This window comes from Rhinatrema bivittatum, chromosome 1, assembly GCF_901001135.1.
Source record: "Rhinatrema bivittatum chromosome 1, aRhiBiv1.1, whole genome shotgun sequence".
In the NCBI taxonomy this organism is placed as follows: Eukaryota; Metazoa; Chordata; class Amphibia; order Gymnophiona; family Rhinatrematidae; genus Rhinatrema; species Rhinatrema bivittatum.
Genome location: NC_042615.1, coordinates 638,119,562 through 638,263,740, shown reverse-complemented (window position 1 = coordinate 638,263,740; position 144,179 = coordinate 638,119,562). Strand labels below are relative to the sequence as shown.

The following is a 144,179-nucleotide window of genomic DNA, read 5'->3' as shown; positions in this document are numbered from 1 at the left end:
ACAAAACAATGTCAGAAAAAATGAAACACCTAGGGATACCTTTTCTCATTGTTTGACAATTCATTGAGTTCCCTCTAACTTGCATTTGATTAAAAAAACAAACAAAAAACTGTATTTATGGGTCTAGTTTACAAGAATTTGTATTTGTGTAGCACTTATATTTCCAACATTTTTTCAAAATGGTGGGCTTTCATTTTAATTTGTACAATACTTTATTGGTGTTAAACAGCAGCAACAATTAGCATTTAGAAATAGAAATATAAACCAATCTTTTGTTTGTAAGCGATGATACTAGCTATGTTTGGAATGTTACATAAACTAATACTTTTCTATGCATGTTTCAGAACCAAGCAGATGCATCTATAATCTCCGCCCTTTCGTTCTCTCGGGCGTGAATGCTCACATGGATGTGAGCATTCAGAACAAGCAGCAGTGACTGCAGGAGCTGAGTCTGGGCAGCGGGGAGTATGGCCATGAGACCACTGGCGAAGGCATGATGCTCTGTCACGCGAGGGGGGCTGGCTGAGGTTCCTGGGCTTGGGGCTGTAGTGGCAGCCTGGTGGTGTGTGACTGTGAGCTGGGGCTTTGGTGTTGTGCTGCTGGATTCCTTGGCTGCATCCCCTGACCCAGGACTCTCGCAGCATCCTTTGCCAGCATTTGCCTTTTCAGCACTGGAATGTGCTTAGTTTGTGCTACATGGCAGCATGCATTTTCCAGTGTAGAGATTTACTGTCATAACACAGCACTTCAGGAAGAGCAGTTCTGTCAGCTTTTTAAACTGTCTGTGGACACAAAGCAGTTACAATCCCCCTTGCTCCACAAGAGATTATATGCATGAAATATATAATCAGCATGCAGGTAATTTTTTAGCTATGCTCATTCACTTGGAACACTCTAATAAGTGCTTTGGGAAGAGAACATGTTCACAGGTCAACACTGTGTTCTTTCAACAGCTTTTCGGCAAATGGTTAAGAGCGACAGTATACAGCGATCCAGAATGTGTGCCCTTGTTCCTTTTGAGCCCCTTGGGATTGAGTTATGTGGTTAATATTTATAATTTTTTTATCACTCATCCCAAATTTTGTTGTTGGTACAGAAAAAAAAGTCAAACACAGGAAGGAGCCTGACGAGGAACAATTATAGCATTTTGAATTTTTATTTTGTCTTTTTTCTATATCATTTTATTGTTCATTTTTAACCTCGCCGGGTTGATTACCATTATGATATCAGATCCTTCTTTCCTCCCAGGGCCTGAGTGCATCACCTCCACGATGGGCACATAGACCTTTCTGATTCTGGATCTTCGCTGACACAGGGCACAGTATAACACCTAAGCCCTGGAGACAACTCCAGCACAAAGCATTTTAAACACACATATGTGAATGGGATCTTCACAGTTCTCCCACCCTCATCCTTCATGCTTGCTTCTTTTATATTTCAAAGACAGCTATGACCCTTTGCATCGGTGTTGTAATAATTTCTTGCAGTGTGTGCTTTACTGTAGTTTGTGCTCACTGCAAGGGCAGGCCTGTGAGTCACATGATATCCCATTCATTAGAAAGAGTTAAAGCACAAAAGCAATTCAGTCATGAACAAGGTAAAATAAGTTACCCTAGATCTACTAATGCTTAAAAACATTAGGAACAGTATCCATACTAGCTGAACTGCAACTGTTTCTGCTAAAGGGCACTTTGAAACAAATGTGTCTGTGTGAAATATGCTTTTGTTACACACAAATACATTAGTAACACCAAAGATGAGTTGAGAATTGGCCTCTTTTGTCACATTCTGGTTTCCTCCAGTGGTCGATTCATGAAGTCCTGGATTGCTTGATGCAAGGGTAACCACTTACCAATAGATATTTTCAATGCTGTGATCCATCTGAAAGATAGGACAGAACAAGTTCTTACCTAAGCGATATTTCTTGAAGAACTGGGGTTTACTGCTGAATAATTGCCAAGCAACTTGTAGTGGAGGACAGGTGTCAAAGACTGTCCACAGTCAGATAAGACTGGGAGACTGCAAATATGTTAACTTTGGTTTTATCAGTACTTCTGCAAAGATGACTTCACAGATGTGTTATTAAATACATGGTGTGGGATGGACTTTTAAATTGATGACACAACAAATGTGTATTTTATGTGCTGCTTTTTTTTTGGGGGGGGGGGAGACATTTGCATTGTGAGCAATTGTGATATCTTAGTAGATTGTATTTTGAAAAGATTGTTTGACATCTTGCAAGTGTGTATTTTGAAGAACATTGTGTGATAATTTGATAATGGGTGGGGTTTTTTTTTTTTTTTACCTTTTACATATTTTTCAAATGTGGATCTCTGTGCTATATTTATTTATATTTATTATACAATGTCTTCTATTTACACAAGGCTTGAAAAGAGATCAAAGTAAAGGCAGAGCTTTATCAGATACAATACACAGACCAAATAAAATAGAACAGTGGTTCCCAAACCTGTCCCGGGGGTCCCCGAGCCAGTCAAGTTTTCAGGACATCTGCAATGCATGAGATAGACTGTAAGCACCGTCTTCAATTCATGCAAATTTATCTTGTGCATTTATCCCATCCTTTGTTGTGCTCCCACCTAGGAGTTATCTTTTCTTGTGCTCCTAGCCGGCTATCGAGGTTAGGTTTAAAAACATGCTGTCGAGCTGCCGCTGCTTGTCCTCGCGAGTAATGGGCGAGCTGTGGCAGTGGATCTAGCGTTAGAGACTTTACTCCACCTCCGACCAGGAGCAAAGTTTCTAGCACTAAAACATTGTGCACTCAGCTAGTGCACCTCTCTGCAATGGGAGGGAACGCTTAATGCCCTCATTTGCATGGAATTTCCAGGCGAGGACACTGAGCTGAGCGCACAATTTCTGCAGGTAAAACTCCTTCTTTACCTGCAAATGTGCACCCAAGTGTGGGTAAAACCAGGCATTCAGTTACAGGTACTTTATTGCAACAGCCTGTGAGAGATTAGGAATGGTCTTGTGCATTCTTTTGTTGCAACAATTGTGAAGCCCGAGCGGTAGGGACATAAAAAGAAAAATGAGCTGATCATTAAATAATAATGTCCCTACTGGCATACTGACCATGGGTTATTGGGGAGGGAACAGAAAATGTAACAAAAAGTGTTGAAATTATAGGAGATTTTCATTTTAACTCCTATATCATTCAACAATAACCATAATTAGCAGGAAACCCTGTTTTATAAATAACGTGATGAGCATATCTCATTGACTGATACAATTATAATTTCAGATTTACTTTCCATAGATATGGCAACTATTGTAAGCAGTAAGGGCCGGATTTTAAGAGGTACGCGCAGGCGTACATTTGTGCGCGCAACCCGGCCCGCAGCCGCGCGCATGTTCTAAAATCCGAGGTTGCGCGCACCTAGTCCTAGGGGAGCTCCAACGGCTTTCCCTGTTCCCTCCGAGGCCGCTCCGAAATCAGCCTCGGAGGGAACGGGGAAAGCGGAGGGGAGCGGCCTCGGAGGGAACTTTCCTTTCACCCCCCCCACCTTCCCCTCCCTTCCCCTCCCCCTACCTAACCCAACCCCCAGACCTACTTAAACCCCCCTCACCTTTGTTTTACAAGTGGCGTAGGTTGCAGTTGGCCGGCGCGCGATCCCCCAGCCTAGCAGCCCTACAAAGGCCTCTGGCCACGCCCCCGCCCCAGACCACTCACAGCCCGCACCTTTTTTCAAGCCCCCGGGACATACACGCGTCCTGGGGCTTGCGCACGTCGCCGGGCCTATGCAAAATAGGATCAGCGCATGTAGGGCTTTTAAAATCTGCTCCTAAATGAATAAAGACCAGTTAAAGTGCAAACGCTGTTCTAGCTTTTGCATCTCTTCAACTGGTCTGTCTCTATTCATTTTTCATGTTTTGGACAACTGGAAAAGTTGACTTTTATATTTATATTTATTTGACTTATATTCTACCTTTTGGCACTTTAAAATTCAGGTACTGTAGGTATTTCCCTATATATCTAAAGGGCTCACAATTTAAAGGTGCTATTTACTAAGCATTTTTCCCATAGACACAGAAAGGGAGCAAACCTTTAGTAAATAAGCCCCTATCTGAGTAAATGGAGGGTAAAGTGACTTGCCCAAGGTCACAAAAATCATCAGTGGGAGTTGTACCCTGGCTTCCCTGAGTTACAACCCACAGCTTTAACCACTAGGCTACTCCTCCAGGCGTCAAAGCTATGACAAGGGTACTGTAAAAAAAAATAAAAATGAGGCTGTTTTGGGAACTGACCCCTGGATTCATCATTCCACTATAAATATAGCAGAATGATGAGCCGTGAGGATAAAAAGGGGTGTGGGAGGGTGATAGTGAACAGGTGGGCACATCGCGGCGGTGCGTCTTCACCCACTGCATTTGCGGGTACGTTGCATCCTATCGCTCCCGTGGCGCCAATGAAATAGCTGTAGCTATTTCCATCGCTACTGCGTGCGATAATGTGTGATACATTATTGCCCGCAGCACTACAGGCCCCTAATTTCCTAAACTCTACCTAAACCCCACCCAAACTCCTTCCCTTTCCCTAATTTACATTTTCGACTTGCAATGAGGTAGTTATCGCATGTATTAGGGTGTTTTGGTGTGCAATAACACCCTAAAACACACGATAATGGCCCATCGAGATTTGAAAAACGACCCTACGAGTTTCCTATTTGATAAAACATTTGCATGCACATGTTATTTTTCCCACCTGAAAGCTGATTTCCTAGTTTTCCTTCCACAAGCTTTTACAAATATTTCACAAATAACTATACAAATAACAAATTGATGGACGAAGATTGTAACAAAATTGCTTGGCATTTCCAAGAAATACTTTTAAAGATATCTACTGATTTTGAAAACTTACCTATACCTAAAATCAATCTACCTTCCCTTACCTGCTCATGGTCTGACTTTACTGAAACTGACTCTGCTACCATATCTCGACTACTTGCCACAACCAAAACATCACATTCCCCCTACAATCCTTCCTCTGGAAAACTCTTAAGAGACAATCACAAGTTTCTCTCCCCAGTAATAGCACAGATAGTAAATATATCACTTACAACTGGTACTTTTCCAGACACTCTCAAAAAAACCCAATCCCCAAGAAAAGTATACCAGATCTATATGACCATTCAAACCTTTGACCCATAGCATGTTTAAGTTCATTAGCCAAAATAATTGAATCAACTGTATTACACCAGCTTACTGAATATATAAATGACAATAACATATTACATACAAATCAACATGGATTTTGTAATGGACATAGTACTGAAACTTTACTACTCAATGCTTTTGATACAATCATTCATGGTTTTGACACTAATACTGATTTCATTATCATTCTCCTTGACCTCACTGCGGCATTTGACACGCTGAATCATGAAATTCTTCTCTCTAGTTTACAGTTTATTGGCATTCAAGTCACTGTGTTCGACTCGTTCACTTCTTTTATATCATATCACTCTCAGCAGATAAACCTCAACTCCCAACACTCGGACTGGTACACCACAACAACTGGAGTACCACAAGGCTCTGTATTATCTGCCATGTTGTTCAACATTTATCTTCTTCCATTATGTCATATGCTATCAGGTTTGGGCATAGGTTTGGACAAAGATTTCAAAATCTATGCCGATGATATACAGCTACTCATTCCCTACACTTCCTCCTGGGCACATACCTTTTCATTAATCACCATATACATGAATACAATAAAAACCTGGCTCACACAAAACAGACTAAAATTTAATGATGGAAAAACAGAACTAATATACATATCAATCATTCCAAATTACTCATGCTCACCTCCGTCACATTTTACATTTAACTCACACTCCATTCCAATTACCACGCAAGCATGCAATTTAGGTGTTATCATGGACTCAAAACTGTCAATGTCAGAAAATATATCAAAATTAACAAAAAACCTCATTCTACAAACTTAATCTATTAAAAAGATTCAAGCCTTTACTATTTCATGACGATTTTAGACTCAAACTCCAAGTACTTATTCTTTCTGGATTAGATTATTGTAATTCCTTATATAATGGCCTTCCAGATTCAACACTTCGTCCGCTTCAACTTATTAAAAATTCTGCTGCTCGACTTCTAACTGGTTCCAGACTTAAAGATTACATAACTCCAGTTTTGCTAAATCTTCACTGGTTACCCATTAAACAACGAATCCACTATAAAATCTTAACCTTAATATTCTATCTAATCCATAACCCATTGGCTATCTGGCTATGTACAACTCTTCATTTATATCAACCCCGGCATCACTTACGGTCATTAGACAAAAACCTTCTCAAGGTTCCAACAGTTAAAATCACGAGACTAGAAATGACACGAAAACGTACTTTCTCAGTGGCAGGTCCTCTACTTTGGAATTCCATCCCAACCTCTCTCAGAACCAAATCTAATCAAAAAGAATTTAAGAAAAAACTGAAAACATATCTCTGCTGCACTGCTTTCAATTTAACATACACAGACTAATATCACCATTCCACTTACGCTATTTTCCTCTGTATTACGCTGTGGGGCAGATTTTAAAAGCCCTACGCGCATAAATCCAGGAGGATTTACGTGCGTAGGGGGGTTACGTGCACTGGGCCTATTTTCAAAATACCCAGCAGCTCGCATAAAGCCCCGGGATGCGTGTAAGTTCCGGGGCTTGAAAAAATGGGCGGTCTTGGAATGGGGTGGGGTGGGGCGGGATGGTCTGAGGGCAGGGTGGAGGCATGGCCAGAGGCCTCTTCAAGGCCACTGGGCTGGGGGATCGCGCGCCGGCAGTTGGCCTCTGGCAGCCATAACTTGCAAAATAAAGGTACAGGGTTTTTTTTTCCAGGCTGGGGGGTGGGACAGGTAGGGAAAGGGAGGGGAAGGTGGGAGGGGAAGGAAAGTTCCCTCCAAGGCCTCTCCGATTTCAGAGCGTCTCGGAGGGAATGGGGAAAGCCAGCTGGACTCCCCGAGAGCTTGGTGTGCGCAAGGTGCACTAGTGTGCACCCCCTTGCGTGCGCCGACCCCTGATTTTATAACATGCGTGTGGCTGCACGCGCATGTTATAAAATCGGGCAAACATTTGTGCGCACCAGGTAGCGTGCACAAATGTAGGCCACACGCATAACTTTTAAAATCTGCCCCTGTATTTTTATTTTTATTTGTTTTGTTTAAAACATTAATTTTTTACTTCATTTTATTCAAATGTATTTTGTTTTCAATGCCTATGTTTTTACTCTTTGAATTATGTATGTGCTATCTAAATTGTAAACCACATAGACGATGCTATGAATAAGCGGTATATAAGAAACGTTTAAATAAAATAAATAAATAAATGTACGTCACAGCCCAAATTTTAACTTGTAATTATTAAAGAATAGTTGACTCAACAATTGCTGAAGTGTGACTAGTAGGAATATGCAGGAGGAAAAAAATTAATTTCATTTATGGTTCGTTTTCGGGAGAGTTTTCCCCACAAATTTCAGTTTGTGGATTGCTTGATTCATTCCATTCATGTGAAAAAATGAATCAAACAATAAAAAAAAGGCAAAAAAACAAAAACAAGGCCACCCCCCCACCCCTGGAAAAATGCTGGGGCTAGGATCCCTCCCGGTTCCCACTTACCTGGTCCAGTGGGGATTCTCCAGTGAGGACTAGGCCGAAGCCTTGGACTTGTGTAGGCCTACTCAAGGCCAATGCCTCGGCCAGAACCAGGCCCAAATCTGGGGTCTTGGCCTAGCCCAGAACCCAATCCAGGCCCGATGCTGCATGGCCTGGAGGCTGGGGCCCAACGCCAGAGCCTCGGCATGGACCCAGGCCCGATGCTATGACCCAACCCAGAGGCCAGGCCCTGATGCATAGGCCTCGGCCCAGGATTAGGCCCAGGCCTTGGAGCCCAGGCCTAGGAGCTCCTCTTCATCATTGTCTTCTTTCTTTGGTGCTTGAAATCCAAATGACACCATTCCACTGGAGTCGTGCCAGAGTTAATTAACTACAGTTCATTCACCCAGTGAATGGCACCATTTTGATGTATGGCATTTTATGGATTTGAGGCGTTGCCCTGACCCTGGGCTGAGGCCCCAGCATCTGACCTGCATCCAGGTCGAAACCTTGGCATCGGGACCCAGCATCTGGGTCAGGTCGTGGCATCTGGGCTGGGCCTAGGCCCCATTCTAGGCTGAGATCCTGGTGTCAGGATTTGGCCTCTGAATAAGGTCACAGCATCGAGCCTGGTCTGAGCTGAGGACCCGGTGATGGGCCTGGGCCTGGGCTCCAGCCTAAGTCAAGGCACAAGCCTCAGGACCTAGCCTTCATTGGATATCCAACAGATCAGGTACATTTTTAAAAAGATTTTTGGAGTCTTGGCTGAAGCCCTGGCATCAGCTAGTGCCTCTGCTGAGACTCTGGCATCATGTTTGGGCCTAGGCCTCAGCCTAGGGCTTTGGGCCTAGGCCTATGCCCTAGGTGAGGCCCACACCGGGTTTAGGTTAAGGCACCAGCATCACGCTCAGGCATAGACTATCGCCCCTGCTTTGGGCCTCGGACTATGCCCTAGGCAAGGCCTCAACTTTGGGCTTATACCTAGGCCTGATGCATTAGTTTAAAATAATGGATCAAATAAAATTTGTTTCATTTGGGGGCCCCCATTTTGGTTCGGGGACCCCCTAAATGAAACAATGTGGCCTTATTCGTTGATTTTGGTTTTAAATGAATGCACACCCCCAGTGATTAACTATAGTCAAGTACAAATTTGAGAAAAGAAGGTAAAAGTTTTGGAATGTACTTTTCTTTGCCTTGATATATTTAATATGACTTCCCTTGGTCTAATAGGCCTCCAGGGAGCATGGCAGCAAGGAGCTCCACCTACCGCTGGTTTTCTGTTCCATTCTCTGCACTGAAGTAAAAGGTTTTAAACTCTTCAGATGGGGGTTTGGCTTCAATTACAGTCTGTCTGGAACCCAATGATTGCTCACTAACAGTGTAACCCTGCAGATAAATACCACCTAGAAAGAAGAGAGTAATATATTAGAGCAAACAGAGTCATTCAGATATGTAGTAACTACTTTCTTCTCTTTAGCTGCCTCATTGTCCTTTAACCCCTCCAGCGTGTACAATGAATAGACTTGCTCTGGCTCACATCTCTAGATGCTGTGAAGAATCTCTGAATACTCTAACATGGCTTAAAATTGGAACAAATCTGGCCATTGGGAATTACTTTTATATTCACCCCCCCTACCCTCCAGTTTCCTGCAACAGTTCATGAGTAGATTTTATGGCACGAATGTGGAAATTCTGCAGCAACTTTGTGGCATATTTGCATACATTAGCATATTATCTATGTAACCGAGAGCCACGTTCTGTTATAAGTAAGTGCTAGGAAATGCCAGTTAGAATAGGTTAGTGCATTCAAATTCATCCCCTCCCTTTGTGGGGTCTGGAATGGCCGTCCCCCCAAAAGGCTGTGTAACAGCTCTCTCCCGAGAGTCTGTGGGCAGCCCTTTATAGTTTTTGAAGAAATAGGAGGCAGTGAGGAGAGATACGTTTTTTTGTGTTTTCCAGGCCAAGTCAGAGGAATCAGGCTAATTCAGCCTGGGGATCCTGACCAGAGTTGGGACGAGTTTCCTTCCAGTCTATTCACTAGCTGGGGGGATATCCCTCTGGGTTGTTTTCAGGACTTTGAGATTTTCATGGTAGGTTCCTTGCTGGATTCCTGGGCTTTTCCTGGATTCTCGGGCATGGGGAACCCTGTGTTTGGGATGTCCAGGGATAGAGAAAACCTGCTCATCTGAGGTGGTGACCCGAGGCAAGGAGTATTCCAGTGTTATTTTTGGTTAAGGGAAAAGGACATTAAGTTGAGACATCCCTTGAGACTGTCCCTTCCTTCCTGCATTGGAGCAGGGTAAGACACCTGCACCTAGGGTTCTTCCCATCAGGGGTCCAGAGGAGAGATTGAGACAGTGATAAATCTAAGAGGAATTTGAAAAGCTGCTACATGTGAGTAAAAAAATGTAAAGATCCTTGAGGATGCCCATCTGGAATCTTCATTCCCTGGGGAGAGAGAAAATTTACTCTCTGTGCAAGGAAAGTATTTTTGGCTATTTTTGGAAGGGATTTTCACGATCAGTTTAAGGGTTACCCTGCCCATTGGGACCTCCATTTCACCTAATCCAGGAGGATGGACAGATCGTTTGCCTGATTGAAAGATTCCTGCACAGATAAAGACTGTATCCAAAGAGAGAAAGACTGTGATGCTGAAAACATATTTATTGCACCATTTGCAACCGTGTTAACAGTAAAGATTTTAATTTAGTGCACTAACCCAGTGTGTCCAGTGTATTTATTTGGGCACACACAGTGAAGATAAATTATTCTTCTCCCAGGGACAACAAGAAGGAAGTTAGTCACCCCTGCACTGGGCCCTGAAAGTTAACTCTTTCTCCCTATAAATAGAATCCACACTCTGGGGAAAGAGTCGAAGAAAAGAGCTAGCCAGGGTCCCTGCTTCAAAGAGCTTATAAATTATTTTATGGCCTCTCCCATGTAGGACAGGCATACCAGGGTGTGGTTGTATCTATTTCTAAAGATGTTGGAGATAACTGAATTATATATATAATATATTAGTGCTATCTTCAAATATGTATGGGGAGAGCACATTTTATATCTATTGATGTAGATATAGAGCAATTTATGCATTTAAATCCCGCTCCATTCCCAATATGCCTATAAGTATATACAGTGTTCCACAGCGTGAGTTTGAACAAGGTCTTCCAGGGGGATGTATTTTGGGTAGTATAAAAAAATAACGCATGCAGTTTGTGCTTTCAAATTTGCATGTACTATTTTCCATGTAAAACCTTCATCACGGTGAACCTAGAAAATGTGGTAGGCCTGATTGACAAACTGAAGAGTAGTAAATCACCTGGACTGGATGGTATACACCCCAGAGTTCTGAAGGAACTAAAAAATGAAATTTCAGACCTATTAGTAAAAATGTGTAACCTATCATTAAAATCATCCATTGTACCTGAAGACTGGAGGATAGCAAATGTAACCCCAATATTTAAAAAGGGCTCCAGGGGCGATCTGGGAAATTACAGACTGGTTAGCCTGACTTCAGTGCCAGGAAAAATAGTGGAAAGTGTTGTAAACATCAAAATCACAGAACATATAGAAAGACATGGTTTAATGGAACAAAGTCAGCATGGCTTTACCCAGGGCAAGTCTTGCCTCACAAATCTGCTTCACTTTTTTGAAGGAGTTAATAAACATGTGGATAAAGGTGAACCGGTAGATATAGTATACTTGGATTTTCAGAAGGCGTTTGACAAAGTTCCTCATGAGAGGCTTCTAGGAAAAGTAAAAAGTCATGGGATAGGTGGCGATGTCCTTTCGTGGATTGCAAACTGACTAAAAGACAGGAAACAGAGAGTAGGATTAAATGGACAATTTTCTCAGTGGAAGGGAGTGGACAGTGGAGTGCCTCAGGGATCTGTATTGGGACCCTTACTGTTCAATATATTTATAAATGATCTGGAAAGAAATACGACGAGTGAGATAATCAAATTTGCAGATGACACAAAATTGTTCAGAGTAGTTCAATCACAAGCAGATTGTGATAAATTACAGGAAGACCTTGTGAGACTGGAAAATTGGGTATCCAAATGGCAGATGAAATTTAATGTGGATAAGTGCAAGGTGATACATATAGGGAAAAATAACCCATGCTATAATTACACAATGTTGGGTTCCATATTAGGTGCTACAACCCAAGAAAGAGATCTAGGTGTTATAGTGGATAACACATTGAAATTGTCGGTTCAGTGTGCTGCGGCAGTCAAAAAAGCAAACAGAATGCTGGGAATTATTAGAAAGGGAATGGTGAATAAAACGGAAAATGTCATAATGCCTCTGTATCGCTCCATGGTGAGACCACACCTTGAATACTGTGTACAATTCTGGTCGCCACATCTCAAAAAAAGATATAATTGCGATGGAGAAGGTACAGAGAAGGGCTACCAAAATGATAAGAGGAATGGAACAGCTCCCCTATGAGGAAAGACTAAAGAGGTTAGGACTTTTCAGCTTGGAGAAGAGACGGCTGAGGGGGGATATGATAGAGATGTTTAAAATCATGAGAGGTCTAGAATGGGTAGATGTGAATCGGTTATTTATTCTTTCGGATAGTAGAAAGACTAGGGGGCACTCCATGAAGTTAGCATGGGGCACATTTAAAACTAATCGGAGAAAGTTTTTTTTTTACTCAACGCACAATTAAACTCTGGAATTTGTTGCCAGACGATGTGGTTAGTGTAGTTAGTATAGTTGTATTTAAAAAAGGATTGGATAAGTTCTTGGAGGAGAAGTCCATTACCTGCTATTAAATTCACTTAGAGAATAGCCACTGCCATTAGCAATGGTAACATGGAATAGACTTAGTTTTTGGGTACTTGCCAGGTTCTTATGGCCTGGATTGGCCACTGTTGGAAACAGGATGCTGGGCTTGATGGACCCTTGGTCTGACCCAGTATGGCATTTTCTTATGTTCTTATGTTCCCACATGAAAAGCGGCTGCAAAAGTTGGCAAGTGTTACTGTTTTGTCCCTATGGCAAGTTTAAAAGGGAACGTACACACACGTTATTATTATTTTTTTTAAATTTGGTGAAACGTCTGCAGAATGAAAGTATCCGTGGAGTGTGCACCAAAGTAGACAGCTTGAAACTTGCGCTCACAATCTACAGTCGCAAACACAGGTACTATAAGCACCTGACCTTTGGCCTGTGTTCAAAGCATATTTAGTCTTTGTTCCACACCCTGTCATTACAAATCTGTTACTTACCTAGGGCTTGAGTGGAGCGAATACTGGCATAAAAGTACAAACAGCCGTCCTTGAGAATACAATAATGTTGAACCCATACGTCCTGGTTATTGTCCAGACAAAGGAGGCCCAGGCACTCTGGACTTTTGATAGCAAGAGGGGGGAGGTTAATGTTGTGCAGAGTAACATCAACCCACACGTGGTTCTAGAAAAATGGTACAAAGAATACATTTAAGCAATTATAGAATTAAAGTTTCTACTGTTATTCAAAATATTGGCTTAGAGGCTCCTACTTGTAACATTTCTTGCAATCATATTGTAATTTTAAAGAAATAATTATCAGGCAACTATTTCAGAAAGTAGAAAAAGTGAGTATTGTGATAACCTGAGGAAGGGACCGAAGTAATCCCAAAAGTTTGCTACTATATACATTTGTTACCATATACAAACACAGACATACACCAAATTTCCATGATTTCAGCATTCAAGGAGCCCTGCCCCATTATTCTCTCCTTTCTCCTTCCTCATCTATTTGCTCCTCCCCCTCCGGTCCCCTCCGTCTCCTCTGTCATCATCCATCTCCATTACCTTTTCTGTCTCTCTGGCCTCTTCATTTATTTACAGTGGCACAATTGTACCACCATATCTACACACAAACTACCACTGCCAGAGCTTCTGGAAAACTCTCCTTCCTAACTTACACATCACCCACTAAATCACCCATTTCAGGTGGTGGGGCAGCCCCAAAGTGGGTGACTACCAATCTTCTTTTGCCTCTCACTGGAGTTCTTGAACAGATGCAGCAGCAGCTAGGGATATGTATCCAATTAAACTGAATGCATAAAATGAAATGAATGATGCTATTTTTGGTTTGTTTCGGATAAAATGATTTAAAACTGAAAATAGCCTCCTATAAAAATACCCTACAGTTTTCTTCCATTTACATATTGGTATATTTAAAAAAAATAGGCTTCTGGCAGGACCAGGACTGATCCTGGCACTGAGGTCCAGCCTGAAACCTGGTTCAGATGCCACTAGCGAATCTCTTCATGGCATTTGAGAAAACATGGATATACTATTTGCCATTTTCAGCAAACATTAAGTTTTGGCAAAGATATATAGACAATGACTTTCTTATTTGGAGCAGGCCCATTAAAGAATTTCGGCCAGAATTCATCATTCCGTGGGCAGGAGGGGCGAAGGAGGGGGGCGGGCGGGCGATAGCCCACAGCCGATCGCACCACAGCAGTGCGATTTTGCCTGCTGAGGTGCGGCCAGCTGCAGGCTATCGTGGGCATAGCGCCACCGTAAAAAGTGGTGCTATTCCCCACGCTACTGCCACTGACTCCTCCCTAACTCCACCCTGACTCCTCCCCTCCCCCTAATTTAAATGTTACTGACGCGAAAAGGCCCTCCAGTTGTTTCATTCATGGATTAAATTCTTGTCATGAAACGATCCAATTTTCTTTTCTGATTTGAAGATAAGGAGAACATCTGATGGAGGTGAGGGAAATGGGTGACTGCAATGTGTGACCACGCCCCTCCTCCGACGTCACTGTGAGCTCCGGCGGCGGTTGAAAAGTGCCTCACCATCAGGCGCCGCGCGCCGTGCATTGCGCGCCAAAGGGGCGCGCAAAAGGGGCTCTCCCCTTTGTGCACCCCTTCGTGCAACTCTTTGTGCTTCATTTAATATTTTTACTTTTATGTTTTCTGTTAAGTAACCTTTTTTTCAAGTTCCTACCTTATGCCTTTGTTAACAATTTTATTATAAATGTTCTCTGTATTTGACTATGGAAATATTTTTTCCTGCTTTTTCTGTTTTATGTAAACCGGTATGATTTGCATTTTAATGTAAGAATGTCGGTATATAAAAATTATAAATAAATAAATAAATAAATACATAAATATTCTACTGTAATATACCTTAAAGAAACTAATAGAAATACTTTTTTACATTATTCAAGTGCAAATCCTCGTTCTTTATGGGAAATTCTTCCTACATCACAATTTCTGAGGATTAGAAGAATTTGTTCTAACATTGAAGATTTTAAGAAAGAATCAAAATTGCTTAATGACAACTTTCTTCAGAGAGGTTATCCGCTATCATGTATATGATGAACCTACAAATGAGTTCAATATAACAATTGAGAATTGTTTATTAACAGTACATTCAAGAAGGACAAAGAAGAAGGAAGCAAGAATAAGATGACGTGTTCTGAGATATTTATCAGTGTCAACTAAAATCTCTATGATCATTACAAAACATTGGTCATTAATATCTTTGCTTCTGTTTAAAAACAAGGACTTAAGGTTTGATATTCAAAAAAGAAAAATATTTGAGAAAGTTTATGTCCGTTGATGTTCTCCATAACAAATATGGAGAAGAGGCAAACTTTAATTGATGGGGGTCAAACTAACTGGCCACTATAGATGTGAACAATGTCAGTTTGTAAGAATATGGTTACTTCAAATGTTTTTGAGAATCCTGGAGACAGGAAACAATATAATTTGAGACATTGTACAACATGTAAGAGAACCTCTGTTATTTATTTATTTCTTCTTGCCAAAAGGTATAGGTTGGCAAAGCATCAAGAGCAACAAGCACTCATTTGGTGGAGCATTGTAGCCATCTCAGACTTTGTAAGTTAACAACGCTGATTGTTCCATATTGTTTGGAGCTCAACCATGAGTTCAAAACATGTACCATTACATCCATGGAAAGGGAATCGTGATTTCATTAAATCAAAAAGAACAAAGGTGGATCTTCAACTTGAATACTTTGGAATAAATGGACTTCACAGTTACACTGATGGAAATTGACTTGTGTAGGATGGACTATTAATGCTGTTATTAGCAATTTATTTTTGAGAAAATAATCTATGGGAACAAATTGGGAATGTAACTTTGAAGACCCACCGGGGTTCGGGGCCTGGATTGAGCCCCCCCTGCACTCAGCCCTCCGATCGGGCTTGCTCCTCCCCTCCACCACGATGCAGCTAACTCCTCCCCCTCTAGAACATGTCAGACAAGCAACATGATCTCTGCAGTTAAATCTCTCCCTCTCACACAGGTACCTTCTCATTTTGACTGCTTCCACTGCTCTCCTAGCCCATGTGTCTGGCGCAGACCCACCAGGGTTCAGGGCCTGGATCGAGCCCCCCTGTGCTCAGCCCTCCAATCGGGCCCACTCCTCCCCTCCACCATGAGGCAGCTAACTCCTCCCCCTCTGGAACACATCAGACAAGCAACAGGATCTCTGCAATTAAATGTATCCCTCTCACACAGGCATTGTGCGCCTGCATTACACGCCTAAGGAGCGCAACCAAGGAGCTTGCGCCTTGTTGCGCCCCTTAGTGTTGCCCATTAGTGTTCCCACAACTTCATTTCATCTTTCTTCCCCCTTGAACATGCCCCCTTGAACATGGCCCCCTTGAACATGCACACCATCCCCCACATATATTGCCCCTCCCACAGACACCCCATACCCTTTTCCCTCTGTCCCCTTGCTCAGCGCAAACCACTGCTACCAATTAGGATTTCACCACTTACACAGTTTCTAGGCCTCACCACACTAGCTATATCTCTCTTCAATGCCCAATCCCTCCTAAAAAAAAAAAGCTCCCATACTCCATGATCTACTTACTGATTCCAGCCCTGACATCTGCGCCATCACAGAGTCTTAGCTCAAAAGTACTGACCATGTTTTCATAAACCAGCTGCCCACACATGCCTACAACATTTTTTCCATCCCAAGACCTAAAAAAAGAGGTGGTAGCCTCCTCCTTGCCACTAAAAAACACCTCAAACTCAAACTACTAAACATCAATGCCCCCCGCAAATTTGAAATCGGCCTTCTTAAATCCAAAGAATTACAAACCTGCCTCATATACACCCCCTCCCCCAGCCTACTGGAATACAATCCATCCCCCCTCATTGAATTTATATCTGACAATCTCAATATTGACACCCCTGCTGTAATACTAGGAGACTTCAACCTCCATGTGGACGCCATCCCTACCACCTCGTCCTGTGAGATCTTCCTTAACTCCCTACTTGCCCTTGGTTTCAGACAACTCATCACCTCCCCCACACATAAAGCAGGTCATACCCTTGACCTTATCTTCGTCAACTCCTGTATACACTCTCCCCACTCACCTGACAGTATTCCTGCCCCATGGTCAGACCACTCTCTTATCAATGTACTCCTCTCCATAAAATTGCCCTCCTCTATCACCCCCACACATAGTAACAAAATCTCCTTTCGCAAACCATGCACCACTGAAGACCTCATCTCTGCTTTCGACAATTTTACCAACAACCTAGACCTCACCAACCCCGATGTTGCCTTTTCCTCCTGGAACAATCTCACCACCACCATAGCCAATGAAATTTTCCCTATCGTCAATAAAGAAATACACCACTCTCAGTCAGCTAAAAAATACCCTGGTATACCACTGATTTAAAAAATCTAAAAAATGACCTCAGAAATAAAGAAAGAACCTGGCGCAAAAACCCTACCCCTAGGCATGCAGCCATTTACAAATCTAGACTACACACCTACAGACTCTCTACCCTCCAAACTAAGCGCAACTATTACTCTGCAAAAATCCACAATTACCAATTCATCGCAAATGCTTTATTCCCATATTTGGCAGGACTCACTAAATCTACCCCCCCCACCTCAGATGAACAAGACAATAGTAAATGCGAAGAACTTGCCCTCTATTTCAAAAATAAAATATCAAACCTCCTCCTACGCTTCCCTTCCAATCCCTCACCGGCCAATCTGCCTCCCAAAAATCCAACCTCAACTTCGAGTTTCTCGATTTAACCTCCGCCAAGGAAATCGAATCCATTTAAAAAAAAATCAAACCTGCTACACACATCTCTGACACTATCCCCACTAAAGCATTCCTTTCCATTCCCTCCATCATCGCGAAACCCCTTTCCGACATAATCAACTGCTCCCTCTCCCATGGCAAAGTCCCAGACCCCCTCAAACTTGCTGTTGTCAAGCCTCTTCTCAAAAAAACTACCCTTGACCCCACCAACCCTTCAAACTACTGTCCTATCTCTAACTTTCCCTTCATATCTAAAATTATGGAAAGGATAGTCAATTCACAGGTCTCTGACTATGTGGAAGACCATAATATTCTCCACCCCTCTCAATTCGGCTTCCGTAAGTCTCGTAACACGGAAAGCCTCTTACTTTCACTGACTGACACTCTCCTCAAGGGCATGGACCACGGACAATCCTTTATCCTGGCCCTTCTTGACATATCATCTGCCTTCGACACTATCAGTCACAAAATCCTCCTTACCCGCCTAACTGAGATTGGCATCTCAGGCACAGCCATCCACTGGTTCTCCTCCTACCTCAATAATAGAGGCTACACTGTAAGGATTGCAAATTCTGAATCCTCACACATCCCCCTTACCCAAGGTGTCCCACAGAGCTCTTCACTATCCTCCACACTCTTTAATATATACCTGTTACTGCTCTGCCACCTCCTCTCCGACCTTGGTCTTAAGTTGTTCTTATATGCAGACGACGTCCAAATCTTCATCCCTATTCAAGAATCCCTCACCAAATCTCTTAAGTTTTGGGAAACATGCCTCGCCTCCATTAACACCCTACTCTCTAACCTCCACCTTGCTTTAAACTCCTCCAAAACTGAACTCCTCATCATTTCAAATCACCCTGACCGGACGCCACCCTCTGCTTGTGACATCACCCTCCCCTCAAATGCTCTTACCTTCTTCGTGCGAGATCTCGGTGTTTCCTTAGACCACCATCTAAACTTTAAAAACCACATTAACACAATCATAAAGGGAGAATTTTTCAAGCTCCACATCCTCAAAAAACTTAAACCCCTGCTCCACTCGTAAGACTTCCGCACAGTCCTGCAAGCGACAATGCTATAAAAATGGATTACTGCAATTCCTTACTTTAGGCCTTCCCTACTCTACTATTAGACCCCTGCAAATGTTACAGAATGCTATGGCAAGAATCCTTACAAATACACGTAAAGCCGACTACATCACCCCTATTCTTAAGGAACTTCATTGGCTTCCCATCTCCTCCCGCATCAGATACAAAACCTTCACCATTATTCACAACTCCCTGCACAACCACAATCACTCCTGGCTTGAGGATGCTCTTCGATTCCGCTCCTCCAATCGTCCTACTAGAACCGCAGTCTCAGGAACCCTCTACACCCCTTCCCTTAAATGTGCTCACCACACTTCCACCAGAGAAAGAGCCCTAAGCATTGCAGGCCCCTCCCTCTGGAAGACTATGCCACTTGAGCTCTGACTAGAACAATGCATTCGGAAATTCAAAACAGGGTTTAAAACATGGCTCTTTAAAATGACCTACCCTGACTCGGATCCTACGTAGTCCCCCTGCTCCCTCTACTCCTTCAGAGAAAGAGCCCTTGTCATTACCGTACATATTGCCTTCCCCTTTATTCCTTTAATTGTACTCCGATTTGTCTCTCATATCTCTGCACCTCCTTATATACCCCCTTTTATACCCATTATATACCCCTTTCCCCTGTCCTTAAACCCTTCCTTCCCAATAGCAACCCCTGCTAGACTAAATATAGTTGCCTTTCTGAACATATAATTTGTAATGTCATATATGGTGTCTTCTGTATGTACTAGTTAAAGATAATGTATATTGTTGTATATAATGCCTTTTGGAGTATATAATTTATATATAGTGTATAAGGTTATCCACAGTGTATAAGGATATACATAGTCTCTTTTTGAGTGTATAATTTGCAATGTTACATATTATGTTCTTTGGTTGTTCTTCCATCAGGTACTGTTCCTATTCTCCTCTTCCTCTTTTTCCCCCTCTTCTCTCGCCCCTTCTCTCTTCTTAGCTGCTCCCCTCCCCCCACCCTGGTTTTTTGTTATTTTCCTCCTTCAGTTATAATGTAAACCGGCATGATGTACCCACGATTGTCAGTATATAAAAGCTAATAAATAAATAAAGGGTCATATATTAGAAAGGCACTTATGACTGCATTACAAGAACAGAAATTAAAATGGTAATATTTTTTAAGGTATTAAAAGTTAGACTAAATAGGACTGAAAGGAAGGCAACAAACAGTGTTTTTAATCTAATGTGTGTATGATGAATTAGACAGAGTATCAGTGTAGTTTGTAATTGATACATTTTCAATTTGCGGATATGATGCATAGGGTGTTACATCATAATAAAAGCTAATACCGTAGGAGTGCTTTTCAGTATCTCTGCACCATTTTTATGAAGATAAAACCAGATTGTATCTGGAGACTAAGCTGAAAACAGAACATCTATAAGTATAGTAACTAAACAGAGGGACATACTAGAAAATGTCTGAAATGGTTTTTTTCTTTTGTTTCAGCCTTTGTGAATACAGAAGCATGAAAGAGAGGCAAAGAGAGAGATATGCCCTGATGGAGCTAATGGCAAAACGTGTGCATGTTGGCATTTCTCCACCATTTAGAATTATCTGTTCATTGCAATTTTGATGTATTGTATCCATTAGAGATGTGAATCGTGTGCCAGATCGTCTTAACGATCAGATTCGGCTGGGGGGGGGGGGGGGGAATCTGATCGTTAAGATATGTGAATTGGAATCATTTCCGATTCCAATTCACATCGCTAATTTTTTTTTTAGGGAGGCCCGCGCCGCTAAAAAAACCCAACCCACCCGACCCTTTAAATCGACCCCACCCTCCCGACCCCCCCAAAACCTTTTAAAATTTACCTGGTGGTCCAGGGGGGCCTCGGGGAGAGATCCAGGGGGGCCTCGGGGAGAGATTTCCCTTCCCAGGCATCACCTGTTCTAAAAAAAAAAAAATGGTGCCGATGCCCCTTTGCCCTTACCATGTGACAGGATATCCGTGCCATTGGCCGGCTCCTGTCACATGGTAGGAGCACTGGATGGCCGGTGCATCGGCGCCATTTTATTTTTAGAACAGGTGATGCCTGGGAACGGGAAATCTCTCCCCGAGGCCCTTCTGGATCTCTCCCCGAGGCCCCCCGAGGCCCCCCTGGACCACCAGGTAAATTTTAAAAGGTTTTGGGGGGGTCGGGAGGGTGAGGTCGATTTAAAGGGTCGGGTGGGGTTTTTTTTTAGCGGCGTGGGCCTCCCTAAAAAAAAAGGGTCGGGAGGGTGGGGGAGGCTAAGGGGGGTCGATTTAAAGGGTTGGGTGGGTTTTTATTTTTTATCGGGCCATCGGCGCCATTTTAATTAGTGGCAGCCAAAATGGCGCCGATGGCCCGAGAGTGGGAGATCGTGCCCGGACCTCCCCCCACTGGACCACCAGGTAATTTAACATTTTGGGGGGGTTCGGGAGGGTGGGGGACAGGTAAGGAATTGGTTTTAAAGGGTCAGGGTGGGTTTATGGGTTGTTTTGGTGTGCCGGTTTTCCCGCCCTCCCCCAAATAATTCCCGTGCCCTATTTAATGATACAATACAAATGCCCCTGATGATAAATCGGGGGCATTTGTATTGTATCGTGCACTCTAACGATTTAGGACGATTTTAAAATTATCTGATGATAATATTAATCGCTCAAAAACGATTCACATCTCTAGTATCCATAAGATAAGTAGAATTTACATTTGTGGACTTTGCCAGTATTTGCGAGTTATCAGTGAGATAGACTGATACTTCACTTTCAATGCAAAGCCAGCATAGCTCTCTGCTTCAACGGCAGGGGAGAAAGTTTGACACTTCACGCATATCCAGCATAGCTCTCTGCTTCAACGGCAGGGGAGCAAGACTGATACTTCACTTTCAATGCATAGTCAGCATGGCTCTCTGCTTCAATGGCAGGGGGGGGGAATGAAGAAAGGTGGATCTATATTCAGGCAACAACCAACAAGGACTGAATTACATAGTCTGGATAAACAGATAAGCATGCGTGTAGCTTGCTTATTGCGGTGGTTAATACCCCTAACTAATTAAGCTATTTCACTTAGATGCAGTTCCAACACTGCTCTCTACATTTATGGCAGGGGTGGAAGGGAAATAGAAAAAAAAGGTTACTAAGAGCCAAGAGAAACAGATAAGTATGTGAGAGAGAAAAAAAAGTGTGAAAGCTTGCTGGGCAGACTGGATGGGCCATTTGGTCTTCTTCTGCTGTCATTTCTATATTTCTATACCTGACTATAAACATGGGGAACTTGCTGGCATAGTCCTAAATGCCTTACCCCTAATTCCAGCAAAGGGGACTTGCTGACACTTGCTGCCTGCCATGCTCCCAAGAATTTACAAAAAGAAGTTTGATTCCAATTGTAACTCAAACAATGTTGTTTATGTTATTCAATGCGATTGCCCACTCCTTTATGTGGGACGCACCTCTAGATCAATACGAATATGACTAAGAGAACATTGGAGTCGTTTGCACACTAAAAACTTAGAGGCACCTATTGTCAAACATTGCCTGTTGGCTAATCATGATTTTACACAATTGCACTGGACTATTTTGGACATGGTTCCATTGAACATTCGTGGGGGTGATTCCCGCAGTTTTCTAAACTAGAAAGAACAGAAATGGATCTTCGAGTTAGCTAAGGAATCTCCACAAGGCATGAATGACAGCATTGAGTGGATGTCATTGATTTAAAATTCCTCTTCAGGTTTTTTTCTCTTCCCTGATTGGTCAGCACACAAGTCGACAATGCACTATAAAACCGACATTTCCAATATGGCGAGTCCTCTGCTGAGACGCAGTAGCCACATTCTACCAGCATTAAAAAACCTCTAATTCATAGACATGTATGTATTTAATTTTTTGAATAGAAGTTAGGATCAATTTGACTTATTAATCATGGTCTTTGCTCCTTTCAGTTTCGAAAAGTACAGCTCTTGACGAAAGCCATGAAACATGGTGCTGTGTCGGGCAAAGTAAAGTGGTTTTTTCAAACGCTCTTGCGGTTTCCCAAAGATAAGTGTCATATTAATTGATTTTACGGGGTTATCACAACGAAGTATCTTTCACAATAGTTAAGTGGCTAACTGCATCAAAGTGTTTTCCCCTGTGATTATATACATTGAGCAACTATATAAGTGAACAGTTCACGAAAAGCTCTGGTTAGCTTGATGCCCTGCTCACATATGAGGGTTTTCACTTAAATAAACCAAAAAAATTCTTTCGGGCACACGGGTCTAGTGTGGTTCCATTTCAATTCGTACATGCTCCCAATTCCAGCATAGGGGACTTCCTGACACATTTGTCTGCCATGCCCCTTATATCATCATAGAGAACTTGCCGGCATATGCTTTCCCGCCATACTCCTTATGCCATCATAGGGGACTTGCAAGTTGTTTCCAGTTTCCTACTTATCATGCCCCTTATACCACTACAGAGGTCTTGGTGCTCCTGCTCTGTCTGCCTGCTATCCGTGTCTAAGATGTATGAGCATAGGAGTTTTGGTGCCAGAGTGTTTGCTTTTGTTTGTTTCTTTGTTTAACTGGGGTATTTGCTTTTCCCTAGAAAAGAAAGTGAAAAATTTAGAAAAATAAATTCTTCTCACCTCCACTTATTTTTGCAATTCTTTGCTTTGTTCTAATCCCTCTGCAATAATCCCAGCCTGGATCTCCTACCCTATTTGTTGATTATACTGGGGTAGTGTGTCCATAAAAGCCCTCAGTCTTAAAGAAGAAATACAGGCAGAACAGAAAACAGAGTACAGAAACCATTTACCTGCTCTAAATATGTTTAAAATATCTAACAAGCTGAAAGAATTCATGTTAAAAAAACAGAAAATAAGGAAATGGAACAGCCAGCGTTCAATACAGAATATGGAAAAAGTTTCTAAAAAACAAAAAAACCCTTAACAACTTGCAATAAACTTAACCATAGCCATTACAGTAATCATTTACAGGTTCTTAGTGTGGTACAAGTATCAGCCAGAAAGAAATCATACAAAACCAGAAAATAGAACAGCCAGAGTTCAGCTACAGAATATGGGAAACATTTTCTAAAAAAAATTTTGATCCTCACAACTTACTATAAAACCTATCTGCATTTACTTGTGAAAGCATTTACATGTCCTTAATGCGATATCAGCTCATTTGGAAAGACCATTTTACAAGCAAATCGAAATTCCACCTAGCACCTTGGGGATCTTTGTGCCACTCATCCTCACATCCATGCCCAGACCTTAAACCGTGCAGTTCTCTTTGCCACTACGTATTGCTGTTATACCCCAGACCTTACACCTTGAGATGTTCTTGCCAGCCTGTGGGGCTACTTTGCATTTTTTATGTTATTTTGGTGTCTTGAAGCCACTCTTTTTTCCTGCTTGGCCTCTTTATCAATGCCTTGAGGTTTATTTCTGCCACCTTTTCTTTGTTCCCCCTTCATGGTGCCTTAGGATGCTGATGCCACTTTTAGTGGCAGTTTACCATTTGTGTTGCCATCAAGGGTTCATGTCACTGTTGCTGGTGCCGTCTTTTGGAAACCTGGGGTGTTCTTCCCACACTTGCTTTCTTCTTGTTTTTTTTTTTTTTGTTTTTTTTTACTAGAGTGTTTTGTCCCCAGAATAAAAATTTGAAAACAGTCAAAAAAAAAAAAAAAAGATACAGGTTTCACTACCATGGCAAGGTACCTGTTCTATATTTCTTCCTTTTCTACCACCTCTCCACAATTTCACCCTGGTTCTCCACCCTGTTTGATGGTTGATTATACTGGGGTGGTTTGTCCAAAATAGCCATCGTTCAGAAGGAAGAAATACATGCACAAGAGAAAAGATTCTCAAGAGAAATCATTTACTGAATGTCATGGAATAGAAAGAGAGGAATCATGCAAAACCATAAAATCATAAATGCAACAGCCAGAGTTCAGCTACAGAATATGGGAAATATTTTCTAAGGCAAATACTTTTTACAACTTACTATAAAACCTAACTACACTCATTTGTGAATCCATATAGTGCCTGCAGGAATAGTGGACCCCTGGTACTGTGTTGTGATTGATATCACCTAGTGAGCAAGCCCACTAGTCCCACACCACCAGTGGGTGGACAAGCCCTGTGATGGGACTGGCTGGAGCTTCGCCTATACCAGCTGCCTCCCCGTAGTTTGAGCCCTTGGGTTCTGGCGGCCAGCAGGTCTTAGGTGGATTCCCTGGTGCACTCCAAGAAAGAGAGTCCAAAGTCAGGCAATGGTCAGAGCAGGTGGCAGACAGCAGGCATGGTGAACAATCCTGAGGTCGGACTAGGCAGCAGACAAGGTAGGGTCATGTCCAAAGCAAAAGGCCAGATCCAGGCAGCAATCAAGGAAGGTCAAGGTCCAAGCCAGGGTCAGTATCCAGGTAATCAAGCCAAGGAGGATAGGATGAGCAAAGACCATGAATAAGACATGACAACAAACAGGGCAAGACATGGACAAGGCAAGAGCAAGGCACAGAAAATGCAGGATCATAACAAAAACAGAAGCAGAAATAGCAACATGCACTGAGGTACAAGGCAAACAGAAGACCTGCTGCTGGGGCATCTGAGGGCATCCAGGGCCCGATTAAGTAGTGTAAATTTGCTGACATCATCAGGCGGCGGCAAGGGCTGTTTCCTGCTGTAGGGTCCTCAAGAGTGAAGTTGGTGCACGCATGCATGCCCTAGGAGGTAGCATGGTACACAGACTGGAACAATGGCAGTATTCCTGATGTTGCTTTTTGGGGCAGACTTGGGGGTAGGTTGGTAATGTGTAGCCACATAGAAGGGTCCTTGTGTCTTGGCGGTCGATGAGGGGAGTGAGGCGGCTTGTGGGGTTGACCTGTGAGCTGTCGGTCTTAAACTATTTATGTGTATTGAATATCATAATAACTTCATTTGGAAAGCCCATTTCATAAGAAAATCAAAATTACACTTAGCACCTTCAGGGTCTTTGTGCCACTCAGCCTTGCTTCCATGCCCAGATCTTAAAACTTTGAGATCTATTTGCCACTGTGCCTTGCTGTTATACCCCAAACCTTACCCCTTGAGATGTTCTTGCCAGACTGGGGGGCTGCTGTTGCGCTCGAGGGTGGACCCTTGTCCTGGAGCAGTGGAGAATGGTTCTCTGATAGGGGCAAGGAAGCACCTGCCCCCAGGGGGCGGAGCACTGGAGAAGACAGAGGCTAGGATGAGCTTTACCACTGGAAGCCTGAGATGCCCCCTGGAGGAGCCCGTAGGGACCCGGGCCGCTTGGACTTAGGTGGGCCTCGCAGGGTCTCCTGGAGAGATGGAAGTCAGGCGTGCCCACAGATAGAAGAGGAGTGCGGTCAGGTTCGAGACTGGAGGTCAGATGGAGCAAGGAGGACCAGAACAGTGTAGGAGATGACAAGGCTAGGAACAGAGCCAGAATCTGGAGACGTGGTCAAGCAGGCAGAGGTCAGAATACGGGGGTCGGTCGGAGGAGTGGTCAACAAAGCAGGGGTCAGGTTCCAGAGGTCAGACGAGGTCACAGGCAGGAACCCAGCTAGCACATCACCACATGGTGCCACCGTGCAGGGCCAGTGCTAACTTTTTTGCAGCCCTGTGCGAACAATTACAGTGCTGTCCCTTCCTCATTCTGTTTTTGTTTTTGTTTTTTAGATTTTATTTGTATTCTTTTTCTAATCAGGGTCAGTGTAAGGGTATTAGTCACCCTAAATGAATATTTATTTATTTATTTATTTATTTATTTAGGATTTTTTATATACCGACATTCTCAATACAAATATCAAATCAGGTCGGTTTCCATAGAACAAAACTGTTGCGGTTAAGGCGTTACATTAAACAGAGTTTCTGAACATAAGAACATAAATATTAAATATTAAATAGACAACAATAACTCGTCAAAATAACGTGAATAAATGTAGGGAATAGCTAAAAAAAGAGGGTAGGCTAAATAGGGATATACAGGTAATAGAGAACAGTGTTGATGGGCAAAAAACATGAGTAATGCATGAGCTAGAGAACTAATGCATCAACAAAGGAGTCTTTTCAAAACAAGTGGGCTGTCCAGATCAGGCGTAATTGGGCCTTGAGGGGGTATGGGCGGTTGTGGAACTTATAGTGGACTATTTTGCTCTTTGACCGGTGTCGGAGTGTTCCTGCGATTCTGGATAGGCTTGCTGGAAGAGCCACGTTTTTAGGTTTTTCTTAAAAGTTAGATGACATGTCTCTTGGCGTAGATCCGGCGGTAATGAGTTCCAGAGGGTGGGCCCGGCTGTGGAGAGTGCTCTTTTTGTTAGTGAAGTTTTGATCGGGGGAGCATATAAGGAACCTTTGTAATTGTATCTGATAGGTCTTTGTGATGTGTGAGGGCGGAGTTGCGAGTTTAGATTTAGGTGGGCGATGCCCATAATATCCTTGTGGATCATTGATAATGTCTTGAAGGTAATTCTGGCTTTTATAGGAAGCCAGTGAAGGCTGTGAAGAATTGGTGTGATGTGGGCTCTTTTATTTGTGTTGGTGAGTAACCTCGCCGCAGCGTTCTGCACCGTTCTGCACCATCTGTAGGGGTTTTGTAGATAAGACCGGAAGACCTAGCAGTAGAGAGTTGCAGTAGTCTAACTTTGACAGAATTATAGACTGGACTACTAGACGGAAGTCACTGAAGTGGAGGAGTGGTTTCAGATTTTTTAGCACTTGAAGTTTGAAATAACATTCTTTAGTTGTGTTGATAATGAAGGATTTAAGGTTGAATTTATTGTCGAGACACACCCCTAAGTCTCTGATGGAAGGGGAGTGGTTAATAGATAATTTTGCGAATTGTGTTGTGCTTTGGGAGTTGATGAGAGTATGGTTTTCGTCTGGCGAGATGATGAGGATTTCTGTTTTATTTGAATTAAGTATGAGGTTCAGGCTGGATAGCAGAGTATTGATAGATTGTAAGCAATTATTCCAATGTGCCCAAGTTTTTTGCAGTGATTCTGTGATGGGAAGGAGTATCTGAATGTCATCAGCGAAAATATAATGTTTTAGCTTGAGGCTGGAGAGTAGGTGGCAGAGTGGAAGCAGGTAAATATTAAATAGCGTAGGGGAGAGAGATGATCCTTGTGGTACTCCTCGTGTTGATTTAATAGGAGGTGATTCTTCGTTATTGATCTTGACTTTATAGAATCTATTCTCCAGGAACGATTGAAACCAGCTATGAGCTTCTCCTTGAATTCCTATATCGGATAGCCTCTCGAGAAGGATGGCATGATTGACTGTGTCAAATGCGGCAGATAGGTCGAGAAGAGCGAGAAGGTATGGTTGTTTTCTTTCAAGATTGAGGAGGATGGTGTCAGATAACGATGCAAGTAATGCTTCTGTGTTTTGCGTTTTCCTGAAGCCGAACTGGAAAGGGGAGAGTATGTTGTTCTCCTCCAGGTACTCCGACAGTTGCTTGTTGACGAATCTTTCCATCACTCTTGAGATCAGGGGGAGGTTAGCGATAGGGCGGACGTTTGCAGGGTCAGTCGTTGAAAGGTTAGGTTTTTTTAGTAAGGGTTTCAGAATGGCTATTTTGAGTTGATCTGGGACCTTACCTTGAGTTAAAGAGCAGTTGATGATGTCTGCTAATGTTTAGAAATGGTGTTAGGAGTCGATAGCAGAAGATTGGAGGGTATGGAATCCAGTGGATGAGAAGAGGGTTTGAGCTTATTGAGAATAATTTCGATTTCCAATGATGATGGGGTCTCGAACGATGATAAGCTGCATTCTTTGTTATGTGATGAGATGCTAGGGTGCGATGCTGTTGGGTGGAGATTGGCTTAAGGAGGTTGGTGATCTTTTTATCAAAGTAGATTGCTAGTTCCGAGGCTTCGTTGGCTGCTTGTTCGTCCGGGATGATAGGTGGAGAGGGTTTTGTTAGGGAAGATACAAATGAGAATAAGGCTTTGGAGTCGAGTGCGAAGTTGTGGATTTTTTTTGCAAAGAAGTCTTTTTTGGCCTTGAGGATGGCTAATCTATATGTGTTGAGGCGGGATTTATAGTTTAGCGTTGTGATGGTGGAAGGAGACTTGCGCCAACTGTTTTCTTTTTTCCGGAGTTCTTGTTTAAGGATTTTAAGTGTCGGAGTGTACCACGGGTGTCTGTTGGCTTGGGGTGGTTTTAAGGATTTGGTGATGGAGGGACAGGATAGATCTGCGACTTCGTTTGTTATATTGAGCCAGGAGTTGATAGCTGAGGAAGCGTCTGTGAGATCCAGTCGGTCGAGTTCTTTGGTGAGCAGATTACTAAGATTGTCTATGGGGCAGGGTTTCCTGTATCGTATAGTGGTTGCGGGGTATATGGGACGAGGCTGGTCTTTAATTTGAAGTTCGGCAGAGATGAAGTGATGGTCAGACCATGGGACCGGGATGCAAGTAGGGTTATTGGTTGAAGTTATTCCGTCGTTGAGAAAGATCAGGAATATTACAGCTTTATGCCCAGCCTTCCTCCCACCATGGTCCTCTCTACACACAATTTCAAATTATGCAGTTATAATAAAAGATTTTTCATGAAAAAGGACATTCAAAGTACAGTCTTTTGAATTAAAAATATCACAACGGTATTGATATATTTCCATGCACTGCCATGGTTCAACCAGAAAACTCTGCATAAAAGCTAAAACGACACTTGGAACACACATGGTATTAGGACTATTGTAATGCATGTTGGGTGTGGGCTTAGTGCTCAGAAAGCCATGAGCAAGCTAAATTACAATTAAAAAAACAGCACTAACTGCCAGCACTCAGTTATAACCCTAAGAAAAGGTGACCCTGCAAACATTGCATCAGGCCCTAAAATACCAATATACCTTTTATAAGGAAAACAGAACAAACCAAACTTCTGCGGATCCCTACATTGAAATAAACCAATAGCAGAATACTTAATCTCAATCACAAATGCAGAACACAGACAGACCCTCATCAAATACAGAATAAAGTGGCTATAAATTATAAATGGAAAAATGCTGACATAAACTGAACTGGAAACTGCAACAAGTCAGACTCCATATATAGTGCACCAATGGAAAATCAAAAGCATCACCATTCCTCAGAAAACATCAAACAATAAAATCAAGAAGTATAAAGCATCAATCATATTAGTAAAACCATACTAATAAAAAGAATTAATATTTCAAAACAGCGGATGAACAGAATTACATCCAATAATTAAAAACTCTTTTTTTTTAAATTTCTCAAACACCAAGACAAACAGCATGCACAACATACAAATTAATTAAAATCAATAAGGATAAAAAAAAACCCCACACACTTTCCATACCTGGGAACTTTTGACTTCCGGTCAACCTGAGATTGTCATGGAGTAGTGGGAGGGGAAGTGAGTTGCACAAACTTTCTCCTCCCTCATATATATACACACATTCATCCTCATGATCACACAGACACACACAAACTATCTTTCAAAACTCACACATAGTCACAGAAACTCACAAGCTGGCTTGTCCCTCTCTCTCAGACTCTCATACGCACTGGCTCTTCTCCCTCTCCTCCACACACCCACACCCACATGCTGGCTCCAACCCTCACCTACACACAAACACACACACACACATAGTCTCTGGCTCCAGTCCCTCTCCTTCAGTTGGGCTGCAGGCTCCTATACCTCTGCCACCGAGCGGGATGGACTCCCCGGTGGCCGCAGGCCTTCTCCATCTCTGCCGCTGGGTAGGTTGGGCTCCCCTGGCGGCTATGTGCCTCCTCCTCTTCTGCCACTAGACTGGATGAGCTCCCCTGGCAGCCGTGGGTCTCCTCCTTTTCTGCCGCCGGGTGGTATGGGCTCCCTGGTGTCCATGTGTTTCTTACTCTTCTGCTGCTGGACTGGATGGGTTCCCCCGGCAGCCGCCAGCCTCCTCCCAGTGGCATAGCCAGAACTGATTTTTGGATGGGCCCAAGGTTAACAAGGGTGAGATGTATGCATACAGGTCTGAACCGTACTAGTTGTACTCTTATTGATAAATAATGCCTTAGCATTAGTAGTCTACAACAGCCTTTATACATAATGAGTGAAACTTATTAGAATATTTTAACTCTATAATTTTAAGGACTTATCAACATTAAAAATTCCTTGTTCATCTGCATTAATTTATTTAATATTTATTGTAATTTATAAATACACAAGAATATCAGGTAAAAAACAAAGAAAACAAACATCAGAGCTAATCAATCATGTCAAAAAACAAATATTAATGTATTCTTTCACGAATCCTCTTTCCAGAAAGACAAGAGATCATCATAACTACAATAAAATAGCAATAATCATAAGAACGGGTGCAGAGCAAAATTATGACAGTTCACATTACAAACCAACATGATATACCCCCCCCCCCAATATTTCAATTTTGATGTCACCTCAGCACAAAAAAAAACAAACCCTCCCTCCACTGCTAAACATTTTGTGAAGTAACACAAATCCCTGCAAAAAAAAAAAAAAAAAAAAAGGTACCTAGAACCTTGCCATATCATATCATAATAGCACTGACTCTCAGAACTCAAATAACAGCAACCTTATTTAAAAGTAGCAATGCAAATATTACATTAGGCCCTAGAACATTAATATACTCCTACTGGGATAACAGAACAAGCCAGAATGCTACAAATCCCTATAGATAAACTAGATGCTAGCAGTAGCTAGCTATTGCACCTTAGTCACACACAGGAAGAACACAGACCGATTCTTACCTAATACAGAAATAAGGGACTACAATTTAGAAATAGGAACATGCAAAAAAAAAAAAAACTGAAATAGAAAGCCTCAGAAACCAGACTCTGAACAGTGGAACGCTAAAGAGTAAAATGCAAAATTATAAGAAATGCACATACTCAAAGATGGCATTCCAATTGCTGAAATTTCAAAATAATTATTTTTTACCTTTGTTGTCTGATCTTTTTATTTTTCTAATCAGTTTGTCCTGGTCTATTTTTTCCACTTTTCTCTTATCAGTCTTTTCCTAATTCTTTCTTCAGGGTTACTCTTCTCTTTCTCCTCTCTTCTCTCTTCTTCCCTTCCTCTCGCTCACACACACACACAAAATATCATACTTGCTCTCACAAACTCCCTTACATACACAAGCTTTCACTCTCATAATTTCTACCATACACACAAGCTCTCAACACAAACACAAAACTCACAGGCTCCCATTCTTAACCCCACACACCCAGACTCCGATTCTCACACACACACACACACACACACACACACACAAAATACACAGGCCACCATTCTTTCACACACAAAACACTCAGGCTTCAGTTCTTTCACACACACACACACCACACACATACACACACACACACATAAACGCAGGCTCCCATTCTTTCACACACACCCACACTCAGGCTCTCATGTGTCTTTCACACACAAACAGCCACACTCAGGCTCCCAAAATACCCACACTTAGGCTCCCATTCTTTCACATACACAATCACATACCCAGGCTACCATTCTCACACACACACATACACACACACATACACACACACACACACATATATATGCTCACCCAGGCTCCCATTTTCACATACACACACTCAAGCTCCCATTCTCACATACAAATATGCAGGCTCCCATTCTCACGCACAAACTCCTACATTCAGGCTCTCATTCTCACATGCATGCCCCAGGACTCACCGCCAAGCCAAACCCCTTCTTCCACTACTGCGTTGCTTTGGCAGGGACCTTCTTCACTGCCAAGGGGATGGGCTGCTGTGGTGGGCTTGCTTTGGCAGGGGCCTACTTTGACGATGGGCGGAATGGGCTTCTCCAGCCACTGTGGGCCTCCTTCTTCTCGCTAGGTGGGATAGGCACCCCTGGCAGCCATAGAGCTGCTAAATGAGCTTCAGCAGAGCTGAAAGGCTACAAATCTTAGCCAGCCTGCTGCCCCTAGGCACAATCATAATGGGCCTACTGAAAAATACAGGGCTGTTGGGCTGCTATTTTACATCTTATTTTCCAAAGTGTTTGCTCTTTCCTATTTTCCTTATAGGCATTTGCTTTTGATTTTGTAAAGGACCATTTTTGGTTCTAATGGACTCTTTCACAGCACCATTCAATGATCCTGGCAGATGTTTGGTTCTCATTGTCCTTTTATTTACTTGTAGAATACATTTTATCTGGGCTTCCAAGATGATGTTTTAAGATAATCTTCACTTCTCATTTCGACTTTTAGTCCTCGTGACTGCTCCTTTCAATTTTCTTCTAACTAGTTTCCTGACTTTATTATAGTCTCTCTTTTTAAATTTAAATGTTTCTGAGGTAGATTTATTTAGCATTCTTCCATTGGTAATTATGTCAAATTTGATTGTATTGCGATCACTACTGGCAAGCAGCTCCATCATTATTACCCCTTGCAGCAGGTCCTGTGTTCCATTGAGAACTAGATCTAAAGTAGCTCCTTCTCTTAATGGTTTCAGGACAAGCTGCTCCAAGAATCAGTCATTGATATCTAGTCAGACCTAGGGAATGATTTATCAAGGGTTTATTGTATTATATATTTTATGCATATAACCTGCTTTGATGTCACTGGACAAAGGCTAGGCAATCAAATATTATTAAATAAATGCCATAGGCACAGATTGTGAGAAATTCTGGATGAACTAGGCCCATAATCTCAGCCCAGTTTCCTGCACAAGCTTAAGGATGAATTCTGTTACAAGAGTTAGAAAATTCTGTGGCTAGATTTCTGAAATTCTGCAGCAAATATGTGGTATCATTACAGATTTATATATTATCTAATGCATATCTGTGGGATTTAAAAAAATAAAAATAAAGTTGTTTTTTGACATTTCTTATATGTCAAAATTATTTATTTTGTTCTTTTTTTTTATGGGAAAATGGATCTTAGTGAGTAGTGCTGGAAAGGAAGAAGGGGGTAGAGAATTGGATAGGGGAGGAGATCTGGAGATGAGACAAAGGTGGAGATGGAGAAGGGTTCTTTGTGGGGTGTGGCAGAGGGACAGGAGATGGAAGGGAGACAGGGAATTGAGGACAGAGAGAATTGAGAGCAAAGTGAGAGTGAGGCGGGATGAGGAGAGGAAATGGACGGGAAGGAAGATCGAGGGAAGGACAGGGAAGGAGAGGTTCCTGAATCAGGGAAGGGGAGATCTTGGATCATTGGAAGAAAGGAGGGTAAATTAATCTTCTCACACACTTCTCCTGACACTGAATGCTTTTCTCTCACATACACACAGTTCCAAACCCCTTCTGATCTTCTTACTTGCTTTCACACACGCACCCCACATCCCCTTTAATTCCCTCACATAACCCATACTTCATCCGATTCCCTCACCCTAAGCCCCCTCCGATCCCTTTGCTCACTCACATTCTGCATTCCTCTCTAATTTCTTCACTCACATGGGAATTTATATGCTTCTCTACCTGAAGTGGAAAAATTGCAAGTAGGCCGACCAAATAGGAAATTTGATCTTTTTCTGCCATCATTTACTATGTTAATAAAACCCCAAAGGGGGGGCATTTCCAAGATGGCGACTTAGACGGTGTGTGTAGTCGCGCTCCGGCTTGCTGTTTCCGCAAATATTAAAAGTTAAGTTGCTTTCAGAAAAAGTTTTACTATGCCGCATAAGTGCAAGGGCAAGATTAGGGTCTTCCCTGCAGACCCTGACTTTGCTGTGGAGCAGCGTTTGATCACCCAGTACACCGTCACTGCACATTCTAAGCCGGCGGAGAGCCCCATTGGCGACTCGCGGAGAGAGGCCATGATTTCGCCCGGGGAAATCACCTTAAGCCGGCCGGATTCAAAGCAACCTCTAATTGCATCCTCACCGAATCCTGCCGTTTCTGCATCGACACCGACTGAGGGTGGAAGTCTCGTCGGAACGCCTTTGCTTGTGGGGAGGAGTGGCAGAGACGCGGAAGAACTCCCAACCTCCTCGTGGTTGAACGCCCCGGGTCCACCGGAGGGAGGAGCGGTTGGAGGTGAGATCTCTCCGGTTGGAGAGGAGCGCAGCTCAACCGAGGGAATTGGACTAAAAGATCCAGAGACAGAGGAATTTGTCAAACCAGAGGTTGTATCGATGGATTCCCTATGGGGAATGATGGCAGGTATGTCCAAACTGATAAAGGAACAAACCTCTCAAATAGCAAGTTTGGGGAGAAAATTGGATTTGGTGTCTGGGGACAGTTTTCGAGCACAACAAGAGCAAGTGCATGTGACTGAGACGCTAAAGATAGAAGTTAAAAAATTACAGGACACGTCTACAAACCTAGTGCGGGACTCTCTGGCCTCTTCAAGGTGTTTAGAGGCAGTCGAGAATTTTCTTAGGCACTTTAACATCAGACTCTTGAATTTCCCCAAGGTTTTGGGTGAATTGCCTATTGTGACCTTAAAGAAATATTTTCAAGAGGCCTTAAAAATCCCATTGGAGCAGATATCTTCAGTTAAAAAAATCAGTTTTTTATCTCAAAGAACTGGTAATGTTTCCTTAAGAGAGGGGAATAGGCCTGATTTATCGAATCTTACCCAGTACCTGGAGAATTCAGAGGTAGAGGTAACAGAGAGAACTGTATTGTTTATTTCACTATATACAGAACAGGACTTTAGTCTTATTATGAAGGCTTATTTCAAGAATATGAAAGAACATTATTTAGGTCAACTGATCCGTATATTTCCTGATCTATCTCGGCCGACCCAACTGCGGCGAAAAGTTTTCCTATCGATGAGAGCGGAAGTGTTGGCACTGGGTGCGAGTTTCCAACTTCGCTACCCATGTAGATGTGTAGTAAAAATTTCTAATAATGTATATGTCTTTTTCAACCCGGACCATTTGAGAGAATTCCTTGTTAGTAAAAGTCAACCGCCTCCCATTATTTGAAAATAATGTTTGTGATGTGCAGTTCGCCACCTTTTTTTTCCCTTTTATATTGATCCAAATATCTTCTCAATAATAGTAAATGCACCCCCCCCTTACAAGTTTCTTATATAATCTGTTGGGATATTAAGTGGGAGAAAGATTATATCTAAGATGTAACAATACTCATGTGATGTATGTAACTTGATTTTCTTACTATTTTTTCTTTTGTATCTCACAGAAGTGTTTCAAACAAAGTTTATTCTTTGTGAATTTTGTTTAAAAATTGATAAATAAAAAAAACCCCAAAAAACCCCAAAAAGCTACCAATCCCATCTTGATTTCATTTCTGCTCAGTCAATCAAACAGGCTAAGCCAGTCTTGGTTTTGCCCCATTGCATGCATGAATTTGTAGTTCTGATTTTCCTATTGTTATCCCTAAGAAAATCAGAAAATACAGCTCCATGCATGAAATGGTACATAAGGACTTGATGAACCTGTTCAATTCATCTGGAGCTCCCTAATTGTAATCAATTATGCAAATGAATTTGTTCTCAGACTAAACATACACAACTATATTTAATGCATATTCATTGCAGATATTCTAAAAACACAGCTCTCTTGGTGGACCAATGTTTCCTCTAATTTATCACAGACTGTGTGCAAACTTTTTTTTTGGGCAACTTTTTATACAGAGAATTCAAATTTGTACATTACAAGTCACTATAATGCAAATAGTATTGGGATTTCTTGAGCGCACTGGGGCAGATTTTAAAACCTGCGCGCGGGCGCAGATTTTTCGCACAACCCGGCGCAAACAAATCTGCCGCGCGTATGTTATAAAATCCAGGGTCAGCACCCGCAAGGGGATGCACAATTGTGCAACTTGCGCGCGCCGAGCCGCGCAGGCTGCCTCCGTTCTCTCCGAGGCCTCTCCAAAATCGGAGCGGCCTCATAGGGAACTTTTCTACCACTCCCCCCCACCTTCCCCTCCCTTCCCCTATCTAACCCACCCCCCAGCCCTAACTAGATCCCCCCTACCTTTGTTTCAGAAGTTACGCCTGAGGCAGGCGTAACATGTGCGCGCCATCCCCCGGCACAGGCCGCTGTGCCGGAGGACTCGGGACCGCCCCCTGGACCGTCCCTGAACCACCCCCGGACCCACCCCTTCCCGCCCCTTTTTCGAAGCCCCGGGACATACGCGCGTCCCAGGGCTTGCTCGCTCTCGCAGGGGTAGCTTGGGGCAGCTTTTTGGGGGTTACACGCGTATCTTATGTATGTAAATGCACTTTACTTGAGTAAGTGGACTTTTGAAAATTGTTAAATTTGTTAAATTTACATGTGTAACTCCTTTGAGAATGACCTCCTATGTGCACGCAGACATGTGCACAGCTTACAGGGAACAGTGCTGGGGACCAAGAGAACTGAAGTTGAGAACCACTGCTCTGTGGAGTGCCCACAGATATACGCAGCTTTGAAGCTGCCTGCACAGTAGATCTGGCTGGATGAATGGAACAAATCTACAGCTCCTTTATGCTGTGCTTCATACCATCATTGCTGCTTCCAAGCTGATCTACCGCAACAATAGTGACCTTTGAGGAATGAACGTTGAATATGAATCCTGGGTATAACTGTGGTAGGCGTGGCCCTCTGCATTCTTAGCACTGTGGCGGGCCAAGTTTGATGAAGAACCTTATGCAATAATGCTGCTTTTCTATCCTCCACAGTTGGGTTACAGTTAAACAAGCGTAAACAACAGAATCAGAAGAAAAAAAGAGGATTGTTTCACCAATAAAATGAACTGGCCCAAATTATCACTACCTCCTTCTTCCTCCAGTTTCTCTCTTCACACTCTCCAGAACTACAGCTCCCCACAAATAAAGAGGGTGATTTTCATGTCCGTTGGGCACCTGCGAACTTTAGCCCACATTTCCCAAGTGGACTTATATGAATAAGTCAACTTGAAAATTCCCAGGCACTCTGTCAGTACATGTGGGGACAGATGTGCAGCAGATCCCATCTTCTCCCAAGCAGGCGTAACAGCATGGACACTAATATGCACATTGTTTTCCTCACCATGACGCCGCTCCCGGAATGCCTCTTGCTAGTTCAGAGAAATGTATGCTCAAAATCATGTTCTGCGCCCGGACTACTCCCCACCCCCCCCCCATTAAATTTCAAAAGCAGATTTACGTGCACAAACTGGGGTTTGTGCACGTAAATTCTTTTGAAAACTACCCCCAAAAGACTTCCAACCATCATACATATAAACAATGTCAAATCAGAATTACCTGCTGGACAGGATGCACAGATTTATCCATTACCTCTAGCCACCTGCAACATAACAAGTGAGTATTGAAGAAAGGAATAAATTGTAATGTAACCTCTAGACTGGAGTCCCCCTTGTAAGGATCCCAATGAACACACCACATACAAAATCATAGATGTCACACTTCTCATCTTGGTAATTTGACTCCAAGTGTCCAGAATTCCTTGATGGAGGAAGATTATTTTTCTAGTCCCTAAGTGTTGCTTAATTATCATTTAGGAATTAATGACAATTGTATACAGCACTAATAATCACACTGCAAACCTTTACTGGAAATTGATGCATAAGTTCTGTAACTTCTGTCATTTACAAAATCCTTCTTACAGTTTAGATCTTTAATAAATTTGTGACCTTACTCTTCCAATCACGTTATTTGGTGGTTACTGCCCATTCTAATTAATAATTTTAGTTCTTTCTCCAGTCTGATCTTTGAGGTAATTGTTAAACTTCCTCCCAAAAGCGAAGTGAATAGGAATTTGACCCAATTTGGATGTGTTAATGAAAAGTCTCATTTTCATCCTTTTCCTATACTTACTTCTCACTCTCCTTCTTCCTTTATTTCGCACCTGGGGGGTATGTTTAAGCTCCTCTCTTCCCTTGATGATCCCCTTGAGATGGTTGTGGATACACCTAGGGGATGCCATGAGGAGGCCTGGGTGGGCCTTAGTCCACACACATTAGGGCTGCCTCACACTGGAAGAGGCATGAAGGATGGATGCTGTGGGATTCCAATCAAGTGGTGGCTGAATGAGGAAAGGGCCTCTGCGGATCCCATCCTTGCCTGACTGAAGGAGGAGAGAGCTACTGTGGGATCCCATCTCCATGGCATCCGAAAGAGGGGAGGGACTGCTGCAGCAAAGCAACTGAAGATTGTATCTCATGGAAGCTGAAGGGGATTTAGTGGTGGTTGAAGAAGAGGCCCTGTGTGTGTGTGTGCGCACACGTGTTCAAGAGTGAGAGCTTTTCTCTGTTTATTTCTGTGTGTGTGGGAGAGCATGTGAGAGTGAGAGCTTTGGTTGTGTGTGTTTAGGAGTGCACGTGAGAGAGCTTATGTGTGTGTATGTATGTATTATGGGAGAGCATGTGAGAGTGAGGCTTGTATGTGTGAGGGTCAGCATGTGAGAATGACAGCTTGTGTGTGTGAAGACATGTGAGAGCTTGTAGGTGTGTATTTGTGTATGAGACAGAGAGAGCTTATGCGTGTAGGAAAGCATATATGAATGAGAGCTTGTGTGTGTGTTGAGAGAGATTGTGAGAGTAAGAGCTTGTCTGTGTGTGTGGTGAGGGAGAACATGTGAGAATTGGATCCTATGTGGGTGCGAGTGAAAATATGAAAATGAGAGATTGTGTGTATGTGTCTATGTGTGTATATGTGTGAAAGAGCATGTGAGGGTAAGAGCTTGTATGTGTGTGTGCTTTTGAGAATAAGAGATTGTGTGCATGGGAGAGCATGTAAGATTCAGTTCTTTGTGTCAATGGTGTTCTGATGCTTACAGCCCCCATCACAGCATGCAAGAGTGAGCTTGTTTGTGTGTATGGGAGAGTATGTAAGAGTGAGTACTTGTGTATGTGTGGGGGGAAGAGCATGTGAGAGTTAGATCTTGTGTGTGTGTGTGTGTGTGTGTGTGTGTGCGAGAAATGAAAGGAAGAAGGTAGGAGGAGAGAGAAGCAACAAATAGAGAAGAGAGATCCTAAAAATTAATTAGGAAAAAAGACCAATAAGGGGAAAGTGGAAAATAGAGACCAGCACCAACCGATTAGAAAAATTAAAAGATCAGACAACAAAGTTTAAAAAAGTATATATTTTGAGATTTAGCGATTGGAATATGCCATCTTTAGGAGTGTACATTTCTTATATTTTTGTACTTTGTTCTTTCTTTAGTGTTCCCCTGTTTAGAATCTGGTTTCTTGGGCTTTCTGTTTTGGTTTTGTCTACATGTTTCTGTTTCTAATTTTTTTTTAGACCCTTATTTCTGCATTAGGTATTGCTCGGTTTGTGTGCTACCTGTGTGTGACTGAGGTGAAGGATTTCTGCTAGTGTGTAGTTTCTCTGTGGGGATGTGTAGCAGTCCAGGTCATTCTGTTTGCCTATTAGGTAATGTATTAGTGTTCTAGAGCCTGGTGTAATTGCTGCCTTTTCGTAGGTAAGGTAGCTGTTTGAGTCGAGAGAGCTAGTGCTGTAATTGTATGATATGGCAAAGTTCTAGATATCTTTTTATTTGCAGTTTGTTACTTCACAAAAAGGGTCATTTTAAAAAGGATTTACATGTGTAAATGTAACATACAATTGTAGCAATTTTAAAAAGCCATTTACACACATAGGGCCTCATTTACTAAGCATTTTTCCCATAGACACAGAATAGGAGAAAAATCTTAGTAAATCAGGCCCATAAAGTGCACTTACACATGAATATCCTATGGACAATTCATTGGCATATATTGTAGCTATTTTCAAAAGCCCACTTACACAGGTAAAGTGCAATTACATGTGAAAAACCCAATTTTAAGTGTGTAAATGCTTTTTAAAGTCAGGCCCAAAGTGTTTAGTAGTGGAGGGATTTTATTTTTCCAAGGTGACACCAAAATTAGAATTTTATTTTTTTTTTTGCATGTTGCATGTGTCATAGTTCTGTTCTGTTCTGCACCTGTTCTTATGATTATTATGATTATTGCTATTTTTATTGTCGTTATGAGTCTCTGATTTTCTGGATGGATGATTCAAGAAAAATACATTGATATTTGTTCTATTACATGATTGCTTGGATCTAATGCTTGTTATGTGTTCTTTGTTTGCTTTTTAATTATATTCTTGTGTATTTATAAACTGTAATAAATATAAAAAATGTATACAGATTAATAAGGAATTTTGAATGTTGGTACGTTCTTGAAATAAGTGAGTTAAAATATTTTAAGTTTCACTCAGAAATCCATTGTAGGGTGCTTGCTAAGGCATTATTTCTTGCAGGGGTCCGGGAGCGATCTCCTGCACTCGGGCCATCGGCTGCCAGTAATCAAAATGGCGCTGATAGCCTTTGCCCTTACTATGTCACAGGGGCTACCAGTGCCATTGGTTAGCCCCTGTCACATAGTAGGAGCACAAGATAGCGCCAGCCATCCAGTGCTCCTACCATGTGACAGGGTCCGGCCAATGGCACGGATACCCTGTCACATGGTAAGGGCAAAGGGCCAGGTACCTGTAAAAAAATTTGGGGGTGGGGGGTCGGGAGGGTGGGGGAAGCTAAGGTAGTTTTAAAGGGTTGGGGTGGGTTTTTTGTTTATCGGCTCGGGCGCAGCCGATAAACAAAACCGCGATCGGGCCCGATGAAAAAAAACCACATGTGAATCGGAACCGGAATCCGAACCGATTCCGGTTCCGATTCACATCTCTAATATCAGCAAGGACACACAATTAACCATTCAGCCCAATGAGAGGCTGGGAAAATTTCCCCTGCTCAATGTTGTCAGGATTTGTCTGCAACATGGGGAACCCTCCCTCAGCACTAAGGGGTGCAGTTTGAATTGGTACTAGGTTCACTGTTGGAGGTCCCTCCTCAGTGAGAGAGGCTGTGGAGTACAGATTGTTGTTTTTCCTTCTCTGGTTTTGTTACTGGTGGTGACTCACATCCGCCCTGTCCCCTCAACTATTTCTTACTTATTCTGTTACTATTGTTCATAGATTCCTGTTGTGCTATCCTGCAATATTTGTATTATGTTGTAGGCTATGCTTTGTCCTTATGTTTCTATATGCTTTAAGTATAAATTTATTTTATATGCAGAGTGTGTTTTTCTGACTATGGTGGGGCCCGGGAAAACACGTGGGTGGAGTACAGGGACAACAAAGGGGCTCCCTAGGTTAAGAACAAAAGAAGTGCCATGCTGGCTAAGAGCAAGGCCCATTGAGTCAGCATTCTGTCTCTGACAGTGGCCAGTCCAGGTCACATATACCCATCAGATCCCAAATAGTTGATCTATTTCACTCCCAGGGGTTAGCATTGGCCGCTTTCTCAAGTCTACCTAGCTAATAACGGTTTATAAACTTTGCCTTCAGGAACTTGTCCAGTCCTCTTTTGATCCCCACTATGTTAGTTGCCTTGACCACATCCTCTGGCAACAGATTCCATAGCTTGATTGTGCACCGACTGAAAAAATACTTCCTATGATTTGTTTAAAATTTGCCAATTGCTAATTTCATTAAATGTTCCCTAGTCCTAGTGTTATTTGAAAGGGTAAATAACCGTTCCCTATTTATAAATTTCAATCATATCCCCTCTCAGTCATCTCTTTTCCAAGTTAAAGAGTCCTAATCTGTTTAGCTGTTCTCCATAAAGGAGCTTTTTCATTCTTTTTTTTTTTTTTATCATTTTTACCGCCCTTCTCTGTATCTTTTTCTGTGTCTGCTATGTCTTTTTTTTAGATGGGGCAACCAGAACTTCATCAGTACTGAAGGAGTGATCACACAATGGATCTATACAAAGGCAATATGAAATTCTCAATTTTGTTCTCTATTTTTTTCCACATAATTCCTAACATTCTATTTGCTTGTTTGTCCACGGTCACACAGTGATTTCAAGATATTGTCCACAAGGGCTCTGAGGTCCTTTTCTTGAGTGATGACTTCAAACACAGACCCCAGCATCGAGGAGTTGTAGTTGAGATTATTTTTCTCTATGTGCATTACTTTGCACTTTTCCACATTAAATTGAATCTGCCATTTAGATGCTCAGTCTCATAGACTCACAAGTCCTTCTGCAGTTTCTCACAATCTGCTGCTGTTTTAGCGACTAGAAACAATTTTGTATCATATGCAAATTTGGTCACCTCACTCAATGTTCCTTTCTCCAGAACATTTATGAATATGCTAAATAGCACAGGTCCCAGTATAGATCCTTGGGACATTCCATTAATGGCCTTCGTCCAATTGGAAAACTGACCATTTAGTCCTATCTTCTATTACCTGCCACCAAGAGTGGGCATAGTGGCACTGAAAATCCCCAGTTGATCACAAACCACTAAGTCTCTAATTTATAGTAGGGCCCAGTGGGTTTCTTGGGTATCAGACTCCCTTCACTTATTACTAGTTAGACTGTATTGGTTGGGGGTGGGGTCACTACACATTGTAGACATTGTACTTCATTAAACAAAATTTAATTTGCTTAAACCCGGCGGAGCGCACTGTTAGCCCGCGATTGGCCGTGCATTTTCGACGTGCTATGTTTACCCCTTATACAGTACCCCTTATACGTCAAAAACGTGCGGCCAACCCCCCCGAAACTAATAGCACCCTCAACATGCAAATGCATGTTGATGGGCCTATTAGTTATTCCCACACCATACAGAAAGTAAAATGTGCAGCCAAGCCACACATTTTACTTTCAGAAATTAACGCCTGCCCAAAGGCAGGCGTTTATTTCTGCTGGCACCGGGAAAGTGTACAGAAAAGCAGAAAAAACTGCTTTTCTGTACACCCTCCGACTTAATATCATAGCGATATTAAGTCAGAGGCCCCAAAATTAAAAAAAAAATTAAGAATCGGCCTGCGGCCCGTGGGTCGGAAGACGGATGCTCAATTTAGCTGGCGTCTGTTTTCCGAACCCATGGCTGTCAGTGGGTTTGAGAACCGATGCCGGTAAAATTGAGTGTCAGCTGTCAAACCCACCGATAGCTGCCACTTCTGTCAAAAAAGAGGCGCTAGGGACGCGCTAGTGTCCTTAGCGCCTCCTTTTACCGCAGGCCCTCATTTAAATACTTGATTGCGCGCCCAGAAGAGTGGCCTGGTCGCGCGTTGGGAGATTGGGCGCTCGCCTTGGAGCGCCGGCTCTCCCACAGGATTTACTGTATCAGCCTGAATGAGAGCTATGCACACGCGATTGGCAGAACATAGAAGTTGCTTGCTCTCTAAAAAAGTCACAGCACCAATTGTTCCACATTGTTAAAAGATCGATCATGATTTTAAGAATATTAAGTGTACCATCTTAGAACAAGTGCCAATACATATTAGAAAGGGAACCAGAGACCAGATTCTGATGAGGAAAGAACAGAGGTGGATTTTTAAATTAAATATTGAAACTGATTGGAATCTGTTTCTTTGAAATAATAGTTTGATGATAAGCTCCTGGAGAGACAGCCAAGCTATCAGGGAAGAGAGAGAGAGAGAGAGAGAGAGAGAGAGAGAGAGAGAGAGAGAGAGAGAGACTAGCCATAATGCCCCCAACACTAGATAGGTATTTATATCTCTATTGGAGGCCCACCTAATAACTCGAGGTGAGGTTTAGGTAGTAGTGTAGGGGTTTGGGGCCACTTTAACATTCACAGTGAGATGTACGAACAGAACAGTGCTCTCTTGTGAAGATTTGATAATTGAGCACTGTTCTGTTCGTTCATCTCACTTTGAATGTCAAAGTGGCCCCTAATCCCTACACTACTACCTAAACCTCACCTCGAGTTATTAGGTGGGCCTCCCATAGAGATATAAATACCTATCTAGTGTTGGGGAGTTATGGCTAGTCTCTCTTATCACATGTGATATTTAGTGAATTTTGATAAATCCAGGGCCTAAGATAACTTTGTATAAAACAGATTATTTACTTTATTCAAAAAATGAATAATAAATTAGACTGGGTTAAGACATTAAGGGAATTATTGAGAACACAAATTTCAAATCAACATAATGACGTTTCATGTAAGTAACTGTTTTTATAAGGTTGTCCCATTAGTAGTTTCAGCCCCATTTTTTTACATAGAGAAACTGAAGGACCCTGAAGCAGCAGTTTGTAAGGAGGGCTTGAGTTTCAAAAATAGATCCGTGTTATGTATACGCTTTAATTATATGTTTGAGTTGGACAAACTTTATATATGTGTATTTGCATAAATAAGAATGCTTTCATTTTAGTTGAAAGACAATTCATAAATTGTCCTGATGCAGTTCCACGATACATGTACATGTCAACCCATTAAGCAACCCCTTCTTCTCTGTGAAGAAAGATAGTCGAATTGGATGTTTGGGGAGACCATTGTACTGTCGGGATAACAACAGTTTTCTGTGAATCATCATGGAGATAAGTAACTTTTGACGAAATCCAGTTAGGAGTTCCCTACTTTTTAGAAGAGGACTTTATAATAACGAAGAGTTTCCCATGTCTAAGATATGATGGATTGAAATTTATGAATTTTGCACTTTAAGATTTGAAAAAAAGATTTGCACCTTTAAGACTGAGAAAGAGTTTAGCTCATGTGAAAGAAGGACTTCTGCGTCTTCAATTAAGTTGTCAGGGATTTAGAAGGACTTTGCGTCTTCTATTTAGTCTTAGGAATTTTTGAATTGTATAAAATTATTGTATAATAAAATTGTTCTAAATTTGTTAAAAATATGTTAATTTTTATTTTGTAAAGGAAATACAGTTAAGTAAAACTAATGAGGGTTATATCAGTGTATTTTCATTGAATTTCCTCATGGGCCAGTTTAGTATTTGGTATACCTTATATTAGCTTGCTACATTTGTATATTGGCCACATTTAATAATGACATATATTCCTGTATTAACTAATCAGGGAGGGTGTGCAGGGTTGGTGAATCATAGGAGTCTTCAGGTTCAAGGATGGGTATTAGTAAATATTTTAAAAGACAGACCAGAATGTTTGAATATGTCGAGGGATAAAAAATAGGGAGAATTGAAAGCAAGATATGTTAATACCAAATCAGTAAAGGAAAAAAAGACTGCTACACTAAAAATATAATACATCAATATAAGCTTGATATTGATATCTGAATCTTGGCACAAAGATTATGATGCATTTCTTTTAAATCAGGTGTGCCCACTAGGCTATAGTTATATACAGTATAGTCCAATTAAGCGAGGAGATGGGATTTTAGTTATTTATAAACAAAAGTTATTAATGAAAGGATTGGAGCTTGATATTCCATCACCTACTGAATCACTGGTTATTACAATATAGGTCATATAGTAACATAGTAACATAGAAATGATGACAGAAAAGAACCAAATGGTCCATCCAGTCTGCCCAGCCAATTTTTAATGGTAGTATCTGCCGTGCCATGCAGGTTACCCTCATGTTTCTGGGGGATTATATAGGACCTTATGTGTCCTATATAATGCGCTAGGGATTACAGCTGGCCAGATAAATTCATCATTGATCTCTATATATTCAAAATTGTTCACAATTCTTTTTATTGGTGATTTTAATGTTCATACAGAGGAAAATGGGTCACCCCAATCTACTGAGCTATTTTCATTGTTGGCCACAGTAGATTATATGCAATTAATAGACATCCCTACTCATAGGAGCAGTCATACAATTGATTTGTAATTCTGTCCCAAGAAATGGACTAGTTTTATAACATTGATGTAGAGAAAGTTTTGTGGTCAGACCATTGTCTGGTCACATTCCATTTTCTACCAAGATCACAATATAAAAATTTCTCGGAGCACGAGAAGAAATGTGTCCAGCCTGACAAATTTTTAAATTTATGGACAAGAGATGAGTTAATTGTTCAGGCAAGGGACTGACTTCAGGTAAATGAACTAGTTGATAGATGGAATAACAGTTTGTCATCTACATATGAAAAATCCTCAGAGTCTCATGAGGTATTGGTGCTTGAGACTAAAATAAATAGCCATTTGGTTTACCATTACTTTAGTGAACCAATGTAAGATGCAACAAAAGATAGAAAGTGCCATAAACATTTTGAAGAGGAGAATAAAAGATCATATGTGACTATGCTACAAGAATATAAGACAAGTTGTGAAAAAACTAGTTAGCAGTTAGTGTTACTGGGTTTTAAAAAGATTTGGATAAGTCCCTAGATGTTAAATCCATAAACTGCTATGATGGTAATTAATAAGCAATAGTAGCTTGTGATCTATCTAATGTTTGGGTACTTGCCAGGTACATGTGATTTGGATTGGCCACTGTTGGAAACAGGATATTGAGCTTGATGGACCCTTGGTCTGACCCAATATGGCATTTTTTATGTTCTTATGTTCTAATTAGAGTAGAATATTATACCCTTAAGATAGAGGGTTCAATTAACTGTACATTAGAATTTGTTTTAAGTGGTTAAGAAGTTAGCCTCCTAACCTCTACCTTAGGTGTGTGATTATCCAACTTGTGGTAAACTAGCTGATTATTTTGAAGAGCAAATTAGGAATATTGAGTCACAGGTTGAAATTAAGATCAAATCTCTCGCTGTGGTGAAGGACAAAAGGACCATGCCTATAAATTGGTCGACATTTAGGATGGTGACAACCAAGGAACTGTCTGGTGTAAGCGGTCGGCTAAAATCATTTTTTTCCCATATTGGATTCATGTCCATTCTCCATGATTCAGAATATAAAGTCTGAATTTTATGAGTTCATAAAATTGATTGCTCACATCTCTATGGTAGAGGGAATTCTACCAGGCTCACTGAAGATAGCCATCATGAGGCCAGTAATAAAAAATGAAAATATGGCACTGAGGGATATAACTAACTCTAGACCTAGACTGAATCTCCCTTCGCTAGCTAAAATAATTGAAAAGTATGTTAGGTCCTTCATTTTCAGTTTAAAGTGATTTTTACCTATAAATTCCTGGATTTTTCCAAAGGTGACAATAGAGTTAAACTGATATTCCTCCTAAATTTAGAATAAATAAAGAGCTGCTCCAGAGCTGTAGCTGCATTTCAAGACCTCCAACCACTGCAGAAGCCAGTGTGGGTCAAAGCACCTGCTGTGTGTCAAGTCCCATCCCCCACCAGGGAAAGCACTCGCCCTTCAGTGCTGCCCCTGCTGTGTTTCAAGTCCCACCTCTTCTTCCCCCAAGCAGCCAATGTACCTGCTGGCTAGTGCCACAAAGGCAGGCCCAGTCCACTAGAAGTACTTCCTGGCCCTGGATAAAAGCAGAAGTGCAGTGCTGCAGGGAACGGGAGTATGTAAGGAGAGAGGACAAGCCTGGAGCCTCTGCCAGTAAGGATGAATGCCGTTGCAGTGCAGGGGAATGGGTGAAAAAGGGAGATTCTTGGCAGGGGATAAGGGTAGAGATTCTACTGAGTAAAAAGGTGGGAGAATCTGCTTAATATTGTTTTACCGCCCGGGCTTCTCTCCATCAAAATAAACTCCGATATTTACCCGGAAAAATAATGAGTAATTTTTTTTTCAACTGATTTTCTCCTGTTTTTGTTCTTGACATAATAAACCCTGATAAATTCCTGGGAAAAATAAAGAACGATAAAAACTAAAAATGAACGTCCATAAGTATGTGTTATCCCAACTGGAAGAATATTTAGATGAGCATCAGATACTGTGGTTTCCGAAGAACCACACTACTGAAATGCTGACATCTTATCAGATTTGTTGTAGCAGTAGTTAGATCAGGTGTAGCTGTGCATCTTGATTTAGCTTCTGCGTTTGACTCAGTAAATCATCAGATCTTGATTACACAGTTATGCAATATTGGGTTTGGGAGTGCAGTTTTGGAATGGTTCATTTCATTCTTAGGAACTTGAAAACAGCAAGTTCAAATAAGCACCATGCATTCCAAATGGAGGATGCTTTCAGTGGTTGTGCTGCAAGGTTTAGCATTTTCCCCCCGTGTTACTTAATATTTATATTGTCTCCATTAGAGACTCTTGGGAATTACTGTATATACTACTTCTATGCAGATGAATTCAGCAATGTATTCCTTGTGCTAAGTTCGTGTACCTCCATAGTTGATATTATCTTGTTGCCTTGATAAAATAAAAAGTCACAAATATTGTGAGTTGGGAAATGCTTTCCAAGAGATGATGCTTTAAATATTGTATATGATAGTCGTGCACTGCCTCTACTAACTGAGATTCAGAATCTAGGTTTTATGTCTGGATTCTAAGTTGACATTCAGAGCTCATATTCAGCATTTGGTAATAATATCTTTCTACAAGTTGCAATTGCAGAAATCACTTAGGTCAAGGGTGGCCAACCCTCATCCTCTATAGCCACAGACAGGCCAGGTTTTCAGGATATCCACAATGAATATGCATGAGATAGATTTGCATTTACTGATTCCATTGTATGAAAATCTATCTCATGCATATTCATTGTGGATATCCTGAAAACCTGGCCTCTTTGTGGCTATTGAGGACCAGAGTTGTTTTATTTATTTTAATTGTTTGTTATTTGTATTGTATTTTATTATAGTTTTATAATTATATTTTATGGAATCTGCATTGGGCATATTTTAATGGAAGATGCAGAGTACAAAACTATCTAAATACAAAAATTAAATACACAACATACACTTCTACATTCTCACAACCACCACCACCGCAATCTTTTAAACACACAACCCACACTCCTCTTCACAAATCTACATACCCACCACACCTCCAACCCCCCCCCCCACACACACACAACCCCCATTTCTCCTAGGCAATCACCCACCCCTACACAAATCTAAAACTTATACTCCTGTACCTGCTCATATGCCCATACACATATCCACACACTCACTCCAACTCTCCATTCACACTAATTCACCTGACACTTATACACATACCCTTACCCCCACACAGCCAACACCACACACATCCTTGCCCACTAAATTCATAACCCACATACTCCTATCATATACACAATCACACCCCCCACTGTACACATCCCACATATTTATATACCCCAGCACATATGCTATGACAGATGCTCACATATACCCAACCAACCAAACCCACTATCACACAGACACACACACACTCCCAATTCCTCAAACACACCACCCACACATCATCCTTTCTTCTCTACAACCCATACCACAGATGCCACAACCATCACACACTTTCACACCTTCTATACAAACCTACAACCCCCATACTTCTATACTGACACACCCCATACCTGTCGACACACTGCCCACATGCCCCACAGACACAATCTCTCATATACATACCCAACTACCCATACACCTCCACTCACCACCAACACCTCTTATACACCATACACACACACATCCCACATACCTTCACCTACCTGCCTCCCTACTTCCCACACATCCCTCATGCTTCTAAACCCCTCACACCAACCCCAAACTCACACATTCTCCATGCACACAAACACACATACTCCCTATCAGCACACAGACACCCATACACAATTCCACCCACCCTAACACATGTACTCGACCATTCTTCCCAGAAACATCTATACATTTAATTCCTCTAAACACATTTCCACCACAAGCCCCCTACACCCACACCCCTCATACAAATGTATATGGAAAGCATTCCTGAAGCCACGTCTCTGGATACTTTCTATATTTGTTAAGTTTTGGAACCATCTTGGTTCCCCAAACTGAAAAAGATGTTGGAAGCAGTATCTAGTTTTCACCTTGAAGAAAGGAAGGGGTGGAATAGGAAATATGCATTTGCTTTATCACTATACTAGTTAAGCGTTTCATATAAGCTTAAGATCAATTGTTAAAGCTTTAGATAGAAAAGCGGGCCATACCTGTTCATCTCTTGATTAGATGTTGCACAGAAGTAGTATATCCTGCTTCCAGACTGAGGGGCAAATCGGAATACAAATGGTTTACCCAAGCTGGTGTCCACTGCAACTTCTGAACCCTCTAATTTTGTTACTTTTAATGGTTTGCATCTGCCTTCATCCTGTTAATAAAATAAATGAAATGGTAAAAGATTTCAGAACCATTGGCTAGTCATGTTACCATTTTAGGTTCACCTAGATTCTTCAAAGCCACATACATTTCTTCTTCAGATATGATCCTAAAAGCTTATGAACTTCATTTTTAGATAATTCTTAATGTTGGTGCTATTAAAAAAAAAAGCCTCAAGCTGCAAAGAATTAATTTTTCTCCAAGACCAATGCAGACTCAGACACAATGGAATATGTCTCATCAATGATTTGTACAGAGGCACAATCACTTACTCTTTTCTATTAGTTTTACTTATCCCAATGCATCTTAACATTTCTCTGGCTCTGTTCATTGCCTTGCCACATTGTTTTGCAACTTTGAGATCATCAGATATATTTCTCCTTTATTTATTTACTCATTTTTATATTCCAACATTTTCAACATGATTCATAGTAGAGAACAACCATAGCAAATTACCTCCATCCCGTACTGTTCCATTGGATTTCTGCACCCCACTCCTCAAGTTTTCTTAAATCTCACTTTATTTCATCTTCTTCATCAGGAATTTCCAGCCTGTTGCAGATTTAAGTACTATCTACATTCAACAAAATGACAAACCTTTCCTACTATACCTCTGCAATATCACTTAGGAAAATATTGATCAGAACGGGTCCTGAGGTACTCCATTTATAACACTTCTATCCTTGAAGTGAACTCCATTTAATACTACTACGACCATCCTCTGATGTCTATCACCCAACTAGTTTCTAATTCAGTCAACCAACTTGAGATCCACCTCTAGGCTCTATTTGTGAGACTGCTGTGTGGGCCCATGTCAAAGGTTTTACTGAAATGTAAATATACCATGTTCAGTACTGCTGTCATGATTGTTTAATATCTAACTTCACTCTTTAGTCAATTGATAGGCATAACTATTTAGCAGCCTCCTCCTTTCTGGGAACTATTATTGTTTCTTAGCACTCCCAGCTAAAGCCATCTTAAAAGAGAAAATGGTTCCAGGAACTAACCTGGAGTACCTCAGGGATCTGTACTTGGACCAGTACTTTTTAATACATTTATAAATGATCTGGAAAAGGGAATGATGAGTGAGGGATCAAATTTGCAGATGACATAAATTATTTTGAGTTGTTAAATCACTGATAAGTTGGAAGAGGACCTTGCATGACAGAAGATTGGGCATCGAAATGGCAGATGAAATTTAATATGGACAAGTGCAAAGTGATTCACATAGGGAAAAGCACCCATGTTGTAGTTACAGGATGTTAGATTCCATATTAGGAGTTACCACCCAGTAAAAAGTTCTGGGCATCATGATGCCCAGTAAAAATTCTGGGCATCATTGTAGCACACTGAGCCATTGGCTCAGTGTGCTACAATGGTCAAAAAGCAAATAGAATGTTAGGAATTATTAGTAAAGGCATGGAGAATAAAATGGAGAATGTCATAGTACCTCTGTATCGCTCCCATGGTGAGACCGCACCATGAATGCAATTCTGGTTGCCGCATCTCAAAAAAGATATAATTGCATTGGAAAAGGTTCAGAGGAGGGCAACCAAAAAGAAAAAGAGGTTGGAATGACTCACCTATGAGGAAAGGCTAAAGAGGCTGGGGCTGTTCAGCTTGAAGAAAAGACTACTGAAGGGGGATATGACAGCGGTCTTTAAAATCATGAGAGGACTAGAACAGTAATTGTGAATTATTTACTCTTTCATATAATACAAGAACTAGGGGTACTCCATGAAGATAGCAAGTAGCACATTTAAAACAAATCATAGAAAAGTAGCTCTGGAATTCATTGCCAGTGGATATGGTTAAAGCAGTTAGCACAGCTGGGTTTAAAAATTTTTTGGACAAATTCCTGGAGGAAAAGTCCATAAACTACTATTAATCAAATTGACTTAGGGAATTGCCACTGCTTATTACTGGCATTAGTAGCATGAGATTTTCCAGGCGCTTATGTCCTAGATTGGCCACTGTTGGAAACAGGATGTTGTGCTCGATGGACCCTTGGTCTGATCCAGTATGACAACTTATTAAGTGGCAGTTTTGCTGCTACTTAGCTAAATAAATTAGAATTTATCCAAATAAGTGGAACTGTTTATCCCTATAAATCCAAACTTGCGCAGCATGCAGATTTACATATTCGAACATGTTTCCACTCACATGGGCTTGTATTTTACAACCTGTGCATATTGTATGTGCGCAAGTTATAAAATACTGTAGTAACTTTGGGGTAGATTTTAAAAGGAGAGTACGCGGTGTACATGTGCACACGCTACCTGGCGCACGCACATGTACACCCAATTTTATAACTTGCACGCGCAGATGCATGCAAGTTATAAAATCAGGGGTTGGCGCACGCAAGGGGGGGTGCAAAATTGTGCACCTTGTGCATGCTGAGCCGTGCTGCCTTCCCCCGTTCCCTTCCCCCTAACCTGATCTTCTCACCCCTTCCCCTAACCTTTCCCCCCCTAGCCCTACTCTAACCCCCCCCCATCCTTTGTCTTACCTTTTGCACCTGCCTTTGGGCAGGTGCAAGTTGAGCGCGCTGGCAGGCTGCCGGCACGCGATCCTCCGACACAGCGGTAATAGCCGCTCTATCGGAGGCCTCTGGCCCCACCCTATTCCCGCCCCGGACCCCCCCTTTTGAAAAGCCTCAGGACTAACACGCGTCCCGGGGCTTTAGATGCGTCGCCAGGCCTTTTTAAAATAGGCCCGGTGTGCGTAAAATGGGTTACACGCGTAAATCCTCCAGATTTATGGGCGTAACCTTTTTAAAATCCGGCCCTGTTTGTCTATACTACCAAGTTTAATCCGCTGCCCACATTTTGCCTGACACAGGAAGTCTGGGAAGAGACTAGGGGGTATCCAGAGTCTATAATAAAACCGCAGTAAGGCAGACAGCTTGATGGACTCTTTTGACTTTAAAGAACTATGTGAAATTGTCCACAAATGTTGCACTAAGTTCAATGGAGCACATGAATGAGCAGCGGTTAATGCACAGTCATAGCATGCTGTCCACCAACAAACAGTCAAGGATACTAAAATTTAATCAAGGAAAAATCCAGAGATGGAAAACTCTCTTTATGCAAGGGAAGAAAAAGTCGCTTTGGCTTGCCCCCTCCATACTTAGCTTGGCCCTCCTTCCACCCTCCAAATACTTCTTTCTAGAGATGCCACTCACCAAGGGTGATCTACCTAGGTAAATTACTTTGGGAATTGTCTCCCAAAATGCATGGTACACCTGGGGCATAACAGTGCTAAAATCTGAATCTGTAATAGGCTTGGAAATGCCTGTATCAACCATGCAGCAGAAAAATAGTGGGGATGGATTTGCAGTTGGGAAGAGCTACACGAATATGCAATCCTGTACATTCTTAGTCTAGCTAGCTAGCTGAGATTGCATCTTCTCCTTTGCCAGAGACACATGTTTGCACTGTTGTGTCAAAGCTATATTTTTCACACATCTTAACCACACCCACAGCATGGCTTCCTGCCTTTAAACTGGCTATAAAAGACACTATAAGGAAAAGTCCAAAAGACCTTCTATGTAATTAAAAAAAAAAAAAAGACCAGTTTTCAGAAAACATCATTCAACCAATTTTTCTATATTGATAAGACAGAATCTCAATATAAATCCTGCACCTCCAGTTTTGTAATGCACACTCCATATCCACAGAAATTCCCCCAATAATGCATATGGGGCATTTCTCCTTACAACTTACCCTAGAAAATAATATATTCCACTTCTAGTGTCCCTCCTCCCTCTCCCTCCTGTGCTGCATGCAGTTGGAACATGAAATATTTCATTTGAATCATCTATGTTTCAACTTCCCGGGCCACAGGAAGGAGGGCGAGGGAGGAGAGAAGAGGGCTCAAGCTGGAAGTAACAGCAGGAGCTGCAGCGGGTTAGAGGGGCCACTCAAGGTTGGGTTGGCAAAGGGATGGCAAGGGTTTTTCTTGGGAGGGTACTTGCTACCCCTTGTAATTCCGTAGTAGCTCCTATACCCTCGGTAAAAACCTCCTCAAATGGCTAAAAGCATGTGCAGACTTTCACAGTGTTCATACTTTTAGCAACAGGAAAAATGGCATTCCCGGGGGACGTGTTTAAGCTGGGAGCAGTAAAGAGCGTGCTAATATTTGGATATTCAAAAGTGCATGTTCCGCTTTTCCCCTCACTGGCCGCCCTGTACAAATAGCAGGTATAAAGTGCGCATGCACGGAGCATACACAAGCCTTGTGGAAATTTTCCAGGAAAAACAACCTGGGAAATGTCCCTTAAAAATTAGTAACAAGGCACTTGTGTACAAAAGTGTGCGCAAACCTTGCTACACTGTGGGCTTTTCAAAATGAACCCTTTAAAGCAGTGTTGCATGCAAGTTTTCTCTCATGCATATTCATTGTGGATATCCTGAAAACCCGACTGGCTGGTGGGCCCCCAGGACAGGGTTGGGGGGCCACTGCTTTAAAGTACAGGAATGAATGTGTGAGTGTGGATAAAGTTGTGGATATGTACCAATAAAATGTCTGTTGTTCATCTTGATCTCTGAATGAATATATTGATTAAATATTAAGATACTGAATGTTAACCAGATAAAAATGAGCATAAGGTATATTGTATGTGCGATAAGAGGCCAGCACACAATTATGTTATTACTTAAGTAAAAAAGAATTTACCCATTACATGCAACATGCAACATCCAACATATTCTACATTATCCAAATGAAATAACATGACTTGTGCAAGAAGAGCTCACTTTCAGAGATTTAAGTTATTAAGTTTCCCCACAAAAAAGCTCAGGAATACATCTGACACAGTCACATTTTCTTCCTGCATGGCAAATCTGATGTATTTCTCTCTCTGTTTTGGAGTGTTATTGTGCCTGCAGACCGACCGATCCCTTTTATATCATTCTTTTCTATATTCTGTATGTTGGAAAGCAAAAAAAAAAAAAAAAGGTGGGGGAGGGGAAGGAAGGAAAAATGTTTTGTGTAAATGCAGTATAAAAAAACTGAGGTGATTAAGAAGTTTAACAATGATGTTTGCATTATGGAACAAAGATCACTCAAAAGAAAATAAAACAGTACAGCTGCCTGTTCAAATTTGATGGAATAACTAAGCTGTTTTTGTCTTGTCCAATCTCGTTTCCAATTGCAACATAAGTGAGTAGCTACTGAAGTACAGTTAGTAATAATAATAAAAAAAAAGAAAATCCAGAGTGGGAAAGCGTGTTATATACTGAGCAGCATGTTCTGTAGGCGGGGAATGCCACAGATAATTATTGAGGGCAGTAAGAAAAGTCAGTTTCTTGGTAAAGTGATGCAACAAGTACATATGCGATCTAAACAAAATTTTCTTTTCTTTTTTTATTTTTATCAGGGCTTCCTTAGGGACTACGCTAGTTTGTTTTTTTTTGTGGTTTTCAAATAATGCTGCAACAATGTGCAGATTGCAACGGGCTGGGTCAGAATGCTATTTCTTTATTAAAAAAACATTTTTAGCCAGCACTTTTACAAAGATCAAGGTGGGTCACGATTCAACATTCATAAAAATATATAAAACAATAAAATCACATTACATAAAAGCAAACATGAGCCTGAACCTAGTCAACTCCCTGTCCATACACATTTCATTTATCCTAAATTTACATTCAATATAACAAGCCTATGATTTTAATTGCTCAACTCAAATGCCAACCTGAATAAATGTGTCTTTAGTTGCTTTTTAAATGTCACTGGACATGTAATCATTCTTAAATCACCAGGGAGGTCATGCCAGACCAAGGGGCCTGCGATAGAGAATGCTCTCTCATGCGTTTCTAATAGGTGAGCCAAGCATAGACATGGAACCTCAAGCAAACCATGTTGCAATGAAGGATGATAAATATACATCGCACAGGTCTGTACCGACGACCTGGTGCTCAACAGATTGTGAATCAATGTTACAACCAGCGTAATGCACGCAACACTGGAGTAATATGCTCTCTAATATTTACTGCCATCTTACAAGCAGCCAAATTCTGTACCATTTGTAAAGCCTGGATTGTGCTAGCTGGAAGACAAAGATATAATGAACTGCAATAGTCTAGGCCTAATAAAACCAACGTCTGCACAGCTCAATGAAAACCGCCTGGATCGAAAAAAAGGTTTCAAATGCTGAAGCAACTGGAGCTTACAAAATGAAGCCTTAACATTCTTAATCTGCGGGTACATTATTAAACTGGTGTTTAATAACACCCCAAGATTATGTACCTGGGAAGCAGTATGTAAAATATGGCCTTCAAATTAAATACAGTTGGAAAATTGGAACACAAATTTCTATTTAAGATCATAATCTGTGTTGTACCGATGTTCAAGTCTAATCTGTTTTGCCACAGCCAGCATTTCACAGCTGATAGACGTATCCTAAATATTTCCATAGTTGACTCCCAGGATGACATCAATGCTTTGTAAAATTGGACATTATCCGCATACAACTTGTAGTTTAGGCCTAATCCTGCTAGCAATTACAAACAGGAGATTCATGGTGACCAACAACATGGATCCCTGAGGCACACTGGTCGAGATCAAATTCCATGAAGATTTTCCATCACGATTGCTGCTTGTTGCGTTTAATCAGTCAAAAACAATGAAAACCACTGGAGCACTATTCCAAATATTGCTTGCTTTAAGCTGGGTCAGCAAGATATTATGATCAATTGTGTCAAAGATTTCTGAGATGTGAAACAACACTACAAACACTACAACACTACAAAAACTAACCAAGCCCTGGTTGAAGCTGCGCCCTACCATATCCAAACTGGTCAAAAACAGAGTCTGAGTACTACAGTTTTATTTTAAGCCAAACTGGCATTGATCTAGCAGTGAATGAGATGCTAAATAATCATTCAGCAATCACTTTAGCAATAAAAGGTAGAGACGGCACTGGACTGTAGTTTACAAGTACAGAAGAGTCCAAAGACTTTTTTTTCAAAATAGACCCATGGAGGACTGCTTCAAGGAAGGTGTTAATTTGCCATCAATCAGGGACAAATTCACTATGTCCCCAATAAATCTTGCAACATCAAAGTGATTAGTCTTGAAAAGTGAAATTGTATAGGGAATTAGAGGACATGATGAAGCTTTAATTTTCACAAATATCTGTGTAAAGTCATTACATTCCACTCTATTAAAATCCTCCCATCCAGCTCTTTCACGCATGCCAGTTATTAAAGGTGTCGGCAGTTCTCCTCTAAATTTGTAACAAATTAGTGACACTTTCTGAACAAAGAAATCCAAAAAGTCTTGACACCAATTCGGGTCTACTGCTGGATTAGCCCTCCTTCCAGTATGCTCAGATTTTAACGTCAACGATTTCACAATAGCAAACAAAGTGCAAACATGATTTGTTTACTGCAAATTTTTAGCCATAAAAATTGTCTTTGCTTCTTGAAACTACAATCTATATTTTTCAAGCATTAATCTGTATTGTGTATGCAGGGCATCAGACTATTTCTTCCATTTTCTTTCACACTGTCACAACGTTTGTTTTAATTGACATAAAGATGCTGAGAACACAGAACATGGCAGGCCTTAGTCACGAGAATGCTATGAAGAGGATGATGTGTTTTATTTGATTCCCTTTATTTTGGCGTACTAAATCTGATAATCAGTGTTTATATTTACCCTTTGGTGTGTAAAATAAAATGATAAAAATCCTACTTTTATGAAGTGTCAATATTTTGATGAATGATAAAGGCAACAAACCATGCTTTAATAAGCTAAACTGGCATTTAAGTAAAATGTTATGATTATATTGTGAGTAAGCTAAATGACTGTAAAATGAATGAACTAGTGATATTTAATCTAAGACTATGAGTCAGATTTTATAATAATGTTAAGCAATTTTCTGTTGCACCTTTTCATTTTGGGGTTAATTTTGCCACATCACGCATAAAGTAGCTGATATACACACGCATAAGTTACACCAATTTTCAAAGCAGACTATTTAAGGCACAGAAACTTTTCAAACATATATGAGTAAATACAAATCCCTTCCCAGTTCAACATCCAGGAACACCTCCACTGAGTTCAGGTAAATTTACATTTGAATATGAACCACATGCACAAATTTATCTGCCTGTTGGGCAGGCCAGTTTATAAAAAGCCAGTTTCTGCAGATCAAATACTGTTTTATCCATACTGTTTTGAAAATGATCCTCTCTGTGGTTATCACAAATACCAAGAGTTTTCTGTCCACCTGAGTAAATACCTTGTCTAACCAAGTACAAGTGTTTCTGAAGGAATGTATTTGACTTTGGAGAGGTAAAGCTCTAAGCAGCTTCCTGGACACAGTTGCACGATGGCTGCTGGAGTGACAGTTCATATGAGATTCTGTACTGTGGCCAATACAGGAAATATCAACAATTCTTATTTTTATATGTTTCTATTTTTTAATGCTATTAATCAATTGGTTTATCCAGTATTAACATCAATTGTAGGCATCAAAACAAATGTGTTGTGTTTCATGGGACTTTTATATTCTTAATAATTTCAAGTTGTTGGGGAGGGCTATGCATTCATTTGAAATGTGTAGGTTAAATAGGATGAATGAGGCCATTTTCATCTCATTTGTGGTCTCCTGAAATGAGTGAAGGGAACCCACAAAAATAATGAAACATTTTGTTTCCCATTATAATCTATGGGCCAAGTAAAACTGCAGGTGCCAGCTTGTTTTTATCTGTTCAATGTAACTTTAGCTACCAAACAGTGATGTTAAAGTCACGCAGTCTGACTGGAGCTAGGGAGGGAAGCTAGAGGAAAGCAGAACCAATCAAGGTCAAGCATTTTTTAACCAGTCTGTTCTAGCTGGCTCTTGATTGGATTCTTGCTGACTTTTTGTTTTCAGTATATGCAAGCCAAGCATCATTTTAAGATCATATCTCTGTTGGATCACACAGAGAAGGGTTGTGTCTTTTTGAAGCTCTATCAAAGCCAAGGAAAACCTTTTGAAAATGAGATTTTGAACTGGAGCATGAGAAAAATTTTGACAAAGGGCTTTTTTTTTCTTCATTGTGATCTTTATTTGGAACCAGGGTATATAAAATGGCTAAATAAAATTGCTCCTCTCACTGTGTGACAGAGAAACAAAAGCACTGCAATTCTGTCTTTTCACTGGTGGTAAGTAAAATTGTCTCTCTGTCTCTGGAGCTGTATTTTATAATCTGTATCTGCAGCTACTAATAGCTCCAGAGACAGATTGCAGTGAAAAGCAGCCTGAGCCTTGTCTGTTTCTTTTCTGTCTCAGACTTTGTGTGTGTGCGCAAAAGGAGTCAGGTGGCAGGCCAGCAGCTCCCAGCTACACATCAGCAGTGGTAAGCAACCTTGGAGCAGATGGTGTGGTTTTCTGTAGCACTGTCTTGGGCCTAAAGGCAGGCAGTGTCATAAGCCATGTTAAGGAGCATCAGAGAAATAATTGCCCTGGATGAACAGCTCCTGAAGATAGTGGAGAACCTGAGCTTTGAGTGTCTGCTACACCCGTTAGTCCCCAATTATAAAGTGCCCTTCAGGTCTACATTCAACAGACTGATTATTCCCACCCCATACATTCTTTGCCATAGTCACTTGCAGGCAGAGTTGGCCAAGCCAGAGGGGAATAAAATGCATTTCAACAGTGATATCTGGACCAGCCAGAATGCTAAACATGCTTAACTCTCCCTAATGGCACTGGGGCAGCTGGCCAATGCAGGGGCAGACAGCAGCTCTAGTGCAGATCAACCAGTAGGGTGCAGAAGGGTTGTGCTGCATGTCTGCCATACCTCAAGAAATATCCTGGCAGAGGGCTAGCAGCAAGACAAGAGAGCAGGAGTGATCTTCCAAGGTGTTTTGTGACAGATGCTTTGGAGAGGGGCACCCTCCCCCCAATCCTGAGAGCAGGGACTGGAGACCTGTGAGTGACCTCTCTACTTCCTAGAGGAAGCAAGACCAGTGACAGCACTACCCAGTGTGAGATATTTTGGATAGAGACATTTAGATTTTCAAAAGATTTATTTGGCTAACTTTGGACATTATCTGGATAAATCTAACCAGGCAAAAATCCCCTCTCCTCCTGACAGGCTACAATTGTGCACCTTGATAGTAAGGAACACAAATTTAGCTGGTAAAAAAAAGGGGTGGGATCAGAGGGGGTCCAGGGACAGGTTTTTAATTTATCCAATCAGCATGGATTTTTGGTGCTAGGCAGCTGAATTTGACTGCACAACTATGGTTGCATGAATGGCTGTCTTAAATCTAACCGACCTAACAGAAAAAACATCTTTCCCTGGCTCCTAAAAATTTTGGTTGTCATCCAGATTTTCTAAACATTTTTCCATCCCTGTGTTATTTCAACTTTTATTGCATATGATTATGTGCACATGTGACTTGCTGTTTGTGGGGTGTACACTGAAAAAAAATGGAAAATACTGAATATCTGTCTATCATTAGAAACCAAGAACTAAAGCTTCTAGTGACGGATTACTCATTCTTATGAGATACTTAAGGGAAGTCTGTCTGATTTACAGATTTTGAAATTGAGGAAATTAGGAACTCAAAGTATAGGGATGACAGACATCAGAGATTGCTAATCAGGAAATTATACTGATTTAAAGGATGGATAAATCTGTAACTACAGTAGTTGAATCTGGATTTAACATTAGGGTTATAATAGACTATCTTTAATATAAGTTTTAGTAATTTATTTTGAATTTCTTAAAAAGGGATTTTCATTTAGGGATCCAACTGACTAGGGACCCTACTCAGCTACATGAAGTGAATGTACGCCCGCTCTTAAACAATATGGCACAGAAATTCACCATTTGGGGAGCATTGCCACTTTCCATCTCCGGTAAAATAAGCTTAGTGAAAATGCTGGAGTTACCGCGGTGGCTCTATGTGTTGCAACAATTACCACTCTGGTTAACCAAACGGGATCTGGAGGCCATTAATCGTTTACTGCGTAAATATCTATGGGGAGGCCGTAAGGCTAGACTCCCACTAAGCACCCTACAACTGGACAAAAGTCAGGGGGGATTGGCATGTCCAAACTGGAGGCAATATAACTTAGCCTGTCTCTTAAGACACATTCAAGATTGGATCCAAGGTACGGAGAAGTATTCTCCATTTGAATTTGTATCAGAGTGGATGGCCCCTCACAACCCGATGACAGTAATACAACTCTCAAACCCGCAAAGCCACGAGTACAGTAGGCGGAGCTTGCTTATCGCATCAGGGAGAGCAGCGTGGCGTTATTTATGTTTACAAAAACTGCGTCTTGGGAGGTGTTTAACGCCATTTGTCACTTTGGGAGGTAACATTCAACTGCCAGCGGGTTTGACTCAGTCGGTGTTTCAGGCTTGGGCTGGAAGGGGGTTGACATTTGCCTACCAGCTATACAATCCTCGGGAGGGGGTGATGAGGAGTTTTCAGGAACTTCAGGAGCTTTATCACTTGCCATCCCGCGACTTCTTTGCCTTTCTCCAAGCGAGGCATTATTGCAGGACTGCCTTCGGGACATATTCGCAGGGGGAGAGATGGGACCGTTTATGGGAATTTATGTCTTCCGGAGGCCCGAAAGGGCACTCATGTGCGACTTTTTCCAAGGCTCTGAAGGGTATAAGGGATGATTCTGCTTTGAGGAATCTCCAGAATAAATGGGTGAGGCAAGCGGATTTATATCTTTCTGTAGAGGATTTAGCGACCATACTGAAACTGGGTTTTCAAGTGTCTGAAAATGTCATTCTTCAGGAAGTAGGGTTTAAAACATTACATTGTATGTACATCTCGCAAGCCCGATTACATGCTGCTAAATTGTGTGACACTGATATTTGTATCAAATGCCGGAAAGACAGGGGGACCTATATGCACTGTATGTGGGAATGTCCGGTGGTGGCTGCCTTTTGGGAGGAAGTTGTGGGGGTCTTGGGAGCCGTGTTAAACATTCAGTTTCCAAAAAAACCGCAGATATGCTTGCTACGGTCTTTGGAACGGGAATTGCAAGCCCTGTCAGATACAGACGGTCTGTTTGTGCAGAAAGCTCTGAGCCTTGCAGTGCAAACCATCCTGGCGCAGTGGATTGTAAAGGACAGGCCTACGGGCGCACAATGGAGGGCGCGCATGATCTCTTTGTTGCAGAGTGAATTAATGTCAGCGCAGACTACGAGGGGGAAGGCGCAGACGACATTTTTCTCTATATGGCACAACTACTGGTGGCCCCTTCCACAAGATCACAGGGACATAATTCTCAAGAATACGGACTATAAATATCGGAACTCTGCTGAGAACTTACGTGACAAGGAGCAGAAGGGGAGGATTGATTCCTTTTCGTCTTTCCTTTCGCTGTTGCGGCTGCATACAATTTTAGGGGGGGAGGGGGGAAGTTTGCTGATGTTGCGGGCCTGTTGGCCAGTTGTACTTCGTTTGTTGAAGGTTGTATTATGCGCTGATTGCTTACTGAGTGTTAGTGAGCACTATTTTAAAATACAATAAAGAAATATTAAAAAAAAAAAAAGGGATTTTCAAAAAATGTTTTTCTTGTTTTTGGTATTATTTATATATTATGATTATTTTAGAGAGATACTTTGATTTTTTACAATGTGTCATGTGAACCTAAAGAAGTGTACATTCACATGAAACCTCCCCTTTGGCTAAGTCCTAGCCAGCCAGCTAGTTTGATACACTGTGGTATATCTAACAAATATACCTGCCAGCTAGTCTGATACAGACTGGGGTTATATCTAAAAAAGGGGTTGATTTTCTATTATTGCACAGCTTTGTGAATCCCGTGGTAACGGCGGGGGGGGGGGCAAAGCGGGGGTCGGGCCTGCGAAAGCCAGCAGTGAGCGCACCGCCGCGGTGTTATCGCTGCCGGCTTTCGCACCCAATAGCGCCACCGAGAAAGGAGGTGCTATTGGGCGCGCTACCGGTGGCTATAACGGGTCTTACCTTATCGCCGCCAGCGAAGTTACCGCTGCGTCTGCCCCGACTCCTCCTCTTCTGGTCCCAACTCCGCCCCAATTCCACCCCTATCAAGGTATCGCACGCGAAAAGGGACTTTTCGCGTGTGATACGGATAGAAAATGACCCCCAAAGATGGTTCTCATTAGAGCTGATCTGCAGTTTTCTGCTGCCTGCAGTCCCAGGGAGTGACCATAGCTTATGTGTTGTTCTGCGTTTGCGCAGACTCAGCACTGCTGGCAATATTACAGGTTTTGTTCCCAATGTAAATGTTTACTTCAGTCAAAAAGGAAAATAGGGAGCAGGAGATTAAAAATAGAAAATATTCCATGGCGCACCAGAGGTGATCCACAAATGTTCTAAGCAAGGTAATATGTTTCAGTCTGTCATGTATGCTGTGGTGCCTAGACCTCTTTCCAATGTTCTTTCTTTAAAGTAAACACCATTTACTTCCCATTAGTATTTTTTAAGACAAGACACATTAATTACTGTTTCTCAAAACCTGCAGCTGCTATCACACTCCAAACAGAAAACTATTACTGGGGTAATTCAGCTTAAAAGCCTAAGTTATTTTTACTCTGTCTTTTACACAGAGAAAGGGCATAATGATATCAGGACAATAGGGTAGCTAAGAGAATATTTGGTTGCCAAGGGAACCTTCATCCAGAGTGATAAATACTTTCAGCAGGGTTCAAGGAAACTTTTATGATGCTCTTCTATCTTTACTATATTTTAGAATGGGGAATGTTCCATTCCAGGGTGGCCAACTTGCAGTACCAGAAAAGGAGGATATTCACCTCCGCAAAGGACAAAATGCAGGACAAATATTTGCAGTGAATTTGCATACATAATTAATAGAAATGAACTTGAATCCATAAATGATTTTACTTAGATGCAGTATTACAAATAACTATAATTTAAATAGAAATATAATTAACTAAATTGTAGAAGACTCTGACCAAGTAACACATGCTGGCTTAGTCTCCTATCCAGATGCCAACATACTCATTCTCTCTACCATACATTCACTCTGACATACATATTCTCTCTCTGACACACACACACACACACACACACTCTTTTGCTGTTGTTCTGTTGCTCATGTGTTAAATCAACAAGTGCTTCCATGCCCTCCTCCAGTAAGTACTACAGCAGAATCACATAAAGCGCTTGAGTTGGCTACTAGCTCTCCCCCAGCCTACAGCAGCCACCTTCCCCAGTCCCATCTTCCCCTTCCCATATCCCCACTCTTTTGCACCCTCATGGGCTTTGTTCACAGTGGATCAGTTGTGCCCCTCCTCTGAGCTCAGGCTGTTTGTAAGTTGTCTTGCAGATAGTGACTGCCCCTACCCTCCATTGCAGTCTCTACCGACACAGGAGCTCCCCAGACTCTCACCCTCCATTCCTGAGACTAAACTTGCTTTCACTTTCACATCCACAGAGTTTTCCTAGTGGCTGCCCATGCCCCATACAATCCTGATGACCAGGTCCAGCGCAACCAGGTGTGCATACTGTGCATTTGCATGGGGCGGCACACCTGGGGGAGGCGGCAGCAGGAGAGGCCACAGGTCTGCTGGCAGCCGAAGAAGGAGAGCGGCTGCAAGTTGTCGGCACTCAAACTTCCATCGGCGTTGCACGCACAGCTTCTACTCTCCCCCCCCCTCCCATCAGGAAGACCAGTGGGCCTTGGCAGAGCTCATCCCACCAGAGACCAAAGACATCAGGCCAAGTGTTGTATGTGTGTGAGTGACTGAGAGCATGTGTGTGTCTGAGAGCCTGTGTGTTTGTGCATTTGTGTATGTCTGTGTGAGAGCCTGTGTGCCTGTGAATGTGTCCGTGGGACAGCCTGTGTGTATGTTTGTGTGCCTGTGAGAGCCCATGTGTCACGTATAGGCTCTCATAGGCAAACAGCCGCGCAGCCTACCCCCGTTCCCTCCGAGGCCGCTCCGAAATCGGAGCGGCCTCGGAGGGAACTTTCTTTTGCCCTCCCCTCACCTTCCCCTCCCTTCCCCTACCTAACCCACCCGCCCGGCCCTGTCTAAACCCCCCCCCTTACCTTTGTCGGGGGATTTACGCCTCCCGGAGGGAGACGTAAATCCCCGTGCACCAGCGGGCCGCTAGCGCGCCGGGACGCGACCTGGGGGCGGGTCCGGAGGGCACGGCCATGTCCCCGGACTGCCCCGGGCCGTAGCCACGCCCCCGGGCCCGCCCCCGGAACGCTCCCGACACGCCCCGAAAACGCTGTGCGGTTCGGGCCCGCCCCCGACACGCCCCCGACACGCCCCCCTCAGAAAACCCCGGGACTTACGCGAGTCCCGGGGCTCTGCGCGCGCCGGTAGGCCTATGTAAAATAGGCTCTCCGGCGCGCAGGGCCCTGCGCGCCTAAATCCACCCAGATTTGGGCGGATTTAGGCGAGCAGGGCTCTTAAAATCCGCCCCAATGTATCTGTGAGGGAGAGGGAGCCTGTGTATGTTAGAGAGAGGGAGTGTGTGAGAGAATGATTGTGTTATTAGAACATAAGAACATGCCATACTGGGTCAGACCAAGGGTCCATCAAGCCCAGCATCCTGTTTCCAACAGTGTGTGTGAGAGAGAAGATAAAATGTGGGTGTCCCTACCTCCCTCAATCCACGACAATCTCAGGGTGACTGGAAATCAGAGGTTCACATGTATGGAAAGCAGGAGACTTTTTTTTAATCCTTATTAGTTTTAATTATTGGGTGTAATTTGATAATTCCTCACTTTTGAAATATTTAATTTTGTAGGGGGGGAGGGAATAGAACATTTTTTAATTATTGGATTTTTTATTCATCAGATGTTTTGAAATATTTTATTGATGATTGAGAAATTTAGTATATTCTATTCATTAACTGTTTGAAATATTTATTCTTTTTATGAATATGATTTTACTATTATGATTATATTTCTTGATTTTATTATTTAATGTTTTTATGAAGAATGGTAATGTTTCTGTTTTTCCATTGTTGCTCTGTATGAAGAGGCTGGCTTGTTGTGATTTCCAGTTCAGTTCTTCTCAGCTCGTTTCTGTTTATAATTTCTGATCTCTTTATTCTGTAGTTGGTGAGGGTCTGTCTGTTTTCTACATATGTGTCTGAGGTGATGTATTTTGCTGGCATGTAACTTTTATATAGGGATCTATAGTAGCCTGGATCCCTATAAAAGTATTTTATTGGTGTTCTAGTGCCTGGTGTAATATGTGCAGTATTGCCTTTTCATAGATAAGGTTGTTAGAGTTGTTTTGGTATGGGAAGTTTATTATGTTGTAATGGTAATACTGTTTGTTCATGGCTTTCTGAAGGCCAAGCTCACACCTTATACACATTACACAAAGACTAATTCCATAGGAGTTCCAAGTGTCTTATTTGCAGAGTTTTCTGGGTGGCACCTGAAGAGTGCATGTAAATATAATATGAATATTGTAAGTGTTATTTTTGCCTCAGCAGACTGTACTTTTGAATGTTCTTTTTCATGTAAAATGTATTTTAAATGCATAATCACCGACGTGATATCTCTGATGAGCGGCGGTATATAAAAACCAATAAATAAATAACTAAATAAATAAATAAAATAAATAAATAATTTAATTGTGTATGTCTGTAATGGATGTGGGGTGAGTGTGGGATGGTGAGTGTGCAAGGCTGTAAGGTTTGCCTAGGGTACCTAATACCCTTCCCTGTCCATGGTGCTGTGCCTGTCGGTCGCAGACGGCTGTGCCCACTATTGCTCACCTTTTTTCTACTTGACTCAGTTCATTTTGGAAAGATGGCTGCCTCTGCTTCTCCTCACCATACCCTCTGGCGTCCCCGGCCTGGTATGGGTGATTGCGTTCTCCATCTTTCTCCAGGAGTCACCTAGGGCACGTGCATGCACGCAGCCCTGTCCTTTACGTGCGTCATGGTGGGAACCTCAGGGGCGTCCCCACCGCATGATGTCACTAGCTTTGGTATTTAATCTCCGCTCATGATTCCTTTTATGAGTTAGCAAGGAATCCTCCATGCTGATCTCTCCACATTACCAGACGCTCCTGCTCTGTGTACTCTCGCTCCAGGACGACTTAGGTACCCGCTCCATGGGGGCCTTGCCTCGCTCCTCACCCTCCGGGGTCACCTCCTACCAACTATGATGCCTAAGGTACCCGCTCCTCGGGGGCCTTGCGTGCTCCTACCTTCCCTTCGGGGTTGCCTACCTATTACCTGGACGCCTACAGTACCCGCTCCTCAGGGGCCTTGTTCGTCCGAGACCTCTGTGTTGCGCCAGTCGGCCACGAAGGCCGTGGCCGACCGAGCTTGCCTCTCCCGGCAGCAGGCAGCTCCCTCGGGGGCTGGCTCCAGCATCAGGAGGCTTTTTTCGGTGGCAGGAATGGTGACACCTCTGAAGCCCCCCCCCCCCCGACATCTCCTAGGATGTGCACGGCAGGACCAGCCCCTTTCTTAAAGGGGACAGCACAGGAAATCCGGGGCAGCACCCAGGAAGGACTCCACCCCTTTTAAGGTATTTAAACTCAACTCGCCATAGGTAGTTGAGTTAGCAAGGACTATGGTTTATGCTACTCTGCATGCTCTAATGCCTGCTCTAAGCCCCTGCTTAGATGCCACTCCATTTTCCAAGGGCCTTGCTCCTTTAGAAGCTCAGGACACCCGCTCCCTGGGGGACTCTCACTTCCCACTTCCCTTCGGGGTCCTCACTAGTTAAGACAACCGCTCTTTGGGGGTCTTTCTCTCTCTCTCTTTTCAGGATATCGGACCATTAGGTACTCGCTCCTCGAGGGCCTATCTACTTCATATCCTGCACCACGGATCTTTGGTCCCACCATTCTACCACCAGTAAGACGCCTTCACTCTGTGAGTACCTCTATGATCCAGCACTCCAACTCCACCCACCAGCCACGGCGTTACCCACACTGCAGGTTCCTACCTATCATGAATATCTGGGTGAAACTACACTTTCGAGCCTTTTGAACGTATTGGCACCTCGTGGATCAGTGCCTTACCTTCCTGCTTCACCATCTATACAGCAGTACAATAAAGACTCTCTCCATACTGTGTCTGCAATTCGAGTCTAGCCTATCGTATTGGTTTCCTACTGGGCCCCTCCCCATAGGTGGAGTCAACTCCAATATGACCAAGGGTCCAATTCGCTATGAACACAACACTCCGCTCCTCGGGGGGTTCCCTTCTACTACAACTACCAGCATCAGAGTGAGTACTGCCACTCCAGTTCTATCTTTGCATTGTCTCATCTCTCTCTCCATAAATCCTCGGCCTACCCCGCACCGCGGACCACTACCGGATCTATTGGCTTCTCCATCTAAGCTTGGGTTCTCGGCCTAGCCCGCTTCATGGACCACTTCCGGACCCATCTCCCTCTTGGGACCTGGTGAGACTGTGGAACTGCCTTTTCTACCCTGCAACCTACAGATGGAACATTGCCATCTGGTTCTCATCTCCTGGCTGGAATCATCACCCGTTCCTCGGGTCACCATCTACGTTGCAGTACAATAAAGCTAATTCTCTGTGTCCATCTCTGCCTTGAGCTAGCTTATTGCTGCAAGTCCCCACAGGGCCCCGCCCTGTGGGAGGTGCCATCTCTTACAGTGACCAAGGGCCCACGCTTCAATGTCCAAAACACAACACATGGATTCTGGAGTGGAGTGGGGGGCATGTCAGTTTTTAAAAATATAGATTGCAGGACGGAGCTGGCCTTTATTTGATGTGACTGGGACAGACACAGAATGAATTTGGGGGGGGGGGGGGGGAAGCACAGTAATTTTTCACACAGGGCAGCAAAAAAGCTAGCACCAGCCCTGCTGATTATCCTAGTCCTTTTCACATACTGCTGTAGTCTGCCTGCCATGAAATAAGATGTTTTATATTTTTTCTGGGCAGGAGAGCCAGGGGTCTGAATTCTCAGACAGAGGCAGAGAAAAAAGGACTGTCTGGTAAAAAAAAAAAGCAGAACACAAGACCATGCTACTCATGCAGCTGTATCACCTAGGAATAATAGAGTAGTCCATCCCCCAAAGGATGGGTGAGAAGAGGAGTGGTACAAAGGGTGACTCCATGAGTCACTGGGAAAAATTGAATCAGAGTCAGGAAGGTTGGGATCAAAGATGTCTTGGAAGGAGACTGGAAATAGTCAGCCTAGAGGCTGTGCTCTGTCTCAGGTCTCTCTAGTGATCCATGGGAAAGGGGGTATTCCTTTCCTGAAAGAAGACATAACCTAATAAAAAAGGAGAGGATTTGTCTTGGTCCACTCAACCATCAGTGAGTAATTGTGGAAACCTGAAAAGGATTCTCTAATACGCTTGGGGAGGTCTGATGATTAAAAGGCCTTTATGAGAGTTCTAGGGTAAACCAGTGTGATTTGGAAAGTAACTTAAGTAGTATAAGAACTGCATGTGTATATGTGATTTTGATAACCTGAAGAACTGTACTTGTTTGGATTTCTGTTCTGGGACTGTGTACTTGATTTTCTCCCTGCCGATTTTGAACTGTTTTCAGTAAAATCTCTTTTTCTTTTTGGAACACACCTCGCGTGTGGACTGCCTATTTTATTGAGTATAAGAACATAAGAACATGCCATACTGGGTCAGACCAAGGGTCCATCAAGTCCAGCATCCTGTTTCCAACAGTGGCCATTCCAGGCCATAAGAACCTGGCAAGTACCCAAAAACTAACTCTATTCCATGTTACCATTGCTAGTAATAGCGGTGGTTATTATCTAAGTCAACTTAATTAATAGCAGGTAATGGACTACTCCTCCAAGAACCTATCCAATTCGTTTTTAAACACAGCTATACTAACTGCACTAACCACATCTTCTGGCAACAAATTCCAGAGTTTAATTGTGCATTGAGTGAAAAAGAACCTTCTCCGATTAGCTTTAAATGTGCCACATGCTAACTTCATGGAGTGCCCCCTAGTCTTTCTATTATCCAAAAGAGTAAAAAAACTGATTCACATCTACCCGTTCTAGACCTCTCATGATTTTAAACACCTCTATCATATCCCCCCTCAGCCGTCTCTTCTCCAAGATGAAAAGTCCTAACCTCTTTAGTCTTTCCTCATAGGGGAGCTGTTCCATTCCCTTTATCATTTTGGTCACCCTTCTCTGTACCTTCTCCATCGCAATTATATCTTTTTTGAGATGCGGCAACCAGAATTGTACACAGTATTCAAGGTGCGGTCTCACCATGGAGCGATACAGAGGCATTATGACATTTTCCGTTTTATTCATCATTCCCTTTCTAATAATTCCCAACATTCAGTTTGCTTTTTTGACTGCTGCAGCACACTGAATGGACGATTTCAATGTGTTATCCACTATGATGCCTAGATCTCTTTCTTGGGTAGTAGCACCTAATATGGAACCTAACATTGTGTAACTATAGCATTGGTTATTTTTCCCTATATGCATCACCTTGCACTTGTCCACATTAAATTTCACCTGCCATTTTGATGCCCAATTTTCCAGCCTCACAAGGTCTTCCTGCAATTTATCACAATCTGCTTGTGATTTAACTACTCTGAACAATTTTGTATCATCTGCAAATTTGATTACCTCACTTGTCGTATTTCTTTCCAGAACATTTATAAATATATTGAAAAGTAAGGGTCCCAATACAGATCCCTGAGGCACTCCACTGCCCACACCCTTCCACTGAGAAAATTGTCCATTTAATCCTACTCTCTGTTTCCTGTTTTTTAGCCAGTTTGTAATCCACGAAAGGACATCGCCACCTATCCCATGACTTTTTATTTTTCCTAGAAGCCTCTCATGAGGAACTTTCTCAAACGCCTTCTGAAAATCCAAGTACACCACATCTACTGGTTCACCTTTATCCACATGTTTATTAACTCCTTCAAAAAAGTGAAGCAGATTTGTGAGGCAAGACTTGCCTTGGGTAAAGCCATGCTGACTTTGTTCCATTAAACCATGTCTTTCTATATGTTCTGTGATTTTGATGTTTAGAATACTTTCCACTATTTTTCCTGGCACTGAAGTCAGGCTAACCGGACTGTAGTTTCCCGGATCACCCCTGGAGCCCTTTTTAAATATGGGGGTTACATTAGCTATCCTCCAGTCTTCAGGTACAATGGCTGATTTTAATGACAGGTTACAAATGTTTACTAATAGGTCTGAAATTTCATTTTTTAGTTTCTTCAGAACTCTGGGGTGTATACCATCCAGTCCAGGTGATTTACTACTCTTAAGTTTGTAAATCAGGTCCACCACATCTTCTAGGTTCACCGTGATTTGGTTCAGTATGATCCTCTTAGTGCCCCAAAGGTGTATCCGGTCCTCATTCATGAAATCCATGCTCCTCAATCCTGCATCCAATGGATCAGGCTCAGCAGGAGCTGGAAAATATGACCGCCGTTCCAAAGGGGGAGGGGAAGTGTTACATTTTACGTTGCTACAGTAGGAAATAATTGGGACATGCTTTGCATTTGTGTACTTAAGACTGGCATTATAGGGCTTTTTGCACTGTGAAATTATGAATTGTCTGAGTCTGTTCTGACATAGTATACTATGCATGCATTTATTTAATTATATAAGCCACACTGGGAAATATACCAAGGAGTGTGTCCCTGTAGAAGGGACATACTAAGCAGCTGAAGCCAGAGGAAAGTTTCTTCTGTCCACAGTAACTCCACTAGAAGTTGCTGAAATGGTCCAGTCCAGCTTTTATTTCATTTTACTCAGTGATCTGTATTGTCTCTTGATGAAGGATGAGGAGGAGTTGTCAAGGAGACTTAGATCTGCAGGCCAAATCCCTTGGTGTTGGATTCTTGGTGTTTGTTTTGAGAACAACTACTAGCCCATTCCTAGAAGATGGTGAGTTGGTTTTCTTTTTATGGTTTTGTTTTGGAGGGAAGTTTATTTCATCCTTTCCCTCCTAGGAAAAAGAGAAGAGAAGTTGCCCAAACACTCAGGGTTCTTTTTCCTTGCAGGAGGAAGCCTAGTAGTTATTTTGTGGAAATTATGAGTCTGTGGGGTTTTTTTGTGACTAGAGATTAAGAAAAATAGATGGGATATGATAGACTTTTAAATATTTGAACTGCATTAATAATGCACAGGAATCAAACCTTTTCTGATAGAAAGAAAGTTGTAGGACTAAGGGTGATGATATGAAGCTCTGAGAGAGTAGACTAAGGATCAAGGTGAGAAAATACTTTTTCACAGAAAGGATGGTGAATGCCTGGCATGCCCTCCTGGAAGACATGCTGAAGCCAAGAACGGTAGCAGATATCAAACGGACATGGATAAACAGAGGATCCATAATGACTGGAAGAAAGAAATGAATAACAAGTGTTAATTTTGATGTAACATTTCTGCATGGGGTAACCTGCATGGAGTGGCAGTTACAACCCTAAACAGAAGGCATGGAGGATAACCTGCATGGAGCATCAGCTGTACTCTAAACACCTTGCTGAGCAGATTGGATGGACGTTTTTGGTCTTTATCTGTCTTTATCATTTACTATGATACTGTATGTTAGAGTGACGAGACATATGCAGTGCTGTACAGGCACACATAAGAGAGTCCTAGCTCCATGGAGCTTACATTCTAGTCAAGACAAACATACATAATAAACAAGAGTCAATGAGAAGAATATTTATTGTAGATGAGTGATTAGAAGTTAAAAGCAGACTCAAAAGTTCTGTACTTTTCTAAACCACATGGAGTGGAGGAGTAGCCTAGTGGTTAGAGCAGAGGCCTACGTACTGTGAGACCAGCGTACAAGTCCCACTGCTGCTCCTTGTGACCTTGGACAAGTCACTTTACCCTCCATTGCCTCAGGTACAAACTTAGGCCTAGATTAATCATTCCTGTGGAATGATGAGCTGCTGCAGTATGGGGGGGGGGGGGGGGGGTGCTAGTGTGCAGCCAGCCAGCCACATCACAGCGGTGTGGTTTCACGTGAGGCTATGCTGCGCACTATCAGCACCATGCTAAAAGGTGGTGCTACTGCTGGTGATAATGTCTAAAACATTACTGCCGGCAGCGGTAATGCCTTTCTCTTAATTTTAATTCTACTGCTGCGATAAGCCCATTATCGCGTGCATTAGGGTATTATCGCATGCTATTACACCTTAGAAAATGACTATTAGATTGTAAACCCTCTGAGGATAGGGAAAGACCTACAGTACCTGAATGTAATCCGCTTTGAAGCACTGAAAAGAAGAATGAAAAGCAGAATATAAAAATCTAAAACAAATAAAAAAGGTGAGTTTTTAGAATGGATTTGAAAATGGACAGAAAAGGAGCAAGGCACACCAGCTCAGAGAGTCTGTTCCAGGCATACGGTGCAGCAAGGTGGAAAGCATGGAGTTGGGAATAGACAATGAAGGAGAAGGGCACAGATAAAACTACCATGCCTGATGAATGGGGTTCAGGAGAAAATGTGTAGGGGAAGAGAAGCGATGATAGGTCATTAGGAGTTGCAGGATCACTGCATCTGTAGGCAAGTACAAGAAAATTGAACTGTATGCAGACGTGGATCAGGAGCCAATGTAGTGATTTGAGAAGAGGGTCAAAGATACGCCATGCAGCCATATTTTGGCTTGATTGAAGTTGAAAAAGATGGTTCAGCAGGAGGCCTATAAACGGCATATTGCAGTAGTCTAAACAGGAAGAAATAAGAGAGTGGATGAGCCTTTTGGTAGCATGTTCAGAAAGGGAGAAAAAATGTTAGCCAATATAGAAGAGGAAATGACACATTTTAGCAGTGTTTTGGATGTGCATAGAGAAGGAGAAGAGGCATCAAAGATGACCCCAAGGTTACAAGCTGAGGGAACCAGATGATAAGAGTATCATCTACAATTATAGAAAAAGAGGGAAGAGGGAAAGTGGGATTGTGGAGAAAGACCAGACGTTCCATTTTGGTCATATTAAGTTTAAGGTGGCAACACTAAAGCAGTGGATTGGTTGAGGACAATGAGGATTGATTAAACTTAAGATCCTGGGTCTTGACCATGAAAAGGTCATAGGAAACTTTGGAAAGAGCAGTCTCTGTGGAGTGTAGAGGCCAAAAGCCAGATTGAAATGGATCCAGAATGGCTTGAGATGAAAAGAAGTCAAGACAGCAAAGGTGAATGCCATGTTGGATGCAAAAGCAAGGAGGGAGATTGGCCAATAGTTAGCAGGGCAGGTGGGGTCCAGTTATGGTTTTTTAAGATGTGTCAGAACTTTGAAGGAAGAGGGTACAGTGGCAGTGGCAAGTAATCAATTAAGGATGTGACAGATGGAGGGAATGGTGTCAGAGGAACAAGTGGTGTGTTTGAAGGAGGTGAAAAGATGAACTGTTTCCTCCTTAGTGATGTCAGAAAAAGAAGAAGGTGTACTAGATGTACCAGGAAGGTGGAAAGAAGAAGGTTTAGCGGGGATGAATGAAGTGGGAGCAGAGGAGGCCGTCTAGCAAATTCACAATTAATGAAGAATTTGCCATGAAAGAAGTCAGCCACTATCTGAGCAGAGAGTGAAGAGGGAATGGAGATTTGGCAGTTTGAGAAGGGAAGTGAATGTGGTAAAAAGATGGTACAGGTTGCAGGCAAAAGGCATTTTTAAAATGGACATAATAATCTTATTTGAGAAATATAATAGCAGACCAGAAGGAAGTGAGCATTAATTTGAAAAGTATGAAGTCAGCATGGGAATCACACTTCAGCCAGAAATACTGTGGAGTAGGTGCAGGAATTTAGGAAGCAAACACTGGAGGTGAGCCAAAGCTGGGGCAGGGTGGAACAAGAGTGTCTAAAGTACAACAGAGTATAATGTTATAGAATGAAACTGCCTTATCAACAGACTCTGGCAAGGTTCTGTAGTAAAAGAGAAATGAGACAGTACTGGAGAGGATTCAGGGGTCAATAGTCTGGATATCCCTAAAGGTACTGGAGCTGGAGGTGATTGGATGAGACCACCGGGGATTAGGGTTAAATACGTTAATTATCAGATGACGGTCAGAGAAAGGATGAACACAGGTAGAAAAGCCTGAGTAAGTTCAATTGGAGGAAAGAACTAGGTCACGCAGTGGCCATGCTGGTGAGTGGGAGCTGCACTGCATAGTTTGAGGTCACATGAGGAGGTTAAGGTGAGGAACTCTGAAGCAAAAGAGTCAGAGGGGCCATCAACATAGAGATAAAAGTTCCCAGGAACTTCCTTAGAAGGGGGAAGATGGTTCCAGAAAGAAGGAAAGCCAGAAATCAAAGTCAGGAAGGAGGAGGATATATCGGGGGGAATGATAGATAACAGATACCTGGGGTGAAAGTGGGGTAAAAAGACAGATGGCATAAGGAGTAAGCTTGAGATGTAAGCTGACACCTGGAGGAAGAGAAGAGCAGCAGCCCAACACAGCAACTATAGCCTGCCAGAGAAAAGCCAGGTCTCAGTCAAAACAAGAAGATGGAGGGAATAAGAGAGGTCATGAATGAATGCAAGCTTACTAGATATAGAACGGGCTTATGTGTGTCTCATTGCTTACTTATAAAATAACCAGCATTTCCTTTTTAAAAATTATAAGTAGGTTGCCTGTCATAAGATTGAAACCAACCTGGAAGAAAGCATTTTACTTCTCTAGTTCTTAAAAATATGATGCAACTTGGGGTTTCCTCTATATTTCATTGTATTATGGAGCCTGATTTAGCAAGTTTTTCATTTAGTGCCTGAAGGAAAAGTTTTATTTATAAATCTGGAAAATGGTGCTTGAAACACATTCTATTATGCATATATACTGTATATTTTCTGTTTTTCAGCATGTTTACCAGACGTATTGTTTCTCAGTTGAAACCTCAGAGCCAAGGGTGTAAGGTATAATATATTAATGATACTGAACCATTTAATACTTTTCAGGAAAGCCTTTGTACTTGAAACCTGCAATAACTAGACAAACAACAAGACTCTAGTGTTGTCAGATCATGCTGAACACTACCTGGATCTGCTAAGTTCCCTGTATATTGCAAATTATGATGGGGTAGGCAACTCTGGTCCTGGAGTGGCACCAACAGATCTAGCTTCTAAGATATCCATAGTGAATATACAAGAGATATGTTTGCTTACACTGGAGGCAGTGCATGAAAATATACCTTATACATATTCATTGTGGATATCTCAAAAACCAGATCTTGAGATATAGCGTCCAATAAAAATGTTTGTTTTCCTACTACAAAATTATTTTCAAGACTTTGATTATAAAACAGAACTCTTTTTCACTCAGCGCATAGTTAAGCTTGGGAATAATTCATTGCCAGAGGAAGTGGTTACAGCAGTTAGTGTAACTGGGTTTAAAAAAGGTTTGGATAAGTTCCTAGAGGATAAATCCATAAACTGCTATGACATAATTAATAAGCAATAGTAGCTTGTGGGATAAACACTGTGGATCCATAAAGTCTAGAGGACGTGAATGAAGAGTGGTTGGCTCGCGGGAATGACGACTACTGCCTGGGGATAATACCCTTATTTAATAAACATACCTATGGTTAATGTGACTCCAACATTGCTCTAAGCTTCAACAGCAAGAGGAAATGTGGAAAAAAGGATTTGCATTCACAAAAAAGCAGGGAGTAGCTTGCTTGTTATGGCAGTTACTACCCCAAACCAAATAAGCCTGATACTTCACTTTCAATACATATCCAGCATAGCTCTCTGCTTCAACGGCAGGGGAGAAAGACCGATGCTTCACGCATATCCAGCATAGCTCTCTGCTTCAATGGCAGGGGAGAAAGACCGATGCTTCACGCATATCCAGCAAAGCTCTCTGCTTCAACGGCAGGGGAGAAAGACCGATACTTCATGCATATCCAGCATAGCTCTCTGCTTCAATGGCAGGAGGAATGAAGAAAAGTGGATCTATATACAGCCAACAGCCAACAAGGAATGAATTACATAGTCTGGGTAAACAAATAAGCATGGGTGTAGCTTGCTTATTGCGGCGGTTACTACCCCTAACTAATTAAGCTAGATATTCACTTAGATTCAGTTCCAACACTGCTCTCTACATTAATGGTGAGGGTGGAAGGGAAATAGAACCAAAAGGTTACTAAGAGCCAAGACTAACAGAAGTATGAGAAAAAAAAAGTGCAAAGCTTACTGGGCAGACTGGATGGGCCATTTGGTCTTCTTCTGCCGTCATTTCTATGTTTCTATGTTTCTAATGTTTGGGTTCTTACCAGGTACTTATGACTTGGATTGGCCACTGTTGGATACTGGGCTTGATGAACCCTTGGTCTGACCAATATGGCATATCTTATGTTCTTATGACAAGCAATAACACAAAATACAAAGTTCATAATCAATTCCAATTCTGATTATTTATATTTTCCTTCTTGCTTGGTTTCGTTAATGAAATTTTATTTTATTTTGGGGCTTAACAGAGGACTGCCAATCACAATAATGCTCTCAAAATACAAGTGCTATACAACTACTGCTTTTTTGATTCTTCTAGAGCACATTGTTCACTTCAAAGAATATTGCTCTTCATTGCTTTTACTTTGTACTGCTCAGATTTCTTTTTTTTTATCTAGATTGCAGTATTCACAATAGAGAACCCATTTAGTTTCAATGTAGAAAACTAGCAGCAAGTATTACTCAGAATGATCTGGTGGTGCTGCTTAAGGTCCTTGTCTCTTGCCATCCAACAAAACTTCTCTGTGAACTCTATTAGAAGTCCTTATCACAGCCCTAGGGTTCAAAATCAGTTATAACTATGATTATTCACAAACAAGTACATCTTCAAAGGCCTGCGTGTGAAAATACCGGTGGTTACGCGCATGGCTGAGCCACGTGCATTTTCTAAAGGACCCGGCCAGGCATGTAACCACTGATACGTGCCCAATTGCCAGGCCGGGGGAGTGGAGTCTGAGCGAGGAGGGGTGGGAGACAGGCCAGGACAGTGTCATTCGACGCTGTCCCGGGGAAGCGGTGCCGGCAGCTGGCTGGCACGCGCAGATTACTTCTGCTCCAGAGAAGCAGTAAGTACTGAAATAAAAAATTTGGGGTTACTTAGGTTAGGTTTATGGGGCAGCGAGGAGAGGTGAAGAGGGAGGAAGGTTAGGAAGTGGGGTAGGGAAGTTACCTCCTAGTCTGCTCCTTAATTGGCGCGGACTGAGAGGGAACTGGGGGAGGGCCGATTGCATCGTCACACGTATTTAGCGAAAATTCCCCTCCTATGCACACTGCCCGCACATGCGTGCATGGATTTAAAAATTCACGCGCGCTTGTGTGCACGGCCATCGGATTTTATAACATGTGCGCGCTGGTGTGCGCACATGTTATAAAATCAGCACATCCATGTGGATACGCTAGGAACTGCGCACACATGGACGGCTGTGCGCTGCGTATAAAATCGACCCCAAAGTCTATGTATGTAATTGTACATGCCCATAATAATGTGGGTTATGTGCATGTGTTTTCTTTTTCATCCTATACAGACCTGACACAGATTATACTACTTAAGAGCCTTCAGAGTTAGAAACTCTTAAGGAATAACACTCCAAAAAAACAAACCCCAAAACCCTCACACTTTATAACTGGGAAAACCCTTTGTATTTCAAATCTGCAATAACTAAAAGGAGAAACTTTTTTTTTTTCAAAATTTTTTCAGAAATAGCTCACACCTTTTCATTGGTAGCTCAAGGCAAGTTACATATAGGAACACTAGGTATCTGCCTGTCCCCAGAGGGTTTACAATTTAAGAGGATAAAGGTTTTCTCCAATTTTGTGTCAATGGTGATAAATTCATAATAAATCAGGCCTGACGCAATGGAGGAGGAAGTGACTTGTCTGAGGTCACAAAGAGCAGCAGCAGCAGCAGCAGGATTTGAATCCTGGCTTTCCTTGGTTCTCATTATAAGGGACCTGAGGTTTCCCCTTACTAATGGAGTGTACCATTAATCTGGGGAGGTTCCATAGGAAACAATTGAGAGAGGTTCGGGTTTTGCAGATGATGTGTCCAAGCTCTTTATCATCCCAGCACATCTGCTATCCTTGTGGAATTTTAGTTTGGAACTTGTTTTAATTTTTCCTAATTTAAGGGAAAAGAGTAAGGATGTTTTTCCATTTAGGAGCCAGCCTCCGCTGACTCGTCTATCCAGCTTTTAAGCATGTTTGAATTCTCTTAAGCCAATGTTTGAGAATTCCCCGTGAGAGCCTTGGTACCCCTTCACAGTGGATTGGGGTGTGTGCTGTGTAAGGTTAGATCATGTGTGAGGGAAGACTTTGGCAGTCTTTTGCTCTCCTCTAGAGGATGTAAGCAATCAGATGACCCGATTCAGAGGAGTTTTATTTTTGGATTAACTGTCAGGATACCAAACCTTTGGAAGAGGGAGGTCTTTCATCGAGAAAGATACAGAGGTGTTACAAGTTCCATCTAAAGCAAGAGATCCCAGTAAAGTGCACTACCAGGAGAAACAAAGAAGATATAACATAAAGGTAATGAGAACTTTGTTGCTATTGAGGGATGTTTTACATGCAGGGATGAAAGGTGCCCACCTGGCACTGCCCAAGGAGTTAACAGGATTAAGAAAGAGAGTGAGGTACCCTGCTGGTGCTGTCTGGGGATTTATAGGATGTCTAAAGGATTTCTTGGAAGATATTAAATCTGGGACAAAGTTCTGATCAAATATTGGGACTGTATACTTTCTAACCACTTTCTGTGGGAAGAATTAAATTGGGAATTGTAGGAGTATTGAACTAATTTCAGTCAACATAATCTGAGAAATTTGAGTACATGGGAGAAGAAATTTCAGTGTAAATAAGGAGTGCTGCCAAAGTGATAAAGCGACTTTGCTAGACATCAAGTCATAAGTTTATTCTATCTGCTGTCTTATTATTTATTGCTGCTAATCAATAGAATATGAGACGTGTAAATATTATTTAGTCATCTGATCAAACTATCAGTAAAGAAGTTGGAAACCATCATTCTTCTCCTGTGTGTTTATTGGATGCAAAGAGAGTGCAAATTGGCAGTGCTGTGACCTGAAGGATGGAGACAGGGCTTGATTGCAAAGAAGCAGAGTATACGAGCTATTGTTCACCCCCACAAATGGGAACCTGGCCTCAGAGACCGAAGCTATCCATGGAGCATATAGAAACTGTGGAGGTGTTTTAAGCTGAAAGGGTCCATCCTTTATTCTTTCTATGTGCCCCTGAGTGCCAAGTAAAGGATCCATCCCGCCCAGGGGTTACATCATCATGCTGCTTTAACCGCTAGGCTACTCCTCCACAGGGCAATGTTCAGTTAAGTGGCTGTCTGAACATTGCCTTCGACGTGGCTAAGCATCTATACATTACCCCACAACGAAAGCCACAATGAAAGGAAGCATCCCTGAGGTTGCAGTTAGGTTTGAGAAAGGAAAAAAAACCCCACTCATGCCTTTTCAAATCTTCCTGCACACTATTTCAGCAATAATCCACCCACAGGAAAAAGCAGGTACAAGTGACAGTCTGAACTTTGCACCAATGGCAAGTTTCAAAGTGAAAGCATGTGTGTCCCTTCGCTTTGAAAAATGGGTACAAAGTTGGCATGGTCTTTGTCCTGGTGCGGACCCCTGCAAAGTGTAAGGTTTGTATGCACACAGTCACCAACAGATCACACTCTCAGCTTTCCCCGGTGCTGCTTTGTGTTCTCTGCCTGTGACACAGCTCTGCTTCCTAACACAGATTTTTTTTTTCATGCTAATGAGGAAAGTCTCTAGACAAGAACAGTGCTGAAGAATAAATACAAGGGGGACGTGAACATGCAAAAGCTTAGGCATAAGCCTGTTTTCAGCTAAACCTTTTAAAAGAAAGTACTTCAGCCTACTAAAGAACACTCAGGCCTGACTAATCATGAAAGGAATAAAACATTTGACTATTTCTTTGCACAGTCAGATGTAAATAAAGGTAAAAGATATGCACAATGAAAGCAGATGAATAATGCTTTCATTTTTACATTGCCCTGCTCATAAAACAATACAACAAAACTTTCTATTGCTTTGTATATATGCATTCAAAGGAGATACAGGTTAGCCATCAGTGACAGAGCAGGAAAGCGGAGACCTACAAGTCCAATGGTGAACCGCTGTGGAATTAGGAAGCCAAACTTCTGATTTTTTCTCTTTTTAGAATGATAGCATAAATAAACCAAAGCATGATGTATTCACTCAGTAATGTAAAAATATTTGTCCCTTAGCAGGGGTTAATTAACTGCACTCAACCTCTGACATCAGACAATTATAATTTTCTTATCCATCATTCCCTTTCTCTTAGCAAATCCTTTCTGGTATAGACCTCCTTAGCAGTACTTACTTCCATAAACTGTATATCTCCAAGCTGCCTCACTCAGCGTAATGGTATCGTTGACTGCGCAGTTACCAGGAGTGGGGAGAAGAAGAGTGCAGAAGAGACGATTCTAGACAGCCAGGGTCTAGGTTGTGCTAACCAGACCTTCCTTGGGTGAATGATGTTGGGGAGGGTGATAAAGAGGATCTTGTTTTATACTCTTGTGGACATGGTGTCCATCAGCATTAGGTTCAAGAGGAAAGGGAAGACCCACTCAGGGTTTCAGGAAGCTGCCAGAGGAACTGGCACATCTGAGGAAATGGTAGCAGTTTTCTCCTGAATATCTGAGTGGGCGTCACTTGTGTGTTTCAAGTGAGAAGAAAAGCGTGAGAAATAGGGAGGAAAAACTGAACACTGGAGGAACAGAAAAAAAATATAAAAAGCTAACTGACATATTTGAATGTATATTTCCATTAATATTTAACTAAGAATCTGGGGACCCTGGCTTTATTTCCTTTGTCCTTTCAACTTCTTTATTCTTCAGTACTCAACAGGAGACTTGGTGGAACTTGGTGGAACAAATTGCCAGAAGAGATCAGGAAGGAAGGAAATTATCTTAGGTTAAGGAAACGGGTAAAAACGTGGTTATTTCCTCAAAAGTAAACTGCAAGAGAGGTGGCACTTTGATGGGTCAGATTGGCATTTAGAGATGATTTTAAATAATGTATTGTGCTTACATTTTATGATGCATGTAAATTGTTTGATATTTCTAATGTGTTATGATTTAATGTTGCTGCATATTACTTTTAGTATGAAGTTGTGTAATGTTGCTTGACTTGATACATTTCTATAAGGCAAGTAATCAAGTTTAGAAGAAAAATAAATAAAATGCCTCTTACTTAAACACTGGTCTCTGCTGTGTATAAGAGTAGAGTATCAGGGTGCCAAATTAAACTAGGGAACAGGCAGTGCTGAACGTGGATCAAATGTGTTGTCAGTGGTTTTGGAATAAGTTAAGGGTCAATTTGGAGCAGGTATCCATGTCTCTCCCTCTGTAGTCTCCTGCAAGTCTGCTCTTTATGTGGGAGTGACTGCTACAAAATGTACAGTTTGATTTCCACACCCACTGCCCTGTGGAATGTGGATCTGGATCCAAGGTTTTGCCGACTGATGGAATTGAAAAAGACTATTTATTGGAGATAGGGACCTGATCTAGGATTTTTGTTTCAGGTGAAAAGGGGTAGGTCTTCATGACATGTTGGGTAAGCGAACATCAATGTTTTCAGGGGGAAGCCAGAATATCTCTTTTCTAATATCTTTGTTTTTCACATGTTATTATACATTTCTCTCTCTCTCTCTCTCTTTTAGTGCCTCTTTCAGTTTCCTTTCAATCTCCATCATTCTCCATGTTACCTTGTTATTCATACCCTCTATCCTCCCTTGTTTCCTTTCTTCTTTGTTCTCATTCTGTCACTCCTCTTCCCTCTCACTCCCTAATTTGTCAACACTCTCCTCTCCCAAGCCATCTGCCTGAGTGCCTGCCACCTCACTTCATGTCACTCCCCTTTGCCTGTCAGAGGCTGGTTCTGTTTGTTTTCTGTGGTGCTGTGCAAACACAGAGGAAGTTCCTGTTTCCTTTATCATGCCATCCACAGGCATCTGGAAGAGAAAGAGGTTCCCTGGGAGACAGTGTTTCTGCTGCCTGCCTACAGTGAGATAGATACACACTCTCAGCAGTCACATCTCTCTCTTTCAATACACTCTCAACCATCACATTTCTCTTTCACACACACTCTCAGCCATCACATCTTTCTTTCTCACACACACACTCTCAGCAGTCACATCTCTCTCTCTTTCACACACACTCTCAGCAGTCATATCTCTCTCTTTCACATACACTCTCAGCAGTCATATCTTCCTCTCTGTCACTCGTAGCAGTTGCAACCCCCACCCACACACACTCACTCTCAGCAATCATATTCCCCTTTCTCTCTCAAGCTTACTGTTGGAAATCATTCTCCTCCCTCTCTCACACAGCTCGATACAGTAAAGTGGGGCTGCGGTTACCCCGCTCCTAACCCGCTTTCTACTCACTTTCCGGCCGCGTTAGCCCTTCCTGCGATACACTATCCCCTTTAACCCATCCTTACCGCCTCTTTAAATCCCCGGGTAACCCCTTCCGCACGCGGCATGTAATTCAGATGTAAACGATTGAATTAGCTATTCCCTCCCATACAGTAACGCGCGCCCCGACTATCGCTATTTTACCCTGCCATTTTGCCCCGCGTTTAATCTGTTAACTTACCGCCTACCCTTACCCCTGCATTAGAGGCAGGGGTAATGGTAGACAAACTTTCCCCCAAAAGGAAACCTCTAAAAACCTAAAATCCCCTCCTCCCCTCCTCCCGAAGCGACTCGACATTACTTTCTGTTGTTTTCTTACCTTTTGTTGCTTTTCAGCCCCTTCCCTTCTCTGCCGCCCTCCGTAGGGGGCAGCCGGCAGCGAAAGCGGCTCGCAGCGGTCCCCCCCCCTAGCTGTTGTACTGCTGTTGCCGAGCCAGGAGAACCGGGACCTGCGCGGGGGGACTGCTGCGAGCCACTTTCGCCGCCGGCTGCCCCCTCCGGAGGGCGGCAGAGAAGGGAAGGGGCTGAAAAGCAACAAAAGGTAAGTTGGCACATGTTGAGCTGCTTCGGGAGGAGGGGATTTTCGGTGTTTAGGTTTTCCTGGGTTAAAGTTGGGATCCACTTCCTGTTGCCTGTCATTTCAAATGTCATTTGAAATGACAGGTACCAGCGCACCCAGGATACTGTATAGGCGCCGTATTAAGCGCCTATACAGTAAAATGGGTTGCGCGGGCTTAACGCTTCCCCTAACGCTTTGCATACGCGGCTTGCATTTGCAAGCAATTTAAATAGAGTATCGAGCGGTATGTGATCAGAACAGTGCGTGGGGCAAACGAGGGTGCGCCCGGCACTGCCGCACTCTTTCTAACACGGCCTTACTGTATCGACCCGTCAGTGAGGGATTTAGGATTTTGATACTCTAAGCACTAGAGGCAGGAAGTAGTAAAAATATTGTTTTGTTTTTGGGGGTGTTTTTTCCCTCAAACTTTAGAGATCTAAACTCCGAATTAGATCTGACAGTTTTCTTGGGCTGTCATCATGTATTCATGTGTTATAAGTTGTTTGACAATTCAGATGCAGTCCTGGTAGACATTTGGACATGGTTGTTAGTGATGATGTTCTTCAGACTTTTTAAGAAGATGTCTTTCCATCTTGACGCTTTGAGACTTTCCAGTCTGGACAAAGAATGGTATAGCTTGATCACTAGATAAGAATTTGGATTTATCTTTTTATTGATACATGTGTTGCGGTCCTGGCCGTGAGCACCACGGCCAGGCCTCTTGGTTCCTGGACCTGCTCCCGCCTCTGGAGTCCTGGCTTGCGGCCTGTTTGGCAGCGTCCCCACTGGGGCAGCGCCGCCATGAAGGTGCCGGTGGACGCCCTGCTCCTAGGCGCGTGCGCGTGCCACTTGGGCGCCTTTGTAGCCCGTTTCCCGCCAGTGCTGACTCCGCCCAATTCCTGACGTCAGACGCCGTGGCCTTGATAAGCCGGCCGCGGCCATCCAGCCTTTGCCTTGCAATGGGTTAGCCTCCCGGTTTCCTGTTGCGCTGTGCCCCGGAGTGACCCACTTGGCTTCGTCGCTCCGTTCCTGCTACAGTACCTGCTTCATTCCTGCCTGCTTGCCACAGCACCTGCTTGGTTCCTGCCTGCCTGCTACAGTTCCTGCCTGGTTCCAGTACCCGAGTCTTGCTACAGTTCCTGCCTGGTTCCAGTACCCGAGTCTTGCTACAGTTCCTGCCTGGTTCCAGTACCTGAGTATTGCTACAGTTCCTGCCAGGTTCTAGTACCCGAGTCTTGCTACAGTTCCTGCCTGGTTCCAGAACCCGAACCCAGTTACAGTATCGCTACTGTCCTAGTCTGGTTCCAGTTACCTGTCCTGACCCACAACCCGTCTAAGTCCCAGCGGCAGGGCCCCTACAGGCTCCTCCCTGGGGGGCTTCGGCTTCCAAGGGTGAAACCACCTAAGTCCCAGCGGTTGGGCTCCTACGGGCTCCTCCCGGGGGAGCACCAGGTTCCAGGGTGAAGAGCATCTACGTCCTGCCTGAACATCTGCCTCCTGGCTTGCTGTTCATCAGAGACATTGTCCATCTCTTCCCAGTCTCCAGCAGGTCGGCCCAAGGGTCCACTAAACTGAGACTCCCACAACAACATGTTGAACTCTTTGTGTCATGTTTTATTTTTCAGACAACAGTTGTTTGCTTTTTAATGTTGGCATAAATGAGCCCGGGAGGAAGCATTAGATGTGAAACACTGGCCATGTTGGGCTTGTATTTAGTTTGCACTCATGATTATTGTTCATGATGTTTTAATATGCATTAACAAAAAACCTTTAAAAAATAGGACTGCTTTCAAGGTGAATGATCAAGTTGACCAGGTGGTCTAAACAGTGTATTGCATGGCACACTGACAGGCTTGCTGACACCTTGCATCAATTTTGCATGTTAAGTTGTTGTGGAAGATCAGGTTTGTTTGTAAATTTATTAGGTTTCCCTTTTTGTTTGAACGATTCATCATAGTGGGATTCCTTGGCTTGTTTTTGCTGTTGATTGAAGCTAAAACCCAACCATAATATTACACCTGTTACTCCTATGACAAATGGAACATTCCTCTTAATAGAGATTCTGTAGGTTCTCTACACCTCTAGTACAGTATTTATTTATTTATTTATTTATTTATTTATTTATAGCTTTTTTATACCAGTATTAGTAGTTACATCATACCGGTTTACATCATAACTGCAGGTTGAAATTACATTAAACAGGTGCAGGGTATGGGACTAGAAGGAACAAGAGCGATAGCGAGGAGCTAGCAAACAAGTGCAAAAACAGGTAAACAATGTAACAAGTGACAAAACCTGGTAAACAATGTAACCTAACTTTATACATAGGCTCCGGTCAAGTATTGTTGCAGCAAGGAATAAGAGTGTGAGGGTTTAGGGTAGGCCTGTTTAAAGAGCCAAGTCTTTAATTTAGATCTGAATTTGATGGAGCAAGGCTCAAGACGGAGGTTCGTAGGTAGTGAGTTCCAGAGGGTAGGACCAGCAATGGAGAGGGCTCGATCCCTCGTGGATGTTAGGTGTGCCTTCTTGAGGGATGGCACATGGAGGGCACCTTTATTGGTTGCTCTGGTGGGGCGGTTAGAGAGTGTGAGGCGGAACGGCTCATCTAGCCAATTGGAATTGTGTCTGAAGATAGATTTGTGAATGATAGAAAGGGTTTTATAGTGGATGCGTGAGGATATCGGGAGCCAGTGAAGGTCTTTAAGGATGGGAGTAATATGATCAGATTTGCGGGCATTTGAGATGGCCCTTGCTACCGCATTCTGTAGCATTTGAAGCGGTTTTATGGTGGAAAAGGGGAGCCCTAGGAGAAAGGAGTTACAATAGTCTATTTTTGAAGAGAGGGTGGCCTGGATGACGGTTCGGAAATCATTAGCATGGAGTAAGGGTTTTAGTTTTTTCATGACTGAGCTTAAAGAAACCTTCCTTGAGGATAGTGTTGATATATTTTTTTTAGGTTCAGTTGCTGGTCAATCTGAACACCGAGGTCACGTACAAAGAGCTGGTCGGAAATGGAATTGTATGCCGGGTCATTTGCAAGGGAAGGTTTAGGTGTTTGGTGTTGGGATATGAGAAGCAGTTCAATTTTGGAGGTGTTTAAAGCAAGGTGGAGATTTGTGAGTACAAATTTGTGAGTACAAAGATAGCACCACAGTGGCAGCCTCAGCTCTGTGAGAGCAGCTGCAGGGACAGGCGGGAGGCCCATCTCTGTCTCATGCTGTGTATTGGTACAGTGTACCTCACAGTTGAATATTGTTGGTCATTGTTCTATTACTGTCGATTTATTGTTTGTGTGATGGGGGTCCAAGCCATCACCAATAGTTCCTTTGTGATTTGGATGTTTAGTAGCTGAAGGAGGGGTTTTTATATTTTTGATTCCTCTCTGTGTGTTAACCCCACCTTTTTGAGGGTATGGCATCTGGGGTATATATTTCCCAGGAACATGCTCAGAACTTCAGAGGGTAGAGGAGATTTTCCTCAGAATCTCAAGGGAGCAGTGGATTGAAGGTAGTAGTGGAAATGAGAGAAAGTGATCCCTTCAGGATTTCTACTGTCTTGCAGAGCTTTGCATCTTCTCAGGATCTATGAGTAGAGAGGACATTGGGGCTTTCTACAGGGTTTCAAAGGACAATAGTTGAATACCTTTTGGTGGGCCTTTGCTCATTACATTTTTATTTTGATATTGAAGAACTTTGTATAAAAGGGCCCGGTACCCAGAGGATTGGTGCAAGGACCTGGTTGCCTGAGTGACCTGAAAAAGCAAGGGTAAGAAAATTATGATACGTTTTGCTACAAGGACTCAAAGAGCTATATCCCATTGAGACAGTGTGATACAGTTTTTCCAGTTTGAAGAAAAGTTTAAACCTGGACCACTTGAATTTAGATGTTTTTTGTACATGGGGACAGTTATCCTGCAGTTCTGTGCTTGGGGATTTTCTTCTATTTGGTGATTGACTTTATATTGAAACCCCATTCCACTTTTCCCATATTGCAAGGGGAGCAGTTTTTCTCCTTGGATTATGGTGCAAGGGACATGAGAAAGGAGGTAATGCCAACGATTGACAAATTGACAACAATCTTCATTTCTATTACATTTTTTACACTTTTTTTGATTTTTGGTATTGTGGCCTGGATTATCCTTTTTAAATTACAGTAAAGACTATTTTATTTGAACACTATTCTTGGACTCCAGATAGAGTTTTTCCTGAGTTTCCTACCTTTTTTTGTGATTGAACTGTATGGCTGGACATTGGTGTGAATCCATTTATATACCCTTGTTGCTGTTATTGCCTTCATTGCTCCTTCTCTGGATTGTTTGGCACCTGTTGTAGGTCTTCTACCTCCAGTGTGAGCATTGAGAGTGAAGATATACATGCCAGGGGCCCCGGAAGATTATTCTTCCTCCCCGTCTGGATTGAACCCGGACGCGTACCTCTCCTTAGTGATGGATAAAGCACCAAACGGGGGAACCGGTTAAATTAGATATTTAAGATAAGGTGGCTTTATGAACGCAAATAAATAAATATCTAGGAGTTCAAGAGAATCAAGAGGCCACGGGAGGTAGGAATAACAGCATGAACAGGGATGGATTTAGAATTTGAGCTCCCACAAGTAAGATAGGAGAGTGGGGGTTGGGAGACCCTGGAGATCAGATAGCGGCTCCTCCTTGGCACAGTTGCACCCCACTTTGGCTTGGGTATTTGGTGCCTTCAGAATTGCTACTCTAAGCTAGGGGGTTCTCAACCCAGTCTCAGGACACATCTAGCCAGTCAGATTTTTCAAGATATCCACAACGAATATCTCGCTAGGTGTGCCTTGAGGACTGGGTTGAGGACTCCTGTCATAAGCAATTGCCTATGTTTCTTATGTCTACATCCAAGACTGAGCCTGGGACAGAGAAACGCTGCTCCAATAATGCTTGCTTATGCCACAGCAACACTTTTATAGCACTGTGCTGTTTTGGATCATAATGGTATGGTGGAATCACTTACTGGTCCATTCCAGCCCACTTTCACCTCTGGGAATTTCTTGCCTAACATTCTGAAATTTCTGCTCTGGAAACCTCTTATGCACGCAGCCTTCATAATCACACAAACTACTCACACCATCTAGTGGCTCTTGAGGCTAACACACTGCAAAGGATAGTCATATGCAGTATGATACCTTCTGAGAATCAGTTCAAAAAGAAAATAATAATACAATGTTTGAAGGGATTTTATTTCCAAGGTATTTTCTTTCGTGTGGTCTTGACCTACTTGCAGTTTTGAATGCTAATAAATACAATATATTATTTTGCTGAAAAAAGGTAATGAAACCTGATTATCAAGCTGACATTTTAATATCTAATTAATATTATAAAGTACCAAGCGGCATTCAGCTAATTAAATTGGGAATTGGCTGGCATGGGCTTCTTCTTCCCACCCATATTTTTCATATAGCAGTTAGTGCATAGAGTGGATCAGCACCTAACCCATTCTACTGCAGGCAACAGGGAACCTTTCCCAGGACTCCCTTCATTTGAAGGCTACTTATTGTATAAATGCAAACAAATAAAAAAACCAAAAATCAAATATAAAACAAGGTACATTAAAATAAACATCCAGTCACCACTGAACATTTTAATATACCCTCCCCTCTTTCCCATTGCAGTCTACTGCTCCCTTTCATGCTTTCACAGCCAGTTGGACATAACATAAATAAATCTTCAAATAATTCACCAAATCACATCTAATCCTGAGTGAGGACTCTTTTTAAAATAACCCCCTTACACATACCATTTATTAAAATGCATCTACCGCTTACTAATCTAAAATTTGTAGGTGCCATATAAAAAGATATTTTCAGTCAACAATGCTAATTGCACTTATTAAATTATGAGCTAATTTTTTTTTTTTTTTTTTTACTAGGGCTGGGAAAACAACCCCAACCCAATTCAGGACTAAGGAACCTGATAAACTATGGACAGCAAAAAAAAAAAGAAAGAAGAAGCATTAAGATATAAAAAGGTCATTATGAGGGCAATACTAGAAGACATATCCATGGGTAAAATTACGAGTGAAGAGGCACTACATGCATAATTTTTCCTGTGGTGAAAGGAGACATCCCTAGGGGCAAGCTTTGGGAGGGGACTGCAAATACTTGCACACTTTTTAATTTTCTTATGTAGGTATGTAATTATACCCAGGAAAACATAAAGGCAGGTGCAAAGTTTCATGGACTCCTTTTCTTGGGCAATTTTCAAAAGGAAAGTCTTCCTTTTGAAAATTGGTGCAAATCAGTGGTTAATAAGCACCTGCTAGCTTTACATTTCTACAGGCAGCTTGAAAATTGCCCTCTTTGTCAGACAGAAAGAAGAGAAAGCAAGTTTGCTTACTGTGAATGGTGTTTTCCACAGATAGGATGAAGTAGTCATGACATGTGGCTGAAATCATCTGGCAGCACAATAGACCTCTCAGCTATTAGCGCTTTTGCTCTACTGAGCATGTACAGGAATTCGCTCGCTGGTGTTGCCTCGTGAGCATAGTTCCCTCTAACCTAAGCATGTGAGCAAGGGATCATACAGTTTGGAGAATCGCTCACAGGTTTTACATGATCACTTACAGACTGTTTTCTTTGTGCTATATACAGAAATGCAACACTAATACTGGTGCTAAAATAATAGTTGGCTTAAACAAATTGTTGCTCTTGCAAAAAAAAAAAATTGCCCACACCTAGCCACTCCTTGGAGGGAGCCCCCTCAATCAATTTTAGAGATAAGCTAGCTAGGTAGAATACTCTCCAGGGAGGTGGGCAGGTATTTAGCATGACTAAATCATTCTGTTATTTACGGAAAACACTATTTACAGTATGCAAACTTGCTTTTTCGGTCAATAAGCAGGCCTGAATAAGCCATGACATGTGGGAAGTCTCAAACGGAGGGTTGGAGCAGAGCGTTTATTGAGTAAGAAACTTGGACCACTGTGGAGTGTAGACTACTGGGTGAATAGGTTGTGCAAAACTGCTTGTCCAAATTTATTGTCCTTCTTTGAGAGATTCCCTAGAAAACAATGGGACGTAAAGGTATAGCATATTGCTTGTAAATATGCTACTGAAGCAGCCATGGCTCTGACAGTATTTATTCACTTCATATTCTGCCTTTCAGCCACTTTCAAAGCAGATTATATTCAGGTACTGGTGGTTATTTCCCTGTCTCTAGAGGGCTTCAAATCTTAAGTATGTACCTGAGGCAATGAAGAGTAAAGTAACTTGGACAAGGTCACAACCCTGGCTTCCCTGGATCATTGTGATCTTCCTGCACACAGTGCCCTAACCCTGATACCGGGGGTGTTGTGATCTTCCTGCACACAGTGCCCTAACCCTGATATCGGGGGTGTTGTGATCTTCCTGCACACAGTGCCCTATTCCTGATACCTGGAGTGTTGTGATCTTCCTGCATGCAGGAAGGGATAGGGCACTGTGTGCAGGAAGATCACAACACCCCTGGTATCAGGGATAGGGCACTGCATGCAGGAAGATCACAACACTCCTGGTATTAATAGGGATAGGGCACTGCATGCAGGAAGATCACAACACTCCTGGTATTAATAGGGATAGGGCACTGCATGCAGGAAGATCACAACACCCCTGGTATCAGGGATAGGGCACTGTGTGCAGGAAGATCACAACACTCCCGGTATCAGGGTTAGGGCACTGTGTGCAGGAAGATCACAAGACTCCCGGTATCAGGGTTAGGGCACTGCGTGCAGGAAGATCACAACACTCCCGGTATCAGGGTTAGGGCACTGTGTGCAGGAATATCACAACACTCCCAGTATCAGGGATATGGCACTGTGTGCAGGAAGATCACAACACTCCCGATATCAGGGTTAGGGCACTGTGTGCAGGAAGATCACAAAACTCCCGGTATCAGGGTTAGGGCACTGTGTGCAGGAAGATCACAACACCCCTGGTATCAGGGATAGGGCACTGCGTGCAGGAAGATCACAACACTCCCGGTATCAGGGTTAGGGCACTGTGTGCAGGAAGATCACAACACTCCCAGTATCAGGGATATGGCACTGAGTGCAGGAAGATCACAACACCCCTGGTATCAGGGATAGGGCACTGTGTGCAGGAAGATCACAACACTCCTGGTATCAGGGATAGGGCACAAGATCTAGTCACATTGACTGATCACATTACTTTTTTTGTCAAGCTACCAACCGTTTCCATTTCCCATCCTCCCAACCATCACCTCAGTGGGAACCTTGGTAACATCAATAAATAAGAGGGCAGCCAGCCAATAGGAATACATATTCATTCCTAACTGACCTGAAAAGTGTCAATTTGTATCATTTTCTGTTAGTGCGCACTAACTCCCGGTTAGTGCGCACTAACATGATTAATGATTTTTTAACGATAAATCGTTAGAATTTATTTTATTTTATTTATTTATTTAGCATTTTTCTATACCGACTTTCCAATAACAGAATTACTGATCAATTCGGTTTACATTTTAAACAATAACAACATTCCTATTGTATCGTGTTCTTTAACGATTTATGACGATTTAAAAATTATCGGACGATAATTTTAATCGTTGAAAAATGATTCACATCCCTATTATTCATCATTGGTTAGCAACAGCATAACAACGTTATTAAAAAGAATTCAGAGACTTATTGTACTTTAAAAGTGTTGGTCTTACATAAAATGCACACATTTACTTGTATTTAGTTTTAAACATATTGTATGGCTCTCATGGAATTACATTTTAAAATATGTGGCGTTCATGGCTCTCTCAGACAAAAAGGTTCCTGACCCCTGGCATAGAGATAATACAAGGCATAGAGATGTACTCTCACAGATGAGGTGGCAAGACTTGACACAGAACATGAGTAAGTAGTTCAGTAACTCTTTGGATTCACGTGCAAACAAATCCAAAGTATTGTGATGACACCGTGATGAGAATATTTTTCATTTAAAGAACATAACAAAATAATATAAGAACATAACATATGCCATACTGGGTCAGCCCAAGGGTCCATCAAGCCCAGTATCCTGTGTCCAACAGTGGCCAACCAAGTCACAAGTACATGGCAAGTACCCAAATATTAAATGAATAGATCCCAAGCTACTAATCCTTATTGATTAATAGCAGTTTATAGCCTTCTGCTCTTGGAACTTATCCAAATCTTTTTTAAACCCAGATACACTAACTGCTGTAACCACATCCTCTGGCAATGAATTCCAGAGCTTAATTATGTGTTGAGTGAAAAAGAATGTTCTCCAATTTATTTTAAATGAGCTACCTGCTAACCTCATGCCCCCTAGTCCTTTAATTATCCGAAAGAGTAAATAACCACTTTACAGTTACCCGTTCAAGACCATTCATGATTTTGTAGATCTCTATCACATTCCCCATCAGCTGTCTCTTTTCAAAGCTGAACAGCCCTAACATCTTTATTATAACTGTTGGCCACGGCCGCCCACGGCTGACCCAACTCACGTCATGTGCTGCCTTGCTCTCCTCTCCAGGCGAACTCACAGCTGTGGCTAGCCGCTGCCACCGCATTCCGTCTGCCTCGTGAGACTTCTCATGGCGGCTGGGATGCCGCCGACCTCCATGTCTCCTTCGTGCTTTCCTAGGCTTGCGCTTGCCACCGAGTATCTCTTTAAAGACGCTATGGCGGGAACCTCAGGGGCGTCCCTGATTGATGACATCACAAGTTGGGATTTATAAGCACCTCCCTTGGCCTACGCTAATCGACTTGGCAAGAAGTTCCTTCGCTACTGGTGCTTGTTCCTGTCTCGTCGGACGTTGGTGCCTGACTCAGATCTCTACCTGCGTTTCTGGACTCTGGCTTGGGTATCTGCTTGTTATGGCTATAAGGTGTTGGAGTGGATTCTTGGGTATTGCGGTGATGGCCACTCCCACAGGGAGGAGCCCCGTGAAGAACCACAGTACTAGGCTAGACTCTATACACGCAGACACAGAGAAGTAGCTTTTATTGTACAGCTGGATAGTACTGCCTGTGGCGGGCAGCAGTGAAGGAAGTCCAGTGAAATAGTCCAGGGGTCTTCAGCAGAGGAGACCAGTCTCACATTCAAGTAGATGGTAGGCAGCTCGGCGTAGCAGGGACAGGTCCCGGATGTAACTCTGAGCGCTGAAGCTGAAGGTAAGACAGACTGAAGGGTTAGTACGCACTGAAGCAGAAGCTGTATTGTAGAAGGTCCTGGCAGGCAGAAGTTGATCAGTGGCAGGCACCAGATTAGGCAGAGCAGGCCCTTGAGGAGTGAGTACCTGGTATCCCGGGATAGGTACCTGAAATAGAGCAGAAGGGCCCCTGAGGACTGGGTACCCAGGTTAGAGAAGAATAACCCGAAGGGCAGAGAGCTTCCTGCGGCAGCAGGGAAGCGGCAGAGCAGCTTAGACCGGAGCAGTCCAATCCAATCCTTGCTAATTCAGTTTGTTAGCAAACGAAGGGCAGGCTAAATAACAGGATGTGATGACGTCACTGGGAGGGGACGCCCCTGAGGTTCCCGCCATGACGTGGATATAGACGTGGGTGGCGGGTGCACCCTAGGAGGCCCTCAGGAAAATCATGGCGAACACCGTCGCCGTTGCCGATCTGGGGACGCTGGAGAGAGCGGCATGAAGATGCGGCAGCAGCCATCCTCCCAAGGCTTGAGGAGAGAGAAGGAAGAAAGGTGAGGCACAGAGGTCGAAGCCGTCTGAGACAGACGGATGCAACACCCGCTCCTCGGGGCAGTGCCTACGTCTCTACACCAGCGACTTGCTCCATGCTTCCCTGCTCATCGGGGCAGTGCCTACGTCACTACATGAGTGACTTGCTCCTTGGGGCAACCTACGTCACTACTGCCAAGATTGACTCTGTGCTTCTCCGCTCCTCGGGGCAGCCTACATCACTACTGCCAAGACTGACTATGCACTTCCCCGCTCCTCGGGGCAGCCCCTACGACATCATACCAGAGACTCTGTTACTACACTGTCCCGCCCCTCAGGACAGCCTCTGCATCTCACCTACAGTAGACCCTGTCCTTGCGCTCCCCACTCCTCGGGGTCTGCCTCACAGCACAGCTCTGGGCTAGTCTGTGATCACGTGTAGTGTCGCAGGACATTCTCTCTCTACTGAACTACAGTCGTGCTTCCTGCTGAGGCTGACCTTGCCTCCCGGCAGTGTGGACCTGTGGGGCTCCACCCCTCAGGCTGTAACAACCTTCACCTCAGGCCAAGAGTCCAAGAAACCCACGAATCCTAACACTCTTTAGCCTTTCCCCATAGGGGAGCCATTCCATCTCCTTTATCATTTTGGTCACCCTTCTCTGTACTTTCTCAAGTGCAACTATATCTTTTTTGAGATTCGGCAAAGAGAACTGCACACAGTATTCAAGGTGCGGTTTCACCTTGGAGCGATACAGAGGCATTATGATATCCACCATTTTATTCACCATTCCCTTCCTAATAATTCCTAACATTCTGTTTACTTTTTTGACTGCTACAGCACACTGAGCTGACGATTTCAATGTATTATCCACTATGACACCTAGATCTCTTTCCTGAGAGATAATACCTAATGTGGAACCTAACATCGTGTAACCACAATGAGGGTTATTTATCCCTAAATGCATCAATTTGTAGGGGTGTGCATTCGTTCCCTATGAATTGGTAATCCGCAACGTATAGGGCTGTATTCGTTGTATTTGTGGGGAAACGAAACGTATCGCGATTCCCCACGAATACAACAAATCTTCGCCGAATTATTTGGCCGCCTAAAGGAGCAAATTTAAACAAACCCCCCACCCTCCTGACCCCCCCCAAGACTTACCAAAATTCCCTGGTGGTCCAGCGGGGGGTGCGGAAGCCATCTCCTGCACTCAACCCTTGGCTGCTGGTATTCGAAATGGTGCCGATAGCCTTTGACCTACTATGTCACAGGGGCTACTGGTGCCATTGGTCAGCCCCTGTCACATGGTAGGAGCAATGGATGGCCGGCGCCATCTTGTGCTCCTACCATGTGACAGGGGCTCACCAATGGCACCGGTAGCCCCTGTGTCATAGTAAGGGCAAAGGCTATCAGCGCCATTTTGATTACTGGCAGCCGATGACCGAGTGCAGGAGATCGCTCCCGGACCCCCGCTGGACCACCAGGGACTTTTGGCAAGTCTTGGGGGGGTCAGGAGGGTGGGGGTTGTAGTTAATTTAATTTTAGCTGGGAAACGAATAAGAATTGATGTATAAATGTATCGGGTGGCCCCCCTTGCCGAATGCAATGTATCTGCCCCCCGACAAATACGAATCCCGAATGCAACGTATGGCGTCCCTCTGCACATCTCTAGCAATGCCAGAGGAATGAATGGGGATGAAAGGGGATTATGAGAGTGGGTATAAGAGTGGGATGGAGAGATAATGAGAGGGGGATTACTTTGATAGGAGCAGGAGGGGCTGTGAGAGAGGGACCAGCTGGGGCTAAAAAAGGGCAGAAGGGGAGGTGAGGAGGGGTTGGAGAATAAGAGAGAATCAGATGGGTTGTGTGTGCGTGCGTGTGTGTGTGATGGAAAGGAGCATGGGGAGAAGGAGTACAGTTTTTCTGTGTGTGATAGAGAAGGCATTGGCATTGTGTATGTGTATGTATGCCAGATTGGGTCGGAGGTTGGAGTGAGGATGGGGATACAAAGAGGAACAGGACCAGAGGATGGTAAAGGCATCACCCCACTGCAATTCAGATCTTCCTTCCCTTGATCTCAGATTCTATCATCCAGTTCCTGGAACCTCCCTTCATTCCTACCTTTCCCCAGATCCTGAAATCCATACCCTTGAAACTCTGATCCCAGATTTCCCACTTCTGATCCCCTACCTATTCCCCTCCTGCCCTTCCTTAATCCCATAACCCCCCTCTCTTTCCCTCTTCTTCCCTATCTTATCGTCTCCTTTTTTTTTATCTTTCCCATCCTTTCCTTCTCTGGTCTTCTCTCTTCCTCACACTCCTTCTCTAATCCCCAGACCTCACTTTCTCAATCCTTCCTCTCCTCTCCCTAGTCCTCGGTCCTCCATCTCTCTTTCTCCTCTCTCCATCACCAAGATCTCCTTCCTATGCTGATATTTGAGATTCATTCTCCCTACCCAATTAAACAATATAAATTGGAAAACTATTTTTATACTGCAAGATTTGTGGATCGTTGGAATAAAAAGTTTTAAAATAAATAAATAAACGTGCTTCCAAATTTTCTAATTACTGCACCCAGAATTTACCCCATAGCTGTCACAGGAAATTGTGGGGCTGTGCCTTAGAACTTTTAATCCCTGATGTCTTTCCAGTGAGAGGGGGAGGGGTGTAAAAGCACAACAGTGCCTATGAGTGGCAAAAATCTAAATCCATCCCAAGGGTACACAGTGCCTATGGATCTGCAACCTCCATAAGGAGTCAGAAAATTGAACCCATAAATTGCAAGCTCTGTTTCCTGATCATATTATTAAGACTTCATTTTTGTTCTGTAAGAAAATACTTCCATATCCACAATTGTATTCCATATTTCTTCCAAGATGATAGTGACAGACTTAATAAGTGCAGGTCTTAACAGCACAGGTCTCAGTTCTACTTCTTCTGCAATCTCTCCCAGCCACCTATGGCTCCCACAGTTAGATCACTCAGCATTTCCATTGCTCCCCCTGCCACAAACAGAACACCCGCTTGTAGAAACATCTACCATTTCCCAGCATTGTGTATGGCAAGTAGTGCTGTAGAAATGATAAGTAGTAGTAAGAACATACGTTTTGCCATGCTGGGTCAGACCAAAGGTCCATCAAGCCTAGCATCTTGTTTCCAACAGTGGCCAATCCAGGTCACAAGTACCTGGCAGAATTCCTGAGTTCAATTGATTCCATGCCTCTTATCCCAGGAACATGCAGTGGATTTATCCAAGTCCACCTTAACAATGATTTATGGACTTTTCATCCAGGAACTTGTCCAAATCTTTTTTAAACCCAGCTACACTAATAGCTTTTACCAAATCATATGGCAACAAATTCCAGAATTTAATTATGTATTGAGTAAAAAAGTATTTTTTCATATTTATCTTAAATGTATCTCCTAGTAGCTTCATTGCATATACCCTAGTCTTTGTACTTTTTTGAAAGAGTAAACAACCAATTTGGATTCACCCATTTCAATCCACTCATTATTTTATAGACCTCTGTCATATCTCCCCTCAGTCATCTCTTCTCCAAGCTGAAGAGCCCTAACCTGCTTAGCCTTTCCTCATAGGGGATTTGTTCCATCTCCTTTATCATTTTGGTCGCCCTTCTCTGCACCTTTTCTAATTCCGCAATTTCTTTTTTGAGATGCGGTGACCAGAATTGTACACAGTATACAAGGTGGAGTCGCACCACAGAGCGATACAGAGGCATTATGATATTCTCTGTTTTATTCTCCATTCCTTTCTTAATAATTCCTAAGGAACCTCTGGATGTGACAGATCCCTCTTAAATGTCATCACTTCCCATTTTCTTTTGCTGCATCTATTTCCTTTAGCTGATCCCTTTTTTTGTTTGTTTTCTTCCTTTTATATTTGCTTATTTTTCTCTGTCTTCAGCTCCATTGCGCTCTCCTCTCTCCTGTTCCTCTCTTATTCTCCATTTATTTGTGTTACCTCTCAAACTCATATCTCTCTATTCCCTTCTGCTTCCTTTCTCTAGTCTAGTCCATCTGCTCCTCTAACTCTTCCTATTGGAAACACCTCTATTCTCTTTGTGCTTCCTTTGTCTCCTTTGTGAGCCTGCTTTCTCTTACCTGTCTTTTCCTCTCCCTTACCCTTTGCATTCTCTTCTCTTCACCTGCCAGCTGGAGAGAAGAGAAGTGGATCATGAGAAGTGGAGAATCAGGTATCAGGGGAGATGGAGACCCTAAGATCAGGAGAGAAACGGAGGGAAAGAAACAGATATTCCATGCTCTAACCTGACTTTTTGCATGAGGGCTGGTTTTTCATCCAGAGGCCAGCAAAATGTAGTTTGTGGAGTATTTTTCAAGACCATGTTAAAGCTGGGGCTTCAGACCACCCTTATAATGCAACACCATACAGCAAGGATGCATTTTCTTTCCAACATTACTTCAAAGTGGCACAACAAAAGGGAGACAAAAGCCAGTTACTAATTACAATTTATTGCTTTGAGTCACCCAATATTATACTTCTGTTTTGGGTCTTCATCAACTTATTCCATGGGAAGGCCCATGTCAAAATGCTTGGCCTAGTAAACCATGCGGGTAACTCACTAACGTACTTTCCTTTCTGAAGCCTTGAAGAACCTTGCGTGCTTTTCACAATGATCCCTGATGAAACCCATGTTTTTCTCCTTGTGATTCTCTGCTTACCTGCTTGTGCTTGTAGTAGTAGAGACAGCCATCATGTTTTAGCACAAACCATCTCTTCCTCCAGCCCTTTAGGAGGCTTGAATATGTTCGCTTGTGTAGGTAACCACGGCATGTTGGTCTGGGAGCGGTGGGACAACGGCTGATGTCTGAGCCAACCAACAGGGTCAAGAGCTCTGAACCTGGAACATTTTATTTTTAATATAGTGAATGGGAAGAATGAGGTAGGGCTTCAATTCTGTGCTTCTTTGTGATTATTGCTGTTTAACAAAAACCTCTACCTCCATCCTGCAAAACTTCCCGCCCTACATCTCGTTTCTCTTAGACTATTCTCAGTCAAGGGGGAATGCTTTTCCTTATTTAGGCAAAGTAGTTTCTGGTTCAAATATGGTATTTTTAGGAAAATATTCTTTAGCACCTACAAGGAGAAATTAGTAAAAAAAAAAAGGTTTAAAAGTGTTATATTATTTTTTATTGAAAAGAAATAAAAAGGAGTAGAAATGATGGGCATGGGGTGCCAGGCTTTATATTTATTGGGGCCTGGGAGTATACCTGGAGGGATAAAAGGCTTTACAGCAATGATGGCCTGTGTGTCTAAGTGGGCAAACAAGATCCTAGGTGAGCAGTTCAATCCTTACATGGAGAAGAATTTAAACTGGATGAGGGTGCTGGCAGCTGGAATCTGCTTGCATTGGACTATCACCCCAACAAACAAATGCTGATCTTGTTTCATCTTGGAAGCTAAACAGGGTTGGGGAGCAATTTTCAGCAGGCACCATAAGGGAAAAGTGGATGGGCATTTTTGTACCCATGGACCTTGTAGGCAATTTTAAAAGGGAAACTACCAGCATAGCTTTTCCTTGAAAATGTACTTATGCGTGTATGTACTTATGCGTGTATGGGGGGTACATTTGTACCCCCCCATACAAGGGGGGTACAAATGTACCCCCATACAAGGACATTTGTATGGGGGTACAAATGTCCTTGCATTTTTTACGTCTCTTTTTTCTGTGTGCAGAGGAACAGGAGTAAAAGTAAACATACAGGGGTAGATTTTAAAAGGTGCGTGTGGGCGCATGTTATAAAATCGGGGGTCGGCGTGCCAAGGGGATGCGCAATTGTGCACCTTGTGTGCACCGAGCCGTGCTGCCTTCCCCCGTTCCCTCCCCCCTAGTCTGACCTTCCCACCCCTTCCCCTAACCTTTCCCCCCCAGCCCTACTCTAAACTCCCCTGACCTTTGTCTTACCTTTTGCACCTGTCTCTGGGCAGGCACAAGTTGTGCACGCTGGCAGCCTGCTGGCATGCGATCCTCCAACACAGCGGCAATGGCCACTGTGTTGGAGGCCTCTGGCCCCACCCCGCTCCCAGACCACCCCTTTATTAAAGCCCCGGGACTTACAAGTGTCCTGGGGCTTTACGTGCATCACCAGGCCTTTTTAAAATAGGCCCAGCACGCATAAACCCCCCCCCCCCCCCACATGTGTGTAAATCCTCTGGATTTACGCACATAGGGCTTTTAAAATCCGGCCCACAGATTTTAAAGTTCAATTCTGCGCATACTTTACTGTCCCAAAATAAATATGTGTGCGGAGACCCCCAGATTTGTGCTCCTTTTCAGTTCTAGTCATATAAGATATTTTAGGTGGGGGGGACGGAGACCTTGGGATTCTCATTGTTTAAAGGATATCCACAATGACTATGCATGAGAGAACATTTGCATACACTACCTCCATTACATGCACATTTTCTCTCATGCATAGTCATTGTGGATATCCTGAAAACCCGACTGGCTGGTGGGCCCCCAGGACAGGGTTGGGGACCACTGGTCTATATGATCTTACTGTGGTGAATATGGGATGGTGTGTTGGGTTTAGGTGACTGATGGAAGATGTAGCCCAGGGAAGTAAAAATTCTGGAGAATTTGGTGGGAGTTTGCATTTTCTAGGATTGAGCTGGAAGAGAGAAGGACCTCCAGAAAGTAGTCGACCTGTAGTAGCCAGCCTGTAGGGTGGTAGGCCTGGGGACTACCTCGGTCTGGAGTAGGGTCTTGCAGGGTTTTTCCCCCTCAAATGAAAGGCCTGAGGCCTTGAGTGTGAAAGAAGAATTCCCTCCTTCCAAGGAAATAGTAAAGGAACAACAGAGAGCTTAGGTGCTTCCTCCCACTGAGAAAATGGCCACTTGGAAGGAGAATGGGTATATTCTGAAATGAGGAGTGCCTCATGTAGGATCAGGGCATGCAGTATTCCAGGAAGTCCTGCGCATTGCTGGATGGGAGAAGTGGAGAAATTAAAATAGGAAGGTCGAGCGCAAAGGGAGTCATGAGTAGACCCTAAGATAGTATCTTTTAAACAGGCGTGCAGGCACACATGCGTACACGTTCTTCAGCCTACGCCCAGGGACGCAGCTATTTTATAACATATGCGCATATATGCGTGCACAATTTTAAGTGGACATGCGCCTATGCACACAAATGCTGCTTCTTCCTCATAGGTGGAGAGATTTTAATAGACACGCACACGACGCCATTACAAGTTTTCCCAGTTTGTTCCCAGTTTGATCAGGTAAGGGATAAGACTTCCAAACCTCCCTAGTTTAATAGCCACCCTTCTCAACTGTTAGCCCTGATCCTTAAAACCCTGCCGATATATCTATTTATCTTTATTTTAATACTTACACATCCAGAAGTAAAGTTATGGGGCCGGGGACCATGGCGCGCACCTGTGCGTGTAAGTATTTACACGCTAATCTGAAGTAAAAAGCCAGGAATGCCCATGCCCTGTCAGACCATTCCCTCACCCTATCCCTTTTTTGGAATTTTTCATTTGTGTGTGCAGTGGGCAATACATGCTACTCGGGCGGCTTTTAAAATCCACTCAGTGCACACTGGCCCAACATATTCGTGTATCTCCCGGTTTTGGCGAGTCTCGGGCTTTTAAAATTCACCTTTAAGTGTGTAATCTTCATGTTGCACATGGATGTGAGACTGGTGGTTAAAAGGAAGCGCAATGTGATGGAAGTAACATGTTTGTCTCAAGTATTTGGAGAGGTTTGGGAGATGGAAAAAAATGTCCCTAATGTGTGAAGATTTTAAGTACTGAAACAGAAAGAGATGCACTCCATGCATTCTAGAAAAGTATTGATGTAGAGAACTGGGAGACATAATTACTGTACCACTGAAGTCTGAACGATTTGCATAGTCATCTCTGGGGTGCCAGAAAATGTATGGTTTGAACATTTTATTCTGATTGCTGTATTCCATGAATGCTGATGTATTCAGTATTAAATTGTTCACCTGATTCTATCCTGTACATAGCAACTGGCTGGAAAACCAGAAATAAAGTTGTGAGCTTGGATTTATTTGAGTGTGGTGTGCCCCTGTTTATAGGCTTTATTTATTGATTTATTAAAAATGTATAAATCGCCTATCAAGATTTCTAGGCAGTTTCCAAGATAACACTCATAGTCATTAAAAGACAATCATATAAATATAGACAAAATAAAACAAACTAAAACATCAAATCAAAAGACAAATAAACATTACATCAATTAAATTAAAAATAAAGATAAAAACAAAATAAAAAATAAAATATGAAATTTGCTATAAATATTAAATTGCCCATGTTACTGCATCCCAACTACACTTTGGGCCAGGTTTTCAAAAGGTTACGTGCGTAAATCCGGCGACGCGCGTAAAGCCCCGGGAAGCGTGTAAGTCCCGGAGCTTTACAAAAGGGGCGGGGCAGTCCAGGGGTAGGGGCGGGGCCAGAGGCAGTCAGCCGGCACGCGCAACTTACTTTAGCCACAGGGCTAATGTAAGTTTTAAAAGAAAAAAAAAAAAGCAACAAAGGTAGGGGGGAAAGGGTGGGGGAGGTAGGGGAAGGGAAGGGAAGGTGGGGGGGGGGGGGAAGGAAGTTCCCTCAGAGGCCGCTCTGATTTCGGAGCGGCCTGGGAGGGAACAGGGGAAGGAAGCGGGGCTCGGATAGGGTTCAGTGTACGCAAGGTGCACAATTCCACCCCCTTGCATGCGCCGACCCTGGATTTTATAATATTATGATTTGATGTTATAAAATCGGGTGTATATGTGCACATGCCGGGTAGAGCACGTACATGTAGGCTGTGCGCGTATGTTTTAAAATTCGGCTCTTAGTCAGCTATTTTGGTTAAAGATTAAAAGCTTACATAAATAAAATAGTCTTCAACATTTTCCTGAATTTAGTGGTTAAAGCCTCCTTCTTTAAGTCCTGAAGTAATGTACTCCATAAAATAGGGCCCTGTATATAAAACAGACTTTCTCGTGTTTCATCAGGCCACACAACTTTAAAAGATGGAGACTGGGAGGCAGACCTTGAGGGGCAGATTTTCAAAGACCTACGAGCGTAAATCCAGGAGGATTTACGCGCGTAGGGGGGGTTATGCGCGCCGGGCCTATTTTCAAAAGGCCTGGTGGCGTGCGTAAAGCCCTGGGACGCGTGTAAATCCCGGGGCTTGAAAAAAGGAGCGGGGTGTGGGCGGGGCGGGGTTGGAGTCAGCGGCTCCTGGCACAGCGCCCATTTGCTGCTGTGTCAGAGATTGTGTGCTGGCAATTGGCCGGCAGGCGCAAAAGGTTAAATAAAGATCAAGGGGGGGTTAGAGTAGGGCTTGGGGGGGGGGAAGGTTAGAGGAAGGGGTGGGAAGGTCAGCCTAGGGGGAAGGGAAATTCTCTCTCAGGCGGCTCTGATTTTGGAGCGACCTGGGAGGGAACGGAGGAAGCCAGCGCGGCTTGGCGCACTCAAGGTGCACAACTGTGCACCCTCTTGCATGCGCCGACCATGGATTTTATAACCTGCACGCGCATGTTATAAAATCGGGCATATATGTGCCGGGTAGCACGTGCACATATAGGACGCGTGCGCTCCTTTTAAAATCTACCCCTAAGGTTCTTGTTGGACGATACAAATTGAGAGCTGCATTAAAGCTTGGAGGTGCAAGGCCATTAACTCCTTTAAAGACAGACATGATCATTTTCAATTTAACCTTCCATATTACTGGAAGCCAGTAGTGCTTGATTAGAATAGGGATTAAATGCTGGTATAAGGGTACCCCTGACACAATCCTTATAGTGAAATTCTGGATGTACTGCAATGCCCTCATAGTATTATATGGCAAACCAGGTAGAGTGCATTGCAGTAATCGATGGATGAAATCACTATCAAGCATACAACCGTTTTTAAGACCTGTTCATTTAGATAAAGATAAAGCCTATGTAACATCTGGAGCTTAAAGTAGGAATTTTTAACCACCTGTTTTACATGTGGTTAAAGTGTCAGCTTTAAATCAGTCAGTACACCCAAATTCTGAGCTTGTCTTAAAATGGGCATGGATACCCCATCCACCAGTAACTTTTCAGGAAAGTCATCAGTGCGAATTCTAGGCAAATACAAAATTTCCATTTTGCTCATGTTTAATGACAATTTATTGTTAAAAAAAACTATGCCTTCATGGTCGCTAAACAACTAGCAATCCCATTTAAAGCCATGGCATGTGACCTTTTACAAGTATAAAAAATTGCTGTCCTCCCATACGTCAGGAGACACTGGCTGCAGTTTCTCTTGAGAGGTGCTGTTCCTCTGCTGAAAGAGCCAACAGAGAGAAGTAAAAAAACAAACAAAACAATCTAAATCTCAACTCTTATAGTATCCTGCACTGGATGTTCACAATGATATGAATAAGAGCCACCACCGGCAGCACTCAGATTGTGCCAGGATTTTTGCTTTATACTTGCGTGGTTTTCAATCCTGAGAAAACCCCTCTGTGCTGTAAACACTGGGACCAACAGTGGCTACCTGCTCACACAAACACACAGTTTGGACTAAACCCATTTTCACAGGAGGGTCCATATCCACCTGCCACAGCAGCCTTATGTGGACATTTGGTTTATTCAGGAAATCCGAGACACCACAGTGTTTGTTTTCTTTTCCCTTGTGCATGCACCACCAAGACTGGGGAAATCTTTTTTTTTTCATTTCTAGCAATTTACACTGGGTTTTTGTTGGCTGCCTGTATGCCTTTTGCTGTTTCTGGTATTGCCGTTGTTATAAAAAATGACATCCTGCTATTCTTAAAGATATATATAGAACCGATGCTCCTGTCTGCTACTGTGAGGTATTATTCTGCTGTTGTTTTGATTGCCATTGCATTTATGTCTCTTTGCCTTTGTTAAAGCGTAAAGTTATATAGAAAGTTTCAGCGTGTCGTGGTGTATCCTGAGTCACCTACTCAGGAACAGGGGTACTAACAGAATTGAATCTGGGGTGAATCTAAGAACCTGCAACCCTCATCTCGTCTTATTACAAGGGGGGGGGGGGGGGTGCTGGAGGAGTCTTCTGCTGCAGTCCATCCGCAGCTATTGGCGGCAGGTTTTTCCTCACGTTGCTTGGCAGGGGGCACTACACTCAAATTATTCAAAACTAGTTTAGGTCCTCAATTTGCCCCTGGCTGCCACTCAGGAATAAATTATTTTACAAGTGGACATATATTATTACCAATGTTCTTGTACTCACCTTGCCTTGCCAGACTTGCTGCCTCTGAATGTGGAATGCTAGTGACATCAGTTCCATTGACAGCCATCACAATATCACCAACCTGAAGTCCTGCTTCCTCAGCCGCACCATCTGCAAGTACATTGGGAAAGAAGGAAGCTAATTCAGTAAAGGTTTAAGACTATTTAAACCCTTGAAATATTGGTTTTTCCTCAAAAAACAAATATTATGACTTTAGCAGATATCACACTAGTTAAGAACAAGTTTGAGACTCAAATCTTCATTCCATGTGCTGTAAATGGAGGTACTAATTAGTTTACAGCATCTAAAAGCCAACACAAACCCTAGCCCACTGCTATTGTGTACTGAAAGAATATCATACCTCCAAGGTTTCCATACACAGGAGGCTCTAGTATGAGGGGTCATAAGAAGAGAGTGAAAGGGGGTAAACTCAGGAGTAATGAGGAAACATTTCTTTATGGAAAGGGTGCTGGATGCAAGTGTAAGGATACTTCATTCCCTTACCACTAATTTTTTTCCTTTTCCATCTTTGGAGAGAGGTTTTTGACAGTTCTGGAACCATCCCTAAGATTTTTCCCTGTCTTGGGTGCTGGGATTAGTCTGAGTCCCCCTATATAACCTGGTTTGAGCATATGCAGTGTGGGGTTGGTTGTAGGTTTGCTTTTGCAGCACGAGGAATGTTTTATTGGTGGATTCCAGTAGGCCCCACTGCCTGCAGAATTGGGCAAAACAAGGACAGTATCCTTGCTAGAGCCCTCACAGACTTGGAAGGTACGGTCTTGGGTGAGTGGAGAAGACAAGAAGGAGTTTTGTCTTTTTTTTTTTTTCCTGCTCCCTGGTCAGGAGGGCAGACATCCCTGCCTGAGGAGACTGGGATAGGGTGCTACTTTGCCCTGTGTCCATTTAAAGTAAGGACTGTGGTTGCAAAGAAGTAAGAACTGTGTTTGAAAAGTTTACTTTACTCTTGAATGGGAGAACATTTTTTTGCCACCACCTTCTTACTTTTTGGAGAAGAAATTTTCAATCCTTTCCTGTCACCGGGAAAGGACATTGACTCATAGTTGAAAAGAAAGAAGAAAAAAAAAAGACTAAGGCACTTGGAGTTTCATTCCATCTGTATCCATAGACTTTTATTTTTGCACTTTGTGATGTAGCCCTTCGTGGGGTGCACAAAATTAGGGAGTCACAAAGCGTCCTAGGCTGATCTCTACTTTTCTTCTACAAGTTTCACAAGAGCCCATGGAGACACCTAGGTTCATCTGGTGGTGGTGGCAGGGGGAGGTGTTATATCTTGATATTGCTAGATTTATCTGCAGCTTTTGACACAGTCAATCATAACACCTTACTTACAAGACTTGGTGAAATTGGCATTGGTGGAAGCATATTCAACTGGATAAAATCCTTTCTCAGTACTAGAACTTATCAGGTAAAAATTGGAAATTAAAATTCAGCCTTAAAGTATATAAAACTGGTGTTCCACAGGGAGTTACTATTTCAACTACTTTATACCATTATGCAAATTTGTCTTGTTTTTTTCCATATATATGCAGATGATATACAATTTTTCATCCCCATTGATGAATCAAAATCACATGCACTGAAGTTACTAAGCATTTATTTGACCATCATCCAGAAACTGCTATCTCATATTAGACTAGTATTGAACATGTCTAAAACAGAAATAATATATTTAATTAGAAAAACAATAACCAATCAACTTCCTACATTCAGATTTGGTTCCAATAAAATTAACATGGCAAATTCTGTCCACAATCTAGGTGTAATCCTTGATAACAAACTTTCAATGATTGCCCATATTTGGGCAATAATTAAATCTGGCTATAACAAGCTATGCATACTTAGGTGATTAAAACCTTAAGCCCAAATTTTCAAAGCCCAGCGCACACAAAAACCAGGGAATACGGGCATGGCCAGGCTGTGTGCACACTAAGGGCCGGATTTTCAAAGGGTTACGCGCGCCGGGCCTATTTTCAAAAGGCCCGGCGATGCGCATAAAGCCGCAGGACGCGTGTAAGTCCCGGGGCTTTACTAAAGGGGCGGGAAGGGGCGGGGTCAGAGTATGCCAGGGATTGCGTGCTGGCAGTCGGCCGGTGCACGCAATTTACTTCAGCCCCAGGGCTGAAGTAAGTTATGTAATAAAAGAAAGAAAAAAAAGGTAGGGGGGAAGGGCGGGGGAGGTAGGGGAAAGGGCGAGGGAGGTAGAGGAAGGGAAGGTGGGATGGGGGGTAGGAAAGTTCCCTCCGAGACTGCTCCGATTTCGGAGCGGCCTGGGAGGGAACGGGGGAAGGCAGCGCGGGTTGGCGTGCACCCCATTGCGCGCGCCGACCCCTGATTTTATAACATGCGCTCGCATGTTATAAAATCAGGCGTACATGTGTGTGCGCTGGGTAGCATGTATACATGTACGCCACTCACGCTCCTTTTAAAATCTACCCTTAAGCGCATTTTAAAAACAGCCCAGCCATGCACATATCTCCCGATAAGCGCCAAAGTGCCGGGCTCCTTGAAATGGTTCAATCCAAAACTTTAAAAAAATCTTCCAGGCTCCAACACTCTTCCACTTTCAAAATCTCAAACTCTCCTCGATCAATTCTTGGAGAGGAAATATCCACAACACCGCAAACTGCTCACCCTCTGGCTCTGATCATACTAAAGGGACAATTTACACATCTGAGCCACATCCCATAAAATGGTAGAGATATGATGGAGGATCCCAAAAATGCCAAAACCCTAGATGAATACAGGGCAAATTATTAATGGCAGGCAAAGCCTGGTCACAGTGATTTTTTAATTTTTATTTTGGGATAACCTTTTTATGAGTTACAGTATACTTCTTATTTGAACAACACTTCAAGTGTTTTGCCTGCTGAGATCTATTGGAGTGAGCTCCCTTGTGGGAAAGATCAGGAAGGCCTGGAGACACTGTGCAGTGGATCCCTACCTTGAGTGCACCGAGGGCCCCGGAGAACATAAGAATAACACATTTGTAGGGGTATCTCAGTAAAAAGATAGCACCCAGAGCCCGAGCCTCTTTTCTCCTCCCTTAGGTAACTCTGACAAATCAGGAAAATTCTAACACAAGAACCCATAAAATGAACATTGAAAATTTTAAAATAATTCTTCATAACATAACTCAAATCATCTTCAGAAAAAAAAAAGGCATGATCTGAGATTTCATAAGTAGTAGACTCCAAAAGGCAGAACGTTCTAGAATCTTTGGGAAAGATTATCTACTACCAAAAAGTAAAAATACGACCTTATTAAAAGAAGGAACAGATTCAGCAGAAATAGACAATGTCTCCAAAAAATATCTTCTTAAAGTAACTCTCAGCAGCTGCCCCCACCACTCTGGGAAAATTCAGAAACAAGAGTTTCAGGCTTCTCAGTCTATTTTCAATGAATTCAACCCTCCAGTTGAGAGCCCTTCACTCTTGAATAAGAGTAGAATGAACAGATCTTAAGTCACCAACTTCTTTTTCTAATGTAGCTGTTCTCCCAGTCACTTCACTACAATGATATTTATGTTCTAAAACCTTAGACTCCAAACTACTAGACTTATAGCATCCACCTTCCCTGAGCATTCTGAAAAAAACAGTTCCAAACTTTTCCAGGAGATCCCAGAGCGAGTCCAAGGTGACCACTGCCAGCTTCAGAGGGATTAAACTGAGGCAACCAGCTGGCTGATTCTAAGATGGGGACTCACCTCACCAAGTGACTCCTCTGCTGCAGCTCCAGAAATCCACTGAACAAGAGATGAAACTCTGCTGGCAAACTCTACACCAGAAGCTCCTTCCATTTCAACACTGCCAATGACTTCATCTGTCTGTGACCCTGTTGCCCTGAAGCAGGGAGAACCATGCACAGCCGGTGGCAGAAGATTGTCGAGGGGGCTGAGTGACACTTCCTCCCCAGCTGAAACCTGCTCTCCTACACCAGGCATGGTAATGGGATCAAAAGCCCCCTTCAGAAGAAGCAGGTGGTGGGGGGGGGGGGGGCGTTGTTCACCGCGAAACGTGATGGCTGCGTGCGCCTGAGGCTCCTGACCTGCCTTCTCCCTGACCAACTTTTTCGCCTTGAAAAACTTTCAAAAATGCGACTCCTGCCACAGTATCAGAGCGGGTGGGAGTTGCTGCTGCAAGAATTCGCAAAAAGGTCAGAGGCGCTGCTTCGGAGACGCGGGAGAGCTCTTGGGGAGTGCAGCCTGGGCTCTGCCTCCCCCCCACCGGCTGCCATTTTCGCCGCGCACACAACAGCGGGGGAAAAAAGAAAAAGAAGTCGGAATCCCGCCACCGCCCTGAATCAGGTGAGAGCCGCTATTTAAAGGAGACATCGCAAGCATAATATAAAATATAAACTAAGTGAGTTCTTCCCCGCGAACCGGGAGTGCTGCTGGCATTTGAGATCCCCTCCCCCGCTGCGGTTTCCCCGATTTTCACTTTCTTCGTAAGGGAAATTACAAATTTTAAACGGGGGAAATTTAAAAATTAAAAATACAACCACATCAATAGTTGACAAAGAACGAATCCTGCTCCTGCCTTGGCACGGGTGAGAGCCATTACTTAAAAATAAACAACACAAACAATAATATAAAGAAGGAGGAAGTGACATCATCACCTGAGGGACGTCTGAGCCTAACTCCCTGTCTCCTCCACGATTATCAGTGACTATTGTAATCTATCCCCCCCACGATATCTACTTTGATCCAGCGCCTGAGTGAACATCATGACTGGCAAAAAAAATCCCGCTCGATGTGGAGACATTTTCCTACGATTCTGGGGGATCAAGATTCACGGCCCTGGCTGCCGACCCTACAAGCATGGGCCCTGCGACCCCGCCGATGGAAACCCTGGGTGATCCTGTGGTTCAGGATGCATCCCTTGCCTCGCTCATAAAATGGAACTTTCATACCTGGTTTGAAGGAATAAGACAAGATATCCGCTCTCTCCGGGATAATTGTTAATGAGAATATTGATGGCCTCCGCACAGACTTGTGAGATTTAGGCCGGCGGGTGGAGGAGACTGAAGGGGTCCTAGAGGTGCAAGACACACAGATTAGTGCTATCACCGATGATATTGCAGTGTTTCAGAAGATGCAGGAAGAAGCAGAGTTAAAATTAGAAGATCTTGAAAACAGGTCCCAGCGTATTCGGGGTCTGCTGGAGACTCCTGAATTTGCTAACTCCATGGAAGTGGTGCGCAAGGTCTGCTTGGCGCTTTTAACCTCGGAACCGGAACTGGGACTGGATGTATAACTGCCGCCACATCCTGATATTGTGATCGAAAGGGTCCATTGGGCCTTAGGGAATGCCCCGCGGAATACCCCGAAGGACATAATAGCATGTCTGCACAGCTTTCTGATAAAAGAAGATATCATGTGTTGCGCCAGATGGCTGAGCCCATTCAGCTGGGAGGGTCATGAGCTACAAATTTACGACGACTTGGGCCCTGTGACCTTACGCCGGAGAAGAGAGCTGCAACCCTTGACCATGGTCCTCTAGCGAGAAAACATATGCTATTGATGGCTTTATCCGTGGGGCCTCGCTTTCACCTATCAAGGGGTAATCTCCCAAGTGAAAACATTGGCAGAAGCTGCGCCGATTTTGCAGGCAGCAGGTCTTACTCTGCCTCTCGGAGAGAAACCACCAGCCCAAGTGCCTATGCAGGCCCGACCACAGTGGCAGAGGATCGGAAAGGGGGGGCATTGCCTCACCTGGAACCCCACAGGTGTCAACACTCTGGCCTTGGATGGTCCAGCCTGAATGATGGGACTCCTATTCCTCACTCCTGGAGAGGAAAAGGTCTGCAAAGCTGCTGGGAAACACTACTCTTTGAGGCACAGCTGGGCAGGTGGCCCTTTTGTGGAGAACTGGACCGCTTGGGAGGGGGGGCCTCCTGTTGAGAATAATACTGTACCCTCTGTAGGGGTTTTTTACCCCACTGGAGGCCTGGATATTGGGCAATTTGTGACAGTTAAATTGTTGATTCAAGGGTTCTTATCCTGTTTGGAGTAGAGGTTGGGTGGGCTGGTGGAGAACCGCTCATTTTCTAGAGATTCACGCGACTATGAGAAGGTGGAGGGGGGTGACGGGCTGTCCTTCCTTAGGTAGGGGTCTACCTTAATGGTGGGCAAGGGTCTAATGGGTCAGGATGGGGGGAGGGGGATATGGGGAGGGAAGTGGAGGGGGAGGGATAGGGTTGGGGGCGGGGGGAGTCAGAGGGGAGAAGGTTGTCTAGGGGGTGAAGTAGGGGTTGGTAGGGGGTATCTACAACGATATGTGCGGTTGGGGCTAGCGGGGAATTTTTTCAGAGCTCTTGCTCAGGGATCTAGGCAATTAAGGCTCGGGGGGAGGAGGTCGGAATGGTATGGCTGAGCTCAAATATGTCTCACTAAATGTTAAAGGCCTGAACTTGCCTTTCAAATGTCAAATGTTATTTAAAGAGATGACTCGTTTACAGGCCTCCATTGCTTTCATTCAAGAGACACACTTGAGGCATAGGGATGAACGCTTGCTCAGTTCCCGTAAATATCCACTACAATGTTTTGCATCTGCTACATCACATCACAGATATCACGGGATGGGCATCCTCTTTGCTCACTACCTTGTGGTACAAATACAGGATCAATATCGAGATCCGGACGGTCGATTTCTGCTTTTAAATGTTACTGTACAAGACCGTTCACTGGTGTTAGTTAGTGTTTACTGCCCGCCCCCCGCCCCCCCGCTCTACTGCTAGAAACTTTGAGGGAGGTGAGACGCCGGATAGAAGAGTACCCTTGTGCTAGTGTGGTTATGGCTGGCGACTTTAATATTGCCCCAAACCCCCACTTGGATACCTCGAAGCAATCTCAGGGGGGAAGGGGAAACTTCATCTCGTGTTAAACCAATTAATGAAGACCGGGCAGTTGGTGGATATCTGGCGACTTACCTACCCTCACAGCAAAAACTATACTTTTTACTCACACCCTCATAATTCTTACACGCATATCAACTTCTTTCTTATCTCCAAAGACCTTATTGCACAAACTGGGACCATGGATATTGAATGTATTACCTGGTCAGACCATGCTCCAATAGTATGGACCCTGGTCGGGCCCTCTGCGACCCAGGGTCGAAAGTTCTGGAAACTCAATGACTACCTTTTGAAACTTAAATCATATCAGGAGCGCATAGGAGAAGCACTGGATGATTATTTTTAGTTTGAATATGGGGGCGGAAGTCTCCCCCATATCTGTGTGGGAAGGTATGAAAGCAGTTATGCGGGGCCATTTGATTAGCCTTGGTACTTACCACAAAAAGCAGACGAATCAGAAGCGAAAGGCCCTGCTGATGGAGCTGGGGAAACTGGAATGCTGCGACAAATGGAATCCCGGGTCAGTGAGGGTGGGGCTCTTGACCAAGAAAAGGGATGAGATAGCTGCTTTAGACACTGTAGCGCTTGCCCATAGATTGGATTGTATAAAACAGCAATACTACAAATTTGGAGATAAGAATAGTCGCCTTTTAATGCATCATCTGCACGTCAAGAGACTTAAGACGCTCATCTATCAGCTTAAATCAGGGTCAGGAGAGATGTTGTGAGATTCGGAAGCTATCCAGACCCTGTTTCACACTTTTTATGAGAATCTATCCACTTCCGAGGTTTAGGCTTCTGGGTCGGATATCTCCTCCTATCTGATGGGGCTTGACTTGCCTAAATTGTCTGAACAAAAGCAGTCCTTGATGGGGAAACCTATTTCAGAATTGGAGGTTGATTGGGCAATCAGGGATTTAAAATCTGGGAAAGCCCCCGGCTTGGATGGGTTTACCCCCCTTTTCTACAAAAAATACAGGACTGCATTATGTGGCCCATTAGCACATATGTTTAATCACCTTCGGGAGGGAGGGCACTTGCTGCCCTATGGTAACATGGCGGGTATTACACTCATCCCTAAGCCAGGGAAAGATATTACTAACTGTGCGTCCTATAGGCCAAGCTTGCTAATTAACGTTGATTTGAAACTCCTGGCCAAAATATTAGCTTTCTGCCTCAGAGGGAGAATAGAAGGGCTTATTCATGCTGATCAGGCTGGTTTTATGCCGGGCCGAACGACAGCGGATAATATTCGGAAACTGATTAACTTGATCTATAGTTCCAAGAAGGCGGGTAATCCAGCGGCCTTTTTGACTATTGATGCAGAAAAGGCTTTTGATCGGGTGTATTGGCCCCTTCTGTTTGCCGTTTTAGATAAGGTAGGCCTGGGAGGATCCTTTTCCACATGGGTAAGGGAATTGTATCGGGAACTTCTTGCATGTTTAAAAGTTAATAGTAGCTATATGAAGACCTTTCCGATACGACGAGGGGCTAGGCAAGGTTGCCCCCTGTCTCCGCTGCTGTTTGCGCTCAGTCTGGAACCACTGGCAGTGAGTATCCATCATTCTCCTGCGGTTCACGGGATCCCTATTGGCTCACAACAATATAAGATCTCGCTTTACGCGGATGATATTATTTTTTCACTCACAAATCCACTGACCTCTCTGGCCACGATGTGAGCCCTATAGGAAGAATATGGGCGCCTTTCAGGGTTTAAAGTCATCCCTGATAAATCAGAATTATTATCGATTAATTTCTCCAAGGGATTAGAGCGGGAGGGAAAACAAGTATTTCCCTTTAAATGGACAGGGGGTTCTATTCATTACTTAGGGACAAATTTGACCCTGAACCTTAATGCGCTAGAGCAACAAAACTACCAATCTTTAGTGTGACGTCTATTAGATGATTTAGACAAATGGCAATGCTGCAGCTCTCGTGGTTTGGGAGGATTAATGTTATCAAAATGAATGTCTTGCCCAGATTGGGGTACCTTTTTCAGACCTTACCATGTCTACTTCTGACCCATGAGTTGAAACCGCTGCAAAGAAAATTGCTTTTCTTTATCTGGGGGCCACGGCCACCTCGAGTTGCTCGGGCAGTGTTATGTTGGACCCGGCAAAAGGGAGTTGTGGGGACTCCCCTCCCTTCTACATTACTATGTGGCGTCCCAACTTAAGGTGTGATTGACTGTCATGATCTAGGTCTCCCTAAGCAGTGGGTTGAGATGGAACGGGCCCTAATGGGTGGCAATCCGCTTTACACGTTTTTCTGGTCTGGGGCAATACCTCCAAGGGAGCTACGGGATTTCCCCCCGCCACTGTATTGTACCTATATTATCTGGAAACGATGGAGGCCTGTGCTGGTGGGTGATAAATTGATAAAGCAAGAGGGTAGGCGATCTAAGAAAGCCATTTGGGCAATAATGCAGATTAGATGCCAAAATAGTCCAAGTGTAAGCTTTATTTGAATGGAGACATGAATTCATACAAATGCCCGACTCAGGCCGAGTTTTGCCCCATTTGGGGCTGCCTCAGGGGCTGTGTGAAGTTGGTCTCTTTATATATATCAGAAAACTGTCTTAGGGTTAATGCACCAAATATCTTAATAGTCTGGTAATTCTGATTTTGATATAGTGACGTGTAGTCTCCGTTCCGATATCTAATCTGCATTATTGCCCTGGTGGGTGATAAGACATACTCGGCCCTCTCGTCCATATGCCACCTGCGGGCTTTTGATAGTGGGAGAACTAATTTAGTCTTTCGCCTTTGGGCTCAACACGGTCTCACTAATTTGGGACAGGTGTGGAACACAGGGATGCTCTCATTCACGCAATTGCAACTTACTTATGCCCTCCCCAATACTGATTTTTTAGCCTATGCTCAGTTGTGACACTTTGGTTTTACCAGTACAGTGGCCTCCGATCTCCAACGGAGACTTCGATTTTCGAAGTTTATTGCATTTTGGCTGGAAAATTGCAGAAAATCATTTCCAAAATTTGTTGGTGGGAGGGGACTCACACTGCCACTCATTTAGCCGCAGGAGTATGACCTGGAAGTCACCTGGGACGGGGCAAAATGGGAGGACTGTTTTCGGCATCTAGGACAGACCTCGATGTCGGCGGCTATGATGGAAAATCGCTATAAACTCCTGTATCGCTGGAACTATCCTCCGGCCCACTTGGCCTGGTGGTTTCTGGGGAGCTCGGCCATATGTTGGAGACAATGCTCTCAGGAAGGCTCCTTTCTTCACATGTGGTGGTAATGTCCCTGCATACAGGTTTTCTGGAAGGACTGTCAAACATGGCTGGGCACTGTTTTGGGTGTCCAGCTTCCATTGCGGGCGGAGGTTTGACTTCTAAGACACCCCTGGGCGGCCCTTTCAGATGATCACCAGGCTCTGTTTACCTATGTGGTGACTGCGGCTAGACTACTGGTGGCAGCCCGGTGGAAATCTCAAGAGGTACCTACACACACTCATTTACTAACTAAATTATGACAGATATATTTGATGGAATATTTGACAACAATCCAGAAGGATTCTGTCCGAAAGTTTTACCGAATTTGGACCTTGCTGAAACCCTATATAGCAGGGGTCGGGAACCTTTTTGGCTGAGAGAGCCATGAACGCCACATATTTTAACATGTAATTCTGTGAGAGCCATACTAACTACAACCCCCCACCCTCCTGACTCCCCCAAGACCTGCCAAATTAATTTACTACAAACCCCCCATCCTCCTAACCCCCCCCCCCCCCCAAGACCTGCCAAAAGTCCCTGGTGGTCCAGCAGGGGTCCAGGGCTCGCAGACAAATCTTTAATAAAAAAGTAAAAATCTAACAAAACCCCCTCACCCTCCTGATGCCCCCCAAGTCCTCCAAAATTAATTTACTACAACCCCCCTCCTAACCCCCCCCCCCCCCAAGACCTGCCAAAAGTCCCTGGTGGTCCAGCAGGGGTCCAGGGCTCGCAGACAAATCTTTAATAAAAAAGTAAAAATCTAACAAACCCCCTCACCCTCCTGATGCCCCCCAAGTCCTCCAAAATTAATTTACTACAACCCCCCACCCTCCTGATGCCCCCCAAGACCTCCAAAATTAATTTACTACAACCCCCACCCTCCTGATCCCCCCCCCAAGACCTCCAAAAATCCCTGGTGGTCCAGCGGGGGTCCGGGAGCGATCTCCTGGACTTGGGCTGTCGGCTGCCAATAGTCAAAATGGCGCCGACAGCCCTTTGCCCTCACTATGTCACTGGGGTCGACCAATGGCGGCGGTAGCCCCTGTGACATAGTAAGGGCAAAGGGCCGTCGACGCCATTTTGATTACTGGCAGCCGACGGCCCTTTGCCTTTACTATGTCACAGGGGCTACCGCCGCCATTGGTCGACCCCAGTGACATAGTAAGGGCAAAGGGCCGTCGGCGCCATTTTGACTACTGGCAGCCGACGGCCCTTTGCCCTTACTATGTCACAGGGGCTACCGCCGCCATTGGTCGACCCAGTGACATAGTGAGGGCAAAAGGCCGTCGGCACCATTTTGATTACTGGCAGCCGACGGCCCTTTGCCCTTACTATGTCACAGGGGCTACCACCACCATTGGTCGACCCCAGTGACATAGTGAGGGCAAAGGGCCATCGGCGCCATTTTGACTACTGGCAGCCGACAGCCCAAGTCCAGGAGATCACTCCCGGACCGCTCCTGGACCCCCGCTGGACCACCAGGGACTTTTGGCAGGTCTTGGGGGGCGTCAGGAGGGTGGGGGATTTTGTTAGATTTTTACTTTTTTATTAAAGATTTGTCTGCGAGCCAGATGCAGCCATCAAAAGAGCCATATCTGGCTCCCGAGCCATAGGTTCCTGACCCCTGCTATATAGCCTAGTCAAGGGGAGGGGGGGGGGGGGCTCTCAAAGCCCCTTCTATGGCGGGGCTACGCCTGTCCAAGGTGACCTGGGGGGGGAGGGGGTTAGGAGGTTGTGGTGGTGGAGCTGTGGTTATTGGGCGGGGGGGGGGGGGGGTTTACATATCAAGGCCAGACTGGGCCCTGGGAGGTGGAGTCAGACCATGTTATACTCCTAATCAGTCACTGTCTTGTAGAAACTGCTTAAGATGATATCCAACATTTGCTGTTATTCTGTTAGTATGAATTTTATTGCCTGTTGCTCTGTAGCTGATGGTAAGTTTATATAAACCAATAAAATTATTAATTAAAGAAAAAAAAAGAAGAAACAGATCACACGAACTCAGGTATAAAGCACTGTCTGGGGATGGAGAGGGCTCAGAAGGAAAAGTCCTGGCCTTCCCCTTTCTCTTAGATGTCATAATACAAGGTAAACAAGAGAAGCAACACAGGACAGTTTGAGCATGACAAGATCATGCACCCATCTTGCTTCTCTCCCTACCCCGCAAATTTTTAATAATGCAGGGCCTACACAGCAGAATGGGCTTCTGTAACAACAATTGGCTCCTCCACAATAGGCATGTGGCAGCAGTGATAGTGGCAGTAAAGGAGTGAGATTAGCACCAAGGCTGCTGGACAAAGCTTGAGAGTGTATAAGAATGAATGGGGGTCTGTGTGTGTATATGTGGGTGTGTGTAAGAAAGTTTGAGAGCCTGCCTGAGGGGTGGGGGGTGAGAATTAATGGGATTCTGCCTGGGGCGGTGGTGGTCTGTGTGTGTAAAAATGAATGGGTGCTTATTTGGAGGTCTGTGTATCTGTGTGTGAATGAATGGATTCCTGCCTCATGGAGGTGGGTGGTGGATGGAATGTATGAGAATGAATGGGATCCTGCCTTGGGGTGTTCGTGTGTGTGTGTGTGTGTGTATGTGTGTGAATGAATAGAGCCTGCATGGGGGTCTGTTTGTGTATGAGAATGAATCATATTTTTCTTGGGAATGTATGTATCTGAGAGAGCCAGTGAGAGTTAGTGCATATGTATGTGTGTGTGCATATATGAGGTAGCCAGTAAGTGTGAGTGCATGTGTATGTGATGGAGCCAGTGAGAGTGAGTGCACAAGTGTGAATGTGTTTGAGAACATCATTGAGAGTGAGTGTATTTGTGTGTGTGTATATATGTGAGGGAGCCAGTGAGAGTGAGAGCTTGTGGGGTAAGAGGGAATCTATGGGAGTAAAAGCCTATGTGTGCATGGTAGTGGAGGGAGAGAAGGTTTGAAAGCCTATATATGAGAGTGCCTATGTGTCTTTGAGAGAGAGGATGTGAGGTGTGGGTGTGTATGAGAGCATGTATGGTTTTAGTTATTGGCTGTTATTTGATGTGTCTGCTGTTTGAAATATTTTATTAGTGCACGGGCAATTAAAAAATGTATTTGACTTTAATTAATGGATGTTATTATATTCATCAGTAGTTTTGAAATATTTATTCTTTTATTAGTAAGGTTTTACTATTATAATTGATGCTTTACATTTCTTAAATTTGCTTGTTTTATGAGGAATGTTTCTGTTTTTTCATTGTTAGTTTGGCTTCTTGGGATTTCCATTTCAGTTTTTGTCTGCATATTGCTGCTTCTAATTTGTGATCCTTTATTCTTGATTTGGTGAGAATCTGCCTCTATTCTGTGCATGTGTATGTGCATGTGACCAAGGTAAGAGATTCTTCTAGTGTGTAGTATCTGTGTAGGTATCTATAGCAATCAGGTTTGTTTTGTTTCCCCAATAGGTGGTATTCTGGAACACAGAATACATTATCCAAGCTGATAGAGACACAATGTTTACTCAAGAACTGCCAAAAGCTGCTTAAAACAAAAAAGCCTTTACATGCTTGCAGAAGAATAAAATATCATCAGAGGCTCTTAAAAAATAAGGCAACATATTCCTCAAATCAGGGTCTTTGATAACAAACACCAGATCTCTTGTAACCATAAGTTTAGAGGAATTGGTGGATGGAAATAGGATTGATGTTGTTTGAGTCCTTGGCATTCCTACTGTTTCGTTATGATAGGGTTGTTGTATAGATCTGAATGTTTTTTTGCAGGGTTTTGTGTTCACAATGTGTCTAGCCATATAGAATTGGTTGAATTTTGTAGTAATACAAAAGTGTGACTTACCGTATTCTTCCTTCATGATCATTTAAGTAATGGAGAATTATTTAAATAAAGTATTTGAAATTTGATATTTTTTACACTATTTTTGCTTGGACATACGTGGCTCATAGCGCACAAATTTTAGCTCAGCTTATAAAAAGTTGCATGAAAGAACATTTTTATGCACATAGCCTGTCAAAAATTAGAGAGAACATTGATGGTGTCGGTGAGATTGGAGTGATTGTTGAAGGGAACCACACCTCTGCTAATTTCTTTTGGTCGTTCTCTGGAGACGTAAATTTTCAAGTGCTAAAATGGGGTCATATTGGCTTCAACTTTGGGAAGCCCTGCCTTAGAGGAAAGACGAGATAGGGGAGATATGATAAAGACATTTAAATACCTTCAAGGTTTCCATGCAGAGGAGGCAGGCCTCTTTCAACAGAAAGGAGGCTCTAGAACAAAGGGTCATGGAATGAGAATCAAAGTTATGGAGGGGTTAAAAATATTTTTTTCCAAACAAATCCAGAGTGCAGGCAATAACTCTAAAAATTTGTTTCGTGTAGAACAGAATTTAATGAAATCCTCTTTTATTACCTATCAGCTCTGTGCTGGACTCTCCTGTGATGCCTTCATGAACTTTTTTTAGAGATAAAATCATGAAACTGTCAGTTTTCTTTTCTTCAGTTCCCTCATGGTACTTACCCAAAGCTGATGACCATATTTCGCTTTAGTCTACTTTTGAAACGATTTCCACTTTTGAAGTCTCTATAGTGATTTCTAAAGTAAATACCTTTTTTTTGCCCATTAAATACTTGTAATACAGTTATATTCAGAGCACTCAAACAACTAGTTGCTCCACCTTTAACTAAAATCATTAACTTGTCACTGAGTGAAGGAGGATTTCTTTCTGAGTTGAAAAAAGCAGTAGTCAAATCCATTAAAAAAAAAAAGGCCTAGATTTCTCAGAGCTGGCCAAGATTCTTGGGTTTGTTGATCTCCAACTGCTAAATGATTTCCTTGATAAACATTGTATCCTTGATCCATTTCAATTTGGATTTTGTAAAGCTGCTGGAACTTCTATCTTTGATAGACTCAATTCGTAGAGAGCTAGAAATATTTGCTGGCTAGAAATATTTGCTGGCCTTTTCGGATATTTAATCTGCCTTTGATACCCTAGATCATCAGAGCCTGTTATTACATCTCAGAGAGATTGGTCTATCTGGACTTGTCCTTGCTGGTTTGAATCTTATTTGACAGTTCTCACCAAATCAGAATCAATGCTAATTGTTTTCCTTGAATTGATATTCCCACCGGAGTTCCACAGGGCTCTGCCCTTTCTTCTCTGCTCTTTAATATCTATTTGGCATAAATTGGCAAGTTACGTGTGGGGCTCTGTATGAGATATTGCAGATGAACTGCAATCTTCTTGGGCTGACACCTTTATTTTGTTATCATTATGTATGTCTACCATTAAATCATGGATGACATAAACTTTGTCTGAACTTAATGAAGACAGATCTTCTGGTACTACAGCTAAGTTAGCTGGATAACTTTACTCTGCCCCAAAATGCTGCTATATTATCCAGTTATATTGTAGCCCAATAATGAGTTGTCTGGCTAAATTTTAGGTGGATATGATGCAATTGGAGAGGCATGATGTGCTAGCAATGAAAAAGAATGTTGTACAAGATTATATATTAGCCTGGGAGAAATATTATCAATCTTTGCCTCAATCTATTAAAAGGAGAGTGAATGCTGTAGGGTACACTCTTGATTTGCGATAATCATGGGAGCTAACATTTACATTGTATTACGTCTTTGTTCTCCTTAATTGTGGATACTGGATTACTTCCTATATCTGTACTTATATTTGACAATCTGCTTTTGTTAGAGTACATATAGTATGAATGTTATATGAATGGCTTGTCTTGTATATAGCCTGCTAACAATTATATGTATCTTATTACTTGAAAATGAGGTGGTGTGGATATGGAAAGCATAATAATGCTGATGAATATACATTGTATTATGATTTTAGCTGAATGCTGTACTCCGTGTCTGTACTGCCTTAATCTAAATAAATAATTTTAAAAAAATTGGTGGATATGTGGCCCCAATATTCAAAAGTCATCATTTAGCTGGATAACTTGTGAGTTATCAGGTTAAATGCCTTTGAATATTGACCCCTAAATAAATAATGCATGTGGTATTAATAGTGTCACTTACTTGTATCTACTTCTGTTACCAGAATAGGTTTTGAAAACTGTATTCGGAATCCCCAGGGATAATCTCCAGTGCCTTTTGCAATTCTCACTGTTCGTTCACGAACTGTTAAAAGAAAAAAAAAAAATCCCATTACCTTAGAAACAAAAATTTACAACTCTACTGAACTTCTGAACTGATTTCTTATGTAAGATAAAGTTTGATATTCTGGCTATATTTTGACTATATTAATTCTAAGGTTCTATAGATTTGCACTTGACCTGATGTTTAGATTTTGTTGTTTGTATTTCAATTTTAAATATTTGTGAATATTAATGGGAGATTGCATTATTGGTTGGCTCTTCCGTTCCACTTAAAGCACCATCCTCTTTCAAATATACTAGAATATGGTGGGCTGGTCATAGTCTCTCAAGTCTGCACCCTTACAAGCTTGCCACTCTTCAAATACTGCTATTAGTATGGGCTGATAAGAAGGAATATTGAGCTCCTCCCACATCACATTTACATTAGCATTGTAATTCACAGTCATTACGAGGTTTTTGTCCATTTCTGTTTTGTAACACATCCCAGGTAGGAATGTGAAGAGTACAAAGCTCCCTATTGTGCTATATCGAGTGCCATTCTTTAATCAAACAGTATCACTTGCGCTTTAGGTTACCACTTTCCTTTCATCACTAAGGTGTGAATTCTGCACAAGCTGTTCCGAAGAACAGAATGTGCAGGTCAGGCCTCCTTATTCACCTGACAGAGATCTCTAAACTGATTTCTCTTTTCAGCTTTATAAATTCACTGTCAGAACATGTGAAAAAATGAATCAAGCACCACTCAACATACTTCTGAATTTTGCTACTGTGACACAAGGTATTTCAATAAAACATCTGTGGCCCTTGGTCTTTGCAAGGATATCAAGAGTTTTCCAGAGGTCTGAGGGGCCATTATGCACCCCATATCACACCCAGAGTTCTTCAAGAGTGGTAGGAATTTCATTTATTACACATTGTCAGGTAAATTTTCAAAAGGAGTTACACGTGTAAATGTACCTACAATTGTAGCAGTTTTCAAAAGCCATTTACACCTGTAAAGTGCACTTATGCAAGGAAATCTTATGGACAATTCAATGGCATATACTGTAGCAATTTTCAAAAGCCCACTTACTCGACTAAAGTGCATTTACTCGAGTAAAACCCAGTTTTATGCGTGTAAATCCTTTTTAAAATCAGGCCCTATATGGATGGAACCAGTCCAAAGATACCTAGTTTTGGGTCTTCCAAAACTGAAGTCTTTACTGCAAAAGATTTCTTAAAGGTGAAAACAATTTTACTTGGCAATGGGCTCTGTTTGGCAGTTGCAACAGTTACAGTGTTGGTAGCAGATGCTCAAGTCCAGTCATAAAATAGAATCCTTTCAGGCACACATGCCCTTAAAGCCCCCTCTCTTCACTTTTCTGTAACTTTTGGTGCTCAGGGATTTGCTGCTGGGCTTCCTGACTCCCACAATGCTTCTTGATGTACTACCTATACTTTCAATGGTTGAATCTCTTCTCTTAATACCTTCCTTTTCTAGAAAATTGGTGATACCGGATGGTGCACAGTTGACTAGGGACAGCTTCCTCCCTTGGCTCACTGCGGCTGGTTACTTCTTGAACCTCCACCTCACCAGTTCTTCAATGTCACCACTGGATACTCTGACCAGTTCTCCTGTACTGGTGAGAGACAAACACTTGTTCTCCCTCCAACTCTTGGAAGAGCACCAATAGACATGCTTCTTCTCCCAGCTTCTCTCCATGACTCCCCTTTTTGACTCATAGATCTACCCTTATAATTTAAAAGGAAAAGACCCCTCTGAGGAGATGGACCATCCAAAACTCTCAGCTAACTCTACTCCCATTGCTACACTCTCTACTAGAACCTTCTGTAGAATAAGACCTGGGCTTTACACTCTCCCAAAAAGGGAAAAAATTGAGAACAAAAGGGAGCAAGTTTTTCTTGCTGGAAGATGAAAATATCAAACAAAAATACAGTACACTTTCACATACATGCATAGGATGAGTGTATTATTCCCATTCTTTTATAATTGTTTTATTTATGAAATTTACAATATACACAAGTCTACCTTGTACAAGCAATATTGAATTCCAGGCCTACAGAGATCAAGAAATAAAAAAAATAAGCAAATGGAAATCTTTAGTACACTGGAAGTTCACATTAAACTACTTGAAGTAAGGAAGGAGAAGAACATAAGGGAGATTCTATTTAAGGAAAATATAAGAACAGGAAGAAAACTGAATTTGACATTTCATCCAAATATTACATCAATCTTGTACTACGAACCGTGGAAAAAATGTAACTGCAATCAAGCTAGATAGAGAGAACATGGAACAAATCTACTCTGCTTTTACCTTTCATCACTCCAAATCACATTAAATCTTCACTGATGGTAATTGTGCTGTTCGTACATATGATTGTGCCCCCTAAACCCCAACTCACCCCCTCCAAACCTCACATCAGGTTACTAGTGCACCCTCTTACAGTGGTATAAATAGATAACTTTTTGATGAGTCGGTGTTATTTTTGCAATATTTATTGCAATATGATAAATCTATGCCTAGGTGAGCAAGCTTCAGAGAAAAACCCATACAAAGGATTTTTTTGTGAATTATAGAAATAATTTGCTAAGCAGCAGACTGCGGAGAAAATATTTTCTATGGACAAATTAAAGTGATAACTAAAAAATGTCTGGAAATGTTACAAATCATATTGGAATGCTGAATTCTAGCAATTATCCAAGCTGGAGATTTAAGATGCTAACCCTTCTAAAAACTAGGGGCCTGATTTTAAAATTCATTTACACACTTAAAATTGTGTTTTACATGTGTAAATGCACTTTACCCAATTAAGTGGGCTTTTGAAAATTGCTACAATATATGCCATTGAATTGTCCAAGTGTCCATATATTGCTACAATATATGCCACGTTCTGCAAGTAAATGGCTTTTGAAAATTGTTATGGTATTATGTTATACTTACTTGTGTAACTTCTTGGAAAATTCACCTGTAAGGAGGAAGTTCTACCACCTATAGCAGATACACATAGTGAATGAAATCTCATTACAGAAAGAAAACAAAATAACCAGACATGCAGGAACGATGTAATTCAATGCATAAATCATAACTTCTTGATAGACTTGTACCTAACAAAAGGCAAAGTCATTGTAACTGTGTGACTCATAAAGTGAAAGAACCAATATGCAATGAAGATGTGATGATGAACGACCAGCATGGCAAGTGGGTGGAAGCTATTGCTGAAGAATTTTCATCGTACAACAGAATGAAAACTTGGGACTAGTGCCAAGAAAGAAGGACATTAAATTAATAAATCAAAATGTGTACTTAAGTTAAAAGTTTTAAAAATTATGTGGAGTGATATAAAGCATGACTATTAGTTATGATCAGCGATATGGAATAGACCCGTGGCCCTCAAACTATGGCTCAAGGCTCTGGACGAATTTCATCTGATCCCCAGCAGCGATGACAGAAGGAGTTTGATCCAGTCTGCAGCAACATTGTAAGAAGGAGCTTGATCTGAGGCTGCAGTGGCAGGGGTAGGAACTCATTGGGCCACTCATGCTAGCTCAGATACTTAGCTGGAAGTGCAAGCTGTAGCACATCAGAGCGGAGAGGGCTGGGCCTGCCAGTGCAATGCTACCACTGATTGGCTGTGTTATGCATTGCTGGTATTAGTGCTGCTTGTGCAGGTGGAGCCACTTGGGCCAAAGACAGGGAGAGAAGCTGCAGCTCAGCCATAAGTCATTTTCAGCCACTATGGGATGATGCAAGCCGTAGGTGGAAAGGTACTGGTGGTGCCAAGCAGTGAGTTCTGCGAGACTGCCAGAAAACTCCAGGTAAGGATAGCGGTACCTGGAGCTCCCAATAGTGTCACCGTCTCTTTGGAGCCGTGGGGGAGGGGGCATGGACATTTTCCCATAAGGATGCGGGATTTGGGGGCACAGAGTGCAGAAATCCTCATTATAACCCAGGTACCAAGTCTGAGTATTTCTCCCTAGATTAGGGTCTGAAGAGGGATTTGCTTTGCTCATACTATGAATCTGCAAGGGAGGGCAGTGAAAGGAGGGGAAAAGGGAAAAAGGGTGAGGGAAAAGGAGAAGAAAGGAGAAGGAAGGAGAAGGAAGTAGAGAGGGAGCAAGAGTGCATGGGGGTTGGAATGAGAGAGCGTGCATCACACACCCTCAAACACGCCATCCTGTCATGCAGCTGCCCTCTATGCCCTCTGCCCCCTACGTCCCTAGGTGGGAAGATACAAAGGAAGGGGGGCAGGAAGGCAGAGGGCAAGGCTGCTGGGGGTGTGTCCCTATATACAACACCTTGCACTTGTCCACATTAAATTTCATCTGCCATTTCGATGCCCAATTTTCCAGTCTCGCAAGGTCTTCCTGCAATTTATCACAATCTGCTTGTGATTTAACTAATCTGAATAATTTTGTATCATCCGCAAATTTGATTTCCTCATTCGTCGTATTCCTTCCCAGATCATTTATAAATATATTGAAAAGCACAGATCCCTGAGGCACTCCACTTCAAGTGAGAAAATTGTCCATTTAATCCTACTCTCTGATTCCCGTCTTTTAGCCAGTTTGTAATCCACGAAAGGACATCGCCTCCTATCCCATGACTTTTTAGTTTTCTTAGAAGCCTCTCAAGAGGGACTTTGTCAAACATCTTCTGAAAATCCAAATATATTACATCTATTGGTTCAACTTTATCCACATGTTTATTAACTCCTTCAAAAAAAATGAAGCAGATTTGTGAGGCAAGACTTTCCTTGGGTAAATCCATGCTGACTGTGTTCCATTAAACCATGTCTTTCTATATGCTCTGTGATTTTGATCTTTTCAATAGTTTCCACTATTTAAAGAATATGCTGTCCTAGCTATTTGTTTATGACATGCTAGTAGTAACAACAAGTGATGTTTGAACAAGAAGTAAATATTTTTCTAGAGACAAAATTGAACTAAAAGATTTAGACAAGCCAAGTGAAATCATTGGCATTGACATACAGAAAATGTAGACAAAAACAATTATGAACTAGTCAAAAGAATTATGAAATCCATATTCAGCTGCTCTGTGGCTCAGCTACTTAACCAGATATACTTATCCAGCTAACTTGTCCCATATATTCAATGGTGCTTCCATGCCACTGAATATATCCGTCTATCTTAAAGGTAGCCGGATAAGTTTATCCAGTTAACTTTAGGACAGGTCTACAGGCTGACCAAAGTTAGCTGGATATCTTATCCAGCTAACTCAACTCCTCCCAGTTACGTCCCCAGAATGCCCCTATCTTATCTGGCTGGCTAACTTATTAGCTGGATAAGCACCCAAATCTTTTAGCCAGATAAATTTGGAGATCTCTGGTTAAATGCTTTTAAATATGAACCTCTAAGTTGAAGGAATCCTAAAACATTTTGGCATGAGTGACTGTAAGCCAGTATGAACACCCATTGAGTTAACCACTGGATATAATTAACCCCTTCTGCCTAACAGAACTGACCCAATTACCCATCATAATTTCAGTTTGTGCTCAACTTGATGTCCCTCTGACGTTTAGTGTAATTGTTTTAAAACTTGCATTCTATTCTGAGCTTAACTCTGGTATAATTCCATTTTACATCATCCCACCCTTTCATCACATGATGCAGAGAAGTTGGACTCTCTGTTTACTTTACCAGAAGTTGCGTGTGCTCTCTCTTCTTTGCAAATGGGGAAGGCACCCAGCACGGACGGATTTACTTCTGAATTTTATAAAGCCTTCTCTACTTTCTTGACTCTCAAACTGCTTAATCTGTTTAAGGAAATGCAATTGCCTGGCTATGCTGCAACTCTATGAAAGGCTGCTATATTACAGCTAATGCTTGTTTGTTTCACAATTTGCTTAGGCTTATTCATGACCACCCTGTCCTTATCCTTGGATGCCAAAAAGGCCTTTGATCATATGGAGTGGGATTACCTGTTCAACATTCTTAATAAATGGTTTGGTTGGGGTGAGGCTTATATTTCCACACACTGAAGTTAGGCTCACTAACTATAATTTCCTGGATTGCCCCTGGAGCCCTTTTTAAATATTGGGGTTATATTGGCCACCCTCCAGTCTTCAGGTATAATGAATGATTTTAATGATAGGTTACAAATTTTAACTAATAGATCTGAAATTAAAGTTTTGTTTTCCTTCAGAACCCTGGAGTACATACCATTCTTTATTCCCAGCCTCTGTCTCTCCATCAATGATATTTTGTCTGATTCGATAACTCTGCAATGGGGTACTCATCAAGGTTGCCCTTTCTCTCCCTTTCTTTTTAATCTTTCTCTTGAGCCACTATTATAATCCATCCATCAAGACCCCGACGTCACTGACTTTAAATATCATGCTGTGAAACATAATCTATCCCCTTATGCAGATGATAATTTATTACATGTGAGTTCCCCAACTTTCACTATCCCCGCATATATGCCTCACATATCAACTTTTTCTCCAATTTCAGGATAATCTGTTAATTGGAATAAATCTGAAATAATGTCCCTTAGTTTGCTGCCCGTATGCTATCTTCTCAGTATCTATCATTTTGTTGGATATCAGATGATTTGAAATATCTAGGCATGTATTTCTATAATAAAATGGATCTTGCACTATCCAAAGCAGAGGAACATGTATTGGCCTTTCTTTCTTCTACCATTCTTGGTGGGGCTGTCTTGATATGATAAAAATGATGTTAGCTCCACATATACATTTTCTGCTGATTGTGTTTCCATTTTTCTTTCCAGTTAAATTTTATAGGAAGCTTGACTCGATTTTATTATGTTTTCTTTGGAACAAAAAACTGCTGAGAATCACCCTGAAGAAGCTGAAGCTTCCTAGAGAGCTCGGTGGTGTTAATTTTCTTGATTTTTATTGCTATCATGTTGCCTTTCTTCTTCAATAAGGTTTAGCATGGTTGCCAGATACTGTGCCAATGGATTATCATCCTCTATAGTTAGCTGTAGAAAGAGCACTGGCCTGGCCTATTCCCTTATGATACATTCCAGATTTGTCCTTTATACAACTGTTTCGCACCAATCCAATTTTCTCGCTACCTACTTGGCATTTAGATTGTTAGAACAAAAAATTTCCCCATTGGTGATTCCTTAGAGATCTACACTGACAACTATATGGCACAATTTTTCCTTTCAAATAGATAACTGTACTGGCCCCTATAGATACAAGTGGGTATTCTGTCTCTCAGTCAGCTGATGGCCGAGACTCATTTGCTCTCCTTTTCTCAGTTAGCAGTGAGATTTTCATTGCCTTCCATCCAATTTTACCAGTGGTTACAACTACAATCCTGTGTCACAGCAGCTTTGTCTGACCTGCTGCCATATAAGAAGCAGCCACAGGTGGTTGATTTGCTTAGTACCTTAGCTAAAGATGGCATATTGCTTCCCACATATGTAAATATGTTAAAAAGGCTAAATTTAGTTGTTGCATTGGTGTGGAAAAATTATGGGCACATAACTTTGGCTTATCAGATGATTTTCCTTGGAATCTCTATTGGAATAATACTATACGTGTCTCTTTCTCATCTCAACTAACCCAGTCCATGTTTTTTAATCTCAACGTGCTATATGGACCCCCATGGACCATGTTCCAAGCTGGTCTTTGGTCCTCTCTCTGCTGTTGGTCTTGCGGTACTGCCAAGTATACTTTATCTCATCTTTTATTTTACTGTAGATTGATGAATGTCTTCTGGTGTGAGAAATGGGGCAAGATTTTTTCAATGTTATCAATATTGTCGCCACTCACCTATAATATAATTATTTTGAAATCTTTAGCTATACAATCTGAATTATCTCACCCGCAGGCAAAGTTATTGGACTTTTTGATTTCTATGGCTACTAAAATGGTACTAATTTGAAGAATGTTTCTCTGCTAAATGCTCATTTCTAGTGGCACACTGTTTTATCGATATGAGAAGGTGGCGGCAGTCCGGTATTATCATGTGACCAGCTGGCTTTTGATGTGGTGAATGATTGGCAAATATGTTCAATCCTAATTTGTGCTATGATCTAGTGCTGTATCGTTTCAGTAATGTGTGCCTATATTTTATTTTCTGTATTAGTCACAATGCTTTCTGTATCATTTACGGTTGCTTCTACTACACGTGTACAGTTTTCTTTTCATTTTGCTCACATTGTACTTTTCACTATTTCAATAAAAAGATTTGTATAATTATCTACCAACTGCTCCTGTATTGCACTTTACTATGTCACTATTTCTACTGCTCAAGCCAGTGTGAATTATTACTTTTTACCGTACAAACAGCTTGCTCTGTAATATGCTTTGAACTTTCCATTGGAAAAGTGTGTCATAAATTATAATGATGGTGATGATGATATACAGATTGAAGAACCTCAAGAAATAAATCAGTTGTTCCATATAATATTTAATAAGCATGCTCCTAGTGCATAATACATATTTTTTCTTTGGGGAAAAAAGTATACTTACAAGTTTCAACAGTACTAAATAATGTGAAACGCTATTCATGCTTAATCTGCCTATATTTTGTAATTGTCCAATTTTTAATTCACATTTCCCTATAGAGCAGGATTGAGCCATTCCGATCCTCGAAGGCCTCTAACTAGTCTTCAGGATATCCAAAAATGAATATGCATGAAAGAGATTTGCATTTACACAGCCTCAATTTTACATAAATGTGTTTAATTTGTACTCATTAGGATTATCCTGAAAAATGACTGCTTAGGGGCCCTGAAGGACTGGAATTGTCTACTCCTGTTGTAGACTGTTGGGCTTTCCTGGGTCAACAGGTTACAGTGGTAATGGCGGGATGCCAGTATGCAGCTGAGGCACTATGGGCCCTCAGTTTCCTCTATAATATGTATCCAGTATACTACTTACTTGCCACTGCTCTAAGCCTTTTGCTCAAGCATCTGGGGCTGTTGTCAGGGCTGCCATCATCTCCTCTGAAAATCCACGAGGCAGAGTGAAAGGTCTCTGTGTAGAATCTCTTGTCCTCATTTTCGGCATACATACCCATATCCACTGAACGTGACTCCTCTGAGTTTCCTTGAAAGACACAAGTTGAAATAAACTTCATGTGTACTCAGTGTCATGACAAATCAGGTATGCATAGTGTGAGGGATGAGTGAATGAGGACTGGAACTGCTTGATGTAATCTATCACACAGTGAGCTTCTGGGCCATGTTTAAGCAAGGGTCATTTTGAGTGCAATTTTCAGAAGCCATTTACATAGGTAAAATGGCTGTATAAAATTATCCATCCCTTACAAGGGTAAAAGTACTCACCTGTACTTACACCCAGGTAAAGGGTAATGAGGGGGGATGGCTTAGGAGCATGGCTAGGTAAGAAAAGGGAAACAATGCTTGCAGATTAGATTTTTAAAACTACTTGCATTGTTTTGAATGGGAAAAGTATCTGCAGAAAAAGTGGGGTACTTTCTTAGGGGAATTCATAAAGGAAAAGTATGCTTGTTCTTTCCCTTTGAGAACTGATGCAGAGTCCATGGGCAAATGTAGCTGTGGACGTTGCATCTTTATGGATATTTTTCAAAACCTCCCCATTGATGTTTAGAACAGATGTATTGGTACATAAATTCTCTATAGCTATAGATTAAGGATTCATGCAGTTAGCCAAGTTTTTTAAGCTATTTGTTAAATGTGGAAGTTTTCTTAATTCAGAAAAGGGAAAACATAAGTGCACAATGCAAATTCAACACCTATTGAAAGTTTTAAGAACATAAGAACATAAGAAATTGCCATGCTGGGTCAGACCAAGGGTCCATCAAGCCCAGCATCCTGTCTCCAACAGAAGCCAAACCAGGCCACAAGAACCTGGCAATTACCCAAACACTAAGAAGATCCCATGCTACTGATGCAATTAATAGCAGTGGCTATTCCCTAAGTAAATTTGATTAATAGCTGTTAATGGACTTCTCCTCCAATAACTTATCTAAACCTTTTTTGAACCCAGCTACACTAACTGCACTAACCACATCCTCTGGCAACAAATTCCAGAGCTTTATTGTAACATAGAAACATAGAAATGACGGCAGAAGAAGACCAAACGGCCCATCCAGACTGCCCAGCAAGCTTCACACTTTTTTTTTTTCATACTTATCTGTTTCTCTTGGCTCTTAGTAACCTTTTAGTTCTATTACCCCTCCACCCCCACCATTAATGCAGAGAGCAGTGCTGGAGCTGCATCTAAGTGAAATATCTAGCTCAATTAGCTAGGGGCAGCAACCGCCGCAACAAGCAAGCCACACCCATGCTCATTTGTTTACCCAGACTATGTTATTCAATCCTTGTTGGTTGTCTGTATATAGATCCACTTTTCCTCATTCCCCCTGCCGTTGAAGCAGAGAGCTATGCTGGATATGCTTGAAGATATCCTCCCCTGCCGTTGAAGCAGAGAGCTATGCTGGATATGCTTGAAGTATCAGACTTCCTCCCCTGCCGTTGAAGCAGAGAGCTATGCTGGATATGCTTGAAGTATCAGACTTTCTCCCCTGCCGTTGAAGCAGAAAGCTATGCTGGATATGCTTGAAGTATCAGACTTTCTCCCCTGCCTTTGAAGCAGAGAGCTATGCTGGATATGCTTGAAGTATCAGACTTTCTCCCCTGACAAAAAAAAAATCCAGCTCCCGCCGGGGATGTAGATCTTTGGATGAATCCCTTTTGTAAATTGTCCTGGATATATTCAGACATGGACAAAGTCTCTGATGCGGATAATGGGTATGTTCTTCCTCGAGGTGGCGTAGATCCTGGAATCAAATTGATAGCACAATCAAACTCCCGGTGTGGAGGTAAGGTGTCTGCGGCCTCCTTAGAGAATACGTCCGCAAATTGTTCGTATTGACAGGGTAATTTCCCTAGGCCAGAGGCACAGATGAAATTCTGTGTGCAAGAAGTCTTATTTAAACATGCTCCAACACAATTGAACCCCCACTGCGTCAGTTTTAAATTTGTCCAATCAAATTGAGGATTATGACGTTGTAGCCACGGAATGCCAAGAACCACTGGATGAATGGCTTTCCTCAATACGTAAAAGGTAATTTGTTCCGAGTGGTCCAGTGCGATAAGATAATCCAGAAATTCAGTCTGATGCATAATAGTCCCCGGTAATGGATCCCCATGAATAGATGAAACGACTAATGGCTTGGGACAGGGTCAGGTAGGGATCCATAATTGGTCGACTATCTCCTGAAGGATGAACTCTCCGCCGGCACCGGAGTCCACTAAGGCCAAGGTGGTAAATTCCTGTCCATTAATTGAGAGGGTGATTGGTAACGTGAGTGGGGGAGCTGGAGATGTAAGACCTAGGGTTACTCCCCCCATGGACCCTAGGCTCTGGAATTCCAGGACGAATTGGGCAGTTCGCAATACGATGACCAGAACCTCCACAGTACAAACAAAGTCCTTCTCTACGTCTTCTCTGACGTTCAGCAGGAGATAAAGGACCTCTGCCGAGTTGCATGGGTTCCTCAGTGGTTGTTTCCGTAGAAGACCCTTCTCGGGTGTTCGTGGGGGGAAGAGGTGGAGCATAGGAGGTGGTCAGGCATCTTCTAGCTCCTAGATTTTCCTGAGCTCTCTCCTGAATTCGCCGGTCAATTCTGGCGGCTAACTCGATAAGGGCGGTTAAAGAACTTGGGAGTTCCCTGGCAGCCAGTTCATCTTTAATTTTAAGAGATAGACCTTCCAGATAAATTGTTCGGAGGGTTGATTCCTCCCACTGGAGTTCCATTCCAAAGTCCGAAATTCAATATTGTAATCCATGAGAGCTCGTCCTCCTTGTCGCAAATGCAGAAGAGTGGACCCTGCGGCTGCTTTTTTCCCCGGTTCTTCGAACACTGATCGGAACAATTCCAAGAAACGAGAAAAGTCCTGTAATATTGGATCGGCATGTTGCCATAACGCTGACCCCCATGCTAGCGCTTTGCCATCCAACAGGGACAAAATGTAGGTAGTTCTAGTTATATCGTCCGGAAAGAGTGAGGACTGTAGACGGAAATGCATATTGCATTGATCTAGAAATCCCAGGCATAAACGTGAATCTCCAGCATACCGAGGTGGAACAGGTAAAGGTATCACCGGACGAGGAAGGCCTTGTGGAATTGGCATAGCAGGTGTGGGCAGTGAACTGACTGCGGGTGGATTAGAGTGCGTCGCAACCACAGCATCTAGCCGAGTCGTTCAATGGAGGCGGCCATGGATTCCAACATGTTCTGCTGTTCGACTATTTTCTGTGCCAAACCGGGAATTGCTTGTAGTGCTGAGGCCTCTGCCGGGTCCATGGCCTTGACTTCTATTCTGCTTCGGGGTGTGAACCCTTAGTCCAACGAAGAACGTATGTCCAGTCGCTGGAAGGCGAGGCCTCGTCTGGACTCTCTTCAGATGGAGGGACCGGAAATCTGGATGCAGGCGCCTCCTGCAGGTCATTGGGTCCAGATGTCTCCGACGGCTTGTGGAAGATCAAGCTGAGCTGGCGCTTCCAGCAGGTCGTGAGATCCGGAACGTCCCTGATGAGTCGTGGAAGGTAGAGGTAAGCTGGCGCCTCCAGCAGGTCGTGAAGGCAGAAAAGAATAGTCCAGGTGAAACGGAACCTGAGGAGCTCCAAAACCGGTCCTGAGGTTGGAAACCAAGAATTCTTCACAGCCGGTCCAGGGGTCGAAATCCAGAGGGTACTCTGCAGCCAGTCCAGGGGTCGAGAGCCAGAGAGTAAACCAGAGCCAATCCAGGGGTCGAGAGCCAGAAGACAACCGAGCCAGACAGGAGTCAACACAGAGGATCAGACGCAGGAACCAAATCAGGAACAGACCAGAAGCCCAGAAGAAGTCAAGGCAAGGTCTGAGGTGCAGGCCTTGCCTTTAAATAGTTCCTACCAGCTGGCACACCAAGGAAGAGCCAATCCTGGAGCAGGAAGACTCCTGCAGCGAATCCCCTGCTGCCACGTTGCCCCCGGAGGGGGCGGAGCCAGCGACCCGGAAGGGAGATGACGCCGCGGCCATGTTGAGCGGTGCGAACCGCAGTCCCGAGCCGTCATCCCAGCACCTCCTCATCAGAAATGCGGCGGTCTGCCGCGCAGGTAAGGAGCGGCTTCCGATCGCGGCTTGTCGCCACCGCGATTCATAACAGGTAGACCAGGAGGAGCAGAAGTAGTAGCCATACATGGCAGTGGAGTTATTTTTTTTAGACATCTGTCATGGCAGTCAGGACCCCATTGAGATAGCTCCATAGATGACCAATTAAATTGAGGAGAGTGATTTTGTAGCCGGCTTATGCCTAGCACTATGGGGTGGATGGCCTTTTTTGAGAACCAGAAACGTGATGGTCTCTGTATGCAAGGATCCCATGCGGAGGCAAATAGGCTGTGTCATGAGAGAAACGTCTCCAGGCAAGGGCTCGCCATGAATGGATGAGAGGAGCGGCGGTTTAGATACTGGCTCGGTAGGAAGTCGTAGATGTTCTACCAATCTTTTGAGAATAAAGTTCCCACCTGCACCCGAGTTGACCAGGGCTTGAGTGGCAAATTCGAGAGGCCCAGAGATGATGGCGACAGGAAGAATCAGTGAAGGAGAAGGAGAAGATAGACCCAGAAAGAGTCCTCCAGTTGATCCTAGGTCTGCGTATTTCCTGGACAGATAGGGCTGGTTTCAACTGCATGGCCGGTCTTCCCGCAATACATGCCCAGGCCCATCTTTTTACGAAAGTGCCTTTCCTTGGCAGTCAGCTGACTATGGCCTAATTGCATAGGTTCACCTTCTTCTTCAGGACTAGGTGTAGCCTGGACTGGAGTTGGCGGCAGATTCTATGAACGGATACCACTGGATACATGTTTTTTAGAAGTTTTACCTTAACTGAGCGTTCACAGATGCGGTGGTCAATACGCTCAGCAAGGTCCATCAGTGAGCTTAAAGTGTCAGGTAACTCCCGGGCGGCAAGTTCATCTTTTATGCGGGAATTGAGACCCTATAGAAATATAGCTCTTAGGCAACCTGAATCCCATAGGAGTTCAGAAGACAGGGTCTTGAATTCAATCACGTAGTCTGAGAGTGGCTTGGTTCCCTGTTGTAGGTCCAGGAGTGCTGAACCAGCAATGGACTGGTGAGCGGGCTCATCAAAAACTGACTTAAAGAGAGCCAGAAACCCAGGTAAGTCATTTAGAATTGGGACATTGCGTTCCCAAAGGTTATTGAAATGGAGAAGATTCAGGGAATTTACAAATGGTTAAAATGGAAATCCTGGAGAATTATATAAGGAGGAATAAGATAAGGTTACTAAATTTTCCTAAAATGCGATTATTATCTCACCGAGAGCTGCTAAAATGTTATTTCCTTAAAATCCTGAAATTGGAAGAAAAGGATTTACCTAGAATCATTAAAGTGTATTATTTACCACAGTCAGATAAAGAGAAAGGATCAAGTGAGCAGAAGGAAAAGATGGAAGCCTCCTTTGATTTGACTACTATTTTGGAAAAATCTAGTGATTTAGAAGAAGAAGAAAGAGCCACTCATTTTGTGCAGCTGGATACAGCATTGGAGAGAGATTTTATCCTAAAACTGTTCTTTCGGAATCGAGAACAAAAGTTTTATGGATATCCTATCAAGATTTTTCCTGACATTACCAAGCTAACGCAAATAAAAAGGAGGAAATTCTTGGAAATGAGAAGGGAGGTTCAAGATAGGGGGGCAAAATTTCTGCTCCGGTTCCCGTGTCAATGCCTTATAATTCATGATAATACCAGATACTTGTTTAAAGAGCCGGACTATCTACGTACTTACTTGAACTCTCATTCTAATTAGCTTGAGGGAACTTGGTAAAGAAATATGAGCAATGGTTAACTCCTAAGCATTTTGAATGTTATATGTTAATACATTATTCCTATGTATTTCTGCTCCTAATTACATCTTCTCTCTCATATTTCCTAGTATAGAGATATGAACAAGATAGGGGGGTTTAAATTTATTTCTTGTTGTAATAAGGGTTTATTATATTAGTTAACATGAATACCCCAATATTGTGGTTTATGTCAAATTTCCAAACATTATTGTTTTGTGATTTTTTTGAAAAATCAATAAATAGAAAAAAAAAGGGGGGCAGGTGCGTACGCGCGTGTTTTAGGTAACCCCGGATGTAAGATGGCTGCCGGGAGCGCCCACACCATCCCGGGCATGCCATGAGGGTCGGCGGGTGGAAGCGGAGGCCGCCATTCTCCCCAGACTTGGAGCTGCATAGAGAAAGGAGGTGAGCAGCAAAGGTCGCAGCCGCCTGCGACCAACCGGCGCAACATCAACCAAGTCACATACAAAGTTTTATAGATAAACAATTATAAGTACCTTATGTTTCATTGTGCCATTTTCCCCCTTTCATAGAATCTCAACCCTGCCTAAAATCCACTCTTCCCCTTCCTCCTCAACAGAAATCTACCCCCCAAAAGTACACCACATTCAATCGACCACATACACCTAAAACCTTTCAAAATCCCCCTCCCTCTGTGAGATATCACCTACCAATGACTAGTCCAGTCCTTTGTATACCCCAATTCTGGCAAAACCTTTTTTCTAACTGCAGATAGGGAATCATAAAAGGCTACCCAAGCTTGCACGTACATCTTAGGCATCCAGCAGAAAGACAGATGCACCTACAAACAAGAGGAGGGCCTTCCAGTCTTTTGCATTGAGTTTCACATGTATGACTTTTTACTGACTGGTGAGAGGTTGTATGTGTGCACCTAGTGCAAAGAGCTCCTGGCTCCTGGCTCCTGGCTCTCAAAGATCATGTCAATCTCTGGAGGCTAGAGTGGCAGACCCTAAGGAGCTGAGGAAGACATAGATGAGACCTTCAAGGACATAGTAGCCAAGTCTCAACTCCAGTCTGGCAGCCCTGGTCAGACAGCATCACCCTGGTATAGCAGGAAGTGATTCTGTAGCAAGGATCTGCTCCCCAGGTGATGCATTGACCTCTTGTACTGAGGATGTAATGCCCAGGGCTACTGCCCAGGAGGGAAGAGTTAGGCTGGCCATCATAGTTGGTGATTTGATTAGTAGAAATGCAGATAGCTGGGTGGCTGGTGGACATGAGGACCACCTGAAAACTTGCCTGCCTGGTGCGAAGATAGTGGACCTCACACATCACCTAGATAGAATTTTAGACAGTGCTGTGGAGGAGCCAGCTGTTGTGGTACATGTGAGCACCAATGACATAGGAAAATGTGGGAGGGAGGTTCTAGAAGCCAAATTTAGGATATTAGGTAGAAAGCTGAAATCTAGAACCTCCAGAGTTGCATTCTCTGAAAATCTCTTTATTCCATGTATAGGTCCCCAGAGGCAGGCAGAGCTTCGGAGTCTTAATGCATGGATGAGATGATGGTGCAGGGAAGAGGGATTCAGTTTTTTAAGGAACTGGGCAACCTTTGGGGAAGGGGGAGTCTTTTCTGAAAATATGGGTTCCACCTTAATCAGAGTGGAACCAGGCTGCTGGCACTAACCTTTAAAAAGGAGATAAAGCAGCTTTTAAACTAGAACAAGGGGGAAAGCCAACAGTCACTCAGCAGTGCATGGTTCAGAGAGAGGTATTTTCGAAGGATATTAATGAAACAGGAGAGTTAGGGCATCCCAACAGAGAGGTTCCAAATAAAGCAAAAGAAGTCCATGTTCCTATAAGTAAAGAATCACCTGAGCTAAAGGATTCCAAATTATCCCTATCAACTGAAAAGCAGGTTGTTAATACAAACAAAAAACACACTTTAAAATATTTGTATGACAATACCAGAAGTCTAAGAAGTAAGATGGGAGAGTTAGAATGTATAGCAGTGCATGATGAGATAAACATAACTGGCATCTCAGAGACCTGGTGTACGGAGGATAACCAATGGGACAGTCAACAGGATAAAGACTAAATGCACAGTAGAATCTATATGGGTAGAAATCCAGTGTGTGTTGGTTAAGAGTAGTGATAGGAGTAATCTACCATCCACTTGGCCAAAATGATGAGACGGATGATTTAATGCTAAGAGAAATCAAGGAAGCTAACAAATCTGGCAGTGCAGTAATAAAGGGAGATTTCAATTAGCTCAGAAAGTCTCAAAATTTCAACTTCTCTTTGTATTCTTTGTCATGCATGCAATCACATCTCCCCTTTATTGTGGTAGCCTTACCAGCCTACCACAATAAAGTTGATGACACATTTGGTTATTTATTATATGCCAAAAAATATGACCAACCCTCCCTCAGAAAAGTATGGAAGTTATTACCATAAAACAAGCCTGAATTGATTCTCCAATTATTTTTTACAAAGGGCTCAAGGGGCGATCCAGGAAACTACAGACCAGTTAGTATGACACCTTTGCCAGGCAAAATGGTAGAAACTATTATAAAGAGCAAAACTGCTGTTCATATAGATAGGTAGAGTTTAATAGGACAAAATCAACATGGATTTAGCCAAGGGAAATCTTGCCTCACCAATCTGCTATATATTTTGAGGGTGTAAATAAACATGTGGATAAAGGTTAACCAGTTGGTATAGTGTATCTGTATTTCCAGAAAACATATGACAAAATCCCTCATGAGAGACTTCTTAGGAATTTAAAAAGTCATGGGATAGGGGGCAGTGATCTATTGTGTATTGCAAGCTGGTGAAATGGCAGAAAACAGAGAGTAATACTAAATGTAAAATTTTCCCAATGGAGAAAAGTGAATAGTGGAGTGCCACAGCGGTCTGTTTTGTGACCCCTGCTTTTTAATATATTTGTAAATGATCTGGAAATGGAAACAACGAGTGAGGTGGTCAAATTTGCTGATGAAGTAAAATTATCCAAAATTGTTAAATCACAAAAGGATTGTGAGAAACTATAAGAAGACCTTGCAAAACTAGGAGACTGGGCAGGCAAATGGCAAATGAAATAAAATGTCGACAAGTACAAAGTGATGCACTTAAGGAAGAATATCCCAAATTATAGCTACACAATGCAAGGTTCCACATTAGGAGTCACCACTCAGGAAAAGGATCTATGCTTCATCGGTGAAAATACATTGAAATCTTTACTCAGTGTTCAGCAGTAGCCAAGAAAGCAAATAAAAGGCTAGGGATTATTAGGAAAAGAATGAAGAATAAAACAGAGAACATCATAATGCCTCTGTATTGCTCTATGGTGTGACCTAATCTTGAGTATTGTGTGCAGTTCTGGTCACCACATCTTAAAAAAGATGTAGAAGAATTAGAAAAGATACAGAGAAGGGTGACCAAAATGATAAAGGGAATGGAACAATTCCCCTATTATGAAAGTCTAAAGATGTTAGGACTCTTCAATTTGGAGAAGAGATGGCTGAGGGGAGATATGATAGAGGTCTATAAAATGGAATGGAATGAGTGAATATTAATCAGTTCTTTGCTCTTTCAAAAAGTATAAAGATCAGGAGATACACAATGAAGTTACTAGGTAATACATTTAAAACTAATAAGAGAAAATACTTTTTTACTCAATGCATAATTAAGCTCTGGAATTCATTGCCAGAGGATGTGGTGAAAGCTATAAGGGGTAGATTTTTAAAAACAGCGCGATCGCGTACTTTTGTTTGCGCAGCAGGCGCAAACAAAAGTATGCTGGATTTTATAAGATACGCGCATAGCCGCGCATATCCTCTAAAATCCTGGATTGGCGCGCGCAAGGCTGCCGATTTTGGGCAGCCAGCGTGCGCCGAGCCGCGCAGCCTGCCTCCGTTCCCTCCGAGGCCGCTCCGAAATCGGAGCGGCCTCGGAGGGAACTCTCTTTCACCCTCCCCTCACCTTCCCCTCCCTTCCTCTACCTAACCCACCCCCCCGGCCCTATCTAAACCCCCCCTTACCTTTGTCCGTAGATTTACGCCTGCGAGAAGCAGACGTAAATCTACGCGCGCCAGCGGACTGCTGGCGCGCCGTCCTCCGATCCGGGGGCTGGTCTGGAGGCCTGGACCATGCCCCCGGGCCGGCACCACGCCCCCGGTTCCACCCCTGAAACGCAGCGTCATCCGGTACCGCCCCCGACACGCCCCTTCCAAAAACCCCAGGACCTATGCGCGTCCCGGGGCTCTGCGCGCGCCGGCAGCCTATGGAGAATAGGCGCGCCGGCGCGCAAGGCCCTGCTCGCATAAATCCACCCGGATTTACGCGAGCAAGGCTTTTAAAATCCGCCCATTAGTGTAGCTGCATTTAAAAAAGGGTTGGACAAGTTCCTGGAATGAAAAGTCCTTTAACCATTATTAAGGTAGAGTTGCAGAAATCCATTGTTTATTCTTGGAATAAGCAGCTTGAAATCTATCTACCCCTTGGGATTTTTTCATGCACTTGTGTTACGCTCCTGCCCACAAGAAGCATGGGCAGGCTCTTACCGTTCTCACAGACAGCCAGTCTGGCTGCTGACTCTGCTTGCTTTCTCCCTGAATCAGCTGGGGCTGTCCCCGCAGCTCTTGCCATGTGGTCGGCTCCTCCTGTTCCTGCCTTCCCCCGACGTGCTGCTGCGATCCCGGGACCTCCAGCCAGCAGCGAGACCGTCTCTCCCAGTGCCTGCTTCAGCCCGGGTCCTTGCCTGGCTGGGAAGCCGTCCCTGCCAGTGTCTGCAGTCTTATCTCTCCTCCTGGGGCTGTCTTCACGGCATGGAGCCGTTCCTGCAGTCAGCCCTTCCCCCGCTTCCTCTGCAGCCAGTCTTACCTCTCTCTGCTTCTGTCCTTGCGGCTGGGAGCTGCTCCAGTGACCTGCCTTCATCCAGCTCCAGTCCAGGGCTGCTCCACTGCTTCCCTGGGCCTTCCACGTGGCTGAGGACACCACCAGCTTCCAGCTCTTCTCTCCAGCCTCCTAGGGCGCGAGCGCGCGCCTCTCTGCTCCTCTTAAAGGGCCAGCCAGGTGTGGCCCCCTGCTGACCCCTCCCTGGGCGTTGTCCACCTCAGCCCTACTTAAGGGCTCAGCTTTCAGTCTGTCTTTGCCTTCGCAAGGAGTTGGTCACTCCTGAGACCCTTCGCTCCAGGAAGTCGTCCTTGTTCCAGCACTTCTGCAAGGTCCTCTGTTTCATGTTCTCTGTTGGAGCTCCTCGTCCAGTCCTGATGTCTGCCTGCCGTTCCAGTCCCAAGGTCTGTCTCTTGATCCAGTCCTGATGTTCCTGCTGTTCCTGATGTCCATGTTCCAGCCCTGAGGTGTGTCTCCTGTTCCAGTATCTGTGTTCCAGTCCTGCTGTTCCTGCTGTTCCAGATATCCTTGTTCCTGATCCTGATGCCTAACCTGCCTTGTGCTGCCAGGAGAGCAGCGTATCCTTGCCTTGTGCTGCCAGGAGAGCAGTATATTCTTGCCTTGTGCTGCCAGGAGAGCAGCGTATTCTTGCCTTGTGCTGCCAGGAGTGCAGCGAACCTGCTTCCTCTTTCCTGTGCTCTCCCGCTCTCTGTGTGGTCCGCGACCAGCCTTCCAGGGCTGAGTAGGGTGCGCATGGGACAGGGTGGTCCACGACTCAGTCCCGCGGGTGGTCTGAGTAGGGCGCCCTGAGGGACGGTGCCCATGTCTTCCTTCAGCCCTCGTTCCTGACTCCACCTCTGTGCATCCTGCACCTCGTCCTGAGTCCACGTCTTTGCCTGAGTCCACGTCTAAGGATCCTGCATCTATGCCTGAGTCCACGTCTATGGATCCTGCACCTCGTCCTGAGTCCACGTCTATGCCTGAGTCTACGTCGTTCCTGAGTCTCGTCTGAATCCATGTTCCAGTCATCGCTGTCCTGGCCTCCATCCGGCCTGCCGCTTCGTGCCGTACCCTGCGGCAGGTCCGAAAGGGCTGGGAACGGTCGGAGGACTGTTCACAAGACCAACATTGCGTTGTTGGGTCTTCCGAAGCGTGCAGGTCCGGAGGAGGGCCTGTCTTCCATGTCACTCCAGCCCTGCTTTCGTCCAGCCCATGCTCGGGCATGCCACGCCTCCCGCGGCACCTCTTCAGAGCCCTCTGGGGTCGAGCTGTGGCCCAAGGACACATATCACCCAGGAGTGGGATCGCTCTCCTAGCGCTCCACAACAACTTGTGACCTGGATTGAAACAGGATACTGGGCTTGATAGACCTTTGATCTGACCCAGTATGGCAAGTATTATGTTGTTATGTTCTTATGATGTGGGTCCAATCAGCCTGCTTTAATAATCAAAGAATTGAAACATGCTTTAAGAAAGTTGATAAGTTCCCTTGCAAGAGGGAAAGATTCACAATTTTCATGATAGTAGGTACAACTATGGCTTTGACACTTTTCAGGACAGAGGTCTGACAGGGGGTTGAGTGAACACGCAGAGGCATTCATTGAACTAATAATTTACCCAATCTCAGATGTTGCCATAGGCTGAAACTCGCTCCAGATCACTGGAGAATGTTGAAACTAGGTCAAATCAGCCAGAAGAGAATCTTTGGATTATGGACAATCTCCCCTGCCAGGTAAGTATGAGAGAGGATCTTTATTAAACCAGAAAGCTTGCTTATAGATTGGCTTGTCCATGGTCATGGCTGGATTCTCAATCTTCATCTCTGGAGGACTCACTTGAAGCCCACTAGACAAATGGTCAT

General features: G+C 43.1%; 1 protein-coding gene across 1 annotated transcript; it reads right to left on the bottom strand.

Annotated features, from left to right (window-relative positions):
• Nucleotides 1-50,371: 50,371 nt before the first annotated feature.
• On the bottom strand, nt 50,372-123,067 carry LOC115100037. Its single transcript, XM_029618191.1, has 5 exons — nt 122,965-123,067; nt 122,542-122,643; nt 106,409-106,519; nt 99,872-100,050; nt 50,372-50,560 (listed from the first exon to the last, which is right to left on the bottom strand). The coding sequence occupies exons 1-5, from the start codon at nt 123,065-123,067 to the stop codon at nt 50,372-50,374; spliced, it is 684 nt and encodes a 227-aa protein (XP_029474051.1).
• Nucleotides 123,068-144,179: the final 21,112 nt, after the last annotated feature.

Coding starts and splice junctions, on each gene's coding strand:
- LOC115100037 (XM_029618191.1), bottom strand. CDS start 123,067: ATGACTGTGAATTACAATGCTAATGTAAATGTGATGTGGGAGGAGCTC. Junction 122,644..122,964: donor ATTTGAAGAGTGGCAAGCTT/GTAAGGGTGCAG, acceptor TTCTTTTAACAG/TTCGTGAACGAACAGTGAGA. Junction 106,520..122,541: donor GGTAACAGAAGTAGATACAA/GTAAGTGACACT, acceptor ATGTACTTGCAG/ATGGTGCGGCTGAGGAAGCA.